Genomic DNA, 144,179 nt, shown 5'->3' on the forward strand with positions numbered 1-144,179 from the left:
GTCCTGATATCAGACTAGGACTTCTGCAAGAAAAAAAGCATGTATCATCAAGCAAGCAGAGGGACTGTGACCCCTTTATATTGGACCTAATATGTTTAAAGAGAGAGCGAGAGTGAACACCATTTCCAACAAGGAGCAAAGTGCTCAGAAATGATGATATATGACTTCAAGAGTTTCTGTGAGTGTGTGTTTGGGAAGGGGGAGGTGTTATTTTGGAACTTTTATCCATGGACACGGCATCGTGAGCACTAACATTTTTCTATATGAACACTACGCAGCGAGATTAATGCCCCTACTTTTCTGTGCTTACTTTCAATTGTGTCCGAGCTCTTTATAAAAAAAAGAGAAATAAAATCCCCAAGTTCTCAGAGCTCCAAATGTAAATCTTTTAAAAGCAAAATGGAGTTTGTGAAAAAGAACCTATAGCGGGAAAACTGTTAATATCGCTATCAGTGAGGAAATTGGGTAATATAATAACTGCTGGCTCTACTGTCTGCTTAAGACGGGAAGAGAATTTCCCACTGGGTTTAAGTAGAACAGCGATGGAAAGAACTAGAATAGGGGTTTAATTCTTTCAATGCCCTTCAAAAAATGCATTTGTTAAAGCAAATTATCACACTTATAGCCTCCACCTCCCTGAAAAAGTCTGAAATACTTTTTAGGCCAAAGCCGTTTGCGAGATCTATATGAGACACATGCATTTAGCTCCTATTTTTTCATTTAATTATGTGAGTAAATCTAGTTAGTGCCTTGTTGTTTGGCAGCGGCTCTCCCATGAGGGCAATGCTTTGCATTTTACTGCTTCTCAGACTGTGGAGCTTCAGCCATTTCCCTCAAGGCTTTCATGAGAGAACATGGTTTAGTTTAGACCCTTAGGAGAAGATATCTCTGAGCAGAAGAACTTAATGCAGAAAATCACCCCAATTCTGCAGTCAATCTTATTCCTTTCCGGCTAATGAAGACCTAAAGGTACCATATCAACTCTCACATTACAGACTCATCCATTCACCCTCACTGGAAACAAGATGAAGTCCAAAACGAATTGTGCTGCTTTCACTGTGCTTCAGGGAGAAGAAATTGAACTTTTCAGGGGGAAAAGGCTGAGTGAAAACATATATAAATGTGAGCAAACAGGGCCGGGGTGGGAGAAACTCTCTCTGGTGGGCCTCATTTGGCTCCAGTGCTACACTCCAGGGTCGCGTTCCTCTCTAGAGCCTATATCCGCACACAGAACATGGCCGTTTTTGCTCCCAGCACACATACAGGTCTTTTTAATTGGTCTGCACTTGGGCCGCCATCTGCCGAGCTTCAACAGGCACTGTGGGACCATCCAGGCCTGACCTCACTTCCCACTTTAACAAATGGATCGCCTCAGCGGGCGGCTGGGACTTGGGAGAAGCGTTTATTGCGGTCATTTGCCTCTGGTTTCTTAGCTTAGCCATTTTTTTTCCTGGACCTCCAGAACATGTCAGGGTTAGGGCAGCTATCACCGAGCTAGCATAAATCAGACATTTCCTTGATAACAATGACACTGAAGTGCCATACGGCCCTATTTGTCATCCTTAAGGATTTTAATGGAGTAAATCAAAGCCATTAAGGGCTTAACCTCTACATGGGCCCCGGATGCCATGAGAGTAGCCCTCCACTGAACTTGAAGATACAATTCATAGTCTTTACACTTATCTTAATCATAGGTTATGTATATTGAACTGTACAAATTCCCTTCATGGCATGCAGCAGTGGTTTGCTATGGTTTATTTACAAAATACATAAATAAAAATAGATATGGAAGAAAAGAGAATTACAACTGACAGATTGAACTTTGCTAACTTGCCAAAACATGCTTTAAAAATGCAACAAAATGGTACGTGTTCTCCTCAACACGTAAATGTATTTCTTTTTCATTCTGTAGCTCTGATATAGTGTCTTGTTTTCGATCTGTCATGGGTACTTGTAAAATCTCTTAACATGAAGCATTTAGCAATAGATGCATGTATATGCACATGTGTTACAAAGGCATAAAGTGAAGGAATGTACAAAATCATGCGTGATATGGAGTCTCATTGACAGCAGACACATATATACCTTATAAGCTATATCAACAACAATCTGGTAACACAAGAGCCAATCTAGTTTGCTTTGAGGTCTCAGGTTTATCAAAATATTTTATTCTAAAAACACTGTATGAAGGTTAGTTCACCCAAAATTCTGTCATCATTTACTCAACGTCATGTTGTTCCAAACTTGCATGACTGACTTTCTTCTATGATCTCTGGTCTCTCAGTTTTTCTTTTCAAGAATTTCATTTTTATAATTAGGTATTTTTCATAATTATCATTTCAGGACATTTTTTACTATATATATATATAAAATGCTCATTATAATACAGATTAAAATACATTAAATACATTAAAATACAGATTCTTCAAGTCTTTTAAATAATTTAATATACATGACAGAAAAAGAGATTGCCATTGACCCAGTTATCATGCCAGTTTGAGGTGGAAACTTTTAGTCTGAATCTTAGACAAGGTAAAAATACACAAGGTCCAGGTAAAAGGGGTAATTACACACTTCAAACCACTTTAAGTTCAGTATTATATTTGTCTTAATGGAAGTCAATTATCTCATCACAACTTCAAGAAGTCAGAGGCTATTTGGTGAAAAAAAAAAGGAAAAAGTGCACATGTGGAAGGAAAGATTTAGCTCCTTGCAAAATCTCAGTCAGCCAGTCACACTTCTAACATGAGACATCATCAGAGATAGCAAGGTGCTGGACCTCCAGCTCGACTGTGTGTGAAGAGAAATCAGCTCAGTTTAGCACACGGTATGTTCAAGTGGAGGTGGATGGAAGGAGTGCAGATCGGTACCCTTTTTTATAGTCATGGTCCAATCAAACCTATGGAACTACAGGACTGCAGCCTCCCTGTAATGAAGGAGCGTGTGAAGGGACTGTCTGAGAAAGACACGAGGCTCTTCTGGGAAGATGGCGAACGGTGACTTTTTTTAACCGGGTATGCTGAGTGCTAAGATTAAGACCCCTCCCCCCTTCCTCCTCCTTCTCCTCATTGGCTTTTAAGGCACACTCAAAGAGGGAAACACCGTGGCAGGTGTCGATTTAAAAGTATGCACATTTCCAACTTAATTTGTAAATTAAATTAATCTCTAATCCTACTTCTATCGTTTCAGGTTTATCCATAGTTATCCGAATGCTAGAAAAGCATAGCTTTTACTTTACTTACTTTACTTTTAGTCATTTAGCAGACGCTTTTATCCAAAGCGACTTACAAATAAGAAAAAGTAACTAAAACTAAAAGTTAACAATCTGTATACACACCCATTTAAGAAATTAAATAAAATTGACAAATGCATTAACGCTTTTCCAAGTAAAAACCGCCAAATAATGTTTACACGTAATTACGTTATGATATGTATTATTCAGAGGATGGGAAGATGCGGGATTCCCTGGTTTATGTCTCTGCATGGACTGAATTATTTATTTATTTATTTTTATTCCCAGTGAATAGAAGTTAAAACTCCCACCCAGGTTACACTACTCCAATAATAGACCATGCAAAACCCCCAAAATAATAATATCTTTCAAATATTTCCAAGTAATGTTGCAAACAACAATAAAATAAAAAGTTAAAGAAGGACTTTAACTGTAAGCGACACAAGCATACGGAAAATGCTTCCTATTTTTTTTTCCTGATGTTTGCTATTATTTAAAGTTTTATATACATTTTTATAAACTACGTTAGTTTTGCATCAAACTCAATGTGATTTTCTACAATTGAGATCTGGCAGCAACAGTGCATTTTTCCTCTTGGACGAGCGCTTCGCAGACAGCTTACCTCGTGCATGAAATCAGCCACATGCCAGCAAACCAAGGAGAACACGCAACAATCCTGAAGAGTCTCATAGAGTGGAGGCGCCAAAGATGCAGCGAATCTGCTCGCCCGGAAGTTTCCATAACTGACGTAGATTTGCAGAATATTACTGTTGTTTTTCAAATAAATAATTTGACGTACTTATTCTCAACACTTTAATAAGCTTTAAGTTACATCTCAAATGACAAGAGATCAACTTATAATCATGTTTATATTAATTAGCCCGTGAACTCATTCTCTCAGACGACCTGGGTATGCAGAGCATTCGCAGCTAATATGGACAGAACGCCACTGTTAGAACCCCTGGTGGCTATATACAGTAATATGAAAACTTTGGCATGATCGCTTGACCCAACAACGTAGACTGCAAAATTTCAGTTGTCGTGTATAACAGGGAGTCCTACACCAACCTATATTTAACTCCATGGAAGTGAGAAGGTTATCTGAAGTGGCCCTGAGGGTTTGTGTAGCTTCTTATGCACGGCTTCCATGCTTTCTGTCTCTCATGTGTATAAAGCTTTTCTTGCCAACATGTCATGTAATGCCATTGCCTGAGAGCTGTGCAGCCAAATCTGTGAACCTCTGCTGTCTTCATGGATGACTGGGTGCTGCCACTGCTGTAATCACTTTGCATGTAAGATATGCAATGCTAACAGACTCGCAGACACAGTGATAAGCCGGCCCTCTTTAATACAGGGAAATGGAGCATGTGGAAGTGCAAGACATCTAGACAGCAGGGAGCATCGGGAAAATGAATGAAAGGAAGTGTTACGCATAACTGATTTTTTTTTCAGCATTGATTTCCATATGTCTTTGGTGACTGGGCCTACAGTGTATGAGGTGAAATGGTTAAATATTTACGATAAAGTAATAGAAATCAAGATTGCACAAGACTGATCAAAAAACAAAGAATATATAGTATAGTCCTTTCTATACTCCATATATTGTGTTATAATGCACAAAGTTTTAACAAGTCTTTGGTCAAATTTTGACTATTGTTTCAATTATAAATAATTTTTATAAAGTTTGAGACCACTTATGAAACTGCTTCTATTTCTGTTTTTTAATTAGTCCCTATATGTCTAATTGGTCTGTTGGTCTTAATCTTAATTGGTAATCAATCAGTAGCTATAAAAAGTTTCTGATCCAACAACCTTCAAAAAAGGAACCTGAGCCAAGATAAATCCAGTAATGAGACATCACTATTGTCAATGGGGCATGGTGTGTGGATACGCTGTCATTATTATATAATCAAAAACAAAATCCTTATTGACAGGCTTCAATGAAAACTGCAATTTATGCATTTTATTTGTCAGTCTCTATTGACTTTCAATATACCGATAAAAACAGTTCTTCAAAATACCTTCTTTTGTTTTCTGAATAAGAAATAGTCAGAGAGGTTTGAAACTACATGAGTAATTGATGACACATCTTTTATATTTGGGTGAAGTATCCCTTTAAGTAAGATTTGCTTATGAATGCTAAATCTGTCAAAATGAATATATAAAAATAGACTACTACATAATTGTTTTGAAGCATTGTTTTTAACCTACTGAACAATGTCTTGCTGTGTGCCACTGACTGCATAAGATCAAAGCTTAGTGTAATTGTTAAGGGCGCTAATTGCGCATTCTTTATATGTGTTTAGAAAAAAAGAGATGGACTACTTGGGGAAAAAAATAAAACAGCACAATAAAACAAACTTACCACAAATTTATTTTCACTAGTCTAGAAAGTTTTCCTTCTAATTAGAGGGAAAACAATTGTGCAGAGCATAAGCGTGTAGAGAAGCTTTCTTCTCCAGTTAATTTAATTGCTCTGTCTTGTTAGAGATGATGAATCTTATTATCATTCTGGAGTCAATAAAAGAAAAAAACACACAGACGGAAAAAAACACGCCTGCATGCACACACTTTAGCCTAATTTTAGCATCCCAAATGGTTAGTTGTTCTTTCTGAATATCATAATACGCTACTATGGTAACAGAGTTTCTTCTGCATATTTCAGGAAAGTTCTTCAGAAAGCAGTCAGAAAGCTTTGAGACGACGAATCAGTGGGGAAGGAAAGCGCAGAGAAAAGATCAGGTATTTCTACTCGAAGGGACTTCAAAACGGACGACAGTCAAAGGCAGCTTTTCCAGCATTTAATAGAGGGTCATTGTGAGATTGGGTAAAGCAAAGCGTTAAATGGAGAAAACGTCTTTGCAGATTTCACTGATTTATACCATTGCTGTCCTTTGTTTGCTTGATGAAAATAACAGGGACTGTTCAGTCCTGCTTCTACTGAACTGAACAAGCTATGAAATCTCTCTGAGTCAAGACAAGAAAAAAAAAAAACATGCTGGAGATGATTGAGAACTGGGTGTGTTTTTGTCATTTCCCACCATGTTTAACGCAATAGTTATTGTGCATCAAAAGCACCGAAATTAAATGGTTGTTTCCATGACTGTGGTGTTCTATAAATGGCAGAGGGTAGATCTGAAATGAATCGAAATGGGAAAAAGTGAGAGAACTAGAGAGGAACAGGAGGTTTCAGAGCATTTGAGTTTTAATCACAGTGAGTCACTGGTTTGCTTATAGGTAATAAAGACAGTGTGTGGTAGAAAACATTAGGGGTGGGGGAAAAAATCGATACAGCATAGTTTCGCAATATTTTCCGTGGCAATACTGTATCAATACATGGGCGACAAGTATCGATCTTTTATTATACTATTTAGCAGAATTATAAAATCAATTATAAGATCGGTATAAGATTTCTATTTGAACTGACAGCATAATTCTAGGCTGTTTGCTGCCGTTTTCAAAGCACAATGCAAACACGTGACATTTCATTCACTGACGCTCTTCACTGAACGCTCTTTAATCGGAAGCGCTAAACCCGGAAGCGCATATACTTACTTGCCAGAAACCCGCCAAAATAAGGTTTGAAAATTGTGATTGAATTCACATAAAAAAGTAAATATTATCTTTTTATTTTAAGTTTACTATCAAATAATTGTATTTTTATTTATTACTCCCTTTTTATTTTAAAACGTAATAGTATTACCACACATTATTATTTAGTTTATTATTTTATTTAAAAAAAAAACTAAATAAATAAAGTGCAATTATAATATTATCACTATTATTATTATTTTTAGAGTTATATTTAATGGGTCACACTATGTGTAGTGTGAGGACCAAACCAAATCTCCAGGTACTCTTATAAGAACCAGGCTTAAAAACTTATGTGCACCCCTGCACCCCTGCAAGGAGTGTCATATGAAAGTAAAATACTCTTAAGAATACCACAAACTTGAGGGCTCATCTCACACACCACCATTCAAAGATAGACGTAGATGGCAGTGCATAGTATACCTGTTATAGCACATTGTTTACTTACTGTTTACATGTTATGTTATGCCATGTACGTATTCTACATCCCTAATCCTACCCAATACCTAAACAACTACCTTGCTAACTATAAATAAGCAGCAAATTAGGAGTTTATTGAGGCAAAAGTCATAGTTAATTGTTTGTTAATAGCGAGAATTGGACATTAAAATAAAGTGTGACCAATAAAATTAATAATAATAATAATAATAATAAATAAAATAAAATAATCAAAATGAAATGTAAGATAATTTTCCCATCCCTACATAGCTATTGCTTTTATTGGAAAATAAGGTCCCACTTTATACTAGGTGGCCCTAACTATTATGTTGAGAGAGAGAGAGAGAGAGAGAGAAGCAGTGTTGTTTTATTCACAGCAGAAATATCAGAGGAAATACTTTAACTAATACGGGGGGGCCTTTGAATCAAAAACGCTGAAAACCACTGGTAAAAAGAGGATGGCACTAGATTTCAAAATGAAATTTCCAAATTCTCCGCCCCTCAAAACAGATTATGATAGAACTCGACTGCATAGAATCATGACTCCAAAGAGCTTAAAAGGGTCTTCAATTATGAACAAAGGTAATTACCTGTAGAATCTTGAAAATCACACACATTCTCAAACGAATGTTAATGACGTTTCATCTCATTTTGCCTCATCTTTGATTTCTGTGTACATATCTGTGATTGTATGTTAAAAGCCTCCGCTATAGTTTAACTGAACTCTAGAGCCCAATTTTTTGTAGTCTTGACCTCATTTTACAGTATAATTTCCTGATGATATTTCATGTAAAGCCTAAAGGGAATATAAAACATATAACATTTTCAGCATCCGCAGTGGCTAATGTGAACTGTCACAAGGACTGTCTGCCATTAAATATGACAGGCCTCTCTGTAGTGCTGCCACCCAACCCAGCAAAATTCCATCTGCCATCACGCTGCATTAGTGAGGCCACATTACACCAGGTATGACATGAATATTTTACTGCTCCAGGTGGGCATATTTGCTGCTCTTGCAGTTCACTGACTCGGTGAACTATTATTTGGCAGACACGTCCATGGAGACCATCAGCGATTATAAGCACAAATATTTTGGTCTTTAATATTTCGAAAAAGCCTTAAGAGTTTTACAAAATGAAGGGTGATATGCAGTGCAATTTTCTGAATTAAAAATGAATGATGCAAATATCTACATTCACTGGCATTATCAAGGAAACGTCGATGTGTGACAGGAAGACGAGTTTGTTCACCTGTCTGGTGATTAAGCTTAAACAAAGAGCTGTTTCCCCGTCACCTCTGTCATGCGCCGGCCAATCAGAGGCCAGCAAAGAGCAGTGTTTTATTAGCCTGCATCTGCTGTGCAGCTGCTCTCTTCCCATCAGGAGATTCTCTTTTTGGCAGGTGTCAGTGGCCGCCAGATGCATCCTCCACCTCCCAGAAACCTGTCGCATCATTAAGCCATCAGCACATCACTGTGGACAGAGAGAAAACATGCCATGGCAGGGACTAATCCAGCTGCAAACCCGTCCAGATGAATAATATATCGGCCCGCCAGACAAATGTTCAGTTAAGCAGGAGTGGACCACCGTGCCCTGCTTGAGAAGGTCCAGAGATTGACTTCCTCCCATCAGGTTTAGTAAGCAGAAAACACTCTTCTTTTGTGCTGAGCTTCAGCATGTTTGTACAGAGAGGGAGATTCTCATGGGTGACTCCTCCTGTCTGTTTGAGCTGCGCAGAGTAGATTTTATCCTCACTCACAAGGCTGTTTTTCTCCTCTCTACATCTCTCTTAGCTAGCTGCAGATCTAACAGCTATAGATACACTATTCAGTTGCACTGTGGGTTATACACAACAAATTTATGTATTCTGTATAACAGGTCTCTTTACTTCTGGTATGTGCTTCATTAAATATAGAGCTGTTTTACTCAAGATGCCTTCAAAGGAGCTACCAAAGATGGGCATAACCGCTGTCCATCGCATATGCAGATATCTAAAGGTTTGTTATTTTTCTTCTTCTCACTAACATTTAGATATTAAAACAAAAAAAAACTGCACACAATAAAAAATAACTAGGTAGACCAGCTGATTACCTTTAAAGGAACACTCCACTTTTTTTGAAAATAGACTCATTTTACAACTCCTCTAGAGATAAACAGTTGAGTTTTACCGTTTTTGAATCCATTCAGCCGATCTCCGTGTCTGGCGGTAGCACTTTTATCTTAGCTTAGCATAGATCGTATGTGGTAAATCATTCGCCATCATCCCCATCTCTCCTTACTCTGTTTATGTGGTAAGTGAAATCTTATGTACTGTAACAGGCTACAGCTAGCAAGGAGCTAACCATGTCACTTTAGTGGCTCGCATTATTTGCTTTCCATGCCTTTCTGAATACAGACACCAACCCATCCCTGCACTTTACATCCCCTGCACAGCCTGGAACATAACATTTATTTCCATGGTCTGCCATTTTCGTTGTTGTCCACACTTGTTTCTTCACAATACCTGCAGAACTTCTGATGGTTCGGCTGGCGGCTGGCCTAGAACAAGGGCGGGTTTATGCAAATGTTGGGGGCGTAGTGATCCTGACTGTTGCGTCACAGTCTGTGTTATGTTCTGATTCGCCTGTTTTTCAGTGGTCTTTTTTATTCACGAGATTTACATAAGAAGGAGGAAACTATGGTGTTTGAGGCTCACTGCATGTCATTTCCATGCACAGAACTGTTATTATTTATCTATGCCAAGGTAAAGACAGTTTTTAATTCTATGGCACCTTTAAGTAAGATTAATGAATCATGTTTGATTGTTACCTAATGTGGTCACACTTTATTTTAAGGTCCAATTCTCACTATTAACAAACCTTTCACTACAAATTGGCCTAAAAAACTCCTAATTTGCTGCTTATTAATAGTTAGTAAGATAGTTGTTAAGTTTAGGCATTGGGTAGAATTAGGGATGTAGAATAAGGTCATGTAGAATATGTGCTTTATAAAACTAATAAATAGACAATATGTCAATAATATTCATGCAACTAGCTAATTGTGAGAATGGTCCCTATACTACCAACTAATTTAGCAACTAATATTAACAAAAGGAACCTTACTGTAAAGTGGACTACAATAGGACTACACTGTTTGTGCAGTATGTTTTTGATTCACTAAAAATATCTGTTTTAAAAGAGTGTGAGAATTTTTGTGTGACTCGGACTACACTGTTCAAGCTTTATGTTACTGCATGCAGTTCACAACAACTCAAGAGAAAACTCAATTATTTGATGTATTCAACAACAGTCAAGTTCTTCTATGTCAAACTCAGTAAAGCATTTGTTTATGAAAGACACTTTGCGCACTGGTGCATTGTCATGCTGGAACAGAAAAGATATGACCCACTATATGAAACTTGTTTATCTAAGCAGATTGCATGGATGTATGCTTAATTTTATATACCTGCTGACAGCGGGAGTAGCTGAAATAGTACAACTCTTTAATTAAATGAGGGTGTCCACATACTTTTGGCCATATAGTGTATAAAAAAAAAAACTGACAAGAGACAGAAAACAAGTGAAATTTGCAATCATTACACAGCGTCTAAAAAAACAAGAGGATTTGCTGGGCTTTGCTCATGACTCAAATCTAATTAACAAAGTCACAGTTGAGTAGTGCCAAAAGTCACCTTCGAATTTATCATTACCATCATTTGCCGAAGGAATTAATTGAAAATACAATTAGCTGTATATGTAAGTACACTGCCATTTCTCAACGACAAAACCCAGTCTAAATCGCTCTAAAAAAAACTGTGCAGACACGCTTCACCAGTGATTCAACTCTTTGTACGTGAAGCACGCCCTGTTAAGCACAACCTCGCTCTATGAGAAAAGAAACACAATCTGTTTAATGAAAATGGACATCAAAGCTTAAAGCGGCAGGGAACAAGTATGAAAAAACCCACCAGATCAAATGCCGTACATGGAGAGGATATTTCTAAGAGGTGCGTATCAGTATGAGGATGAAAAACAGGACTGTCGTGTACTGCAGGTTTGTTCCTACCCATATAAATCAGGCTTTTTTTAAAATCTATATGTGTGACATGTAAGGATCTCATTCAAGTACAAAGTGTGTCTTTTTGTATTGTTCCCTTTTTCATGTAGTGTTCCCTTTTTCTCTATATTATGCAGCCTGACTAAAGCGGATCAAATGCACATTCAGTCATGGAGGAATGGCAGAACCCCTTTCTGAATATTATGCTTAAACAAAACTCTTCCTTTTAAATATAATGGTGCAAAATCGTTTGCAAAAAGGAGATACTTGCATGACCATAAAATAAATGACACATTAGCACATACTGGCCATTAGAATTACCAGGGGCAGCTCCAGGATTTTTTTGTTGGGGGTGCTAAGGGGGGGAATTAACAGTTCGGAGGGGGAGCTAAAAAAACTAATTAAAGTGAGAAAAAGTAATGAAAACCTAAACTTTAGCTATCAGTTATATATATATATATATATATATATATATATATATATACAGCAGCTTAGAAGAAGGCATATTTTACTTTTTTTGTGGTATTAAACTTCTCATATGCCACTGGTATTAGTAATATACTAATGCCAACTGCCAAATATGACACTTACAAAGTAATATAATTTATGAACAAATATAGAAAAGAGAGAAAGTTGGATTTTTTTTTTCAATTCAATAAAACTATTTCCACACGGGCACACATTGCGGTTCATAACCTCTCCGTGTGGATTTAGCATTTCCAATTAATGTAGGACTTTTACATTCTTATTATTAGGCCTATTATTATTATTGGATTACTTGTATTATTAAATTACATGAAATTATTTTATATATAGCTCATCACCACATGATGCAATGTGCGGATAATAAAATAGGCTATTAGCTTACTCCTCATTGAAAATGTTTTTAAAAAGGTTTTTTAAAACAGGTCTATTAATTTATACAATAAGCCTATAATTAAAATTATTAACACTGCAGTTGTTACGTGTAGTGCAGTACAGGGAGCGCACGACGAGGAGCAGGAACAGATGAACAGTCTTTTAATATATATAATCCAGGAACAGATACAAGCAGATACCAGCACATACTGTACACACGAACTTCAAATAATAACCGACAAACTAACATTCACACGCAGGAACTTATAAAGGGGCAGATAACAAGGACCGGCAGGTGAACACAATGACTAATTACACAACACGGGGAAAACTAGGTTACAAGGGAAGACACAGACATGTTACAGCAGTCATCAATTAAATTTCAAAGCAGCTTTATTTCAGGCACTGATTTTCAAAAACAACCTGTTTTAACGAGAAATACGTTTCTTCTCATGTATTTCACTATATGAGCCAATAGAGAAATATTAAGGGAATAATTTAAGACGGTTATATAACGTTAACAGCATATGTTAGAATAGATTCGTCTCTCGTTGTCTCAGAGAGAATATGTGCCGTTAATGCAGTTTTTTTACTTTCACTTTCTCTATAGTGAACTGACTTTCACCGTCTTGAGCAAAGATTGCACGTTGCTTGCTTGACCCCACCCCCATAATATCAATTGTTTATAGGCCACATATTAGGCACTTTTTTTAGGTTTTTAATGTTTATTTTTCAATGTTAATGAGAAAGACACCGAGAGTAAAAAAAAACAGGAAAATCATTTGGAAATCCTTGGGGGGGCTGCGCCGGGGCTAAGCAAGTTTCTGGTGGGGCTATAGCCCCGTCAAGCCCCGCCCTAGTGCCGCCACTGCCAATGGCTTTGTTGTGGTGGAGTGGCAGAGTGCACAAACTGGCCCTGTATCATTGTGCAATGATTTGTCATGTCAGACGGTAATAAATGGGCCCATCTCGGCAGAACGGCACGTTCATCAGTCTTAGTGCCGAGGCGCAAGCTGCACTAGTCCAGCCTGTCTGTTTCAAACCACTACGCACCATGGCCTCACAATACCTCAGTCTTGCTCTCATCTAGCTGCCCCGGAGTTCACATTACGGCATGTTACAGGAGGACATTTCCAGGGTCACATGTATCTTGATGCTCACTGTTCTTTTGTGGCAGATGGAATTAGATTCAAGGCTCTGATTTGTGTGCAGTGCAGCTAATGGAATCGTCTGATGTGGTGTCCACCTATTCTAGTGCTGTTCTGCTCTGTTACATTTGCATGGTTGCAAAGCCTTCACTCTAGAAGAGTCACGCTAGTCAGCCTTGGTCTGTGAGTTTCCCCATTTTTGTCTCCAAATGCTGGAACAAAGTGCTTATCACTGTCACAACAGCCAAAGGGACACTGGACTGAACTCTGCTGTGACAACCATGTTGCAACTACTACACCAGGCATGTGCTATTGATTTATAGTGGGGACCAAAATTCAGAGACCATTATTGAAAATGTTTCCAATGCTTCTAAAGATTTCCAATTTTTGTAAAAGGGAACAATTGAACCTTTTCGCACACATGCACGCACACACCATAGTTCAACAGCTGGTAAAGGTTGGTAAAATTGTTTTTCCATTCATTCATTCATTCGTTCATTCATTCATGCATTCATTTTATTTTTAATAATATATGGAATATTTATATATTATATATTACAAGACACAAAGATTCTTTATAATTTTAATACTAATTTACTCAAAAGGATGCATTAAATTGGTCAAAAGTGTCAATAAAGGCATTTAAAGTATTAAAAATAATGACTGAATTTGAATTTTTTACATGAATTTTAGAACTTTTATTAATTTCACAGCAGCACTGGAGTTAAAACAGTGGTTAACACCAAGGATATTATAATTTTGAATTTTTAAATTAGTTTTTATTTTAATACCATTTTCAAATTTCCTATAATTTCTGTTTAGTTTTAGTTAGTTTCATTAATGGTTTTGTTAGGTTTAGTTTAGTTTTTATTTTGTGAACACATTTCTATTAAGTTTTTATATATTTTAGTTTTAGTAATTATAGTTTAACCGAGTTAATGGAACACTTCCAGTGTAGACCAAACCCAGACATTTAATTTTAGCAAAGTTGAATGTTTGCAGTTTACAGTTAACTCTTGTGCAAACCTCTTAATGAAAATAAAATAATTCTTTACAATTCAACAAAAAACTAAAATATGCAATTTGTATGTATACAATTTATTAATTAATATTATGTTCATATTCATTCATATTAAAGTAATTCTTGTTTAATCTTGTTTAATTTAATCTTGTTTAATATGCTAATAGTTTACAAACAACAAGCTAATCAAGGTTTTCAGAGTTACTAGACAATATCAGGCAGTTGAGTTTTTATCAGGGTTGGAGCTAAATTCTATATACCGAATTGATCCGAATACAAGACAACCCTGATTATAAGACGACCCCCCCTTTTCCAGATGTACCTTTTGGAAAAAGGCTTTTTGAAAACCAAATAGTTTTTTCTTTCTCTCTCACAACCAAAACAAAATTATTTTCATATTGCATATTTTTCCTATTTTAATTTTTGTTTTGAACGTATGGTAAATACTGGTAAAATGTACCAACAATGACATTTAAGAATATACACTTTTTGATATACCATAAAAATAACAGGTAGCCCATCTGAATTATATATAACATTTAGGCTGTCCATCTCAGTAGCCTACCAAAATTTTATTAACAGTAGAAGTGAAATTTTATTTCTAGACCCTGAATATAAGACGACCGCGTTTTTTCAGATGTATTTCCAAGAAAAAAACATTGTGTTGTATTCGGGTCAATACGGTAATATTAAAAATGACTCATATCACATAGAATTTAGCATGGACAGTGTGCACATTGGGACGCAGGCATGTTCTTTGCAATCGTCATCTGTAAACTTTATTTTTGTCCATCTGTGTTTTCAATGCATTCATTTGTAGGATCTTTTGCACAGCGCCACCGGTGCACACTATACCTACTGTATGTCCCGGGACGTCTCTCCCTCTATGAACTTACACAATAAGAAGAAACTATCTAAAATGCTTTGAAACCTCATACTACTCAAAATTAAATGTGATATGGTGATTTAAATGATGTTTGCACTTTACTTTGACGAGCCGCTCCAGCGCGCACGCGCTTCAGATGAGCAATGCAATCAATCCCCGTTCTAAAGCCCCTTTTACACAACACGGCAAGCATTGAAAACACAGTGCGGCTATCGCTTTCTCTCATTTTGGACTCGAGGCGGACGTTACCATAGTAATCTATTCACTACAGTCAGCTCATCCAAAAATGTTAATTCTGTGTCTGTTAACTCACTCTCATGTTGTTCTCGCACGTCAAGCATGCTTTTAAATGTTTGTGCGCTGTAAGGTGTGCATTATTATTATTTCCCATGTCATATTTTATAGTTATTTGTTTTTAATGTAAAAACGCAGTCTCTGTGAATAGCCGCTTAGGATGCAGCTCATGTGCATGAATCGCTCTATTTCCCTAAACAATCACAGGTCCGATTTTCTGACACAGAATGAGAGCTTATTAAATCACGAACACGATTATTTATTTTTGCTAATTATTATTTTATTTTAGTTAGTTTTTCAGTTACTGTTGTTAGTTTTAGTTTTTCATTTATTTAGAAATTTTAATTTTATTTCAGTTTACGAAAATGTTTTTTTGACCAATAGTTTTAGTCTTAGTTTCAGTTTTCGTTTTCGAAAATAACCTTGGTTAACAGTCAACACCATAAACTGGCTTATTGATACGTGAACTAGAAATAGCAAAGAATTGTAAATAAATATCTTCATGATAATATCATAACACTTCTCTCTTCTTTAATTTTTTTCACAGTTTTGTCCTTTGCTTTTTATTTCCAGGTTTAAATTAACTTTTAAATCCTATGACTTTTGGATCTCACTGTATTCTGTCTGCACGTCTCACGTCTCGTTCGCTCCGTTACAGGCAGACTGGCATTAGCAGCTAGGCTGAATTCACCACAGCATGGGACTGTACTCTTTGTAATTAGCGGATCATTACACAATCAGAGCCATTCAGGACTCCTAATCAGCTTGGAGACATGAGGCTGATTGTGCTCAAATAGTAATGATAATAGCTGTCGTTTTTCAAATCCACCATCAAAATTGTGCCAGTGGCATCGTGGTACACTGCTTTACGGCCAAATAAATAACCGTGCCGGCAGCAGCTGCATTCGGCCATGTCAAGAGAGTCTTATTTTTTCATAGCGATATTCAATTTGCGAGTTTCTTTCATGGCTCGGCGTGTGCAAGGCAGTTTATTTCCCAGCTCGATTTCAGTTGACTATGCCAAGTGAAAACAGAAGCCAATAAGCACCACACACAATGTTCTCTGCCTTCTCCTCCTCTACTGTGCTGACTGCAAGTTCAGTCATTACATTTGAACGACATCCATCACAGCTGCTTTTACACTCCCACGTGATGGCGACTGCTCCTCTACAGTGATGTTACACTATTTCTTGAGGACAATAATGGCTTTGTATTGAGCAGCAGCACAATTGCCCTAAATGGAGAATAATTTCCACCCATTTCTCAGCCGAGTAATTTCTCAGGATGGGACGAATGACATGAGAAATTCTTTTTTGTTTGGTGTTGGATATTCTTTTGATACCCCTTCTTTAAGACGGAGGCGAAATCGATATCCGACAGCGACATGATAATTGCATAGGTCTCCCTCCAGTTGACCGCTCTTGCAGATAACCCTTCCTAATTCTGCAAAAGCAAAGCAATGAATCTTGTTAGGGAGTCTCTCTAAATCTGGCTGATAAAAAGTCATCATGCTGAGACAGTCGTAGGTTGGTAATCGACCTGTTAGATCTCTATGACTTCTCTTATCACTTCAGTGTTGGTCATTAGAAATGTAGAGTCTCCTTGAGATACAATTGAAGCTTAGCACCTTTATGAATGCTTACATACTGAAAATGCTGTGCAAAACTTTTATTAACATCACCTGAAGTCTTAAGCCTTTCATTCACATGCCTTTCAGACACAAGCATGGCGACACAATTAATTAATCCTGAAAGGCTGTATACAATAGAAGGTTGTAAGGTCGAAGGCTGAAAACATTATCAGTAATCTCCAACAATAGACCTCTAGCTCTCACATAATGTTGGAAAAATGGCACTACTTGCTGCATTAGATTCCACTCATGCACACAGAATGGTGGTTGCCAATGGTAGAGCTTTGGTAATGAAGCAAATAATAAAGCCAATGTTCTGGTAATGATTGATTAATGGCTACACCTTTTAAAAAGAGTAGCTGCTGATTTCAATAATAGGAGTACTGATGCATGCTCCTGAATATTTCACAACCTCCCACAGCCAAGGAAATGGACTACCTGTGAAGACTGATTGAACAGAGTGGGGCGTAGATGTATCTCATTATAAAAAGGCTTTGCCTGTCAAGGAGCCAGGCTGATTTTGGTGGGAAAAGAGAGAAAAAAGTGCATCCTTTAATGTAGTGCAACCCACAAATCTGTGTTTAATGAAGGCTTTAAAGTTCAAAATGAGCAAGGTGTGGGCTGACCCAAAAATAAAGCTGATATATTTGAAATTAGTCATTTGAAGGACACATTATGGCTATTGCCTACTCATACTGTGTTGCGACCGATTCTGCCATGACCTCTACTGATTCAGTGTCCATAATTAACTTGGGTTACATTTTATCCAAGTCAAATTTTATCAGTCCACTGAAGTCAGTGACCACTAAAGTCTACCCAGGGTATAACATATGTTCTTTTTGTATGCTGGTTTGGGAGTGTATTATTGCTTTTTTGGGAGATTGTCACAATAAGTTACAGTCATACTTTATTTTGAGGTCCTATTCTCACTATTAGCAAATCATTAACAATGGCTTTTGCCTCAGTAAACTCCTTATTATTGCTTATTAATAGGTTAGCAAGGTAGCTGTTACGCTTAGGTATTGGGTAGGATTAGGGATGTAGAATATGGTCATACAGAATACGTGCTTTATAAGTAATAATAAACAGCCAATATGTTATTAATCAGCATGTTAATAAGCAACTAGTTAATAGTGAGAATACTATGTAAATTGTAGATACAATATTGTCACCTACTGTGTCTATTTTTGCTCTGCCAACAAAAACTGTGAATGATTACTTGTTTGATTCCTGAATGAATCTGAGTAGGAACAACTCAGTTTGCAATTATTTGATGACTCAAACTAATTTAATTTCTTTCACAACTGTAGTAATTTTTACTTTTTACAGTGTAGCTTGAAATGTAGCTCATGGCTTCAAGGATTATGTTCACTCCATGTAGTACATACCATGGCTAAAGACAGAAGTTGCAAGAGCTCATCAGTAGTGCAGAGCCTGAGGAAAAGGGAGACAGACCCTTAATGGTTAAGTGTCAAAGTGGGAATGAGAGATAACCATTTTCTCAGCAGGGACTAGTTCTTCCTACTTTTAAGTAGAAAAGCCTCTGAAGTAGCTACAAGACCAATTACTGCCCTTATGCACGATTGATTCAAGATTCAAGATTGTTATTCGTCACATACACAATTATACAGAGTATAACCAGCAGTGAAATGTAAGTCAGGTCCGCACCAAGGACAGTGCAATTATATAGAATACAAATATTAAGAAAAAGAAAAGTAGAAAAAAATTAAATAATAAAATAAAATAAAATATAAAAAATATAAATATAAATATAAATGTGCAGGTCTGTATGTTGTTGACATAAATAATAATATAACAGGAATGTGCAAAAGAATGTGCAAAAAAGTTGTACAGGGTATTTAAATAGCAGCAATATGAGGTAGAGAAAAATTATGAATAGCTTATTGATATAGTGATATTAACATGGAGTCAAGTGATGTTATGACACAGAGTTAGAGTTTAGGAGCCTGATGGCCTGGGGGAAGAAGCTTTTTGCCATCAGGCTACGGAAGCACTTACCAGATGGAAGCAAAGTGAATAGACGGTTACCAGGGTGATTTGAGTCCTTGATCATTTTAACAGCTCTATTTTTGCAGCGTTTGAGGTAGATGTCCTGCAGAGAGGGGAGAGCAGACCCTGAGATGCGCTCAGCTAAGCGCACAACTCTCTGTAGTGGTTTGCAGTCCTGATTGGAGCTGTTTCCATACCACACTGAGATGCACTGAGTCAATACACTTTCTATGGTCCCTGAATAGAAAGTTTTCAGGATTGCTGGTGAGACCCTGAATTTCCTCAGCTGTCACAGATGGTACAGTCTTTGCCTGGCTTTCTTAACCAGTGTTTGGATGTGTGTAGTCCAAGTCAGGTTCTCGGAGATGTTTACACCGAGGTACTTGAAGCTACTCACCCTCTCCACAGGGGTCCCACTGATCATAAGAGGAGTGCTGAGTGCAGAGAATTGTAAATGAAGAGCATAATATCTGTTGGGGAAGATATAAAACAATACAATCTGCTTACAGTAACATTGTGCAAACTGGGGACTGTTGATAAGGAAGACTATGACTTTTAACTGTATTTTCAGTGCATAGTGGAGCTTAAAAAATTATGTTTTTGCATTTAAATGTTAACTCCTGTTGAACATCTGCCACTGACAGTGGTGTTATTAGCTTTATTAACACTTCAGGTCTTGTGAAAAACCCTCAAAGCTCTGTCACCATGACAATCCCTCTCTCTGCACTGGCTGTGTTGGCACAGGATTGATAGATACAGCTTTCCAAACAATTTCTGCCAGAGTCCGTGAGCCTGACGAGGGGCACAAACTTTGATGGGAAGGTCAGCCACTTATGACTATCGACAGCCACCATGAGGCAGCCAGCGAGAGGATTGATTCTTGCTTTAAACTTTCACACCGTGGGGGAGTGGCAGTGACAAAGAGTACATCACTGTCTCTTTTGCCCGCTTCGATCAATCGCATCTACAGCTTTTCCAAAGAGATTCTGCCATTTCCCACTTCGCAGAAGCATCGCCAAGGCAGCAAAATGTCCAAGGGCATCCAGGCAGATCTTATCTGTTCTTGCAGTCCCTTGGCCCATCTAGGAAGACCGAGACTGAGTCAGCAGACCACCAACACCCAGAGGACCAGTGCACTGATCACCCACTGACAAGCCTGGAGGATGGACATTCGCTAATGGGTTACAAAGACTTGCACAGTACGTGATAAACTGCAATAATGTATGAAACACATTAGCTGATCCAGAGATGCGTGCCTTTAAATCAGAAACACTAGGGAAAAGGGCAAGGATAAATCTAAACAAGCTGAATGCCCCTAAAGAAAAAGGAGGGCTGGGTTTTCCTGACTGTAGATTATATCATTTGTCATTTGTTCTGGCAAAAATAGCTAAATATTGGAATCAGGAAAAGGATAAAACTGACTGGATGAATGTTGAATATAAAATATGTGCACCTTTCAATCCCATTGAAGTATTCTCACAGTCCACTTTTAATACTACAAATCATGTGCTCATTCATACTAGAGATGTTTGGGTTAGAATTCATAAAACATTTAAATTATATCACTATTTACAGAAATATTCTTCATTATGGCATAACCCGGCAATTCGTATTGGTAAAAAGATGATTTATTGGAAGTATTGGCATCAGCAAGGTATAAGCATTATTGATGATTTGTATGAAAACGGTGTGTTAAGGTCTTATGAGAATTTAAAGAAGCGTTATAATCTTTTAGGAAAGGAAAACTTCTGGAATTTTTTACTGCTACGTAATTGTATACTGTCTAAAGTTTGCCTCTTGGTTGACAACCCTATTTCAAGATATTTAAAAAAAATACAAGAATCTCATAAATCTTCACAATTATATAAAATGGTAAACTCCTATAGGAGTAGTGATCTGGGAAATTTAAAGACCATTTGGCAGAGAGATATTGGTGAAGAAATTGATCCAGAGACTTGGTCCAGTATTTTGGCGGGGTGTGGTAAATATATAAAGGAAGCAAGGGGAAAATTCACTCAATATAAGATTCTCCACAGATACTACCACACTCCGGTAAGACTTTACAGGATGAAACTGATGAAGGACAATTTGTGCTGGAAATGCCAGATGGAAACTGGTACCTTTTTACATTGTATCTGGGAGTGTAGCCTAGTTAAACCATTCTGGAAACAAGTTATAGATATTATAAGTTGTTGGTATGGCTCCACAATATCTCTAACACCCCAACTGTGTTTACTAGGTGATAAATCTCAATTACCAAATGTCTCTAACTAGACCAAATGTCTCTAACTAAAATGTACTTTCTGTTGTGATGGTATGTATTACAATGGCTAGTAGGATTATTCTAAGACACTGGAAGCCCGTGAAAGCCCCAGAACTGAAAGATTGGGCGAGTGCAATGATTGAAATTGCTTCTTACGAATCATCAGAGTAAATGGGGTGAAAGAGGATGGGTTGTCTCCCTGGGAAGAGTTCTGGACATATGTTACAGTAACAACTCAGAATGAATAGATTTATACTTGGCAGTAGGTTTTGTATTGTAATTTTTTTTTTCCTTTTTTTACTGTTCCAACCTTGCCTGTAGAAATTTGTAACCCTGTATTATTATTATTATTGTTGTACTCTTGTTACCCATTTACCTTCCGAAAAGCAATAAAAAACTTGAATTATATATATATAAAAAAGAAACACTAGGGAAACAGCAGTTTTCTTGTGAAATATGCACAAGCAATGATTTTTTGGCAATGGGGATTAGAAGCAGATGCACAGGAAGTGTTCATGTAACAAGCGCCCCTGGATAAGAGAAGTCAGCATAATCTTTAAAGCAAGAGAACACATTTATTCTACGGGTCAATCTCATTAGGCCTAAACTTTGCACTTTTTTAGTCTGAGCAATTAGTCTAGCCAAATAATGTGATGGAATTGCTTTGATTGGGCTTAAGAACATTGATCCCCGAGGCTGATCTTGAGCCCAACCAGCTTAGGGTACATTAGTTGCCTCCTGTGCAGCAAAAGCTATTAGACAATGGATTTTCTCTTCACCTTGATTCATTTATTGCTTAGATAATCCCTGTATTTTGGGGTGATTTACCCCACCACTTGCTAGTTGTAATGGCTTTTAGCTAATAGCTAACACATGCAATTAAATAGTGAATTAAGTGGTCCCTACTGGAGAAACAGATTACATATGTAGTGCACTAAATCATGTACTATATACAGTGCATTAAAACGACACAGCCACACAGTATATGAATTTTTGAAGAGTTATATGATTTTAAAATGGAACACTAATGCAATTATAAAGAAAGAAAGAAAGAAAGAAAGAAAGAAAGAAAGAAAGAAAGAAAGAAAGAAAGAAAGAAAGAAAGAAAGAAAGAGAATTTATAGTCCTGTCTGTTCAGTTTGATTGGGTCTGGTCTACTCGTTACTCCCTGGTGTTCCTGTCTGTGTCAGCCCTGCCTTGTCCCTTGTCTTGCACTGCTTTGATGTCTTCATTAAAGACTATTATTTGAGTTTACTCCACGTCTCCGTGTTCCTTGCTCCTCCCTCATGTGTGCACCGTGACACATTCATAATGTTACAAAATACAAAATTTTTGAACTTTCCATTCATAGAAGAATCCTGAAAACAAATCCATCACAGTTTCCACAAATATATATTTTTTATATATTTTAAAATGCATTAAAAATAGAAAACAGTTATTTTAAATGTAATAATATTTCACAATATTATTGTTTTTGCTGTATTTTTGATCAAATAAATGCAAAATCCATGAGCATGGGAGACAAAATTTAAAGTATAAAATATACTGTAGAAAAGAATGGGCTTTTACATATTTAAAAAATATTGTGAAAGCATTCAACTTAGACTTGTAAGGTTTTGTCTTCTCCACATAATGAAATTGCCACTTTTTTTTTTGTTGTTAATCACCACAGCGGCCTGATAATAGGTGACTATTGACAGTCTCCATGAGGTGGCCAACAAGAGGATTGATTCTTGCTTCAAATGTTCGTGTCATGCCAGACTGGCAATGACAAAGAGCATATCACTGTCTCTTTTTGCAGCCATCAGTCACATCTACAGTGACTCCAGCAAGATTCTGCCATTCTGCCCTACACAGAAGCCTCACCAAGGCAGCAAAATGTCCAAGGGCATCCGGACAGGTCTTATCTCTACGCCACCTGACCTGTCTTTGCATTAATCAGTGGACCACCAACACCCAGAGGACCAGCCTTATCACCCACTGAGAAATTTCAGCAGTCACCACATCCGCCATCTTGACGATTTTTGGTCAGGCCACCATCATGGCTAGATAACCCCTCCCGTAAGGCTACATGAAGTGCATGAGTGCCTAAAGTGCCAACTCTGTCGACTGAACAAGTGCTTTTTCTGGATACACTGTCTTATTGAATTGTTCAGTGTAAACACATTACTCAAACTCCTTGTTCTACAAAAATGGCATAAAAATTTACAGACCTCTACACTTTACTCTATTATTGTTTTTCAAAGCAAATAAAATGATGGGTGAATGTACACCTAAATTACATGCATATTTTAAAAAATTATCCTGCTCTTTGTGCTGTTTTTGGAGCAATGCATGCTGGGTGTAAAGCATTGACAGATCAGAGATAAGAGCACTCTCTCTCTTTAAGTAACATCCCAAGTTGCTTCGTGAAGTGGTTCACGGCGTGCAGGTGTCTGCTCTCAAAAAGAGGTGAGGTGATTGTAATAATTACGCTGTCTAAACAGAAGACTTTAAGAGGCTTGGCTTGAAAAGTGCCCAGTATCCCACTGTCTGCTTCTCAAATGATGTCAGAAAAGGGTGCTATCTGAACAGCTTGTTACTGCAAAGTTTTTATCATTTGTTTCTTCACATCACTTTGTGGAGGAGCTCAAGGACGTTATCTTGGAGGAGAACGCATTTGGCTTGCAGGAGTTGTTCGTCGTCATTCGCAAAACACACTGCATAGTAATCATTCACTGTCAAGGTGTGCCAGCAAAACTGCAGGCCCGTATTTGTCTCTATGTCTGTAGGCTACGTGTTTATGTGTGTGCGCATGTACATGTGTCCAGGAGCAGCCAGGCAATCTTCACGCCATACTAATTGTGTCATCTGTAGCGCTCTTGAAAGGGCACATGAAGGCTGGTCAGTAATTACAACAAATGTATAGCTTCCAGCAGGTTAAAACACAAATTAGAGGCTATTGAAGTTGATGTTGAGTTCTCTTAGTCGCATGAGATTTTTCACACTTCCAACACTGTGCTCACAGAAGGTGTACTGTAAATTTGTCTGTAACATTGTTGATTTCAAAAAAAAATTCTGGTTCAATACATGTTTAGAGTGATGGTAATCCAAAAATAACATTCATGTCTAGATAAGAAAACAATGAAAGCAAGTCGCTATATATGTATGTATACACACACACACACACACACAGAGAGTATTCCTTAACAGAAACAATGGTGAGCACAAGACTTTGCATTTATCAATATAATGGTCACCAGTATACTGATTTTCTGGATGAATGCACATGCTCATGCAATGATAGTTGGTTTAATTACCCTTAATAAAAAATGAATGCTGACTTGCATGTGTTGGATCTGCATTCACATAAATGTCATCTTTCATGCAAGTCATTTAATATTGGTTAATTAGAAAAGAGCTTTAATTGCATGCTCTAATTGAATGCTATCTGCTAAAGTGAATATGAATTTAATCATCACACAGTCGACTTTATAGCTTAGCTAAACACATAAGCAAAAAGAAACATTCTGGAAACATTCAAGTCATCCGGGCCAAGGAAAGAACAACAAATATGTGCAATGATGAAGCACCTTCACGCTACTGAGTGCTACTGTGAGCTTTCACGATGAGGACATTTCTCAATTAATTAAATGCATGGCATGAATTGAATTTGTATCCACAATTAATGAGAGCCCAGCAAGGCCTCTATTGCACAGAGTGAGACGTGGTGGAAATGCTTATCTTCAAGAAGAGCCAGGCTGGCAGTGAGAGAGACACCAGCAGAGCTTCCACTTTAGCAGTGCTCTAAAAATACTTTACACAAGCAGTCGAAGAAACACAAACGCTCTACATATTCATGCAAATTAATCACACAGTACAAGTGAGGAGCGCCTCTGTGGTCTTTTCATGAGGGTCTGTGCATAGATGTTTTAAAATTAACTCTGTGAATATTAGGGCTGGGTGATATACTAATATTAAAAAGTAAAAGGTGTCTGCCTGAAGAAGTAAAAAGAAAAGAAATTAAAACGGCTGCACTTTTCTTTGCCTTTTTTAAATAAAACTTTGATTTTAAATATTGATTTTACTGTACTTTTATTTTGTCACTAATTTCACTATATAGTCAATGATATGAGAGTTTGAAGACAAATCTTATATAAAAAAGTATATCTGACTGAAACTGATTTTTAGAAGCAAAAGTAAGTATTTAGTAAATAAATCAGTTCAAAATATGCCCTAATAAAAAGTCATATATTTAAATTTATTTCATACTCCGTATAGTTAAAATCTATTAACATATTTACTGACATATTGCTCGAGACTTACTGATTTAAAAATTATAATTACACTTTATTTGGAGTACTACTTCTGCACAATGCACATTTATTAATAGTAAGCTGTGATAAGTCAGCTGGCTCCCCCTTATTATCATTTTCATCCCTTAAATCGCCGCCCTTGACCAGGCTCCCACGGGAGTGGGTGCATGAGAGAGGAGGGGCGCAGAAACAGCCAGGTCTGGGGTGTGTGATGAGGCACACCTGAAGTAAATGGAGCCGCCGCTGTTAAATGCCGAGCGCGCCTCTCCTTGAGAGGCCAGTCTCTTTCCCATGCATGCACGCTGGTGTCCTCGTGGGTCCAGGAAGGGAGCAACGAGGGAATCCTGTGCCGCCAGAGCCGTGAGCTGCGGGACCCATGGTCCAGACGAGAACCGCACCTGCTATACGGCTGACGGGCCAGGATGCCGGGCTGTTTATTCCAGCGGAGCGCCGTGGGCCAGGAGGTCAAAGGCGCCAGAGGAAGCCACTGCCCCCTTGCGCCCCGGACCTAAGTGGGGAGCGTGTGTGGCTGCCGGACTCTTCCTCGTACCCCTTCCTTTCTGAACACTATCCTTCACGAACCCCACAGCACGACGAGGACACCAGATCCCCTGTTTGTTTTGGACACTATTTTCCCCTTTGGACACTTTATTTTGATTATTTCTTTTTAATAAAAACCTCTCCGAGGCCTGACGCCACACCCACTGTGTCTGTCGTTTGCTCCTCCCACCACCTAAAATGTGTTTTAATGTCACTATTGATGAAGACTGTATAATCTTTGAATAATATCAGTTTTTAAATGCAAGATATTTAAAGTGATCCTAAAGTATACTTAGTTCTACTTTAGCACAATCAAATATACTTCAGTATATCTTTATTTGGGCTTCTCACTACTTATGCACAATTAAAGTGCATTAAAATTAGCAGACATTAAGCATACCATTTTAAGTATACTAAAAGCACAATTGCAGGGCATTTTTACATAATACATAAATATGTAAATGTATTTGTAGTATACTTGGCATGAAATAAATGTATTTCAAATACTTTTAAGTCTATTTATTTGATAGTATATTTAGTATATTTATTTTTTACTAGGGTGTAGATCAATATACAACTAAATGATTCATTAGCACTCAAAAATGTTGACAGAAATCTCAGTGTGATTTTTGATATATAAAAAAAATTATTAGAACTAAATATTGCTGTATACTAACTATAACTGAAACTATTTGGCTACAGTGGTTGTTTGGTTGAAATTACAGCTCTTTTCTTTGGAACAGAATTAAAAAAAATATTATCAAAAAGCTGAAATTTATTGAGATTTCTATAACGTCCAGCCCTAATGGATATCATGAGTGTTGCTAAAGAGAATACAGTACAAGAAGACAGGGGAATCAATAACTTCCGCCCACTTCATGTCTGGTTTTGTTTAGAGCCAGTGATTACGAGTGGCAGAAGTGTGGCTCTCTGGCAGTCATTCTGGACTGTCCTCTGCTCTTTGCTAATTAGATCTCGCCTGTTTTTTTTGCTATTATGACGGATGGTACTGGACATTTTCAAAAGCGACTGTCCAGATAAAAAGGCCACCAGCTGTAAACAACCTGTGTGTTTGTGAAGAGAAAATGCAGCTAGAGTGATTCAACTGACAGGTGCTTATTTCCTCTGAAATGCACTTGGACATTATTGGTCAATCTTTAGTCTGAGTGAAATGTAACTACCAAATCATTTTTGAAGTAGTGGAAAGCTAAGGCCAGAGCGAAGTACACACTCACTATTGTGCTCTCCTGTTATTCCTCTACAGGAGTGATGCATGCCCAGCTGTGAGATGGAATGCTATTGGCTGAGATGTCTTGTAGTACAGAGGGGCATTGTGTGGTGGGATGGTCTCACTGATTTATTGTGTGGGGTACTTGGATGCTGTTCCAAAAGACAGAGTATTTGGCGCTGTAGTGTTCACCAGCATGCTATCCATGTGTTTCCAAGCTAAGATGTGATCCTGATGGATCTTACTGCATTCCACTACCAAAAGACTTTTCTACTTTCCTGAAAGTACTTTCTAATTTTCATGAACAATAAGATTAAAAAGACAAAGACTTAAACATTAATATGATCTATCTATCTATCTATCTATCTATCTATCTATCTATCTATCTATCTATCTATCTATCTATCTATCTATCTATCTATCTATCTATCTATCTATCTATCTATCTATCTATCTATCTATCCAATACATACATGTAGGTAGGTAGGTAGGTAGGTATGTAGGTAGATAGATAGACAGACAGACAGACAAATCAACAAAATAATAAAAGAAGCTACAACTGAGGGACAGTTTATGTTAAAAAGAAACATACCTTTTTATATATAAAAAAATTAATTTATAATTTATTATATATGCATGTATTATGTTGTTTAAATAAAAAATGGATAAAGATTGTGTGATATTCCTCAAAAGTGATGTATTAATACATTTATTATTATGATTATCATTATTACATTCTATGCTGCAAAAGTAATAGATTTCTGTCATAATTTCATCAAATTTGACAGAATGTTTATTTTGGCAGGTTGTAGTGAAGACCTGAGTTTCTGTGCGTTTTAATAAATTGTATTGTTATCATTATTATCACAGTAAAAAAAAACATTCTGCTATGGAATGGTAATGTATTTCTATTATAATTTCTTCAAGTTATATTAATATATAAATTCATAATAAAATTAATTAAATAAATGATTTTTTAAGATCAGTTTTTCCAAATATTACAATTGTCCACGTGTGGCATGAATTGCAATAAATAATTTTGCCTTTAATTAATTTTTTTTTCTTTTTTCCTCTTTTCTTCAGCATTTAGTGGACAAGAAATAGTCGTCAGAGAGAGGCTTGCTAAATTAGCCTTGCCAAGACAAGTCCAACAACTATTTATAAAAAAAATATTTTCTACCATCAAGTCATGGAAATAACATTTGATAATGTAGGCGACAAAAACCACAAAAAAAGACACTGTTAGCAGACCAAACCAGTTTCAAAAAGAGTCTTAAGGGATTCAAAATTGCCCCTCTAGTTGAAGAAACACACAGTTGTATCATTGTAATTGTCACCCAATGGTCTTCCTGTCTCCAATAAATGACAAAGCCCATCTACCAAAAAACCCTTTTTGTAGCACTAAGTGTGACCCACTGTTGTCAAAGCTCCATTCAAAATTCATTTTGAGCAGCTACTGTACAAAGACCAGCAACTACCCTGATGTCAAGGAGATGCTCTGAGAGAGAGAGAAAAAATAGCTCTTCCGCTTACCTCTGTCACTGTAGTCGTCTACTAGTATGATCTCTGCGATCAGGTGGTCGGGTGTGCGGTTGGTGATGCTGTTCATGGTTCTGAGCAGAGAGGACCAGCCTTCGTTATGGAACGGGATGATAATACTGGTGTTTGGGAGGTTTTCAAGATACAGCTTCTGCTTACAGCTACAGAAGAGAAAGAATGAGATAGAGAGTGAGATTGAGGCAGGCAAATACTACTGTTTCTACTTATCCTTTACATAAAATGCTTGATCTATGCATCAACGTATAATCCACATATTGTAAGACACTTATCAAGCACTCCCAACATTGTGTAAGCCTCTTCAGAACAATGATGTGTGAAATACAAATATTGTCACTTATTGCACTAGATCTTGCCAAACTGTATTTGAAAACAAAAGGACCCGCATGGGCCGCCCCAACGCCATGGGCAACGGCGACAGAGCTCAGATCATAAATCAATGTTTTGAGAGGTCCTTCAGTCCCAGTGTGCTCATAAAGCATTCAGAAATCCGCATGCTAATTGAGCTCCGACAAAGCCGGCACTGACAGATGAAGTGGCACTTTATGGCTCACACGGTCTCTCTAATTCAGCACCCTGACAAACTTGACAAGCCGGCCCTAATTCATACACCTCCATATAATAATCATTCTCAGGGTGCTGCATGGTTTATTAACATTTCACTTCCATGGAGGTGGAAAAAATGACAGAAAACTAAAATACAGTGTAGAGAGAAACAACATGGTGAATGAAAGCATTCTGGAGAGGAGCCAGCATCTAAAACAGCCCTGTCTGACCTGTCAGATCAGTCTACTAATGAAATACAGTTCACGAAGAAAAAGGCACCCCATTTGCATAGTAATAGGCAGACAGTATCATGTGCATTACTGGAACATGCACGTCACATACAGCAAATGCTCCGAATCTGTATTAAAGAATATTTATTTGCATTTAAACGCTACATTTCAGGATTTGGGCTATGGTATTTTGTGGAAAGAGAAGTGTGCTGTGTTCTAAAATCTAGAAAGAACTTTTTTTTTCACTTTCTATGAAGCCCATATTTGTAATACATTATAAGGGTTTTCTTAAGGCATTATAATGAATGCATAATGCATTATAAAAACCTTATAATATGTTATATCATCTTATAAATAATCATAACGCATAGTCAAATGCTTACACATTTGTGGTTATAACTTTTAAGATTATGATTATTTATAATAAACACCATATTAAATATACTTTTACATTTATAATGGACTGTATATTTTGACATTGTTTATTTAAGATCTGCACAGTATTTTACAGCTTCTTGTAAGTGGTTAGGTGTAGAGTGTTACTTGAGTGTTCCCTGTGAGGCTAATATTAATTTTGATGTGCGCTAGATAATACTTTCAACTGAAAAAAACTGCAATGTTTATATGTTAGGTTAGACGATATTACAATAAATGATATTACAATAAAAATAGTTCAAAGCAAATGTGTCATATTACACATTCATCTAATCTGATATCTGATCTTATGGCTGTTTCAGAAAAAAAAAATATATTACTATTATTATTACTATACTTATAAGTGGTCTGTGATTGCTTTAAGTAAAGTAGCACAAGAAAGATGGCAAGATATGAGACTTATAATACATTATAACTATGAGAAATATAATCCACTGTAACTTAAGTGGATGCAACATGTTCACTGTGTGTTATAAATCGTCATACTCTTAAAAGCTATAAACACAAATAAGTAAATATTATATTACATTAAAACTGTAATTATGAATATTCATAAGATTATATAAAATATAAGTTTTTTTTTTATTTTTTTTATAATGCATTAAGCATTCATTATAATGGCATAAAAATACCCTTATAAATATGGGCTTCATAGAAAGTGTTACCAATGTTTTTTTATCACTTTATAATTTTTATCATGTGTCAATTGGATGTTGTTTAAAATTTCTGTCCTTGAGGCCCTCAAATAAGGAAAGGGAAAGGGAAGTGGTGTGTGGCCAAGTATGGTGACCCATACTCGGAATTTGTGCTCTGCATTTAACCCATCCAAGTGTACACACAGTAGTGAACATACACCCGGAGCAGTGGGCAGCCAATGTTGCAGTGCAGTTGGGGGTTTGGTGCCTTGCTCAAGGGTCTCACCTCAGTTGTGGTATTGAGGGTGGAGAGAGTGTTGGTTATTCACTCCCCCACCTACAATCCCTGCCGGACCCAAGACTCGAACTCATAACCTTCAGGTTACAAGTCCGACTCTCTATCCATTAGCCCACGACTGCCCCCTAAATAGCATCTTTTATTTATTATTCAACAATCAATATTCTATCTGAATAAAATAACTTTTACATTTGGGGTAAGAACAAAAACATAAATTTTTGTAAGAGGTGTGTTTGTGTGTGTGAATCTTCATGCTTTTAAAATAAGTCTCTTATGCACACCAAGGCCATTTTGATCAAAATACAGTAAAACAGTAATATTGTGGAATATTACTACAAGTTAAAATAACCGTTTTCTGTTTAAATGCATTTTGAAATGTAATGTATTCCTGTGAAGCAAAGCTGAGCCATTTCAGCAGCCATTACTCCAGTCTTTTAGTGTCACATGATCCTTCAGAAATCAGTATAAAATTATAATATAATATCATATAATTAGGGATGTCAGCGATTAATTGATGATCGATAAGAGATGCAATCGATTAAAGATATCAATGGTAGATTAAGCAGTTTAATTCTGGGGTGCGAGCAGCTTGTGTGCAAAACACGTGCCAGCGGCTGTGAGTAACGGTGACTGACCTTTGGCAAAAATAATTCACTAATGTACAAATTAAGCTTTTGATGAGATCCAAAATATAAAAGTACATTAAAAGAAACAATATACATTTATTTTGTATTGAAATGTAGTAACTAAGTCATGTTTAATTATAATTTCCCCAGATATAATTGTTTCATACCGGGCTCTGCGCTTCGACAGGACTGCGGGACACAATCAGGACAGGTCTAGGATATATAGGCTTAGGCTATAATTTGTAATTTAATTTGTTTGTCTGTTGCATTAAGTTGTTCTCTAGAAAACCCATGGTTTAAAGCAGGGGTGTCAAACTCAGTTCCTGGAGGGCCGCAGCCCTGCAGAGTTTTGTTCCAACCCTGCTCCAACACACAAACCATGTAGTTTTCAAATTAGCCTAAAGGAATTGATTAGCTAGATCAGGTGTGTTTAATTAGGGTTGCATTTAAACTCTGCAGGGCTCTGGCTTGACACCCCTGATTTAAAGGAACACTCTATCACAGATCTGCCAGGCTCATTCACCTCCCAATCACAACACACTCCTTCACCTGAGTATTAATTGCACACACCTGCACTTCATCAGCTCCCTCATCAGCCTGCACATAAAAGCCCACACCTCACACCAGCTCATTGCCCGATCTCGTTTCCTTTTCGAAGTGGACTGATGCTACTACAGCTACTTACCTGTGTACTTTCCTTGATCTCTACTTACCTCCTGTCTCATCTCCAGCGTGTTCTTCCCAGCTCTACTCCATCATCTGTGTCTCCCCTGTCTGGGCTTGTGAGGTGTGTGCTCCGTCTCCCCTATCCACGAGTTCCTGTTAAAGCAAAGAATATTCCATTTTCACCCCCATCGTTCTACTATATCTGTTTATTGAACTTGTTACTCCCCTTCATCAGCATACCGTGGACTCCACTGATTGCAATAAAACTCACCTGTTGTATTCTAACCATCTGTCTGAGTCTGCTTCTCTACAGAAGATTGGACCCAAACTACTCCCTCGCTCTGTAAATGCAGCCGCATCTCTACGCCACTGACAGAGCCAAGATAGCTTTTATCATTTCCCTGCTTACAGGATGAGCGCTCCTGTGGGCTGACACCCTCTGGGCCCAATCTGGTACTGTGACACAAACTGCTAATAGTTTTATTGAACATTTCAGGGAAGTTTTTGACCGGCCAGCCGGTGATTCATCTGTTGAGAGCAATTGTATCATCTTCATCAAGGATCTCTGTCTATAACTGACTATGCTCTCCAATTCAGAACTCTTGCAGCGGCCAGTGGCTGGAATGGGCGCTCGCTCCTCACCACCTATCGGCAGGGACTGGAACCAAGAGTGCGGCTGCAGCTCTCTGCATACGATGACTCCCACGGCTTGGAGAGATTCATCCAATTCTCCATCAGGTGTGCTAACCGTATGCAATCTTGCTTCTTGGAATCCCAAAATTCTCCCAGCTCTGCACTTCTTCACCACCCAGTGACTCTGCACTCCAGAACCAGGCCATGAATCCATGCAAGTTGACCTAACCCACCTTTCGTCCACTAAGCGGCAGAGGCTGCTGACCCAAGGCCTGTGTTTGTACTGCAGTGCTGGCGGGCATGTAATCTCCACATGCCCAATTCGTCCTCCTCGACCTATGGTGAGTGTTAAGTCAGCTGTGGCTAATATGCAGCCCCTCTCTGCCATAGTAAATAGGCCTCTAATGCCTGTGTTCCAGTACATGCCCTTCTTGATTCCGGGTCAGCCGGGAATTTAATCCCCAGGAGCCTCTGCCGCCAGCTCAATCTCCCGATCACAGCAACCAAGACCACCTACCAAGTTCACTCGATAACAGGAAAACCCCTCAGTCGTAGACTCATAAAATACAGTGCGGGTCCCATTCACCTTCAAGTTGGTCAGTTGCATGAGGAATCCATCCATCTCCTGGTTCTGGAGGGATCCACCGCTGAGATCATTCTTGGGCGCCCTTGGTTCGTGCAACATGATCCCGTCATCTCATGGAGTACTGGTGAGGTTCTGAAGTAGGGCAACGAATGCTTTCCTGACTGTTTCCCTCATCTTCCCAGACCATCGACACACCCCCTCCGTATTCCAAGACTTCATGCATGACGTTCTCCGGGAGTTTCTCCATAGATTCGTCCTAGTCTACATTGATGACATTCTCATCTACTCCCGGAGCATGGCTGAACATCACCATTTTGCGGAGGTCCTGAAACGCCTAAGGGAATTCCAACTGTTTCTCAAGGTGGAAAAATGTTCCTTCCATCAACCCTCGGTGCAGTTCCTTGGATACAACATCAACAGCGGTGGCATCCGGATGGACGAGAGGAAGGTGGAAGCCATTAAGACCTGGCCCACTCCTTCTACCATCAAGGAACTCCAACGCTTTCTAGGATTCTACAACTTCTATAGAAGATTCATACATGATTACAGCATCATCACCAGCCCACTCACCAACCTCCTGAAGAACAAGCCCAAGTCTCGATCCTGGACACCTGCCGCCACTGAAGCCTTCGAAACCCTCAAGAAAGCCTTCACCAGCGCTCCACTCCTTATCCATCCAGATCCTGGGAAGCCCTTCCTAGTAGAAGTATACGCTTCTACCTACGGAGTAGGAGCAGTCTTGTCTCAGCAGCAGGGGACTCAGCCCGTCAGAGATGAACTACGACATTGGCAACCGAAAACTTCTAGCCATCAAACTGGCTTTGGAGGAATGGAGGCATTGGTTGGCGGGTGCACATCAGCCATCCATTCATCGTCCTCACAGACCTTGAGTATCTCCAATATCTGCGTGATGCTAAAAGACTTAATCCCCGACAGTCCTGGTGGGCGCTGTTTTTCACCCGCTTCATCTTTACCATCTCCTATCGTTCTGGTCCCAAGAATGTGAGGGCGGATGCTCTCTCCCGACTCTATTCCCAAGAAGAGGTCTGTGAGGAACCAGAACCCATCATTCCAAAGGAAATCATCGTCAGCCCCATCCAGTGGAATCCCGAGTCAGACACCCCCTCCAATGTCTCCACGCCTACTCCACCGGGCTGCCCACCAGGTTTGCAATACATCACCAGAGCACGTTGCACTCCACTCATTCACTCTGTGCATACATCTCTGGGCACTGGCCACCCTGGGGCCAATGGCACTCTCTCGTTGCTGAAAGATCGCTTCTGGTGGCCAGGGATGTGAGAAGGTTCGTGCAGGGCTGCTCGGACTGTGCCGTTTCCAAGAGCCCACGCCATTTGCCATCAGGCAAACTCCTCCCGCTGCCCATTCCCAACCGACCTTGGTCACATCTAGGAGTTGATTTCATCACTGATCTACCGGCCTGTGATGGTAATACCTGTGTCTTCTTTGTCATTGATCGATTCTCTAAATCCTGTTGTCTGTTACCCCTCAAGGGTCTGGCCACAGGCATGGAGACTGCTATGCTTATGTTAAATCACATCTTCTGTTATTATGGGATCCCTGAAGACACTGTCTCTGATCGAGGACCGCAATTTATCTCCAAGGTATGGAAGGCCTTTTTCACTCTCCTAGGTGTGACCGAGAGCCTTTCATCGGGATACCACCCTCAGTCGAACGGGCAGACTGAGAGGAAGATCCAGGAAATTGGGCGCTTCCTCCGAACCTTCTGCCATGGCCACCAGAACTCTTGGAACCAGTTCCTGGGCTGGGCTTTATCATTATCACTCCTTCACTTGAGTATTAATTGCACACACCTGCACTTCATCAGCCTGCACATAAAAGCACACCTCACACCAGCTCCTTGTCCGATCTCGTTTCCTTTCGAAGTGGACTGATGCTACTTACCTGTGTACTTGCCTTGATCTCCTACTTACCTCCTGTCTCATCTCCAGCATGTTCTTCCCAGCTCTACTCCATCGTCTGTGTCTCCAAGGATCTCCACGAGTGTATTTCTCCTGTCCGGGATTGTGAGGTGTGTGTGTGTGTGTGTGTGCTCCGTCTCCCCTATCCACGAGTTCCTGTTAAAGCAAAGGATATTCCATTTTCACCCTCATTGTACTACTATCTGTTCATTGAACTTGTTACTCCCCTCCATCAGCATACCGCTGACTCCACCGATTGCAATAAAACTCACCTGTTGTATTCTAACCATCTGTCTGAGTCTGCTTCTCTAACACACTCCACTCTTTTTGGAAATAGGCTCATTTTACAACTCCCCAAGTGTTAACCAGTTGAGTTTTACTGTTTTTGAATCCATTCAGCCGATCTCCTGATCTGGCAGTAGCACTTTTAGCTTCGCTTAGCATAGATCATTGAATCCGATTAGACCATTAGCATCGCACTCAAAAATGACTAAAGAGTTTCAATCATTTTCCTATTTAATGCTCGACTCTTCTGTAGTTACATCGTGTACCAAGACCGACGGACAATTAAGTTGCGATTTCCTAGAGCGACATGGCTAGGAACTATACTCTCGTTCCGGCGTAATCAAGGAACTTTGCTGCCGTACCATGGGTGCAGCAGGAGCAATGATATTACGCAGCATCTGAAAGTAGTCCCCAGCTATATCCTAATTGTGCCTGCTGCACCCATGGTATAAATAATTTATTAAATAACAATAGGGATCCAAACCAGCACAAAATAAGCTTTTATTAGGCTCCTGATATGACATCAGTCTTCATCTCATGTGGGTCTACATGATTTTAACCAACTTTCAAAATATATAGTTATTTTCTGTATATATAAAACTATTAATGACAAAGTTAAGTGCATCTTTTATTTAACTAACACTCTTCTTTAATGTGGGGGTTTTATGGTCAATTTTATTCACAATATATAATTAACACGTCTCCTAATAGTCAAAGATGAGGTAAAATCTCAAAGCTTTAGGCTAACAGTAAAAAAAAGTTATCCCTGCTCTGCCTTGTTTTGATGTTATACGACAGTAAAAGGTGCACAAACAAAACATCTACCAGCCATGAAATCACTACGCTAATTAATCCAAATTAGATTAATTTCTCATTTAGGACAAAATCATTAATTAAAACGCATTGCGTAAGTATGGCCTGCCACGGATCATTAAAGCGACGCTGATGTCTAGCTCAAGCTGTGCAGCTCTGGAGGCTGGTTACTGTGAACATGCTGTGAGAATCAGCTCTACTCACTTTGGATGTCTGATGTCAGGAAGGGAGCGGTCCAGAGCGATATTGTTGCTGACGTAGATGTTGAATCCATTCTCTTTGTATACTGAGTCATCACACTCGTCCTCTGCGAGCGGGTATGGTTTCCCGTGCTCCCCTTTTCCTGAAAACAGATGCGGTCAGACATCAGCAACCATGTTGAGCACAGCCAAGATATTGACAAGGTGAGCATGTGTGTAGCTACTAACAGTGAACATGCACCACTCCAAAGATAGAACGCACCGCTGTGAAAACTGACAATTTATTTTATTATTATTTTATGACTGAATAGCTGAAACAACTTAACCAACGAGCCTGGTCTTTCCCTGAATGCTGACCAGACACACTCCAGTATGAAGGCTCAACATGCTGACAGAGTTGCTGGCTTTGCAGTGTACATTATGATCTCAGCCACTTCCCACTGTGTCTGGTCTGTCACAGTTAATGGAAATCCTACTTATCATTACTTAATGGAATATTCAAATAAAAATTCAAATTCTATCATTTACTCACCCTCATGTAATTCTAATCCTTATGCCTTCTTCCATTGGGTTATTCTGCAGTATGTGCTGCCCTTTTCCATGCAACTAAAGTGTATTGTAACTACAGCCATATTGCTGCGATATCACAATGCAATGTATTTTTTAAATACTTTCATACCAATGCTATTCAGTGGCTAAGAAGAGGGATATATAGAGTGTATTAAGAGGGAATTAAGAGGGAAAAACTTTAACCCATGCAACAATCTTTTTTGATATAGCATGAAATACCACGTATAGCCTTATGATTTCTGTAGAGCAGAAAATACGGACGGAATCACAGAATCTAGACATTGTAGTGTATAAAGTGGATTGTCAAGGGAATTTGACATTTTTGCATGAATAAATCAAGAATAGTGCAGTGCAAGAAAAGTGCAAAAGACAATGCAAATACTATTGTGGAGTTTTTCTTTTGCCACTGTTTACCCAATGAGTTCTGAAGCATGTGTGATGCTCGTGGTGTTTAAGTCACTTATATCCAAATCATTTTAAAAGACCAAAAAAAGGTCATATAAATACAGAAACCCAAAGGTCTTCATAAGAACCCATCAAACAAAGTTTCATTTAACTGAAAGGACTATGTAGAAATACATTTCTTTTACACAATATAATCTATTTATAAGTACTACTGTTTTGACAGTAAATTTGTATTTGACATTACAATGTTTTATGTGTACTCCTGACAAAATAAGCCAATATATTTTAAATTTGTGGTTTAAATTCTGCAAAACTTTTTCTTTTCCTACAGGAAAAGAAAACTCACATAAACTTTAAATGTCATAAGGGTGAGAAGATGAGAGTTATCTCTTTAAAGTGCTAAACACATGTCTCAAGCAGTCTGAAGCAGTGCATAGCATTTCAGTTTTGAGAAGACATGTACCCTTTGATGAAACACGAGAATACATCCTGTGGTAGCAACGTAGGCTGCACAGCACCTTTTCATCAGAAAAGATTCTACTGTGAATGGTTTCCTCATGTCCTGAGTAGGTAATTGACCAATCAGTGCCACTAATATCTCCCTGAGAACAGCTGCTTGCCTGAATCATTAAACCACATTTTATCATCTCTTTAATATTTAAATGCCAAAAGGAAACTGAAATCTAGCATCCCCAATACAGCTCTCAAACATCTAAGTATACACACATACTTTTTCTCTGTCAACTAACAGTAAGCATTAATCAACAAAAAATGTAAGACTATTTCCTTTGCCATATTCTTCCAGAAGAAACTATTCCAAAATTGTTAAAAATGGTTTATTAATGGAGTTTTGAATTACTTGAAATCAACAGACTCCCTGACATTATTAATATAAAATAATATTTAATTTCTAAGCCAAACAGTCTACAGAGTGCTGAAAGAAATATTCTCTCATTTACCTGCACAAGAGATTTGAAACTGATCAAAATGTTAATTACTGCTCATGCTGCCACTTTAATTTCCTCACTGAAAATAGGATATTTATACAGAGAGTACTGGATTTTCCACCATTCCTGCTTTGATTTTCACACTCCTATGAGGAATTTTCTCTTGACAGCCAGAAGTCAACACCAAACCACTATCCTACCACTGTAATTAATTCATTCCGACAGATCTTTTGTCTGATCTACAAAAACATTCTGGATGAGAACAAAAAAAATCAATGCAAGAGATCTTCTTTGATGTAGGTAGGTAGGTAGGTTAACTTTATTGTCCTTAAAAAGGCAATTCTTTATGTAGACAGCAGTAAACATCAGTGAACATGCAACAGCCACACAACACACAATATCCAACAAGAAAAAAAAATAATAATAATAATAATTATAATAAATTATTTAAGAACGCTATTGCTGCCGGTACAAAAGAATTCTTATATCTATTTGATTTACACAAAGGGAGTTTAAGTCTCCGACCAGAAGGAAGCAATTGAAATTCATCACACAATGGATGGGTGATATCAGACAGGACTAACTGGCCCTTCTTAGTCACCTTATATTCATAAATTTGTGCGATAGTCCTTAACTCAGTTCCCACTATCTTACTGCATATTTTAACTATACTGTTCAACTTTCCCCTACTCTTTACATTCAAATTTCCATACCAACAAATCACAGAAAAACTTACAATAGATTCAATAAAACAAGTATAAAACATCTTCATAAAAGAGACATCCACATAAAAAGTTCGAAGTTTCCTCAAAAAATACATACGTTGAAGAGCTTTCCCTCTAATCATATCAGTGTTTGCCTCAAATTTTAGTTTATCATCAAACACAGTGCCTAAGTATTTATACTCCTTGACCAATTCTACCTGATGCCCCTTAATGACAGCAGGCAACACAGGTACAATATTCTTCTTACGGAAGTCAATGTACATCTCTTTTGTTTTAGAAGCATTAATGTTTAGAAATGAAGCATCACACCATTGAATAAAATGGTCTACCACTGGACCATAACTCCCATCTGACCCAGTAAGGAGAGACACAATTACAGAATCATCTGCAAATTTAATAATGTGTCTCCCCTCAAAAACACTCCGACAGTCATCAGTATATAAAGAAAACAAGAGAGGGAACAGAACACAACCCTGTGGGGTACCAGTAGAAGACAACAATGCATTAGAGAACACCCCATTAACACGTACTCTTTGGGATCTACTAGTTAAAAAATCTACCAACCAACGCACAATATTTAAGTCTAAATTAAAATTTTCAACAAGTTTCTTCGCCAGAATATGGGGTTGAACACAATTAAAAGCGGAAGAAAAATCAATAAAAAGCAAACGTACATAATTATTTTTACCTTCCAAATGTTTTAGAATCATATTTAATAACGTACAAGTGGCATCTTCCACTCCTCTACCTGATCTGTACGCAAACTGCATAGGATCAAGTGCTGACTGTGTTAAGGCTAAAATCCCCTTCCTAACTATTTTTTCAAAAGATTTCATAACCAGGGAAGTGAGTGCAACAGGCCTATAATCGTTAAGAGAAATAGGATTAGTTTTTTTTGCAATTGGCACTACTATGGAGTCTTTCCAAGAACGAGGGACTTTAGAAAGTTGCATTGATTTATTAAAAATAAATGTACAAATCCCTGAAAGCTGCTCTGCACAATTCCTCAACAATCTTCCACTAATATGATCAGGACCTGGACTTTTCCTTACTTTAACCTGACCAAAGCAGCTACGTACATCAGCTTCACTAATTTGAAATTTAACAGCGGTGTCCAAAGTCACAATATTCCCACCATACTTCAACAATTCGGATGTAAAATCATGAATATCAAAACGTGTATAAAATAAATTAAAATCATCTGCTAATTCATGATCAGATTTCCCACCTAGAGTAATACTTTTTGTCTTCTGTTTAGTTCCAATTATCGACTTCACTCCATCCCAAGCTAAATGAGATTCCCCACTTATAAACATGGTTTCAACCTTATCCTTATACTGCAATTTGGCTAATCTCACCTCATTTCTCACCAGTTTATGGGCCTCTCTGTACCGAATGCTATCACCTTGTTTATAATAAATGTTTCTCAGATTAACCGCATTTTTAACTTGTCTAGTAATCCATGGTTTGTTATTCGGAAATACTATACAAAGTTTATTTTTAATAACCAGATCTTTACAGAATACTATATAATTAGTCACAGTCTCTGTGAGATCATCTAAATCAGTACATACAGATTTAAAGAGTTCCCAATCGGTACATTCAAAGCATCCCCTCAGCTCTTGAATTGAGTCTTCCGACCACACAGGAACTAGTCTTTTCTCTGTTTCTCTGTACACAAAATAGAAAAGTTTTCAAACAAAACAACACATAAGGGAGTCTTTGCCTTTTTGTCAAATGCATCTATTAATATTTTCATCATATTTTAATGTCACTTTTTTTTAAAAGGCAATGCACACACACAAACACAAAGGTGGTGTTGTCATGTTATTATTAAACACACAACCTTACCAGAATTAGAGAAAACAATTGATGACACCATCTCATGGATATTAAGTGAGAATGATAAAATATATGTGTGTGTGTGTGTATGTGGGGGGGGGGGGGGGGGGGGGTCATCATAAACCCTACGTTATGGGTAAAAAATGTCCCCACCATGATGGCAATACCCAAAATTCTTGTGCTTGTTTTTTTTGTTATCAACATTTTTTTATTTTTCATACATAACACAACATAAAAAAAATATATATATATATTAAAAAAAATAAAAATAAAATAAATAAATAAATAAAACAACAGACACGTACTCAACATCTCAAAGTCCAGTCAAAAGGAGGGAGAAAAGGAAGGACAGAAAAAAGAAACCCATGGAAGAAATTCTTGTGCTTGTTCATGAGGAAACAAGATTATAAATCATACAGAATGAAGTTTTTTAAAAATCTAAAAATGCAGAAAGTTTTCTGTGAGGGGTATAGATTTAGGTGTAGGGTTGGTGTAGGGCAATAAAAAATACAGTTAGTACAGTATAAAAACCTTTACGCTTATGGAATATCCCCATGGAAACCCAACGTGTTTGTGTAATTGACACATGCTTTCTCACATGACTTTGAAATGCATGCATGTTTAAAATTTGTGTGTATATCTCTGCATATAGTGTATGTATGTATGGACATAATGTGTGTGTGTGTGTATGTCTGTAAGCCTTATTCATTAAATGCATCCCTTTGAGCACAAAGTCATCTCTCTGTGACATGTGCATAATTACAATAACTTCACACCCACTCCTCTGGCACTTTCTGGCATGATAACAGAGTTAAACAGAACATTTAAATCATAATGCAAAATTACAGATTTTAATACTCCTACGCACAAGCCCTCAGTGTAACTGTGTACACGTGTTTGCCTCTTAAAAGCACCGAACAACAGCTCCATGCAGAGTTTATTATTGTTATCAGAACTTTTGGGGCAAGGCTTCAGAAAGCATTGCGGTTTTGATCACTGACAGGCATGTGGATAACAGAGGCAAAGCATTTTCTTCAGTTGGTGTAATTGAACAACAAGCATTAAATGTGATAAATATTGGTTCTGTACTGGATCAGTTAGACCTCTGTTCTGTGTCGACTAATGAATTATGTTAATGAGTAGAGCTGGAGTCAAGTCCAGCTTTGTCGAGTCCAAGACAAGTCCAAGACCAGGACTAGTCGAGACAGAGTCAAGACCGAGTCCAAAGAGGCTCAAGTCCAAGTCGAAAAATTTTGAGTCCTAGTCAAGACCGAGTCCAAATGAGAGAAAAAAAGGATCCTCTTCAAGACCACATACTCAGTTATTGATAATGTATGTGATGCGAGAGACAGCATATCTTCTATTCTAAGAAAATAATTTTGCATTATTATTTGTAATGATCAAAAAGCATGTGCAAAGTAACAACTCTGTAGGACAGGGGGTCTTTAAACTAGATCCTAGAGGGCCAATGCACTGCAGACTTTAGCTCCAACTGGCTTAACACACCTATCTGGAAGTTTCTAGTGTGTCTAAGAGCTTGATTAGCTGGTTCAAGTAGTGTTGGAGCTAAACTCTGCAGGACACCGGCCCTCTAGGACCGAGTTTGGAGCTGTAGGATCAAATTATTTTTATTTACTTTAGGTACACAGCAAAAAATCCAGGGTTAAATTAACTCTCCTGGGAGTACATGTGAGACCACACTCAAGAGTGTGAAATAAGAGTGTTAAATTAACACTGAAGTAGAGTTAATGAGGTAATTAAGAGATTCATTGAGTGGTGATTGACCATTATTTAAGACACCTGATGTTAACGAGCAGAATCACCAAAGACGAAAATCACAATTTCTGTGTCACCATTATAGTGGTCAGCGTTTACTTTAGTTGGGCTCTTGACCCTTACATTTTTAAAGTTAGATTTTGCTTTGCTGTTATAACAGAATTATAACAGACAGACAAACAAGAAAAGAGAAAAATTATATATATATACACACACAAATGTGTGTGTGTTGTTTTTCTTGAATCTCTGATTTAGATCATTGTTGAATATAGCAGAATCTTGTGATTCATTAGCATAGGATTACCAGCATTTTCAATACATGCCGAGGGAGTTCTTAAAGTTGTTTGTTCAGAAATCTTTGAAAAGTGTCTATTATTTAGACACACAAACATCAAGAATCAACCTGTGAATCTCGACAACGGTGACAATCAAAAAAGCATGTTGCAGTGCATTCTGGGTGCCACCAATCAATTTCATCCATGGCTCCCATGATGCACTGCGGTGTGAATAAATTATTAGCTGAATTTTCTTAGTAATTTCATTTATTCTTATTATTCTTATTTTTTTTTTATGTGACTTTTATTAGCTTGTTTTCCTAATGTTTATAGTTGATCTGTTTATGCTGTTTGTCACCGTTGTTGAGATTCATACACTGATTCTTGATATTTGTGTGTCTAAAACATATATTTTTTTCCTTTTAATTACCAGAACAACTTTCAAGGAACCCTTTTAATTATTGATTACTATAGAATAACATGATTTTTTATAATCAACAAGGTAAATCTGACAGTTTTAGGTTCTAAATGAGTTTGGTGCTATAGATCAAATGATCGTTATGTAAAAACATTACCAACATCACATGACCCCTTTTTCTTTTTGTTTGTCTCTCTGTTGTAACTTAGTTACAGCTAAACAACATCTAACTTCAAAAATATAAGGGTCAAGAGCCCAACTAAAGTAAATGCTGACCACTATAATGGTGACACAGAAATTGTGATTTTCGTCTTTGGTGATTCTGCTCGTTAACATCAGGTGTCTTAAATAATGGTCAATCACCACCATGGTGAATCTCTTAATTACCTCATTAACTTTCACTCTGCTTCAGTGTTAATTTAAGTGATGTTTTATTAACAAATTTCGGGAGGAGCGCGCGCAGATAATTAACACGGCCAATTCACCATCAGCAATCACTCAGTCTATCCTATCAGCCGAGAGAGAACTTCTATAAATAGACCAAGCCATCTTACCATCATTCTCTCTACAGTTTCTAGCATTCGGTTTTGCTCCTTTGCTATCATATCACAGACGCATCTTTTTCTGGAGAATGAAAAACCTGGACCGGAGATTTTCGTATCACATCGCAATCTGCAAGCTCTAGGCTCACTCCCTTTCCGTCAGTCACCACCGCCGAGCACCAGGCTTCATCGCAGCAGGTGCTCTGCTAGACCGGCCACACGCTCTCCACAATGCCGAGGTTTAACCCCGCCTCAACCGACATCCTCATCTCATTCGGCCATTCCAATATATCCTCCGATCGGAGTCTGTATTTAAGCCTGAAGCAAACGCTGATTTATTCTGACGAATCCTTCTTGCAGAGGGCAAACAAAGCGGATACGTGCGATCCGTTCGTTACACTGCAAATCAGCCAACCTCACTCCTAAATCCACTCCAGGCGCAAAGGCGGCCAATAGATCGAGCAAAGCCCCGATCTCGCCTCGCTCTCCACCATCATCGTCCCGTACAAGACCCGGCTCTCCTAGAGCATTGGGTCGCAGTGGCAGGCCTCAAACGAGCAAAACCTCACTCGGCTCTTCTTTTCTCCGCAGTTCTTCCGGCCGCAGTGCCGTATGTAGCCGGACCTCCAGCTCTCGTAGCAGTCAGCGCGAGGCTGCCTCCGGTAGCGGCGCAGGCCATGTTGCAAACAAACTTTCGTGTGAAGGCAAGTCATTTGTTGCTAAAAAATCGTCAAACAATGTGATAACATTATGGACGTGATGTCATTTCAACTGCGCAGATCACGCAAGGAAATGATTCATTTTCTGTATTAATTTTCACCAGCATTTTACATGTATTTTAAATTGCACATTACTCCAACAGACGGATAAGGTGTAAAAGATTGTCTGAACTTAATTCTTAGGAAATCATTGTGCCTAAATGAACAATTATAGGCGAAAACTAACAGCTAAGGTGTATCATAAAGAACCATTCATGCCATTATTGAACAATGCAACCCATATTGCATGTGTCGTGCATACAACTAGGCACCCCTCTTCAAGTCTCTACCAACTGACGTACGGCTTGGCCGGCCAGCTGCTCCAATACTTTCTTCTTTTCATGTGGTTAAGAGGAAAAACCTGTACTTTCAAAATTTTTAAACTTTTTTAAAAGTTGTTAAAAGCTGCCATATTTTCTCCTGCTACATCTAACCCCTCTTTCTTTTTCTCCAGCTCCCACAGCACACGCTAGCTTGAGTCTGCCTCCGATAGCTGCGCAGGCTGCACAGGCTCTCCAGCTATTTTTCTCAGAATATCACAAGCCTCCACGGCCTACAGCTGCAGAAGCTGAAACGAGCACAAAGTTGCTCATGCTGGCAACACATGCCCTCACATCCCAATCCTTTCCTCCCGTTACTACAAATCCTTTTCCTTTTCAGCGGTCTCCAGCTCCCACAGCACACGCTAGCATGAGTCTGCCTCCGCTAGCTGCGCAGGCTGCACAGGCTCTCCAGCTATTTTTCTCCGAATATCACAAGCCTCCACGGCCTACAGCTGCAGAAGCTGAAACAAGCACAAAGTTGCTTATGCTGGCAACACATGCCCTCACATCTCAGTCCTTTCCTCCCGTTACTCCAAATCCTTTTCCTTTTTAGCGGTCTCCATCTCCCACAGCACACGCTAGCTTGAGTCTGTCTCCGCTAGCTGCGCAGGCTGCACAGGCTCTCCAGCTATTTTTCTCCGAATATCACAAGCCTCCACGGCCTACAGCTGCAGAAGCTGAAACGAGCACAAAGTTGCTTATGCTGGCAACACATGCCCTCACATCTCAGTCCTTTCCTCCCGTTACTCCAAATCCTTTTCCTTTTCAGCGGTCTCCAGCTCCCACAGCACACGCTAGCTTGAGTCTGCCTCCACAGGCCGCGCATGCTTTTCAGGATGTCAAAAAAACCCCACTCCTGTGGTCTACAATAGCTGAAGGAAGCGTGAGGCTGCCTCCGCGTGCCCTCACATCTCGGGCTTTTCTAATGACCCCTTTTTCTTTTCAGTCGCCTCCTTCAGCCATTTCTGACAGCCCTACTCTGCCGTCAGGTGTGTCCCATGCTCCTTTCCCCCACAGCTCCCTACTTCTTTCAAATAACATTGTCTTTTTCCAGATCAAGTTCCGGCTCCCCTCGAGATTCAAGACGCAGCAGGCCATCAGCAAGCATGGGTTACGTCCCAGACTCAGCCGCTCCTCACACTGCATTGCCTCTCTCCTCTTCTCAATAAATCACTGCGGCGCCTTTAACTACAGCGCCTCATGCAATGCCGCTGGTTTAGCTTCCCAAACTCCTATCCTTCGCACTCCCTTCTATCAACGGCAGGCAGCCCCTGCTACAGACATCCAAGTAGGGCATCATCAGCCGGCAATGCAAGCTTACTGGCCTTCTCCCTCATTTCCTTCTACCTCTTCCTACATGCTTCCCTAAGCACCAAAGGCTAATCCGTGTGTGAGGCTGCCTCCGCAAACCGTTTCGGCCCCTCCCTATCTTCCTTTTAACCCTTCTCTGCAATCCAAACCCCCGTACACTTCATTTACTCATTGCAGTCCCACTACCTACCCCACTGAATGTTGCAGCTCCAGAACCACCCCGTATGCCAATACCATCAAGTCTCAGATTCTCACAGAAATTCTAAGTGCTGGCTCCGGAGGTGGACCCATCGCCAACTCGCATCCCTATAACACATCCTTCAAACCTCTCCTCGACATGTTACTAAGTTCCTTCCTCCAAGCAGGTTCACCCAGTACCATCCATTCATATCCAACAGCTGATCCAAGCTCTCGGTCAACGGTCATCGGACGCCTTCAAGAGCTATATCAGGACCAATAATTTTCACAAGGAAGCCATCTAACTCTGATCAGTTTAGTGAAATTTGATACTGCCACCGCAGTGCCCTGCTCATTTGATAGTGCTGCTGCAGTGCCCCATTCAATTAATGCTGCCGCAGTGCCTCGTTCTATTTTCAGACGCCGCAGAAGCGCCTGCTTCCGCAGAAGCCACATTCCTTTTCAGACACCGCAGCAGTGCCTGCTTCCGCAGAAACCACATTCTCTTTTCAGACGCCGCAGCAGTGCCTGCTTCCGCAGAAGCCACATTCCCTTTCAGATGCCGCAGCAGTGCCTGCTTCCGCAGAAGCCACATTCCCTTTCAGAGGCCGCAGCAGTGCCCGCTTCCGCAGAAGCCACATTCTCTTTTCAGATGCCGCAGCAGTGCCTGCTTCCGCAGAAGCCACATTCTCTATTCAGATGCCGCAGCAGTGCCTGCTTCCGCAGAAGCCACATTCCCTTTCAGATGCCACAGCAGTGCCCGCTTCCGCAGAAGCCACATTCTCTTTTCAGATGCCGCAGCAGTGCCTGCTTCCGCAGAAGCCACATTCCTTTTCAGATGCTGCAGCAGTGCCTGCTACCGCAGAAGCCACATTCTCTTTTCAGATGCCGCAGCAGTGCTCGCTTCCGCAGAAGCCACATTCTCTTTCAAATACTACAAGCAGTGCCCTATTCATTCGATACCGCCGCAGCAGTGCGTGTTTCCGCAGAAGCCACATTATCTTTCAGATGCCACAGCAGTGCCCGCTTCCGCAGAAGCCACATTCCTTTTCAGATGCCGCAGCAGTGCCTGCTTCCGCAGAAGCCACATTCCCTTTCAGAAGCCACAGCAGTGCCCGCTTCCGCAGAAGCCACATCCCCTTTCAGATGCCACAGCAGTGCCCGCTTCCGCAGAAGCCACATTCTCTTTTCAGATGCCGCAGCAGTGCCTGCTTCCGCAGAAGCCACATTCTCTTTCAGATGCCACAGCAGTGCCCGCTTCCGCAGAAGCCGCATTCCTTTTCAGATGCCGCAGCAGTGCCCGTTTCCGCAGAAGCCACATTCTCTTTCAGTTGCATTCTCTTTCCAGATGCGGCAGCAGAGCCGCTTCCACAGAAGCCACATTCTCTTTCAGATGCCACAGCAGTGCCCGCTTCCGCAGAAGCCACATTCTCTTTCAGATGCCACAGCAGTGCTCGCTTCCGCAGAAGCCACATTCTCTTTCAGATGCATTCTCTTTCCAGATGCGGCAGCAGAGCCGCTTCCACAGAAGCCACATTCTCTTTCAGATGCCACAGCAGCGCCCGCTTCCGCGGAAGCCACATTCTCTTTCAGATGCATTCTCTTTCCAGTTACCACCGCAACAATTCCACTCCAAGCGACGTCCAGCGCCTCTCCATCCTGAAGCCTTGCAAATTTCGGGGGGTTATCAACGCCCCACTCCGGCTGCTGTCCCGCGCTAATCGCATCTTTGGGGGGAGCGCTCTGGGTCCGGGCTAAATGCCGAGCTCGGACCCCTCTCCCCGGACAGGGGGAGTGCCCCGGGTTCGGGAGTAATTTACAGAGCTCGGAGCCCTCTCCCCAGACAGCACGCCAAATACGCATAAACCTTGACTCTGTTCATTATACGCAAGGGCGAACTCGTGAACACTCTTATTTCACACTCTTGAGTGTGGTCTCACATGTACTCCCAGGAGAGTTAATTTCACTCTGGATTTTTTGCTGTATAGCAATTTTACACAAGATGAAGTGCAACTTCACATTTTCAGTCTTTTTATTATAGTGTAACAGTATTGTTATACAATATTATATATAATATATATATTATACTGCTTTATAATAATAATTGTGTATAACATAGACATATCCACTGATTTGCATTGATTTTTGCCTTTGTAATAATAGTCCTGCACGAAATGAGGAAATTCTGCGATGTGTGATAACAGTGGAGTTTTTTTTTTTTTTGCAATGATGATTACTTGTGATAAATAAATGAATAATTATCTGTGCATATTAGGGTCAACAAAAAAAAAAAAACAATAATTATTATTTCATTATTGTAAAGAGTAAGTTTAGGGCTGGGGTAGGTGTAGACGTTAATAAAACACAATCTAACATATAGAAAATTAAATTAGAAACATCTAAACTTTTCAGAACCAGCAAGTGCACCGTGGGTCATGTGACAAGAACCAGCCAATCAGCTTCATCCTTTCCCGTAACAAAATTGAAAGCTAAGCCAAGATGGAGAGACAGCTGATCATAGCTGTACAAGGATAGCATTTTTTTAAATAAATTTAGTTGCAGAGCTACTGCAAGGGATTTTTAGTGCTGGAAATCCATTTATCCTTTGCTGAAACCGCCGCGTCTTCATGGAGAGCACAGGTCATGGTTGCTTAGCAACGGCAGACGCCACAGGAGCGCAAGCATAGAGCGCAGGCTACAAAGTGCTTTGGAAAGAAGGAGAAAGCCGTGCGCCTAGCTTTTTCCACGCGTTTTTAGGCGCGACATACGAATGTGGTTTTGTTTTGAAGGAGAAAAAAAGCATAATGCTGGACTAGGTCGAGACCAACGAGAACATTTGGCGAGTCCAATAACCAAGTCCGAGTGCAAACACCAACGAGTCCGAGACAAGTCCGAGACGATAGAAAAATGTCTCGAGTCCGGACTCGAGTACTACAGCCCTATTAATAAGATGTAGTCTATATAACCTGGCAATTTTACACACCAGTATCTCCACTCCCAAATATGTGGTTTTGAATGTCACTGTCATTGTGATTTGTCAGTTAGATTTAAAGGTCTCTGCATGCTGGGTTGAAGAGAAGTAAAACCTAGAAATTGCTTCTTCAGAATGTTACATTTTTCTGTACCTAATAATACATTTATAGTGTTTCTATGTATATTTTAAATATGTTATACACACAAACTCAATGCTTTAAAAAAAACCTTGCACATTCTCACACACACACACATAGAGGCCTTTATGTACATGTTTCAAAAAATGTGTAATTAATTACTTAAAAAGTAATCATAATAATAGTAATAATAATAATAATAATAATAATAAAACACCCCTTATTATGCTTTAATCCGGGAAGATCTATTACTCCTCCCTGGCATTCATATTCTACCAGCTCTAATGAACTAGATTCATGAAAAATTGTGAGTGTTTTTTTCATAATGAAAGCCGCTATCATAAGATTTGTCACCAACAGATGGTGTGCTCTGAGAGTCCTCTGACAGAATAATGCAGCATGCTCCAACGTGGCGGGTCAACACAGAACAGTTGGGCCGAGTGGGCCATATGCAGAAGGACGTGGTCCTGCCTGCAGGCGCCAGAAAAGCCATCCTCTCTCTAATCTGACAAATCTCCCTGCCTAATAGTGACTTCTTTTTTCAATATTCCAAAGAGCTACAAAACAAGCCTCTTTCTGGGTACCTGCTTTCATACAGTTACCTGCAGCACAAAATTAGAGTGGTGTGAAAAAGTGTTGGCCCCATTCCTGATTTTTTTTTTTTTTTTTTGCATGTTTGTCACACTTTAATGTTTCAGATGTGTTCCAAACTGGAACACAACAACAACTATTTCAACAATCTGTTTCAATGCAGTCATTGCTTTTGCTACCTACAGTATATAGTTTTCTGTAGATAGCTTTAAAAGTACCATTATTATTGTTGTGTTACAAAAGATGCTATGCATGTACAGTATGCCGTGGGTATGTAATGATTTTATTAGCAACACTCAAACATTGAACGCTTGGTGTCTTAACAGAGTCAAGTTAAAAACTAATGTTCTTACCTGCATTGCCTCCAAGGACAAGATGCTTGACATTGCCATATCTTCCAATAAAAGATGCTCTGAAAATCCAGCAGCATGTTTCACACGTTGTGAAATGTGAAGAACAAACGGAAACTTTATCTTTCAGTCGCTCAAGCGTGTCATTAATACATAAACAGATCTTTTGGAAAGCTATGCAATGTGTTTCTTTACATCCACTGACAGATCAACATCTTAGTTTGATGGTCTAACTCAACATCTTTATCCAATAGCAGTATCACTCTTGTGATCGATGGACGGACACGAGTTATTCAGAACACACCTCCTTGATTACATATGACAATGACGACAAGGGGCGTGTCGAGGAGAATTGTGACAGCACCATAATAAATAAATACATTATTGCTGGCACATACCTACTGTTCATGCCAGCAATTGACTGATCTATAATTTGAATTGTAAACAAGTTAAAGATTTTGGCAATTTGTGCTTGGCCAAAAACCACATCCTGTTGAGCACCTTGGGTCATCCTTGAAAACAGAAATGGCTGAATAAAATAAACACCAAAGTAAGAACCTCGACAGTCATTTATATCCTTAACTGCCGAGGACCTAATGCAGCTAAAATTTAACACTGCAAAAAGACACCCTTACATTATTAACCAGCCGTAAATTCAGATGGATCAATAAAGTCTCTTTAGCCACAGGGGCAACCAGTTGATTTACAGGGACAGCTTGGCAGGGATTCTAAAATAATGTCCTACCCTAAATGAAAGCCATAAAGAAAACGTCATCATCATCAAATCATTCCTCTTTAGTCTGGCTGGTGTCCTTTATGCTGTGATAATGTGAGATTTTCATATGCTTTGAGAGGAACAAGTATCAATTATAAGAAAGAAAAGGCCTATTCTGAACTATTCAGTGGATTTAGTGCACGTACCAACACGTTGGCTGTCTTTCCTGATGCTCTCGTTGTCATGCCAGTCTCTTCTTCTCAAACCGTCTGTCCAGGTATAAATGTGGCCATCATTTAAGCCCAGCGGGAAGCCCTGTGGAGAAAGAAACTTTATGAAGTGAGATATACTATCAAGCTATATCAAGTTAGAACTCAAATAAAAATACAACAGCAAAAGCATTATTATAAGAAGTAATTTAACTTCAATTTGAAACATCTCCAAGAACTCCCTGAGGTACCTTGTTCACGCCTAAATTGTCCTATAATGCACTGATTAAAACTTCAATCATAGCTGTTGTTTGAACACACATTCAATTGGCTGAAATCTGTGTAGCCAGCAACTTAATAACCAGAAAGCTTTCCAATCTGATCCATAAACATTATACAGAACATTCCAGCCAAAGGCAATATTCTCCTTTAGATTTGATCAGCTGCACAAAAAAAACGTAGTTTACTTGTGGGTCTGTGTTATGCGGGGTGCAACCCTTAATCTTTTGAGTAATCACATGCGCACGGTGCATATTTGGCTGGATTTCTCAAACTTGGGAGAGCAGAATTGGTGCCAACCTTCAATTCCATCATGCCAGCACAGCATGTCACATTTTTCCTGGTGGATTCTTCTAATTTGGGAATGAAAAAGCATTTCAAAATGATCATGTGGAGCGGTAAGAGGTGTGCAGTAGACATAGATTGTTTAAGAGCAGCAATGTACTCCTCTGTTGTACCGACGCCTCTTCTATTTGCGCAATAGGCATTTACAGGATGTAAAAAGTGGAGCTCTAGAAAGTCTAAGAGGCCCCATTTGATCTACAATTTACCCATTCTCACAGATAGACCCCTGATAACAGCTCTTTTCACTGGCGGTGGTTGCTAATGCACTAGGGATGCACTAGAACGAATGGTTTTGATGAAAGCTCAGAGATGCCATGCTTCTGACATACATGCAGAGCAAGTCTACATGCCTTTTAGTGCTTTGTCTTTGCGCAAGCTTCACCATGGAAAAGCTTCAGGTAAGCAAATTGGAAATGACAGAGACTATTCACTCAAAATTAATCTGGCAAAAAAGACACAGAGATTTTTAGGGAAATGATTTAGAGTGCTACTTAGCAGAGTGGATTATGGGGAGGCAGGTGCTTGGATTCCAGTTGCGGCTCTGAGGATTTGGGTGGCTTTTTTTCACTGTGTTTGTGAATAATTTAAAAACAAAAGCATTGCTTTATTAAGGCCTCAGAGAGTTTCTGGGAGGAAAATTAAGAATGCAAGCATATCCGAGTTTGTCAAAGGGGAATTTCACAAGAAGAATATGACATCAACTTGACAATCACAAAAAGAGAACTGCTGGCAGCAATGTTGGATATCACTCTCCCGGAGGGATGCAGAGGCTTCTGATGGCAAGACTTTGTGGCAGAGCACAGGTGGAGCTTGCTGATGTTATAACTGTAACAACTGACTTAAGTTTGCTGTGAGTAATTTACATGTAGGCCTTGTCCCAAATGACACCCTCAGCCCTTGTAGTTCTCCCTAGTAAATGGTGAATCAATGCAGCATAAGCTGTCACATTATACTCTTCTAGAAAACACAACATTGCGTGATATTAACAATATGCACTAATAACGTTTTAGAGAAAAATGATTTAAAATAAATCAATCATAGTCAAGAGTGTCTGGGATTGATCTGCCAGAGTCGTGTTATTTTTTATTTACTAAAATTAGATGGAATTTTTGTCAGAGTAAATTTTATGAATATGACAAATGGTGACTAAGCACTGTCAAATGAAGAAGAAAAAAAAAGAACTTTGGAAAAAGAAAAAAAAACTGTGGCTGTACGGAATGGGACAAAATGGTCACATGATTGTTTAACACTAAAGTCAGCATGAAAACACTGATGTGACATTGTCACTTGAATGAATGACATGTATTATCAGCTGAAGTCATTGAAACAACTGATTAAAGCTGCTTTTGAGAAGCGCTACAACTGACAGATCTATGCATACTGTAAGGATATGGCTAAAACCCAAGAATAGCTGAAACACTCAAACCCACAGGCCTCAATTTTGCTTTGCAGAGCCACAGCACTATTTATTTCTCCATGACCTGTATATTACTCACTCTTACAAAACAACATTCTTCATTTATGATGGCCTATATCTGGGGCCGAAGAAAGCTGTCTGTCCTCAGGAACTAGACATATTAAAAAGAGAAAAAAGACATTGCATGTAGAAAAAGCACAGCAGTCCAGTGTTTATAATTTGCTTCTTGTGTTCCAGAACAGTGAGGTTAGCATTAATTTACACAGAATAGCTTTGAAAATAAGGCGTTTTAGACATTCAAAGTAGAAATGGACTATTTTCAAAAATACAGTTATAGTTAAAAATCTGAGATTAAGTAAAAGGACTAAGTCTTCTGAATGTTTCTCTTTTTGCTATTTTTGTCACACAGGAGTTTTCTGGCAGGTCATCAAGCTCTGCTTTCTTCACATTGATTACAGTAAATTGAGCAATTTCTGACTCAGTCCAGACTGGAGTGGGATGGCAGACGGCACAATGCGCTGCCTAATTAAAAGTGGTCAACAAAGCGCAGTGGTGGATGTCGCCTTCAAAAGCGTCACTGCCTTCAATATCCAATTCATATGGCTGCTCCAAAGCAGAATCATGTAGGAGGAGTGTCACCGTTCCCAGTACAAAGACAAATCAAACCAATGAGACTTGGAAGAGATAACATAGCTTTCTCTCTCTCTCTCTCTCTCTCTCTCTCTTTCTTTATCTTTCTTTCCTTATTTACAGCATGTTTTCAGTTGTTTTATTAAAATCTAATAATTTTTCATTACAATTAATTGAATAAATATTACTTTTTTTGTAACCGTTTTAAATTACAAATCAATAAAAAATTTGATTGTAATAAAATCACAGCCATTCACAGCTATGTCCATTGCTCACGTTTTGGTTTTTCATTCTTCTAAGGCCATGTACAACAGCAATAAGGTACTTCAGTAAGAGATTGTTTTTGTGTTTGTTTTTTTGTTTTTTTAAATGTCAGCTGCATAAAGAATATAGCATGTGTTTGGCCCACAATGACAAAGAATTTTAAATTAATTTTAAATTAATTTGTAAATTTTATTAAACCAGTAAAAAAAAGGAAGTAAGGATCTGCTCACCATATTAAAAGACTGTTTAATTAGGAAATATTGATGGATTAAATCTGTGAGTGCCTCAAAAGAGGACTTACAATGACTTACAAAGATACATAACAAGTGTATGCACTACTTGCTTTATGAAAGCACTATATAGGATAAATCACTATACAGGATTTACGCTATTATACTTTATCGACACGAATTGATAGGTGAAACAACAAACAGGAACCCACAAATAGTCTATAAACAAAGCATCAGGCTGTCTTTGAGTTCACATGAACAACGGTTATAGTTACTCGTCAGACTACATAGTCCAGGTGATATGTTCACTTTTTCATAAAAGCATGAAATTTGGTACACTTGTATAGTTTGCGGCCCTAAACATTTTCAGAAATGGAGCCATCGCAAAAACACCTTGTGGTTGCCATGGCGACCATTTTACTTTCTACCATAACCAAATGATGTATTTTGCGTCATATCTCCTGAACTAAACATGATAACACAGAAAAGGTGATGTCTACCCCTATGTTTTGATGGTCAAGGATTACAATGATACCATATACATAAATTGTTCAGGTGAAGAGTTAATGGTGAAATCAGCAATGTAAGAAGGAAATAACAGTATCACAGCATCACAGCATTTACAAAAGTCCATATTATGGCTATTGTTATTTTTTTTCTTTCTTTGATAATTAGCTAATATTGTATGCAATAGTACAATAAAATGATGTTTTAATTAATTATTTTTCCTTACCTCTCTGGTAGAGTAAGGTAGGCGGTAGTATGTTTCCAATACATTCTTGTTCTCTCTCAACAATGCTATAACATCACACGAAAATGACAACGCAATCTTGCTAAGCTGCATACTATCTGCACCTCTTCTGCTGCACCTCTGTCATTTTCTCTGGGTCTCTGGAATTGTCAGTCAGCGGTCAACAAACTTCATTCTGGCCATTGCTTCTCAGTCTACTCTAAGCATCTTGGGCTTGACTGAGACCTGGATTCGTCCAGAAGACTCCACAACTCCTGCTGTTCTCTCTAACAACTTCCCTTTCTCTCACCCCCCCATCAGTTTGGAAGGGTACTGGTCTTCTCATTTGTAATAATTGGAAATACTCAACCCACTCTTCCCTATGCATTAAAAATGTACTGAGTATTTAAACTCCATATTGTAATGATTTATCCCCTTCCTGGTCATACATAATCCTTTATAGAGGAGCTGTATGGGCTGCTGTCCTCATTCTTTGTGGATGGCAGTCCACTTGTAGTCTTTGGTGACTTTGAAATCCATCTGGAAAAGTCCTACACTACCACTTCCACTCCTAGCTTCATTCGATCACAGATGGCTTACCACCACAAGCACTAACAATCAGGCAACCAGCTTGACTTAATTTACACATGCAATTGTATCACAGACAACATTTGGTAAAACCTCTAGCCATCTAATTTCTTTATTATATTTAACCTACATAATACTACCTGTGTGCCACCAATTCCTCTACCAGTTACTTTTAGGCAAACCTATGCTCCCTTTCACCCTTCCATCTTTTCCCAGTAGTGTCATCCTCTCTTCTCTCACCCACCCATTTCTCATCTCTGTAAATACAGCAAGTGACACTTTATGATCCACTTTAACTTCATTGAGCAAGTGAAGCAAAGCAAATGCACACCTATAGAGGTGCAAGTTGAAGGAAAAAATATGATCTAATTGAAAGAGAACAACTGCACACTCACTTAAGCATAGGCTATTTATTATGCTTAAGTGAGTGTGCAGTTGTTCTCTTTCAATTAGTCCAAGTATGCTTGACCAAAATTTTTTGGGGAAGAAGTTATCGAATATGATAGTGTAGCAGTTCTTCAATAGTGATGTTAGCATGTCTTCCTTCAAACAATCTTAAGCCCTGTATGAATCCTAGTTTCTCCGAAAGTTCTGTGGGATATAATTGTATACCTGAAGACAAAAGGGCTAGAAACAATACTGTTAGGACCTTCCTCCTGGAGATCCTGCAATCTGCAAGACGTTCCTGAGGAATGCTGTTCCTTTGTTATTCTAATGGAATGGACCATTTGGTCCACACCTTTATAGACACAGTTACATTATTTCTTTCACAGAATGACCACCTGAACTTTAATCAATCTGGTTTCAGCAGCGGTCATTCAACTGAGACTGCTATGCTGTTGGTCACTGTAGCCCTGCAGTTAGAGAAAGCTGAATCCAAATCATCAGTTCTTATTCTGCTGGATCTATCTGCCACTTTTGACACTGTGAATCATCAGATTCTCCTGTCTACCATCACCGGATCTGCACTCCACTGGTTTGAATATTATCTCACAGGTAGGTCTTTCAGGGTTTCCTGGGGAGGAGAGGTATCCAAAGAACATCAACTGGTCACAGGGATTCCTCGGGGATCAGTTCTTCTACATCACTGGGACCCATTATACAAGCACATGGTTTCTCCTACCAAATTCTACCATTGATGACACACAGCTCTATCGTTCATTTCAACCAGACAATCCAATAGTATCTGCATGGATCTCAGGCTGCCTGACAAACATCTCGGCATGGATGAAAGAACATCACCTGCAGCTCAACCTGGGAAAGACTGAACTTCTCATTTTCCCTGCCACTCCGACTCTACAGCATGATTTCATCATCCTGCTAGGTTCATCAAAAATTATTCTTTGGTGACCAATTGACCTTCAAGGGCCATATTATAAAGACAGCTCGATCATGCAGGTTTGCATTGCACAACATCAGGAGGATCAGGCCCTTCCAAACAGAGCATGCTGAACAACTTCTTGCCCAGGCGTTGTCATGTCTAGGTTGGACTATTGCAATGCTCTTCTAGCTGGACTTCCATCATGCGCAAACAAACTTCGACAAATGATTCAGAATGCAGTGGCACAACTGGTCTTCCTTGAGCCCAAAAGAGCCCACTTCACACCTCTCTTTATCTCCCTGCACTGGCTACCGGTTGCGGCTTGCATCAAGTTCAAGACATTGATGTTTGCGTACAGAATAGCCACAGGTTCAGCACCCTCCTACTTCCTCCTCACTCTTACAAATCTACATCCTCATATTACAAAGGTTTGCTGCATGGTTAAAATATGCTGTGCGTATAACAAATTGCATTTTTTAGAGAGAGAGAGAGAGAGAGAGAGAGAGAGAGAGAGAGAGAGAGAGAGAGAAAAGTCACGTATAATTCGCATTTTATTATTTCATTCAGAAATAGGCCTAATGCCGACGTGAAATGTTTACAAACATTATAATAAACTCTGTAAACATAGCTAGGCTATTTTAGTTCCACTCACTCCACAACAAATGCTTTCAATTAACAGGATTTAAAAAAGAACGAATGAAAAATATAAGAAGCTAGCTATAAACGACAAGCCAAAACTAATTCATTTAGACTAAAACGAAACTGAAACCAACGTTGGGTCTCTCATTCGACACAAAATCAAATGTTTCCGTATACGCGATGTATTTGAATACCAAAATATTATTTATTATGTACAGGTGCATCTCAATAAATTAGAAAGTGTTGAAAAAGTAATTTTTTTTCGTGTAAGTCATATATTTTAGATTCATTGCCTGACCTGAACCCCATAGAGAATCTATGGGGTATTTTCAAGAGGAATATGAGAGACACCAGACCCAACAATGCAGATGACCTGAAGGCCACTATCAAAGCAACCTGGGCTTCCATACCACCTCAGCAGTGCCACAAACTGATCACCTCCATGCCACGCCGAATTGAGGCAGTAATTAAAGCAAAAGGAGCCTCTACCAAGTATTGAGTACATATACAGTAAATGAACATTCCAGAAGGCCAACAATTCACTAAAAATGTTTTTTTTTATTGGTCTTATGAAGTATTCTAATTTGTTGAGAGTGAATTGGTGGGTTTTTGTTAAATGTGAGCCTAAATCATCACAATTAAAAGAACCAAAGACTTAAACTACTTCAGTCTGTGTGCATTGAATTTATTTAATACACAAGTTTGACAATTTGAGTTGAATTACTGAAATAAATTAACTTTTCCACGACATTCTAATTTATTGAGATACACCTGTACTTCACAGAATTACTGAATTTCACAGGAAAGATTTGTTTATTTTTTATAAATAAAGAACTATATTTCTTTAGTCAATTATTAAAGTATTACATGTTACACGGGCTGGTTTATTAATTTTTAAGTATTTTGGGGATTTTAAGAACAAGTGGAAAATGTGCTGAATGTTTCATTTCATCCAAGTGAAATTAACAAGCAGTTAGACTTAATTTACATTCGTTTTAAACGCGGAGCCAGGCGCGAGTGGACACAGGTTGTGCGCATGCGTTAAGCCTCGTCCATATTCCCAGATGTGCTCGTGAGAGAATTGCGGAGCAGAACCGGGCGCGAGACCGTGAGTATAAAAGTGAGTGCGTCTCGTCCGTGAGACGCGGGAGACGCGCAGCATGGGGCAGAGCGGAGCGAGTAGGAGAAGCATTCAGAGACACGGGCTGTGTGTGCGGTCTTCTGAATTAGCGAACATGCTATATATATATATATATGTTTTCTTTAGTTTTAATTTGCCTAACTTTCGATCTGACCCTTTTTAAACGGTGGGTGTTTACGTAGTTGGCTAGAGCAGTGCTGATCGGGGAGAAGGTGCGCTCACGCTGTTGGTTAGTAAGACTGTCACTCAAGGCTGGAAGTCATGCATATGCTCTGGATCAGAGTAATATCGCGTCCACATCGCAGGCTTTGCGATTAGCAAATCGCAACGTCTCAAATCGTGATTGCGATTCGATTTCGATTAATCGCACAGCTCTACCAGGTAGTTCTCTCTTCAAAAAGTTAGCAGGCAGGGTTATCCGTTGTGCCAGTGGAATGGCAATCTGTTTGCCGCACGAGGCAGCATCACGTGTTGCTTGCAGACGCGCCTGTATATTAATCGGCCTAATTTGCAACACAATCGACCGATGCCGATTAATAAAAAAAATTCCAAAAATCGTCCGATCAATCGGCCGGCCGATCAATCGGTCGACCTCTAATATATATGAAATACCACTATGAAATATATGATAGTATTCTTGAAAAAAATATTTTAATGTATTATGAGAAGTGATAATACGGTGGCCGAGAGTGCTCAACATGCTGCAAATAGATAAAACACCTGCAAATAAAGAAAACAACTTCCTCAATTTGACAACACACACGCTGCAAATGCTCACAACACAACCAAACAAAGAAACACACTGCAAATAGAAAAAAACGCCTGCAAATTAAGAAAACAACTTTCATCAATTTGACAACACGCACGCTGCAAATGTTCACAACACAACCAAAAAAAGAAACGCACTGCAAATAACATTTATTTGGTTGTGTTGTGAACATTTTCAGTGCGTTTCTTTTTTTGTTTGTGTTGTGAGAATTTGCACCACCTGTTGTCAAACTGATGAAGATGTTTTCTTGATTTGCTGGTGCTTTGTCTATTTGCATGTGTTTTCTGAAGTTGCAGCGTGCTGAGCTCTCGCGGCCACCATAGATAAGGAAATAATGTGAGAACCCGCGTGCGTCAGACCGGAGTTGAGAACTATTTAAACCTGCACATAATAGCCACAATGATTCGACTCCTTCAGCAACACTAAATTCAAACTCTCAGTCTGTAAATGAGGTGTGCAAGGTAAAGGTCTTTCTTTCAACCCACATTTGGCAAGCTTGTTCTCCCTGCAATTCTCTGCTGTTTTTCTCCTGCCTTTTCTCATCGCCCTTTCTTTTTTTTCTACAGATAAGCAAGCAGATGTTTTATACACTGCCAGCACCAATATATAATTATGTCTTTTAACAGCACTGTCCAAAATCCCCATTGCCGGAGCTCTCTTTCACAGTTTCCTCCTCAGAGCTGGTTTTCAATGCCCTGAGTCTTGTCTGTCAGCCACCGCTCCTCTGCTGGCATTATGATTGCTGGTGCTGTATACGCTTTGTTTGATAAATAGAATTCTTCTATGAATGGCCTACAGTAGGCATCAGCAGAGGTGAGAGTGAACTAAGCGAGGTTCCATAAACAGGCACAGCTGATGAGGACAAGGATGGTTTAAATTAGCTTTTTGTGCAGCTGCTGTCAGGAGCTATTCGATCAAGCTGGCTGATATTTGTGAGTGAATGCGTGTATGTGTTGGTGTCAGAAGGCCATGCATCTAAACACCACACAAAGTCAAGACATGAGTCTAAGTATCATCAACAATGTCAAAGTAATGCGTTCTATTATGCACTAAGAACTCAATTCTCCAAGGTTGTTTCTAAGGAATGAGAACAGCAGTAACAAAAGAGGAAGAACTATCGACCTAAAACATTGGATGTCCACTGCAGGATACATCATTATCTGAGAATACGGGATCATCTCCAGTATGTGCTGCTAATGAGAACATCTGCACATCAGAGCATTGCTTCACATCACAAACGGAATATAGCGCCAACTGTGACCGTTCGACCCGTGATGAGTTCAAACGATAGCAGGAAAAAACATGTCCAGCAGAGCAGGATCCATTGTGTTCTGATCAACCACATCATTTGCCCTGTGTCTGGCGCAAGAGATCAGAGAGCCCATCTTGTGCACCTGTGAAATAAATAAGCCCCATGACAATGATACACACAAAGATGATGGGAAAAATGGAAATGCCTGTCGAATCTCACATCACATCTGTTTACAATCATAAATAGGTTACGTCAGCCTGTAAGAGCCAGAGTTTTAGTAATAATGTGTAAGTTCTCATACAGTATATGTTGAGAAAATGATCCTGGTCAAAATTTCTGTCAGATTTACCACACAGGGAAATGGATGGATGGATGGATCTTACCCTCATTTACCCACATGAATTAATGTTTATGAATTCAGATTATTCTACATGAGATGGGGTATGGCCATTTGTCATTCTCTCTAAATGTATTGAACACAAGATCTTCGAGAGAAACCAAGTCTGATATTCTCAAAACCAGTAGAAACTAAATAAATAATATTTTTATAGCCTAAACAATGGGTTTTAAAACTAAGGGTCTGGTGTAGAATGTTTACTGTGAAAATACTATTAAAAAGAAATTAAATTGAAATGAAAATGTTTCAAACAGCCATTTCACACAGATAACAGTTTCAGATAACACAATAAGTATACACTACTGTTCAAAAGTTTAAAAATTTTTTTTTACTGAATTAAAAAGTGACAGTAAAGACATTTAGAATATATTTATACATAGAAAACTCAGTTTTATCAATTCTCAGAAATAATTTTTCCTTGTGCACTCCAATTTATCTCAATCAAACTGCAGTTAGGTTATTTTGGCTGGGTTAAAAACAGTTAACTAACACAATAAAACACAATAAAAACATGATAACATAATAAAAAATGTCTCGGGTTACTCATGTAACCATGGTTCCCCGTCCTGGTGGACACTTTGGGAAACGCTGTCTGCGTGACCGGTACCTGAAGCATGTGTAAAACAACCCCAATCCTATTGGTCCACGTGGCCCGTGACGTCATAGGCGGGTACCCGAAAGTATAAAAGGGCACCTGCTGAATATGTCACCAACTCAGTTGTCTGAGGAGAAGGCATGGCAAGGGGATGCAGCATCTCGTTCCCTCTCAGGGAACCATGGTTACATGAGTAACCCGAGACGTTCCCCTTCTAGGGAACTCAACACTGCGTCCTGGTGGACACTTTCACGCCGTACCGGGGTGCATGCCTGCCCACCTGGTGAGAGATCAGCAAGGAGGTGACAGACATACATCAAGCCTTTCCTTAGAAAGGGGCCAAGCCACTGACGCCTCAGGCCGCTCACATAACTTGGTAAAACGAGGGAGCCCGATACCAGGTAAGGTTGAACACCCTAACCAAGCTAAGAACACTGCCATCCTCAGATAGCTATGCTATGTGAGCGATAGTAGCCAGGTACATAAGACCACTGAGAGGCTGGAAGCCTAGAGGAGTTCTCAAGATTGCTACCAACAATCCCAGCTAGGACACAGCTATCCGCAGAAAGCTATATCCAAAGAGTCTTATGAAAAAGGACCTTCCTAAAGAGCTGCCCAGACCAAGGGAATGGCTATCTATTTAAAATCTCGCAGGGGAGATAGCACTGTCTAAGCCATGGCTCTGGGAGACTGCTACTTAAAAACCCCCAGAAGGGGAGCAGTCACATAGCTATCCTCAGATAGCTATATCTCTAGGAAGGGGCTACTGGACCAAAAACTAAAACCCCCTGCTAATCTTACCTGTGAAGCTGCCCAGACCAAAGAGAGTGGGCTATCTACTTATGACCCTAGCAGGGGAGATGGCACCGTCTAGGCAAGGGCTCAGGGAAACCACTACTTAAAAACCCTGAGAAGGGGAGCAGTCCCTAAACTAGCACATAGATATGCTCAGCTAGCCATGAAGTCTTCACTGTTGGTAGAGGAACTCTTAAGTGGAGGTCTCAGCATAACGACTCTCTAAAGCGAGAGGAGACCTAACTACACCCAACTGTCTACTTGCAACCCTAACAGGGGAGACAGGACTGTTTAGGTAGGGCAAGGAGACCACTACTTAAAACCCTAAGAAGGGGAGCAATCACCAAGCTATCAGCAGCTGGTCCCACACAGCTAGCCTGAAAAACCTGGTAAGCCCTCCTATGAGGCTGCCACAAGAGTGGGCTATCTACTTACACCCTAGCAGGGGAGATAGCACACTCTAGGCAAGGGATCAGGGAGACGCGTATATGCGTTTTGTGACAGATTTTCCTGATAAGGCAGAAATGAGCTTGAACTACTCTGCCATTTTTGATCGTTCAAATAAGAGCAATACACCATTCAAATCTGTAAGGAGTCTACTTTTATTTGTATAAACTCAAAATAACAACTAAACTTTGTGCTTTTGAAGAATAAAGAAAACACACAGGGTGCGCTCTCTGCCTTCTCCGTCTCCGTGAACTGCTTTTAGAAACTCGTCACTAAAATGAACTGTAACTCAGCGAATTCTGAACACACAGACATGGGAGTTATATATATAGAATGCTTGAAGTGTCTACTTTCAAATGAAGTAAGTCATATCGAAAATAACATGGTTATTTTAAAATATTCTGTGATGAAGTAATCTGTATGAAACTAACACGATATTCAGTCTTTCCCGTCTAACTCATTATCTCTAATACAATCCCGCCCCTCGCTGCACGCGCTGTTCATATGTAAATAACCATGTGAGCCGCATCCGCGTGGAGACGCCCAACATAACCAAAGAGTGAAGAGGTTGCTCATCACGGCTATACTGTTAGTTTCTGGAAGAAGACGCGCTGGATTTCCCTCAAAAGAAAAACAATATGTCATCCAGTAGAGAAGATCGATCTGATGAGTAAGTAATGTTTCTTTTTTGCATTAGTTAATGTGTTATTGTGACATAAACTTGAACACATTACTAGTTGGGTTGCTCCCAAACTACAACACGATGAATGCTAAGCATCTAAGAATGTTTAGACCATGTTTATTATTAATAATCTGTTCACAAATATATTTTAATAGCATGCTAAACGATAACAATTAGTTCTCAGATATAAAATATCCTTTTTTTATAGTACAAAGTACATCGTTTTATAGTACAAAGCATGCTTGAGTCTATGACTGCAGAACCATATCTTCTATACTATAAAATCATACATGATGTTCAGGATGGCTATATGACTACAAAATCATAGTTAAAAAACTGACTAAAATGGTTGAAATCCAGTAAAACATTTTGAATATGATGGCAATTCATTGTATTTAAATTTCTTACGGCGCGATGAAGTTTTCATGCTCTTTATAAAACAATAGAAGTAATATGAGTGTACACTGTAACATGATGAATGCTACGAGTCTAAGTATGTTTAGAACATATTTATTATTAATAGCCTACTCTGCTCAAAAAATTGTTTTAATAACGTGTTAAACAATAATAATTTGTTTCTCAAAAATAAAATGTCTTTTTTTTACGATAATACAAAGCATGCGTGAGTCTATGGCTTCAAAACCTATATATATATATATTTTTTTTTTTTTTTTGGTTGTTTGTATTTTATTGAATCAGATACCTGCACCACAGATGATGAATCCTGCTGACTTTCAGTCTCTTCAAACTGTTTCCCTCTGAGAGCGCTGCACCAACATCAGATATTCAACTACACTGATATTCTATGGTAAAACAAGATCTTTGACTACTGATGATGTTTTTATCTTCTTGAATCAATGGAAAGTAGCAGAAACACTTAAATAACACGTACATATCAGGTATGATTTACTTGTTTCACTTGTTGAACAGAATCTGTTGCAGGAATGACTCAAAGTCTGTTCACGTCTCTGTGGTTAGATCAGTGTGCACAATAATGTGTCTTTTGACCTTCATTATGTATGAATTGATTATACTGTGTTGTTTGTATTTTATTGAATCAGATACCTGCACCACAGATGATGAATCCTGCTGACTTTCAGTCTCTTCAAACTGTTTTCCTCTGAGAGCGCTGCACCAACATCAGATGTTCAACTACACTGATATTCTATGTAAAACAAGATCCTTGACTACTGATTATGTTTTTGTCTTCTTGAATCCATGGAAAGTAGCAGAAACACTTAAATAACATGTAAATATCAGGTATGATTTACTTGTTTCACTTGTTGAACAGAATCTGTTGCAGGAATGACTCAAAGTATGTTCACGTCTCTGTGGTTAGATCATTGTGCACAATAATGTGTCTTTTGACCTTCATTATGTATGTTTTCATTATACTGTGTTGTAAATAAAATACAAATAATTTTAAAAACCCATTTTTTCAATCTCACATTCTCTCTTACCTGCCTCAAAGTCTCAGTCACACTGATGGGCCATTATGGGGCCATTAGGGGAGGGCCCTTTGTCTCTCAGGTGAAAATCACTTAATATTCAAGGCCATTGCCACTCCCTCGCATAATGGCTTTCAATCACAAAACATGTCTTTAAAAATTTAAATCTGATTTAAATAGATATCCTCAGATAGCCATGCACCTAGGAAGTCTACCAGAAGGGGACTGACTGAGACTACCCAGACCACAAAGAGTGGGCTGTCTACTTACAACCCTAGCAGGGGAGACAGCACTGTCAATCACCGAGCTATCAGCAGCTGGTCCCACAGAGCTAGCCTGAAAAACTCCGGTAAGCCCTCCTATGAGGCTGCCCAGATCACAAGAGTGGGTTATCTACTTAAAACCCTAGCAGGGGAGATAGCGCTATCTAGGCAAGGGCTCAAGGAGACCGCTACTTAAGACCCTAGGAAGGGGAGCAGTCACTGACCTAACACATAGATATCCTCAGATAGCCATGTGTGTAGGAAGGGCTACCAGAGGTGGAACTGACTGAAACTACCCAGACGACGGAGAGTGGGCTGTCTACTTACGACACAAAAGGGGAGACAGCACTGTCTAGGTAAGGGTTCAAGGAGACCGCTACTTAAAAACCGCTAGGCAGGGGAGCAATCACCGAGCTAGCACATGGCTATCCTCAGATAGCTAGGCTCTAGGAAAAGGGAACGTGTGTGAAGCATCATCCTGGTGAGTCGAGCAGCGCTTTGAGGAATATGTGCCTCCGTGTTGGGTTTTTAACACTTGAGGGCATACGCTAACCTTTTTGTCTTTGTCTAAGAAAAACGGCGATCACGCGTTCTTTGTGATGGTCACTTTAATGCCTGATATAGGTTTCCAGCTGCTGAAAAGTTTGTGGTCGTCTTTGATGTGTTTTTCGTTTAATGATGTGCCAAATGTTCTCTATAGGTGAAAGATCTGGACTGCAGGCAGGCCAATTCAGCACCTGGACTCTTCTACTACAAAGCCATGCTGTTGTAATAGCTCCAGTATGTGGTTGTGGTTTTGCATTGTCCTGCTGAAATATGTCATCTGGAGGGGAGCATATGTTGCTCTAAAACCTTTATATACCTTTCAGCATTCATAGTGCCTTCCAAATCATGCAAGCTGCCCATACCGTATGCACTTATGCACCTCCATAACATCAGAGATGCTGGCTTTTGAACTGACCGCTAATAACATGTTGGAAGGTCTCCCTCCTCTTTAGGCCGGAGGACACGGCATCCGTCTTTCACAGATTGGAGAGCCTCTGCCCATCTTTACTTCTGAGAGACTCTGTCTCTCTAAGACATTCCTTTTATAGCTAATCATGTTACACACCCGATGTCAATTAATTTAATTAGTTGCTAGATGTTCTCCCAGCTGAATCTTTCAACATTTTCAGCCCTTTGTTGCCCCCATGCCAACTTTTTTGAGACCTGTAGCAGGCATCAAATTTTAATTGAGTTAATTTAGTGGATAAAAGTATAAAATTTCTCAGTTTAAACATTTGTTTAAACATTCTCTATGTTCTATTGTGAATAAAATATTGGCTCATGTGATTTGAAAGTCTTTTAGTTTTCATTTTATACAAATTTAAAAAATGTCCTGACATTTCCGGAATTCGTGTATACAAAATAAATTTACACAGAACACACATATATGTGACCCTGGACCACAAAACCAGTCTTAAGTCGCTGGGGTATATTTGTAGCAATAGCCAAACATAGATTGTATGGGTCAAAATGATCTATTTTTCTTTTATGCCAAAAATCATTAGGATATTAAGTCGAGATCATGTTCCATGAAGATATTTTGTACCGTAAATATATCAAAACTTCATTTTTGATTAGTAATATGCATTGCTAAGAACTTCATTTGGACATATTTAAAGGTGATTTTCTCAATATTGTGATTTTTTGCACCCTCAGATTCCAGATTTTCAAATAGTTGTATTTCGGCCAAATATTGTCCTATCATAACAACCCATACATAAATGGAAAGCTTATTTATTCAGCTTTCATGTGATGTCTAAATCTCAATTTCAAAAAATTGACACTTAAGACTGATTTTGTGGTCCAGAGTCACATATTATATAAAGAAAAACTTTTGTTTTGGATGCAATTAATTGTGATTAATTGTTTGACAGCACTAATAGACAGATAGATAGATTGGTGAACATGAGACCTCTTTTAAAAACATTTAACAAACTTACCCCTGAACTTTTGAATGTTTGTGTTAGAGTTCTCAACAGGAGGAGAACTGAAATATTGGTCTAATGGATATTCAGGCACCTGTGTGTAAGAGAAAGGATGCTATGGAATACAGCAATGCTCCATACATCACATGCTGCTGAGTTTGATTTTTGCATTAACCTCCAATGCCCTGTAGGGAGAGGGACTCCAGATCTGATGCTGTTCAGCATGAGCAACATCCACCTCCTCTGGAGAGAGATTAAACATCTGCTGAAATTACATGAGAGTATAGAGCCAGCCACTGTGATTATCATACACATCTTATTCAATTTCTGAAACATTTCTGATGGTCATGGCGTGTCTGTAATTTGATTAATTCCAGGGCTTTTAAACTTTATTTCTTTTTATGACTCTATTCATTTAGGCAGGACTCATTTGCCCAGAATCATCCTCATGAAATTAAAAAATCTAAATATCTTTTATCTCTCCTCTGTGGCCTCTCGTTCTCTCTCACTTCCTTTGTTACTCTGTCTCTCTGAAGTGCTTCCATATTACTTTCAAATACTGTTCTAAACCTCTATAAAGCGGGAGATTAGAGACAGTAATACCTATAGTAAAAAAGTACATCATTTATAGTCTCAACCTCAGACAGCACACCCACAGACTGCATACCCACAAACTGTTCATGAGATGTTCATGATCTGTCTGATAAATAATACAGAAAAAATGGCAAGTTTTGGTTTAAAATGACTTCTCAAAGTGCATCATGCTGCCATCTCTTCCCCAAGTAAACAACGCACATGCACCCAGCCAGCCAACTTATCTAAAAAAAAAAAAAAGCCACATTTTCCATTGCTCCAGTTCATCTTAGACGCTTTCGATGGCAGAAAAGGGTCATCATGGACACTCTGACCTGCCTGTGACTATGCAACCAAATACACAGCAAGTTGTGATGCACTGTGTGTTCTGACAGCTTTCTATTATAGTCAGCATTAAGTTTTTCAGCAGGATACATTTTTCAGACCAGACAGGCTTTCCTTCACTCTCCTTGAGTGCCTATGAGCCTGATGCCAGTTCACCAGTTATCTTTCCTTTCACTACTTTTTGTTTTGGAGATGCTCTGACTCATATGTGTGTGTGTTAGGGATGGAAAGATTCACCGATTCACTCAGTGCATCAGCATAAAAAGTTAACGATGTGATGCATCAGTTTAAAAAGTGTGCATTGGCTACAAGTTGGCATTTATATTGCGATGCATCATTTCTAACATATTTGCATCAGTAAAAACTTTTATTTATATATAATTCCTAGTGGATGCGCTATTGTCAGTCCTCTGTCGTGTGTGTCATGTATTCCTGCCTCTTGTGTCCATATTTGGTTTGTTTCCTGTCCTTGTCTGATGTGATTGTTAGTTAATTCTTGTCCAGCCGTGTCTATGATTTACCTGTGTATTTATACCCCTCAAGTCACGCCGCCGTCCGCGGCTCACCCTAGGCCGCTGTCCGTGGGGAAAGCCAACCCACCATCGGCAGCTCCCTCAAGTCACGCCGCCATCCGCGGCTCACCCGGTTCGTGAATATGACGAACCACAACACTACGGAGACCCAAGGAAAAACAGGGAATAAAGTCCAAAACCTGGCTTGAAATAACCTAACAATTAATCGGGCTAAAGTGGTTCCATAAACGACAAATTCATTTCATGCAATCTCACTAATTTGTGCACGCTTATTCTTAAGCAGTCCTTAATGTCGATCATAGATCACATCGATCCACCATGGCAAAAAGCGAATATATTTGTGCTGTTTAATGCATTTGAGAAATTGTTTTCCTCAGTGCATCACTGACATGTCACAGGTATATTTTTCATCTGTAAATGTTAGAAAGTCGTGGAAATATATCCATTTTGCTGTCGGGAGTGGGCGAGGCTTACGCGAGTGAACAAGCGCTGATGCGTGCATGCACACTAAACAGATGGAACACAATAGCATAATACCGCAATAATTTTGAGTCAAATATGCATTTTGCTAAAATATTTGTTGTTGGACATTAAATGGGTCTTTTGTAGAATTTTAAACCTACATAAGTGTATTTTTATGACAGCAGTACCTGTAAAGGGACTATTGTAATAGGTAAATCAAGTGTAAGATAGTACAGTACTAATTACTAAGCTCAAATGAGTTAATGTTTCTTATAGCAGTTAAAATATAGTCATTTTATTTATTATTTATTTTTATTTTTTAATTCAGTAATTTTACCTTTAATTTAGTTATTTCAATGCTTTAAAGAGCAATTTTAGATTGGGTCACACTTTATATTAGGTGGCCTTAACTACTATGTACTTACATCAAAAAATAAGTACAATGCACTTATTGTGGTCATATTGTATTTCAAAACACTTTTGCTGCTATTGAGGTGGGACATGTTTAAGGTTAGTGACAGGTTTCGTGGTATGGTTATGTTTAAGGGTGGGTCAAGGTGTAAGGGATGGGTCAACAGTGTAATTATAAATGTAATTACAGAAATTAATTGCAGATGTAATTACATATAGGTATTTTAAATAAATATGTACAATGTAAAAACATGTATGTACACCATAAGTGCAAGTGTGGGAAGTCGTGGCTTAATGGTTAGAGAGTCGGACTCGTAATCCAAAGGTCGTGGGTTCGAGTCTCAGGCCACAGCATAAATGTCTGCCCACTGCTCTGGGTGTGTGTTCACTACTGTGTGTGTGCACTTTGGATGGGTTAAATGCAGAGCACAAATTGTAATCGGATCGCACTGCATCGTAACAGGTGAATCGTATCGCATGGAATCGGTAGCTGCTTCATATATATCTTTAATGTATTGCATCATTGGTTATGCATCGAGATGAGTATCGTATCAGCCTGAGTCATGAGATGCACATCCCTAGCATGTGTGTGTGGTCTGAAATGGATTAAAACGGTGATTTTTTCACTCAAAAATTAACCATCATTTTAATTATTTTATTGAATCCATGGTTGCAAAGTAGACCGTTCAGTAGTTTACAGTTGGTGAGATGTGTGTGGTTTTGTTTTTTTTTTTGTAAAAAGAATGTAAGAAGACCGTGCTCACCAAGGCTGCATATTTGATTCAGTAATACAGTAAAAACCCTACTTTTGTGACATATCTGTGATTATTCCAGCACCTATTGAAATATGAATCTTTATAAATCACGCAACATACATTAAAGGGGTCATCGGATGCAAAACTCACTTTACAAGTTGTTTGAACATAAATGTGTGTTGGAAGTGTGTGTACACATCCATCCTATAATGATTAAAAATCCACCCAGTGTTTTTTTTAAAGGGGTCATATGATGCAATTTCAAGTTTTCCTTTCTCTTTGGAGTGTTACAAGCTGTTTGTGCATAGCTAAGATCCCTGAATTTGCAAGGACTAAAGTCTCAAAACCAAAGAGATATTCTTTATAGAAGTTAAGACTCGACCACGCCCCCCTAAAACAGCTCATTCAAACATGCCCCCACATGTCTGCGTCATGGTGTGGGAAGATTTGCAATGAAACGTACACGCAATGAAAGAAGACGGTATTGCTGTAGTATTGTTGCTGCCGTCGGCGCCATGTCATCGAGACGCTGTGTGTTTCCTTGTGAAAGCGAAAGTACTTTGTTTGGGTTCCAAAAGAGGACACAACTAGAAATCAGTGGTTAAGTTGTATTTACAACACTGTTCAACACAAATATTCGAGTGTGCAGCACATTTTACGAAGGACTATTTCCTGAAGCTGGAAGAGTAACCTACAATTCTGGCTCGCACAAAGGCAGTCTGGCGCTTCTGACTCACAGCCTGTAAGTAAGTTTTGTTTTTTAAAGAATTTGCCACTGACGATTCAAACGCGAGTTTTGAGCAGTGTAGAGTAGCGCTTGCTGTTTGTCGTTTCTCCGATCACAAATGCAGACATGGTAATGTTTACGCGGCGCGATGCAACACGGTATTCGGCCAATCACAACGCACTGGATAGCTGGCCAATCAGAGCACGCCTCGCTTCTCAGAACGATGAGCTTTGAAAAATCGGCGCATTTCAGAAAGGCGGGGCATAGCAACAATAATGTACAATATGTGGAAAATAATGTGTTTTTTGAACCTTAAACCGCATAAACATATTGCATTACACCAATAACAGAAAATAATGTTCTTTTTAGCAACATCATAGGACCCCTTTAATGGAGTGTCTATTTACACTAAGTGCAAATAGCCCACCTTGTTAGCAAAGGCTATTTACACTGACTCCACCCACCAAAGTGTGATTGGGTTAGTCAACACTAAAAAAAGACACTCATTCAGCATCTGTTTCAGTGGCGTAGAAGGTAAGGCACATACTTTTTGAGGCGATCGACCAGAGTTCGAGCCCGCCTTTTGCCAATTTTTTTTTCTCCCTTTTCAAATCTCATATCGCATCAGAAAGGCATTTATTTTCAATAAAAATTAAGGAAATAATCTAAAAGTTGAAAATAAATGTATTGGGTAGGTGTAGGGAGGGCTTTTTTGTCCCAATAAGGTGGCATCCATTTAATTATTTGAATTAAAACTATAATTTACACTCAATACATTATTATTGCGTACTGTTTTATAATGTACGACAATACTGAGGTGCAGATAATTGCCACTATTTGCAATAAGTAGTATAAATAGCAGAAAATCTTGCTATTTTAACATGCTATTTTAACTTGCTTTATTTTAACATGTAAATAGAATCTATAGCTATTTGCACTTAGTGTAAATAGCATATCGTTAAAAAATTACTGCTATTTTCACCTGGTGTAAATAGAATCCATTGCTATTTGCACTTGGTGTAAATAGCATCCATCACTAAGAAAATATGCTATTTGCACAGTGTAAATAGCATATATCGCTAGTTACACTTAGTGCAAATAGCCGCTGCCTTTTTTTAAATCCCTATTTTAAAATCCCCTTTCTCAAATCAGACTGTTCTGAGGTTCCTGTCAGAATGACGTAGTTCTGTACAGGTCCCCCACCCATGATAGCTGATTGACAAGATCGTCTTACCTTAGACCCGCCCCGAGTGAGCTAAGAGCTGTCCTTGCATTGTGTCGACTCCGTTGCAGGGGGAGACAAGATGCCTCCGATTAAGCGATTGAGGTGTTCTGTTATTGGATGTAATAGTGAATATAGCAGTCGTCATTTACTTCCGAGATCTGAGCCGCTAAAGACACAGAGGATTAACCTTACTTTAATTTTGAAGGGAATGCGTCGATCCCTGATCTTCCTAAATGACGCAATGGAGCCACCAAGCGTGGCCCCGCCCCTAACACTATAATAACTGTTGAGAGGTCAAGTTCTTTTTGAATGTCTGTGATGTTAGATATACAGATTCTAGACAGGGATGGTTCTAGGGTGGATGGATCAAGCCAAGAGACATCAATATGTGGCAGAATAGGCTACATGCAAAACATGGATCGTTCACAGTTCACATCTAGAAACGCGAGCTTTACCGCTTTCTCTTCTTTCAAAGCGCACCGGAGCTTGCGCTCTCGTGGTGTTTGCCGTTGCTAAGCAACCATGAGTCTACAATTAATTAACAAACTTGCACGCTCAAACTTGTATGGCTGTATAAATCTAATTAAGCTACTAGAGGTAGTATCAGTAGCATCCATTCAGGTTGTAGCAGTATTTGACAGTTGAGAGAGACGGCCGCTTTCCCGTGAGTGGGCGTGGTTTCAGCGCCGACAGCGGACACGCCCCCAGCGTTTGAGAGCAGAGAGTCCTGCTTATTTTTCAAAGATTTTGATAATTTATTTTAGTTACTTGGCGGGGTTTTTTTATCATTCAAATTTGGCTGGGTGGTTAATAACACCTTTTTCTGTTGTGTGACAAACTCAGAACACATATTTTAATATCACTTTACACGGACTTTAAAGCAACACTGGCTAGAACAGCATGCTGAAAACAGTGCCGATTTTGACAGGGTAAAGGTGTTTTTTATACTACAATTGAGAAATTTTAACCAAAGTATGTTATAGACTTTTCATTAAGACCTTAAAGAATCTTAATGAAATATCAACTTTTGTAAAATGGGCATCCGATGACCCCTTTAAAAGTTTTTACTGTCACTTTTTATGTTTAATGTGTGCTTGCTGAAGTTTAAGAAAGAAAGAAAGAAAGTTTTGAACAGTAGTATAAGAACAAAAACATGTTTTTATTGTACTCATTTGTACTAAAAGAAAAATAATAATTATATTATGTTTATATAGAAAAACATCTGTGTGAAGATAAACAATTCAAGAAAATAAATCATTAAAATTATTATTTTTTTTTTATAATTTTAGATAACGTGTAAAATCATTGTGAATAAATTGTGAAGATTAAATATACTGTCTGACACTACTTCTACACAATTTCAAACTGTGTATATGTTTGCTAGGACAAGCCCCACTGACTAGAACTACTTGGCAAAGATTTTCTACAAATTTTTTTTGGAGTTGTCTTTCTAGCCTTTACTGAGTAAATCGCATATAATTGATTTTTGATTTAATCACAAAATCATGATTTCATCAGATAAAAACAAAAGTATCCTTTCTAAGTGGCCAGTTCTTGAGAACAATATATTGCAATGTCGACAAGACTGTATGTCAAACTCTGGCTACATGAGACCAGAAATAAAGCAGTACATGCTGAGAACAGTGTTGCTATTTCTTTTACAAATATTAGGGCTAGAACATGAAGAAACATCTGGCTTCAGATTAGCAATTTAATGCAAAGACAGTCATATCATTGGATAAAGATAGGGATAAGTGTAAAAGATAGTGAGCGTGGTTTCCCTGACTCCACTCACTGTGATCACATCATTACCTCTGACAGTAATGGCTGCTGCATAGAATATTAACACAGACTGATATGTTGAATGATTTTGATTAGAGGCAAATATGCCACACTGTGAGCTTTGAAAATCTAATTAGCCCAACTGAATGTAGAGTTCAACAACAGCTGAAAAGCTTTTTGCCTGCGCGTTTAAACACGCTGTGCTCAGCCTCTTCTCGACTTTTCTGTTTCGCTTTTTTTTTCTGTTCAAGTGTCTCGCTGTTCCAACTCCTTTGGCTTCAAGAAGAACCGCAAGAGCCCTAATATGGCGCTTTCTTGTTATTACAGAGCACTTTATTACTTTATGCTGCTTGGTTTTTATTTCTAAAAAGCCTTGCCCCACAAATAAAACAGCTTTGTGGCAGGAGCACCTTTGGCAACTCCGAAATGAAAGTGCATTCATTATATTTTAACAATGTTTCATTGCAAAAAACAACTGGTTTATAATTGCCTTTCTAATGCATTATTCATGTTCAAGATTTCAAAAATGAATCATACGTGTGCATACAGACACATGGTCATGCATGCTTGTATGCAGGGCAACACAAGCACACAGTCGGTGACTGGGATTGACAACCATAACAGGTGTGACTCCCAACTCCCAAGTTCTGCTCACACAGCACATAGCGTTAACCTTCTAGGACAAGTTAAGTTGCAGAATAACCTTCAACATAAATCAGGGAATGAGTGAAAGTGGTGCAGATTTCTGGAGATTAATCCTAAACTAATCTGATTAAGAGGGCTACGGGTTAAAACTGAGTTACGGACAACAACAAAAGGGTTTTCCATTCACGGTTTAGCATGTTTATCTATTAATGAAATCTAGAGACGCTGACATACAGTTTTTTGTAAATATACTATAAATATAATATATTATATTTTGTAAATATAATATATTTTTGTAAATATACAGGTGTGTGTGGCTCTCAGGGACATGTGGCCTCGGCCGAACAAAGCAACTCAGCATGAGAACAGCACAATGAAGACCAGTGCCTCCCTGCTAGCACAGATTGAAAGAGGAACCCTCATTCACAGCATATACTGTAGTGAGAAGAGCCAGAGGGGTCACCTCAGGGCACACTCAGTAATGAGCACATGCTCTAGTGGCTTTGAAGTCTCCATATGTAACTGCAGCACCTAAAATCACCTCAAATGATCATCTTACTTCAGAACATGTGTACTTACTTCAAGTTAATCATTATTAGAAGTTTTGGTGAAACGCTTCTGAAATCAGAACTCCAACCTGTTTTTTAAAAGACATTCGGAAGACGGACGCTTTTCCAACATGCATGAAACTGAGATATAGTTTTGAGCCAAATGTATTTATTAATCCATTTTGGCTTTAAAACCACCCAAGAACACACATCTACAAAATACTGCTTATTCTTACACCTCGAAAAATTGTAATTATTTAAAACTAGTGGTGTCAACGTTATCGCGTTAATATTTTTTTAACGCAAATTAATCAATAAGATTTGAGCCCAACTTCCTGCTGTCATTGCAGAGCGAAAGGTTATCTATCATTGTGTGATAAGGGTACAGCAGTGTTGCCCAGGGTCGCGGTTTTGGGCTATTTTCTTTTTGAAAATGCAGTCGCGGGAAAAATAACAGAGCCGTGGGTTGTAGTTTTTTTGGGTTACTTTTATAATGTACCGTGGCCGCCCAAAGTGTATATAGACAAATAAAAATAAAAATAGTGTATTAGGTCTTTTACATTAGTCTTTTACTAATGTGTATTAGGGGTGGGGATATGACCAAAATCTTAGAAAGAAATCTTAGAATTTTATATCACGATAACGATATATATCACAATATAGTATTTTTTTTCTTTTAAAAAGGTTTTTATGATATTAAAATCTTTGATACCATAGAATTTTCATAATCCTTGTCACCAATGTACATGTCAAATTAATACAAGCCTAAAAAGAGACAAAAAAAAAATTCAAGATCACTGAAGATAAATAAACAGTCTGTGATGAAATAAGGACAAGAAACTAATTGCAAACAATAAGACAAAAACTACAATAAATAAGAAACGCTACAAACATTGTGTAAATTAATTAGTCTTCAGTGTGTTAATTATATCTATCTATCTATCTATCTATGATAGATATAATTAACACGTGTATTATGTATAGATTCTATACATATATAAATATATAATTATTATTCGTTTTTTAAATTTCTTCTTATTAAAGTTACAAAAGTGATTTAGTGGAGCAGAGAGAGATTTTCTAGCAATGTGCTATGATTAATATGAATGGCAGACAGAACAAATATTGGACAGCTTAAGACCGAAGTCCGGATCCAATATACTGTTACATATGCGTTATTGAAACAGTGAAAACAAAAAAAATGCTCAGTCCCAAAAAATCAACCCGATGGCATAAACTGCCAGCAATTAGTCCACTTGCACAGCACGAAGATGAGACCAGCTTCAGCCGAGCCATTCCAGGGGAATGGCAGGGTGCGAGCAGAGAGGAATCGGGAGGGATTAGAAGAAGAATTGCAAAAACAGGAGCACCAGACCGACAGGACTAGAAAAAATAAACAAAACGAGACAGGGTCAGATAACACAACCGGCAGCGAGAAGAATAATGCATAATGGACTGACACAAGACAGCAAACATGAGGGCATGATAAAGGGGAGATAATGATGACAAAATAGAGTGCAGGTGAGGAGGGAGAGTTAGCAAACAGGATAACAAGAGGGGCGGAGTATACACCACAATGACAGCGGAGCACATGGGGAGCTGTCAAAACAAAAGGCCATGTGCTCCAGGACAACAATAGCAAGGCAGCCCCCACCGAGATCGTGACAGTACCCCCAAGGAATGACACCAGGTGACTTAAGGGGGGGGGTTACCTTGTTGACATCTTCGGATAAAGGCTAGGGCCGACGGTACCGCAGCATCGGGTTCCTGAGAAGGAAACAAGGGAGGTAGATAGCCAATAGAACATTCAAACGGTGACATAGCTGTGGAGGCTATTGGGAGAGTATTGTGGGAATACTCAATCCAAGTGAGCTGTTGGCTCCAAGAGACAGGACTGCGGAATGCCAGGCAGCGTTGAGCCCGCTCGAGACCCTGATTGGCTCACTCACACTGTCCGTTGGTCTGGGGATGAAAACCTGACGACAGACTCGTGGAGGCCCCGATATGTGTACAAATTTCCTGCCAAAAATGGGAGACAAACTGGGGACCCCTATCAGAGAAATGATCAATTATCTGTTGGGCTGTCTCCTTGGCAGAAGGGAGTTTGGGAAGGGGCACGAAATGAACGGCTTTAGAGAAGCGATCCACCACCACGAGAATAACGGTGTAACCTCTTGAAGAGGGTAAGCCAGAGACAAAATCTAAGGCTATGTGTGACCAGGGACGAGAGGGGATGGGCAGGGGCTGGAGTAGATCAATGGAGGGACGGTTCGAGACCTTGTTCTGGGCACAAACAGAGCAAGCCAATACAAACTGCCTGACGTCCTGGCCAATTGAGGGCCACCAAAATCGCTGGCGGATGGCAGCCAGCAACCTCCTGACTCCTGGATGGCAGGCAACCCTAGATTCATGACCCCACTGAAGGACGTCAGGGCGCAGCGCCTCCAGCACGAACGACCGACCCGCAAGACACTCAACTGGCAGTTCCACCCCTTGTCCGGCCTCCTACACCCTCCGCTCTACATCCCAGGAGAGAGCCCCTACCACCACTCCTTCCGAGAGTAAGGCATCGGCCGGGGTCTCCTCTCCCGGGCCCTGGAACTGGCGAGACAGAGTATCAGGCTTAACGTTTTTGGACCCGGGCCGGTACGAAAGGGTGAAGTTGAATCGGTCAAAGATGAGTGCCAAGCGAGCCTTATATATATTCTAAAGTTCTTATGATCCGTCCAGACCAAGAAGGGTTACGCTGAACCCTCCAACCAGTGTCGCCACTCACCCAAGGCCAACCTAACCGCCAACAGCTCCCGGTTGCCAATGTTGTAATTACGTTCAGCCGGGTTGAGGCGATGGGAGAAATATGCACAGGGGTGCACCTTCCCACCCCTAGAAGAATTCTGGGACAAGACTGCGCCTACCGCGACATCAGAGGCGTCCACCTCAACAATGAATTGCCGTTCAGGATCTGGAATGGAGTGAACAGGAGCAGAGATAAGCCCAAGAAACGCTGCAGAGCCTTTCTAGTGTTGGGGACTGGCCACTTAGCGACAGACTCGACCTTGGCCGGATCCGGCTTAATTTCCCCAGCAGAAACAATAAAGCCCAGGAATTAAACTGACTTGGCATGGAACTTGCACTTCTCCACCTTAACATAAAGCTGGTTCTCAAGCTGGTTCTCCAGCAGCCGTTGGAGGACTTGGCGCACGTGCTGAGTGTGTACCTGAAGGGATGGAGAAAAGATGAGAATATCATCGAGGTACACAAAGACAAACTGGTTAGTCATGTTTCCCAGCACACTATTGACCATACCCTGGAAGACAAAATCATTACAGAAAAAAGCTCCTGCATCCCATACGGCAGTCCCCCACTCGCGAGTCCTTCCCGTCAGCAGAGTAATGATGTAAGCAATCTTTAACCATTCTGTAGCATATCGGCGTGGTTGCAGCGCGAACACCAGTGAACATTGAGCCCGACATGAATTCGGATCTCCATCACATAAGGGCGGGTTATTGGCATGCGGCTCATGCCCATGATCGTGGTGAGAGAGAATCAGGGGGGCTGCTGACGTGAAGGACGACAGAACGTCTTGTTGAAGTTCATGGCCGCTTAATTCAGCCAACTGGGCTGTGAGAGTTTCAACCTCCTGAGCTGTAGACAAGAGCAGACTGGCTTGGTGGCCGAGGAGAGCTACTTGATGAGCAATGGCCGATGGATCCATCTTGGTCAGTCCGTACTGTCAGAGACGACAGTCATCCAAATGATGAAAAAGTATTAACGTAAACAATGTATTTTGCCACACTACAAAATAAACAATAGAACATAATATGAAACGATAGACTTTTTTTTTTTCATCCGATATATATCGTCATATCGCACAGCCCTAATGTGTATTATACTTGGAATGTATACCTGGCAACTTAAGAACGGAGAGGCGGTTGTAATATCATAAACAACGTGAGTTTCAGCCAGAGCATATGTTAAGGCTTTTACACAGCAGAAATAAACATGACAACAGCCACTACAGATTATATAAGATAATAAACACACCATTATGCTAGGATATGGTTTGTATGTGATTTTCTTGAGATTTATTCACAAAAATATTAAGCAGCACAACTGTTTTCAGCCCTGGTAATAATAAGAATTATTTCTTGAGCAGCAAATCAGCATATTAGAATGTCCCTGGAGACTGTAGTATATTAAAATTGTTATTTGAAATTGTTAAAACATTTAAAAACTTTACAATATTACTCTTATATAATACAGAATTAGAATACAGAAACAGAGTAATGACTTACTGAAATATAGCTTTGGAATAAGGCTATGTTCACACTGCAAGCCTTAATGGTTCTGAATTGACCTGCATGAGCAAAAAACCTTCACAGCAAAATCCACCCAATTGCTTCTCAAAATTAGTCCAAAACTAGCCCAATCATGTTCCAACCTGCGGCAACAGTGGAAAAAGTAGCCCAATTCCGAGGGAAACTACGGCAAATTGCACAGCACACTGTCATACGGACGTAAACACGGAGGACATAAAGCAAGTGAATATGCATTTATTTATAGTGTGATCTGCTGCAGAAGCCAGCAAAATTATAATCAGGAAATATTAAAAATAAAGACAAGGTTGTGACAAAATAAAGCAGTTTTGAAACTTTTATGATGTGAGTCCTCATGTTTTGCTTTTATAGAGAGTTGTCATCGTAATTATTATGAGTTCTGACACATCACTGTACTTCTACTGACTACCTTTCGCAACTGTCTTGATAACTTTAGGTATGTAAAATCTCTGAAGTGACTCACTCCCATGAGCACAGAATTGTGACGAATGTTGATCTAGAGTGACATAATTATCGCATGAATTCTGATATGACTGTTCAGACTGCGATCGCATTGCAAATTTTTTGACCTGATTGATCAGATTTAGAACCACGTGGAAATGGAATTGAAAAGATCAGATTCCATGTGGCTTGTGCTGTTCACACTGTCATAAGGATCTGAGTCACATATCACGGAGCAAAAAAAAATATGATTTGGGCCACATTTACCTGCAGTGAACATAGCTTTAGTGACCTCTAACTTCTTTTAAGATTTATTTTTGGTGTTTTTGGCTTTATTACGATAGGACAGCGAGTACACAGGAAGCGAAGTGGGAGAAAGGGGTCGAGACTGGGAATGGTCCACAAGCAGGGATTCCAACTCGAGATGCCCAAGGAGAAACAACATTATGTGTCATCACATTCTCACTCCCAACTTGTCACATATTGCAGCTTGGTCAGTACCCCTTTAGCATAATTTTTCGACTCGCAGGGTCCTCCATTGCTTTAAATAAGAAACCTTTGACGCCAATATGCCGACGCAAAAGGTATTGAGAATTTTATCGTCATGATTAAATTATATTGGGTAATAATATTGCCATTATTGCATATATGTTGGGGTGTGAATTTGAGTAAACAGTCACAACAGTTTTATTTATATTACATTATTTACACATTTATGAGCACGTAACCTAACGCCTAGCCCCTAAACCTACCATTTGTCAATAAAACACAAAATATAACAAGTAGATACAACTACCATCATAATTTGTTCAAAAAGTATTAATATTCCAAGTCTTCCAAGGAAAAACAATGATTTGTGAGAGGAATAGACGCGATCGCCATCCCCGTCTGCCATAAAGCTCTTCCTGTGTGTCTCATGAACGATCGCGTCATGCGATGCGATGGGAGTATGCATTTGAATGAGATGTGAGTGCATTAACGGAGCGGAATCATTTTCAGCGATTAAAACCTTATGTTTTACTCTCTTCTTCGCATAAAGACTTCGTATGGCTTCAGAAGGCTTGGAATGGCACATGACTTGTTTGTAATGCATCGGCACTAACACTGACACTTTATGTATGTATGAGTGCATGATTGAATGAATGAATGTGTGTACGAATGAATGAGTGTATGTATGAATGAATGAATGCATGAACATTTCCATATTTAAATTTCATTTCTAATCCTAGACTGTAAATATGGTTTCAGATTTTTGGACTTCACCGTACACACAAATATATGTTTATGCCAGTGTAAAGCCTTTGTTCCTGAGCAGTGGAACAGTGAGAGGACAAGTGAAGGTTATTAAAAGGAGATCAAAGCAGTGTTTGCAGCAAGACACTTTGTCTGAATTTGAGCTGCTTCCTGTTTGCTTAGACACTTTGCTAACACTCCAAAAGGAGCAGGTTGTATCAGCTTTTGATGCTTCAAAGCACCGGATGTGAGAAAAAACGAATAAAATAAAATAAAATAAAAAATCTTGACAATCAGGCATCATACAATGAGCAGAAAGGTTTGTTTGTGTATGTCTGTTTGTTTTATCCATTACTGAAATGGAATACAGGGTCATCTCACGCAAGCAGGAGAAAACTTGCCATAAATGAAAATGGCTTTCTCTCTCTGATATCAGATATTTGTATGAGAAGTCTTTGATGATTTTGTGAGATGTTTAAAAGTAGATGTGAGATGTTTGTGAGATTTTGTGAGATGTTTGTCTGTCCAAAACAAAAAATGCAAGTCTGACTTTGACATTTTCAGTGCTTTATAGCACCCAATTTACAGTTTTTCTTTCACACTGTCCCACCTTCAGTGTCTGTGTGAGGTGCTAGTTTCTGTTCCTGACTCCTCACAGTAAAAACACTTGCTTTAACATCTTGTTGACGGGCACCACAGCTCATGGCAAGGCTACAGCAGTGGTGTCTGTAAAGATTAGTGAGGAAACACACTCTTGTGGTTTCAGAGGTGTTATGGTTGGTAAAAAAAAAAGGAAAGGAAAACATTTAGGTTTCTGCAGGAATGCATAAAGTACTGTAGTTTATCCTTTATATATAGACTATAAAGTTTGAGATCAATATTATTTTTTATAAAGGGTTCATGAACATTTTAAAATGTTTCCTGCTGTGCAATAACAAAGTTATTAGGATTTTTATGTCAAAACCTGTCATAATTTAGAAATAACAGCCCATTTTCTACGCTGATTTTAAGCCTCTGATTTGAACACTATTTAAATAAGCGAGTCTCTTTTAAGACTTCAATGTAAATCAATGTAACAAGTGGAACTCTTTTGAAAACTTTTACTATGTCTTTATTATTACAGCTGCAAGAGTAACTAATTATTAGAAGTGTTTATTATAACATTATATTTAGATCTCCTGTTGCATAAAACGTTGCAGCACTGAGCATTGTAGACATTGCAACATGTTTTTTGCACTCTCACGAATGCTTTCATCATAACTAACACTGCAAATAAGAGACTCATAGTGCAGTGTAGATTATAATTGGAGATTTGTGCAAAAGTGCTGAACTCTTTAGATAGACTCTTTTAACCATGCGCTGAACTTGGAGAGTTTATAAAGAAGTGTTCTTTACTCCTTTCTCTATATAATTTAAAACACATTTTAAATAACAGTTGATTTTCATGCTACTAAGAGTAAGTGTGTGAAGTTGAACATTTAGTCACTGGCTTGATTCCCTGATGCATAATCAGCAATAAATGATTTGGCAACAAATAATATCTGATTTGTTTAGTGTCCTTATATTTCACATCCCATCATGTTGAGACATTTATTTTATATTTAAATTAAATGGTATTATTTAAACTTTGTTCAAACATGCAAAAAAAAAAAAACAGACAATGTATTGCAGTTTCTACACTTTTCTGTCCCTTAGGATAATTGTATACATACACATAGATAATTACAAGAGAGATTTGTCTTAATCATAAGAATAGCATAATTTAATTATCCTAACCTTTGTTGCAAAACAAATGCATCTTACAAGCCTACATCACAACAAAAAACAAAAACCTCTGCAGTGTTATGCCATGTGTTAGACATATGATTTCAGTGCAAGGGATACTGTAATATCCAGGTCAGATTTTGAAATTCTTTTAGTGAAGACACCCATTTGTGTGAGGAAATCTGAGGACAATCAGTCAGTGTGAAACCTCATACCCAGTCTAAATGGGTATTTACACCACAGGTGACAGACTATGAGTGATGTAGAAGTGGCATATACAGGTCAGCTAGATAGCTGTCCCAGCACACCTTGCCTATCTCCAGCTGTAACGGCTATCAAAGGGGACCATCAAATCCACCTGGGAAAATGACTAGTGTCTTTGGGCCTTTTTAACTTATCTGACCTACTCCAGGATGCCAAAATTAGCACAAAGCACACAAAAACCGTGTGTGAAAATCAAATAACATAATAAAGTTATAATTTATCATTTCATTACAACACATCATTTTGTTGTAATGAAAACTTTTCAAAACTGTATTTGTTTTTTTTATTAAATGTGGTATTGCATGGCTTAACAAATTGAAAAACAAAATTGATATACTCTTAACTACACCAGCTAAATCAATGTCACGAAAGTGATGCTTTTTTAAAGATCATTATTTTGGTGTAACAGAATATGTTGACATGCTTTAATGTTCAAAAAACACATTATTTTTCAGATACTGTACATTATTGTAGGTCCTCTATGCCCTGCCTCTCTCAAACGGTTTGTTTTCTACAAAGTCCCTCCTTCCGACAAGCGCAGTCTGCTCTGATTGGCCAGCTGACACAGTGCATTGTGAGCAAGCACTCGTCGGAAATGTAACGCCCCTTTCCATAATCGCGAGCTTCATCTTTCAAAATAAATGTAAAGACAGTTAATAATGTCCTTAGTTTTAACATCAGTTCAAGCCCGAAAGGGGAAAAGAGTCGCGTGACAGACACAGTGATGAAGCTCGTATATATCTGCACACATGCCGCGATTAAGACAGCTGACTCCACTGTGATGTGACCCTCTCTCTCTCACTCTCTCACACACACACGTGATGCACAAAACGCCACATCTGAACAGTCAATAGCAAATACTTAAACTAATAACAAAACATACTTACAGTTGTTGATTCAGAAGCGCCATATTGTCATAGAAAAGTCAGAATTACCTCCTCTCCTAGGTTCACGAAACTTTCATCCATAAAATGCATTGCTGTTCTGTTGTAAGTAATCTTAAAGTCCGCCTGTAGTCAAATATTTTATCCGTTAAAACTTATCTTTGATCATCAAAATGACATATTTAAATGGTTTTTCTTGTGAAAATAATTTTCTCTTGTCTTAAAATAGCTTGAATGTAACTCAACAACCTTGCCTCATTTACTATACGCTGACCTATGCATATGCAAATTAGCCCCGCCTCGACATCAAAAAGCCAGCGCCAGCGCCTCCTGATACACTGAACTGTAGTAAACGCAAAACAATGGCATACACGGATCAGATAATGACTGATAAAGCTATGTTTTTACTAGCGGACAACTACAGTGAATACTGTAACATTTGTTCAAGTTACTTACTTGACGATGATGTGTCCTCAAAATGCCGTTAAGACTGAATGCAGCCGTTTGTGATTCTAATTCACGCCTGCGAGCATATGCGTGTGAAGTGCAGACTCCGATGCGGGAGAGGTGGGTCTGACTCTGCGCTACCTTTACACTGTTGCTGCTGGTTATAATGCAAGTTAGCGGTTCTAAATTCACATTAAACAATGGCTTCATGGGTTTTTTGCTCTAATTTATGTTTGGTTTTGTGCTGGTATTGGTATATTTTGCATGCCAGTGATAGCAATCGATCCCTTGACGTGATTGGTTATTGCGTTGTGACGTAGCAAACCAAGGGCCGTTTCAAGCCACATTTCTGTGAGTGCCATTGGGAAACTACAGAGATTGGGATTGAAGTTAAAGTTGAATTGGGATACTACAGAGAAAATACTCAGCAATGGTGTTGATTAATGGATTGGCACATGGTTGGTCTAAAAGCATATTACAAACACCACATAGACAAATAAACAACATAAAAAACTTGATTTTCACTACAGGGGGACTTTAATGATTCCTAAATGCATCTACTTTCGGAAGGCCAAATAAAGTGCTTTTACTCTCGCCTAGAAACACACAGCGTCCCCCTGACATGGCTGCATCAACACTACTGCGGTTGCTGAAACCATGCCTTTTTTCTTCAACATTTGGGCGGCATTACGCAAATATTTCCACATCGTGACGTAGACATGTGGGGATGTGTAGAATGAGCCGTTTTAGGGGGGCTTGGCAGAGTCTTAACTTTGATAAAGAATATCTCCTTGGTTTTGAGACTTTAGTCTTTGCAACTTCAGGAATCTTATCTATGCACGAACAGCTTGTAACACTCCAAAGAGAAAGGAAAACTTGAAATCGCATCATATGACCCCTTCAAGACCATCAAAATCATTCACATTACAGAGTAAATCTATAAATTTGTCTGTAAAACAGAAAAGAAAACAGGTGAAACAATGCTGTGTGCATACAAATTTTTATCATAATTACAGATGGGTTTAAAATGTGGGTTGATACAGTATTTGATCAATGCCGAAATACAGCAACAACTATGATGCAAAACGTCCTTTAGCTGTGACTATGTTCACAATACTGCATGTCATATCGCACCTTATTACTTAAATATTTATATTCAACAAATTAAAAAAGTCCTCTGCAGTTTCTAATCAAAAGCTCCATCTCAAAACTGATTGATTCCTTTTTCATGGTTGGTAGCATTAATGTTTACAAAAAAATAACCTCCATTTGTTGAAGGTTGGAGGCCAAAGACCTATAAGAAATGCTGCCAATTCAATCGTGTCACATATGCATTATGCAGTTCATGCTGCAGGCATACATTCTTCTGAAACAATACATCTTCGTGAAATAGAACTGACTACATTTCTCAGTTAAACAACACCAACCATAAAATGAATCTTACCATTACAGAATACACTGAAAGTCTGTTTAGGGATACAATCATAACGTGTACTCATTAAAAAGCATTATTATTTTATTCTAAATATGCTGTATATGCTATATAAATAACTTTATGTAAAGTAAATAGACTATGACTAAAATCAATTAAAAAAAAAAACCTGGGGAAGTTATCTTATAAAGAAAACCAATACACTGAAAATAAAATTTAAGGTGAAGTCATTGGTTTAACTGCTACCATCACCTTCATATTTTCCTATTAAGACAAAGCAATTGCACAATCCTAGACACTTGCCCTATTCATACTCTAATATTTAATGTAAGTCATCCATATTACAGTATCAAACTGAAAGTGGGAATTTAAAATCCAGAAATAGGACAAAACCCTGAGGAAGTGAAAGCACTCACCCCTGTTATCTTCTTTAATAACTCAACCTGAGAAACACACAATGCTCACAGGGCCCGAGACCCTGTGATTAATGACACCATGCTTGGCCTTACTATAACGACATCTCAACTTCAGGCCTTAAAGTCTTTTCCAAGGTTATTGTTCCTATTCTGAATAACGGTTGTTATAGAACAGTGCCCTTTTCAGATGCCTGCCTTACAATTTCATATAGAAAAAAAGAGGTCATATTTACGGATTTATGTGTTCAGATTCAAACAGACTTTTCTATAAAAAGCAAGAACATTTAAAAGGCCCTTGTAATAATTGATTGAATTTCTGTAGTAATGCAGGAGCGTACGCCTGCGAACAATTACAGCCAATGGTAGCTTTGTAAGTGTGGCAGATCTTCTGTAGCAAGATAAAAATCATGCTGAAGATAAAAACCCATCCGGTTTTACTGTTGTTGTTCCATGTAATTCAATTTCCCCTAAAGCTTTACAACAACTATAAACCACAAATCTTCTTCTATGAAGTCGAAATTGAATACAAAATACATTCCATGTGGTCTGTGATCTACGCCAACTTTCCAGCTGCAAATAGTTTACAGCAATCACAATTCTTTTGTGTCTCGCCTCAGGACAGATACAAAGAAGTTTTTCGTAAAATATATATAAGAGGAGGATTCTTTGAGGATGGATTATCCACGCTTTGCGTGGTCTTGCTGATATTAACAGAAGAAGAGTGCTTTCAGGAAATTCTGTGCTGATTCCCACAAGCATACTAATGCCCATTCACGAGTGAGGCCGTTGGGCGGTCCGCAGCCCTGAACCGCTTCTCCGTTAATAAGGAGAGTCGAGTCGCTTCTAGCCGCTGTAGGGCTTATTTCCTGATCATATTATACCATTTCCTCTCGACGGCCTTGACTCAGCACAATTCTAAATATATTCCTCCACAAAGAGGCAAAAAAGTGACCCCAGGCTGAGGGTGATCACTCACATAATCAGTTAGAGGACTTGCGGAGCTTTAATGAGGGCTTTTAATTAATGGTTGGCGAGCTTCCAGCGGAGAGGTGGAGGAGAGCGGGTTAAAAGAGTAGAAAGGGGTCGACACCTAAGGACATTAATGCCCACTTCTGAAATTACATGACCCCTGATGCCATGTGATAAGCTGGCAAAATGCTAGTGTGGTTAACTAAAGCAGCAAACACAAATACAGCACAGGGGTTTACAAACGTATTCTAACATCCATATATTTTTAACCCCAATCATACATAGCAATGTTTTCTAATGGGGCTGCAGCCACTCCGTAAGAGTCACTAATCTGGTTCTTTGTTTAAATCAGAGATGCATGTGCATGCGATAAACCACCAGGGCCAATTAGTTATGATGTTAAACCACAGACACTTAGGACAATTTAAGAAACAAATAAATTCTGAGAGCACTTACTTCGGTGGAGTGCTCTCAGCAGCCTGTTGATGCTGATTAAATATCGGCACATGGCGAGGGAGGCACGCCACATTTATTACCATGCCTTTGAGTTACTCTCTGCTTAGAGGATACATTTTTAAAGTAAATGACTCTATGCTCAAGGGACTCCTCTGTTGCCTTGAAACATTAGAAACAATAACTGCCTGTACATGGGCTCGGCATGCTACAAAAACATCAGAGAAATGGAAATGAGAGGGATGAATCTGGGTCATACACTTTCAGGAAAAAGAGGCTCTAGTTCAAAGAGCGGATCGGAGGGGGTGGCTTGATGTTTCTTCAAATGACACTGGAACCGAACGTGCATGGAAGAAAGTTCAACGGGATTGTGTGGGGAAAGCTTTAGCGGTGGTCAAAGTAGAAGCGGATTCCTTGGGATACGCTTTCATCATAACCTAAATGCAACTTTCAAAGTGAACAAGGGGTTCTGCTGTACAACCTGGAATGAGTCAAGTGTAAAATACTTTTTTCCCCCTGTAAAACAACAGAGATGTCATTTCTGATCATCTGAAAAGCATTACAGAAGTTTTTATTGTCAATTACTCTCCACATGTAAAGCAGTCAACTTGATTATATACTTCTTCAAAATAGGGATGTAACGATTACCGGTTTGACGATAAATCATGATAAAATTCCCCGCGGTTAGTATTACCGTTTCATATTTTAATTATCATTAAAACCGTATTCGATTACCGTGATTTAAACAACTCGCGATAAATAAATACTGTCCGGCATAAAGCAGAGTTTTCAGTAACAGTCTCACGTGCGCACAGCAGCACAGTAGTTTCGTTCTGAGTGAAAACAGGGCGGAAAAGCTGGGAGGTTTTAAAAGAGTGCTAAGGGAATTATACAAATTAATATATCAATGAATTAATTATATGAATGTACCTCTGAAGGTTCGGACTGTCTTCAGAAACGATTTGATGGCATTTTGTTCTCATCTTCGCTCCATGTAATACCTAAAGGAAGTGTTCGCGGAGTTCACGGGAATCAGCTGTAATTCAGCTTTTCCGTATAAAGCGCCACCTGCTGTCAGAGAGTGGATTTACAGACACTTATTTACATTCAGTCTGTGTGCAGTTTCTGTCTGGCCAAAAAATTGACCAAATTTGCATGACCTGCTGTAAATTTTAACCGGTTGATGAAAAACAAACTTATGTACATTTAAACAATTCAGATATGCTATATAGAATTATTTATGGAGCAGATAAAATACATATAATCATTTATTAATTATCATTTTAATTTAACCCTTTTCTTTAAAGGCTGAAATGTGTGGTCTACCTTTATGTTAAACTTTTTCAAAGCTTTATTTGAACATTTACATTATTTATTTGAACATGCTATTAAACTGGTGTCAGTCAAATTGTCATTTAAAATCCAGACCTCATTGGTAATGTTATTGTTTTAGTGATTATGCAAACAAAAAGTCATTTTATTTGCTGTTTGTTGATTTTTAAGTATGAAACTTGGTGAAGTGATTTATGTTTCGGTACTTTTTGAACATCTCCAGCACATTTTAACAATACCGTGATAATACTGATAACCGTGATAATTTTGGTCACTATAATCGTGATTAGAAATTTTCATACCGTTACATCCCTACTTCAAAATATGTTCTTTTATTTTCAGTAAAAGAAAGTCATCCATGTTTGGAATGTTATAAGGGTGAGTAAATCATGACAGACTGTTCTTTCCTTTTTTTGGTGTCAGTACTAAGTAATGTAGGTGTCAGTAGTGAGAAAAAAAATCTCTCTAAAGTATAGCACTGAGTACCAATTCAACTTGACAACTGAAGGCTGTCTGAATGAATACATTTACATGCATATTTGTGTATGTGATCTGTGAAGAGTACTTGCTCCTTGCAGTAATGCATGTGAATGCAGCAACAGGTGAATGACTGAATGTATTAGTATTAGTAAATTATAATGTATTAGTAAAAATGTCTTAATGAGGTATTAATCTAGGCACAAAAAGGCATAGTTCACTCAAAACCAAAAACTCTGTCATCATGTCATTCCAAATATGTATGACTTTCTTTCTTTCTGAGGAACACAAATGAAGCAAACCTCTCAAAAGACCCACAGAAGACAGAAAGTCATACATGTTTGGACTGACATGAAGGTGAGCAAATTATAACAATTTTCATTTTTGAGTCAACTACAGGTCGAGTGTAAAGCCCTTTTTTTCAAAATAAATAAATAAATAAAAATAACAGAGATGTCACTCCTCATCACCTGAAAAGCACTTCAGATGTTTTGTTTCCAATGTAGCGTGACCAACCCAAGTATATACATCTTTAAAATCCGTTCAGCAGAAGAAAGCCATTAAGGTTTGGAATGTTATTAGGATGAGTAAACAATGACAGAATTAATTTTTTTGGGGTGAACGATCCCTTTCAGAAAAAAAATATTTCTAGTATCGGCAGTATTGGGTATCAATTCAGTTTGCCACTTGAAGGCTATTTGACTGACAACTGGTTGCTTTCAAACTTCATGTGTACATTTGCATGTGTGCTCTGTGAAGCTCATTGCGGTAACACACGTGAATGTGTCAACATGTGAATGACAATGTATTTTTAGTTAAAATGTCTTGCCAAGGTATTAATGCAAACACAAAAAGGCATAGTTCTTCAAAAGAACCACAGAAGAACGAAAGTCACACAGGTTTGGATGAACACGACAATGAGTATGACAATTTTCATTTTGTGTACTGGTCTTTTTTTCCTTCTGTAAAATAACAGATGTCAGCCCTGATCACCTGAAAAATATTTCAGATGTTTTTTCTTTTAATTAGGCCTACTATCCTCATGTAATGTGGCAAACTCATGTATATACTGTAATTCAAAGGATTCACTTTATATCATTGTCCAAGCATGTAATTTCGGTGCTGGAAATGTGCATATTTGTTCCACAATAAACCATAACCAGATAATCTCCACAATGTTATATAAGGTTTAAATCCTTTTATGATGTTCAAGGCAAGGTTAATACTGTCATATGCTGTTCTACCGAGAGATCCAGGTTACTGTTCATTATATTATATAACAAGAAATTCCACATTTTAGAACTCTAGCGCACTTGCTCAACATATTCGAGTTTATATCATATGAAAACGTACATTGTTTACACTGGGCCTGTAGATTTGGTGAAAAGCCTCAAGATAATCTTAGCATGTTCATTATACTATCAGCCACTCAGAGGCGAAATGACAAAAATGTCACCGCCTGAGCCATAATTACATTTCTAAACCCTGTGCAGGAAAGATAAACACGGGTGCTGTGTCTATATTAATATAGCTACTGGGGGAGTCATTCATAAGAGAGCAACACAAACATGCAAATATAAGGTAATTTGGTGACATCAACAAATGCACATCATTTGAGAGTCTGCTTTGCATTATAGCTTCTCTGGTAACAGGCATCTTATTACAGAGTAAGATGTTAAAATGTTTGGCATTTTTTCCAACCAAGTCAGTACTAAGAATATGCAGCAGCACTCATGAATGACTGAAAGTATTTCTTAGTAAAAATATTTGTCCTGGGAGTATCAGTATCGGTTTGTCTTTAGGGATAGTTTACCCAAAAAATAAAAAAATCAGTGATGATTTACTCAACCTCATGTTGTTCAAAACCTACAGGACTTCTGTGGAAGACACAAGCAAAAATAAATAAATAAATAAATAAAATATTTTGAAGAAAGATGGTAACCAAACCATTTTGGTTATCATTATGTTCCACATAAAAAAAAAGAAAGACATACAGATGGATTGACATGAGGGTGAGTAAATGATGACAGAGGTTTCCTTTTTGGGTGAACCGTCCCTTTAAATTAACTCTGACAAACAGAACTAAACCACTGATTTGTGTCAAAAACATCAGATCTGTGCATTAGACCTTGCAGTGCAAATGCTGCCTAATATATCTGCAATTATATTATGTTGATATTTAAATAAAAAACAATAAAAAAAATACTGTTCCTCAGTATTTTTTGTTCTTTATTACTGTTCACTAACAGCATGCTTGTTTACTTGAATAGTCACTAAGCTGTAGCAATCTGTATACTTCAAACTTAACATTAATGTTGTGGTAATACTTTGTAATTCCACAGCAAAAAATGTGAATGAATGAATGAATGAATCTAACTGAACACCTAGACTGCCAGAGTTAAATGCATGTGCTCATAGTGAACCTTTTTCCTGATGCCACCAGGGTGGCACTGGGGCTTGGGCCCGTCAATGATTATGTTTACATGTGCACGAATAATGCGATTATTTCCAATAATCAGAGTAAGGACATAATCGCATTACATTGTTTACAAGTTTAGAGCAAAGCTCTTCACTCCCGTTTACATGCAATTTCCATTATTCTTATTATTCGCTAAGAATTGTGGATATTTTTTTACTGCCATGATTCACATACCACACTGCACAGCACAAATGATTGACTCTGAAAGAGCAGGTGTATTACTGGCTGCTGTTTTAATTTATTTTTGTCTAATACAAAACACTTTTGTATGATTGTAGCCTATTCCATGTTTTTTTCGGCGCCATAGAAATGTTATGGTAATTTGCCTGCGCTACCGTCGCATTCTACTCGCCGTTTCTGTATGAGGGTATGGAACAGAGACTGGTGTTTTCCCCAGAAATGCGATGCTTTCTTCCTCTTCATCATTTTTAATCTGCGTATTATTGCAGGAGCATGTCACGTCATTCATGTATGTCACAAGCGCATGCGCACTTTGGTCAGAGCAGCAATACTGTGATTAAGGTGTTTACATGCCTGTATATTTCGCTTAAAATTGGCGTACGCCACCTATGTTAATACGATTATACGATTATATGTAAACGCACTCATTGATGCTTGAAGCTGTATTTATAATTATTTTTCAGTCGTTTGGGTGGGGAGGGGGGGTCTTGGCACACTTTTTATAAAGCCATTTTCAGGGGATTCCAATTTAATTTACAATTTAATGTAAGGTTAAGATTAATGTAAATTTAAAAACTGTATTAATATTAGTTGTTAATTCATTTTTGTTTATGATTCGATGCTGAATTATATTAATTGAAATGTATGAAATGAAATGTATTAGTATAAATTAACAATAACAAATAGACCCTTACTGTAAATTGTTACTATTATTATACATTTGAATAAAAAAGTGTGTTCATTAACTTTTAAAATTTTTCTGTGCTATAGAGAAGTCTATTATTGACATTTTAGTGTCCTAATCATGACCTCAATCACAGAATGACCCTGTGATATACTCCAGGCACAGTCATGTTGCTTTGAAATGCCAGCGATAGCTGGTAGAATTATGAAACAAAGAGAGGGTGCATTTTGTTTATGTTTCCTGAGAAAAAGAATTAATTATTAAAAACACAACATTGCCTTGATGTTCAGTATAATTCAACTTGTTGTATAATTCAACACCCTAAAAAGTGGGTACAGTTTCTAGTTTGACTTCTGGTGCTGGGCGATTCTCTACAGACCTGGAGACAACAGAGATGGGGAGCTGTCAATCATCCGGCGACACACAGAGGGCCGTGTCACCACAAAGAGACAGCTGTGCCAATCTCATCTTTGAATGTCAGTGATTGGAATCTCGAGGCTCACAAAGGAGCAGCCAAATGAGGCTTTTCTGCAAAATCTACCTCGATTGTCATTCCCAGTGATGTGCGCTTCTAAGGAGGTGCGCTGCTCTGGGTGTCTGATTGTCAGCCACACAATTTCGGTTTCTTGCTTTGTGAATCTGGGCAAAAGAACAAGAGACATGTGACAAGAGGCGGCAGAAGTTATGAACAACTTCTCCTGTAAACGCCTTATTCAGGGCGTAAAACTTCTCAAAGACGAAAATGAGAAAAGTATCTTACCTAAAACATCTTATTCATGCGAGGATTCAATAAAGCCGTTCACGCTCGGTGTAACATCAAGCCGACTGTATGCTTGAGATTTGCTGCACCGGTTAGTCAAGCGAAACAAACACACACACAGCAGTGGTACTCATTAGGGGTCCAATGTCTCTTAACCTACCACAAAGGTTCCTGTGTTTAAGCCCACGCAAGCTTGCTGTAACTGATCATCTGTCATCTGACATGAGACATCAGAGAGATGACAGCGGTCTTGAACAATGTACTGGAGACTCGCCTGTGTTTGCCGTGGTGTCTCTTACAGAGACTGCCTGGAAATTTGGAGAACACAATGCAACGCAAATAACATCACAGAGAAGAAGAGAAACAATAACACATGTAAACAAATCAGTCACAAAGTGGCTGTCAGACTCGGCAGAGAGGATTGCTGGTGGTGTCATGCTGATTTGAGGAAAGGATGACAGGAATGCATCACTGCTGTATTTGTCCTGATTTGTTTTTTGGAAGGATGATGAGAAGGCTGTCATGGTTTGACTCTGTTATGGTTTTAGATTCAAGATCTCATGGACAGGAGTGTTTGTGAGATTAAACAAGAAACCACCAGGCATCAAAAGCTTTTCAGCAATGATACAGTTTGATCAGCGTAGGTAGAAACAGTGTTGTTACAGATCAACATGAAAAGCTCTGAGTGGACGTTGTCCACCTCCGTCAGTGCCCATCACAAGCAAACTGCACTCACTGTACCCTGCTGTCAACTCCCACTATGCACAGTAAGCTGATATTGTGCAAACATGGGCGAAATGTATTTTGGCTAACTTCATATTTATTTCTATGGGGCAAATGTTCATCTGAATGAAACTGACAAGAACAACAAATCATTTAAGGAGGATTTTTGGGGTGAAAACCAGCGAGTCTTGGCTGTTAGCATGGTCCCACTAGCCCCTACTGGTAGATGACATAACAACCAACACCAACTGGACAAAAAAAGTTTTTTGTTTTTTTTTATCTAAAAAATACATAGCTAACAGTAATCAAGTAATCAAGATTGCTTGATTCTTGGTTGAAGACTGAATTAAAGTTATTATTATGACTTGTTTACATGAATAACAGAAATCTGTTCATTTTTAGCATTTTTATTTGCATGTAATTGACATGCACTTTACTCTAGCATGCATGGAGTTTGGTTAATAAGCAGCTTTCTTCACAATGTAATTTCTTTGTGAAACTGCTGTAAATAATAAATGTGGTATCTAAAGGACTACTCTTCTATTTTTGTTCTTAGTTATTTTTCTTTATTTCCATTTTTGACTCAATCACAGTGAATGAAGTTTTCTATATGCAATGGAAGAGATACTGCATGTTAGCTCGCTTATATTTGCTCAGATCTGTTTAAGTCCACATATCATACTATGATCACACTTTAATTTGGGGACCAATTCTCACTATTAACTAACAATTAACTATAACTTTCATCTCAATAATCTCCGATTTGCTGCTTCTAAATAGTTAGTAAGGTAGGCTAGGGTTGTGCAATTAATCGAAAAACAGTTTCGATTTTGATTTTGGCCTCCAACGATTTAAAACAATTACTGCACCCCATTCCACCCCCTTTCATTTTCGTTCTTCCACCCCCTTGCCCTTTCGTTCCTCCATAAATGCCCTATTTCATGTGCAAATCAATAAATTATGTAACGTGACTTTTGCAAAATGGGACGTGTTTGACTTATTGAAGTGTATTAGATTAATTCATGTTTTTAAAAGCGCTAAAGAGAATTTGTGCTTCCTCAGGAGGAATTCTGTGTAACGTTATGTGCACAGAGATGGAACAGAACACAAACATAAAGTCATCTTTAGGTTAAGCTGTGTGCCTAAACAGTCAAATACACTCATAAATGTGCCAAAATGCAGCGCTTAGTGATATTCACATAAACCTCATTGTCATGTTATAAATAAACATAAACAGTTTAAATACATGTGTAACGGTAAATTTGATCCGTACGGCTATTAAAGTGACAGCGGACTAATATTCCTGCTGTGACGGTGTGCTTAATATTAAAAAAAACAACAAAAGACAAATTCAAAATCACACACTGCTCGTAAGTGAAGGACTTTTGTAGCTTTAATAAGAAACAAAGAAAATGTAATTCTTACAGTGAAGACTTGAGATGTTTATTCATTTTAGTAAACTGAATACTAAAGACTTGCATAACAAAACCTTAAAGGAACATGCCACTATTTTTGAAAATAGGCTCATTTTCTAACTCCCCAAGGGTTAAAGAGTTAAGTAATAAAATGAGAAATAAATGAGATGCTACATTCTCATTAATAAAATACAGTTAAAATAAACCTATTAATTGCATGAATTCAACATTTGATTAACCTAAAAAAAAGTTTTTGCACCAGCCAACAACTGCCTCTGATATACAAAAACGCCCATCTAAAACAAATACAGCCTTGATAAACATCTAAAATATTTCTTCTCTGCTCAAGAGTAGTGTACAGCCTTGTAAATGTGTTTTTTTATCATCTTTTATTTATTATTCATAGTCTCTGTTTATTAGGTCACAATCCAATGATTTTACAGACAAGGATAAAACAGAAGGCCAAAAAAAGTTGTATTCCGTGTTAGCTTGGAGCTGAACTGCAACAACAAAGATTTATATCAATAAAGCTGCAACATCAAAGCAACAACCACAATGTACAAGGACTGAAAGTGAGGGGGGAAAGAAGAGATCTGCAATACATGGACTGAGAGGTTACGTCAGGAGAACATTAAAGACTTTCATCAAGTAATTATCAGCTCATGTCACCATTAGTGCTATAAGAGGCCTTGTAAGATTGAGAGATGGGACTCACTCAAAGCATCATCAAGTTTTTCACCCATGCAGAGCTTAACAACCCCCTTTAGATGTAACCTTTAAGGTGAGGGCCATTGAAATCTCTCTTTAAAGTAATGATCCTACATTAGCAGTGGCATGAAAGGCAGGAGAAATGTCCTCTGAGCGCAGAGTTAAAAGAAAGGCAACTACTAGTACTTTGAACCGGCACAGAAACAGACAATGATCATCATGAGAGAACAGAGCGAAAGGAAATTAATTCGGGACAAAAAGGTGAGACAAATCACTTCGGCTTCAGCCAAGAAATTGTTTTCAAGTAGGTCCAGACGTGTTGTGAAGGCCGAATGAGGGTGTTTGCGCCCGTTCCAATTCTTTGACTAATAAACCTCCGTCCAGTGGCTATGGGGAATCTCGAGGAGCCACGGAAACATCCATCAGTCGTGTGGGAAAAAGGTAAACTTGGCAGATGCGTCTGGTGGAGATTGGCCATTAATCTTAAGAGTGAAGTGTAATTAGGATGGACTTTATGAGTTCACGTGATGTCATAAATAACAGGAAAGCAAAGGAGCAGCAGCCTGAGGAGAGAGGAGCTTGTCTTCTAATGACCCGGAGAGCTTGTGAGAACAGCCAGGTGTCAACGAGGGCTTTGATGCATGTGTCTGCTGTGCTTTATTTCTACATAATGAACAGCTGGCAACAAGGCAGCTGTAGACCTGCACAGGGATTCTGTGGACAAATATTTATGTATAAGCTATTGAGTACAGGAAAGGTAATTTAACTGTACTGCACACTTAATTGAACTTTCTACTCGGTGATTCCAAGGATAAATTAGCTTAATAACAACACTACGTGAAACGAAGGCTGTAGCAAGCATTCCGATCGATAGAGAGCTGAAGTGTAATTTGAGTAACACAAAGCCACGTTTTCAAAAGGATCAATTGCTGGTGTTGCATGTGGCTTAAAGACAGTTATGCAGTCACAGCAGCAGCACACATTACACTGATACGGCAAACTAAGATAAAACAAGTGTGACTTAAAATGGCATCAGCAATGCATTTGACGGATTGTGGTGTACTTTAGAGTGAAATGGAATATTTACCAGGAAATAATGTGAGGCCAGATTTTGGTAACACTTTATTTCGATAGTCCACTTTAGACATTCTACTAACAGTAAGTAACTTTGCAACTACATGTCAACTAGCAGTCATTAGAGTATTAGTAGACTGTCTGCTTAACTTCTAACAATTTATTTTGATGGGTCCACAACATACAACATACAATGAGAAACTTCGCAAGTATGTGTCAACTTATTCTACTAACTCTAAACCTAACCTAACAGTCTACTCTGAGAGTTAGTAGACGTACAGGTACATCTCAAAAAATTTGAATATCATGAAAAATTCAATATTTTTTGTCACTCATTTCAGAAAGTGAAACACATATATTATATAGATACAGAGTGAAATATTTCAAGAGCCTTTATTTATTGAAATTTTGATGATTATGCAAAAGTGCTGGGTTATTTCTGTAAACACATTGTTGGGTTAATTGTGCTGGGTCATAATTCTGGGTTGTTTGAGGTACTGTAAACACACAGCTGGGTTGTTCATGCTGGGTCAAATAGACTGCAAGGGGTTCTTTCACCACTGAACACCTGGGTGGGGTTATTTTTCCTCTTCATCGAATTTTCTGAATAAGGTAAATTAATATGATGATATGATTATTTACCTCTATTTTTAATAAAATGTTGTAAGAGCACATTGATTTCACGGTTAATGTGATATTTGATCTGTCGCTGTGCGGGTTAATGTTAGCGTTATTCCGTGAATGAAGTAACGTTAGCCGCCTACATTTTTTGTTGACAAAAAAGGCCTCAACAATATCTTTATCGTTATATAAAAGTTTTACACATATATATATATATATATATATATATATATATATACGTGTGTGTGTGTGTGTGTGTGTGCATGTTTATGTGGTTTATGAGGACAAATTTGTATAATGACATGGGTATGACAGAGGTATTACAATATGAATGTGGTTTATGAGGACACTGCCTGTCCCTGTAATTCAAAAGGCTTAAAAAACATACTAAATGTTTTTGAAAATCTAAAAATGCACAAAGTCTCCTGTGAGGGCTAAGTTTAGGTGTAGGGTTGGTGTAGGGCAATAGCACACACAGTTTGTTCAGTATAAAAACCATTACGCCTATGGAGAGTCCCCATAAACCACAAAAACCAACATGTGTGTGCGCGTGCAAAGTTTTATATATTTTAACGCCTCGTGGAAAAGGTATGAACTATCATTAGGTCAGAAATACAGGGGTAAGTTCAGTTAACTTACTGTCTGTGTAACGCTTCTGTATTGCTTTATAATGTTTTGTCATAATTAGATCATTCCGTACTAAAATTGACCTTTTAAGGTCTTTTTTTCCAAGTAAATGTCTGCGACGTGCCGAATACAACAATAACTTATTTTCGCGCTCTTTTTTCCTAAGGTAACGTTGGCTGCATAAACCACGATATTACAGGTGTGTAATATTATTCTTAAATATTGTTAAATGTAATGTTGTTTACAGAATGTAAAATTAGACTTAATCTCTCATTGTGTTTGAGGTTCTTTTACTCTTCCTCTATTTTAGTGAAAGCTTTTGCTGCTTTAATCAGAACACAAGAGGTTTATCCAGGTTAACAGTAAGCTAGAGAGGCCATGTAAAGTGTTCTTTATATGTTACTGTTAGAAATAATCATTTGAATTTGAGAATAATAGGCAGATCACTGGAATTCCAGGCTGGCATACTGTATGATTTTGCTAGCTTTTAACACAGATTTTCATCCTTATTTTAGAGAATCTGTTTTTCCTCCCAAAAAAATGTGAGAAATGGTGGATTCGCAGCAATGGGTCTACAAGCATCCCAGAAATCTTGAAGGAGTTCTCCAGGCTTCTAGAAAAACTTGGCATGGGAAGAAGTAATTTTTATTTTATGGTTTCTTTTACAGAAATTTTAAATGGTAAAATTTTTAGTGGGGTTGTGCAGATAATATAGTGTATTAACAATAGTCAGAGATATCGCTGAGAGCTGATGTCTTTGTTGATAGTCAAGGCAATATTACAGGAGCTGTCCCACATCTTTAAAATTTGAACACATTGTTTTCTGTGAGTGTACACAGCAGAATGTCACTAACATCAACATATTCCTAATAAATTGCATTATGTTTGTCTTAGGAATCATTCATATAGGCTGACAAAGTCACACTTCAGCCATGCCATTGTCACATGGTCTGCCTGTGTCATTTGTTTCTGATCCAATCTATTTAAATCCAATCCAATCTGATCCAAGCTATTTAAAGGAATGAAGACATTTTCACAGGAAAAGTGTTTCAATATGTCATTTTGATTGTGAGATCAGTTTCACAGCTTGCACTGTATTATTCTTATGGTTTAGATGCTAAAAGGGAGAGTGCTTTCAAAGTCCTGCCCACTCTGCTTCCCCAATCAATATACAAGAATGGAGGAAAGGTCTTCAGACAACCACAGAATCCTGGAAGTCATTAATTTGATGTACAACCTGTAAGTTTTTTTACTTTTTCTACTCTATACACAATACTGTGCAAAAGTTTTAGGCCACTAGTATTTTTAACAGTTAAAAATGGTTTTAAGTCAGTTATTTCTATCTTTTTGCTGTAGTGTGTCAGTAGAAAATATCAGTTTAAATTTCCAAACATTCATTTTGCTATTAATTGTAATAATTCAGTGAGATTTTAGTGCTCCACAAAAAGATCTGATCTGATCGTCATGACATGAATGACATGGAGAAACAGAGCAAACTGAGACAGACTAAATCCAGAAGAACTGTGGCAACATCTCCAAGATGCTTCAAGAAACCTACCTGCAAAGTTACAGTGCTGTTAAATGTTTTAGACACTTGTGAAAAAATGCTGTAAAATGAGGATGCTGTCAAAAATAATGTCATAAATAGATTTTCTTTATCAATTAACTTCTATTAACTAAATTAAATCAACATTTGGTGTGATCATCCTTTAAATTTAAAGCAGCTTTTGCCCTATGTGCACTTGAGCAGAGTTTCTCATGAGCTTTGCAGGGAGGTTTCCTGAAGCATTTTGGAGATGTTGCCACAGTTCTTCTGGATTTAGTCTGTCTCCGTTTGTTCTGTTTCTTCATGTCATTCCAGACAGACTGGATGATGATCAGATCAGATCTCTGTGTGGAGCACTGGCTGTTTTCAGACTCTGTGCAAACAAAAATCTCACTGGATTATTACAATTAATGGCAAAATGAATGTTTGGAAATGTAAACTGATATTTCCTACAGACACATTACAGCAAAAGATTAAAATAACTGACTTAAAACTCTTTTTTTATTTAGCTGACTAAAATACTAGTGGCCAAAAACGTTTGCACAGTTCTGTATATATATATATATATATATATATATATATATATATATATATATATATATATATTGTGACGAGCGTCCCGAGCACTCATCAGCGTTGCCCTGGAGAAAGAAGCGAGACACCTGCACTCGCTCATCACGGCTGGATCGGCCACACCTGTGGCCCATTTGCCTGTGGCCATATAAGCCACGTGAGGCTAACACATGGGGAGACTGGTCTCCACGAAGCTGAGAATTAACGTGCTATCTCTTGCTGATTTCAGATACCAGCGTGTGACCGATCCAGCCCTGCCACAAGCACAGCACCGACTCACCGCACCGAGGGAAATCACGCACGGAGAGCACCGCACCATCTCAGCGATCCACACTCAACTCAGCACCCTTATTATTAATAAATCCACCCTCCGGGGTATTTATTTGAGCTCTCCTTGTCACGTGATTCTTCCACCCGTCACAATATATTGATAATGAAAACCCAAAATTCAGTGACTCAGAAAATTAGAATATTACATAAGATCAATAAAAAAAGGATATTTTAAACAGAAATGTCAGGCTTCTGAAAAGTATGTTCATTTCTATGCACTCAATACTTGGTTGGGCCTCCTTTTGCATGAATTACTGCATCAATGTGGCGTGGAATGGATGCAATCAGCCTGTGGCACTGCTCAGGTGTAATGGAAGCCCAGGTTGATTTAATAGCGGCCTTCAGGTCATCTGCATTGTTGGGTCTGGTGTCTCTCATCTCTCTCTTGACAATACCCCATAGATTCTCTATGGGGTTCAGGTCAGGCGAGTTTGCTGGCCAATAAAGCACAGTAACACCATGGTCACTGAACCAGCTTTTGGTACCTTTGGTGGGCAGGTGCCAAGTCCTGCTGGAAAATGAAATCAGCATCTCCATAAAGCTTGTCAGCAGAAGGAAGCATGAAGTGCTCTAAAATTTCCTGGTAGATGGCTGCGTTGACTGTGGACTTCAGAAAACACAGTGGACCAACACCAGCAGATGACATGGTAGCCCAAATCATCACTGACTGTGGAAACTTCACACTGGACTTCAAGCATCATGGATTCTGTGCCTCTCCACTCTTCTTCCAGACTTTGGGACCTTGATTTCCAAATGAAATGCAAAATGTACTTTCATATGAAAAGAGGACTTTGGACCACTGAGCAACAGTCCAGTTATTTTTCTCCTTAGCCCAGGTAAGATGCTTCTGATGATGTTTCTGTTTCAGAAGTGGCTTGTTAGTCCTTTTCCTGAAGATGTCTGAGCGTGGTGACTCTTGCACTGACTCCAGCTTCAGTCCACTCCTTGTGAAGGTCTCCCAAGTGTTTGAATCAGCTTTGCTTGACAGTATTCTCAAGCTTGCGGTCATCCCTGTTGCTTGTGCACATTTTCCTACCCAATTTCTTCCTTCCAGTCAACTTTGCATTTAATATGCTTTGATACAGCACTCCTTTAACAGCCACCCCTTTCAGTAATGACCCTCTGTGACTTACCCTCTTTGTGGAGGGTGTCAATGATCGTCTTCTGGACCATTGCCAAGTCAGCAGTCTTCCCCATCATTGTGGTTTCAAAGAGATACCCTGAATTTATACTGTATGGATGGTCATTTATTGAAACTCAAATGTAAATATTCTAATATTTTGGGATACTGATTTTTGACTTTCATTATCTGCAAGCTCTAATCATCAAAATGAATACAAAAAAAAGTTTGAAGTGTTTTCCGTTACATGTAATGAATCTAAAATATATGAAAGTTTCACTTTTTTAAATAAGTTACAAAAAAAGAACATTTTCAACATATTCTATTTTTTTAGATGTACCTGTAGTTGCAAATTAATGAGAATTAGTTTACATGTAGTTATTTATAGTTACTAGAATGTCTAAAGTGGACTATCAAAATAAAGTGTAACCTAGATTTTGTCCTTCAAGATTTGATTGAATAGTGAATAGTAGAACTTGCCTGGTTTGTGAACAGAAAAAGAAATCGCTTCAGAGGCATAAAAAGTTAGAATTATTATGATGTCCTAAAACTAACATGCACTGATGCACCTGGGTCATTTATTACAAAACAAAGACTTTTTTTTTTTAAATTCTTCCATTATATCCTCATACTCGTGCCATTCCAAATCCATATGCTATTTTGTGACTATTACATTTGTAGCAAACCACCTTTCACAAAAAACAAACAAACAAACAAACAAAAAAACAATAAATCAAATCAATCAATAAAAAAGATAGTCTACATGACCTCTATTCCAAGGCCATATGATATGACTAAAATTTAAGCCATTATTGACTGAAGTTGAAGTATGAACTTGTTCTTCGGGGGTGGGCGGGATCTATAAACATCATTTACAGTCCATAATGGAATTTCTCGTGGAGGTTATTTAAATCAATACTGATCAAAACATTAAGAAACAGTGTTTATGCGGGTTTTACCACACGCGTGTCGAAGACTGACATGGAAGAAAATAAATTGTTGAATAAAGTTTTATTTTTTTTGTTTTCTTTGCACACAGTATTCTCGTAGCTTCCTAACATTACGGCTGAACCACTGATGTCACATGGACTGTTTTACCAGTGTCCTTATAACCTCTCTGGGTCTTGAACATGTCAGTTGCCCTTGCTGTCTATGCATGGTCAGAAAGCTAACAGATTTCATCAAAAATGTATACATTTATGTTCCGAATATGAATGAAGGTCTTACAGGTTTGGAACGTAATTAATTAGTAATTAATGACAGAAGTTCCATTTTTGGGTGAACTATCATTATCAATACAACATTCCACAGATCATCATTACTTTTAGTTTCATTTTGACAAAAAAAATAAAAATAAGAATTAGTATTAGTACTGCTTAATTTTATTTTTTCCTCATACAGTTTCATAAATTATTCCCATGCTTTACACAAGACACCCACTAAAATGTCATTCAGTGTAACAACAGTTTATATTAAAAAATGATTTGATGATATTTAAGGATCACAGTGCAGCCCCAAAAACGAATTAATAATCTAAAACGTAATAAAATTTAGTATGATCTTTTTTTCTTCAATATATTTTAATAAGAACAGGTCAGAATATATAAATTTTCTGACCTGTTGCACTGAATGACGATGGAAATATTTTTCAACCATATTTTGACATTGGCAAAGTAAACACTTTACTTTTATTTAACACACTTTATGTATAGAGAATCACTTTTGTAAGTTTAATTTGACACAAAAACCAAAGTAGGACATCTCGTCTTAGACCTTTAGATATTTGTATTAGAAAACAAAATTACTGAGGACGATTTTTTTAAGACTATTAATCACGTGAAGAGGAACTCGGATCTTCCATTCCTCCATTTTGGCAAGTTCATACAGGGCCCTGTTGTTCATTCCAATAGTCATGCAATGATTAAATATTAAAGGTACTACATAAAGTAAAATAAAAATAAAATATGTACATTAGTTACTGTATGTACTGTACATTAGTAGGAGTATACAAACAAACTACCCACATCGAAAAAGCAAGCACACATGTACAAGACCTCAGGTCAGGTGCTGATGCCACTAATAGCTGTTTGCTCTTTCCCTCTCTTGTCACACATCTTTCTGTATACCTGTCCTCCCTCAGCACCCCCTATCCATTCCTCTGCAGCACATACATTGGCCTTACCTCAAGATAAATTGGCGCTGTGGGCAGCAAGTTACTCCCAACTTTACAAACTAATATCTGTCGCAGTTATCCCTACAGTGGTGTGATTGGTCTCAAGCTGTTCCCTTGCTAGTTCTATCATCTGGCTGGCATGGCTGCTGAGGTTCTTCCTTGATGAATTCAGCATCTAGCATAATGGAAAGACACCTCCAGCCTCTTATAAAGATTCACTGACAACACCTAGCAAACATTAGTCAGTGCATATTTTCCCCATTAAGAGATCAAAGATGTTCTGCGGGGCATTAATTAAATTGGATAATGTTTCAAAAATGACTGAGAAATATCCTAATAAGCATCAAGGTCTTTCTTGTAAGTGAACCCAGTTTTTTTTTTTTTTTTTTTATAAATGTGTGATAAATTAAAGGGGGAAAAGAGGGAGACAAAGTGAGAGAGGAGAAATAGTTCATTTTTAAAGAGAATAAATGAATTTGAAAATTTATTTTTGAGACCCTTTAACAAGCCTGAAGGATTCTCGCAATATTAAAAGGTACTAATCAAGTTCATTTGAAATGGAAAGAAGGTAAAACATTCGCTGGAGTTCATGAAATGACTTTTAAATAGTCTCGCTGTTGAAATAAGATCTGTAAATATCAATTACAATTAGAAAAACTGAACCGTTACCCACAGGTCTATTATATTTATTCTGTTCTAACCTTACTCAACTTTTATTCAAGGTCACATAGACAATAACAAGCGATTCTAATTTTAATTTTATTTAGTGAATCATTAAAAAATGTTACTGAGACACTGCAGTTGAGAATCAATTGAACTCGATGTGATTATGAGGTGAGAAAACATATAGAGTGTTATTATTACGCCACAAAAATGAAAGCTCAAGAGAGCATGTAAGTCGATTAAATGCACAGAGATGAGATTGATTGTAAATCATCGCTTCTAACAATAGAACAAATGCATTGCTTCACATGACCTTTTCCACCTTAACCTTGAAAGAGGGGCTGAGGCTTGGATGATGAATAAACAGCAAGAACAAAAATCATATTAAAAAATGGCATGACCTTGAGCCCTGCTTTCACAATTAGTATATAAAAAGTTTCTTTAATTTTCTATCAGAAAATGTAACTGACTGCTTCCTGTTTTAAAAAAGATCTGCAGCCAAATACCACATTTTCCTGCCAAAGCATTAATGAATAACTGTGCTCTGAATTTCTGTAACCCCTCAAATCTTCTTCAATAGTCTCCATAGTTTCCAATAATTATGGTAAATTACAATGCATGCTAGCAAGTCTTATACATTTATTCTCTGGTCAGCCAATATATGGCTCAAATAAACCATTTGATGGTGGAAAAACTATCAAAAGCTGATTCTAAATTGTGCATTAGCCACACATTTATCATAATCACCCACTATCCCCCAAGTCTGATGATAACATCCTTTACTGGGCTACACCATTAACCCGGCTGCCCAATTTTACTGTATTTTTCTTTGCCAATGACAAATATCACCTTACACGACAGATTTTAATGCCATAAATCTCCACACGCTCAGAGAGGAGCCATAAAATATAACAGACCTCACTTTCCTTAGATAACAATCACTCGGGTGGAGGAGTCAGTGAAATCTGCCAGTTCAAACGGCCATTATTCAACACAAAGAGCTCTCAGATCACCTCGGGACAAATAAAGAGAAGATTAACACACTGCTGCATACAGACACTTACATAATGATACATAATACTTTTATAGCTATTATGTTTACCTGTAATCTCACCTACTACAATCCAGAGGCCTGTTGAATATGCATGCTTATTTTTGTTGAATTATTTTAAGCAGCTTAGTCTGTGTGAAAGGTAGTATGTAATATTCTCATTATTATTAAAAATTGTTTTTGAACATTACACATAGAGTACATACCAACCGATCAGGCCCTTTTGCCCTGATCAGTATGAGCTATAGTTTCTGTTTAAAAGGTTCTGTTAATAATACTGTTAGCAACCTAGATTTGTGTGTTGCATATTGTAATTATGAATATAATCTGCCATACTGTTTCGATTTTGGAAGACAGCTACATGATTTGGATCTAAATTGTTTAATAACATTACAATAAAAAAGGTCTAAATAGATGTTTGCAGTAATCATGAATACAATGTCAGATCATGCTAAATAATTAAATATAAACAAGTGCATTTTTTTTCACAAACCATTCACTTTATCAATGAAAAAAGGCAATTTTGCAGCAGATAATCAAGTTATCATAAATTATGGAAATATACATTAGTTCAATTCATTCTAATCAGTATAGGCCTAAACCTACTGTAAAATCATGCGCATGGCCAATATAAGTGTGTGTGTGTGTGTGTGTGTGTGTGTGTGTGTGTGTGCATGTTTATGTGGTTTATGAGGACACAAATTTGTATAATGACATGGGTATGACAGAGGTATTACAATATGAATGTGGTTTATGAGGACACTGCCTATGTCCCCATAATTCAAAAGGCTTACAAAACCTACTAAATGGTGTTTTTTTGAAAATCTAAAAATGCACAAAGTCTCCTGTGAGGGCTAAGTTTAGGTGTAGGGTTGGTGTAGGGCAATAGCACACAGTTTGTTCAGTATAAAAACCATTACGCCTATGGAGAGTCCCCATAAACCACAAAAACCAACATGTGTGTGTGTGTGTGTGTGTGTGAGTGTGTGCACGCGCATAACGTCACGAAAATAAGAGCTCTTCAGAGGCTTTCAATCTCTTGTAATAGTGTTATTATCTTAATGGAGGTGCCAAACACACAAGACTGGAAAGGTCCATGTCCCTTTGTTTTGTGAGCCTGAGAGTAAGTGGTTTTATATTACCCTGCTCTGCTATATGGCTACCGCTCAATATGAAATGTGCATTACTTGGGAGCCCGAGACATTGCTCCATCCTCACCTCATGAGGCACATCAGAGTAATCAAGTTTAAATGGTCTCTTTCTCGAGAGGGTCATGCCGCTGTTCATATTAGGGGCACGGGCCATCAAGTGCATCTGCAGGTGGTAATGACAGAGAGCAGAATGTTTAGCATGAAAGCAAAGTGTGTGTATGAAGGAAGGAGGGTTTGTGCATCAGTGTTGTAGAATTTGATTCCGGACATGACCGAATTTGGACTTAAGTCCATCTCAAGTCCGAGTCTAAAATAATTTTTTTATGAGAAGTGAAGACCTTGGCTGCATTCCTCAAAAGCATTGTGAGATAAGTTGATCGTAGAAACCACTCTTTGCAATGGATCTACGATCTACTTTGGCTTACAATGATTTTGGGAAAAGTAGCCCTTGTCATTCAAGCCCGAGTCTAGGCCAAGTCTAAATCCTCAGAAAAATATGAACTTGGACTTGGAATACTACAACTGTGTTGTGCATTTAGATAGTATTTTTCTTCATACACAATGAAATCCAATTATCTTTACCCTTTTGGGAAGAACGCAATTATAGGGAAACAATGTGACGCTGATGACTTTCGATAACAGAATGTCATGGGATAGTGGAGAAAGGATGTACAGTCTATGAGATTTGAAGACCTGGACACTATCACTGCAAGGTGGAATATTCAATTACGTCATCTCTCCTGGTACTGATCACTTGGCTGACTAAGACCCCCCTCCCTCATGACAGCACAATTTAATTTATATTCAGCCGAAATGGAAATTATGAGGAGAAAAACACTCTTTTCTCCTCTGGCTAAAATGGTGGCCATTTACTTGTATATCGTCAAACCCATTCCATTTCCAAACTGAACCTTGCCCTTGTGTCACAGCGAATGGTGCTGCTCATCAAGGAATGCTTATAATGCTTCCTGACAAGATCTATACAGTGTTCATCCTCTGGTGATTCTAGCCTCTCTACAATACTATTTGTGTGATCTTTCAGCATTCCCAGATCACAATGCAGTTCAAATCATCTGGTGCACTCTTCACCCATGCTCTCACCGTCAGCTTGACATGTGCATTACCATAATGCATCTCTCTAGAATGACACTGAGGGTAATTGCAATTACTACATCTCTCTTCCCCTTGTCACTTTGCTGGAAAATGGAAAGCGACAATAATATTCCTTCGTCTGGAATGACATAAAAACGGTCAGCTTAAAAATTTTATCCAGGGGAGCTTAAAGAGTCTGAGGTCACCTTGCCCTCCACCTCTGCCGTGCTTCCACCCCAGGTAGTTAACAACGACGATGCTCTCGTTATCCACCTTGCTATCGGTGACAGAGTTGCATGCCCCGTTGTTGTCAACACACTGAAGAGCAGTGGCACGGCGAGATAGGATTGCATAGACAGCCTCCTCATAATGCTCCTGGGCAATGTCATGCTCAACGGTGGGCTCTTGTTAGGAGCTGAGGGAAGGTTATCAGTCCTGACACACGCTTATCAGCACACGTCCATCTCGTAGCACTGGCGCTGCGCACACCACCCACCAAAGTACACAGTTTACCCGCGCCAGGAGTGGGCCGCCACAGCTAATTCAATATGATTGTCTCCCAAAGGACAGAAAGCCGAGATTTTGACGGGAAAGGAGGGACAGAACTCAACACACGTCTTCCCAGAAGAAAGGGACCCAGTGCGAGGAGTCTATGCTTCCCGTCGCTATTTTGTTAAACCTCGCTGAACATCACTGAGGGAGGATTTTTGGGATCCAAGGGCTGATTCAATCATGGGTAATTGCTATCGGATAATAAAAGAGGACACACAAGGCGGGCTTATTCACCGGGATTCTTGGGGGCTTATTGACACAATATCTCTGCTGTCAATTATCTCTCCCGCTCTGACAGGTGCACAATAACAGGCACTGGGATCTTTCTATTGAGCTGGTAAACTCAAGCTCCTTTTGAGTCCGGAAAGTGTGTGACATGAGGGGATTGAGTCTGATTCCAGACTGCTCTCATCCCTGTGCTGCCCTCCCCATGCTCTTTCCTCAATCCACTAATCATATTCGCTTAAAAACTGCTGGAGAATCAATAGCCGGCCTGATTTACTTTGTTAGACAACATTAAATATTCAGACGTCAGAGTCTACATATTTAATCCGCTATCTCAAGCATTGCTGAATGTTTCTGGATGAAGGCCTACCTGTCACATTGGCTTTAACTGCATTAAAGCATCTACATAATTCCCAAGGTTGTTTTGCCTGGACAGCGCCTCTATGAGGAATTCCTAAATAGGGAGGTCAGCAGAGAGCGAAAGGACAGCACCCTGCATGAGGTACTCTGGTATTTTTGGTCCTGTCAACAATGTGGTGTCTGCACACTGATTTGACTTTAATGAAGAGACTGGATTTGTGCAGTTGTGTTCGCCCAAGGCTAAAGTCATGCAACTCCAGCAAAACAAATGAGAGAGGAGCAATTACGAGACGCAATAAACAGACTCAGCATTTTTCCCTTGAGCACTATAACTATATCACAGTTGCAAAAAACAAAAGCAAGCAGGTACGCAAGGGCAGAATCAAATGAACCAACAGCACCCCTCGGCAGCCGGTGAGGGGTGCAGACATAAGGACATGGAGAGAGGGAATTTAGTAGATGGGAACGCTAGCTCTGTAATGTTGAGAAGAAGGAAGCATCATCTAGTAGCGATGTACGTAAGCGAGTGCAGCCCAAGTGATTTTCCACATGCAAGATATTTTCAGGGGACTAAATATGCCACAATGACATCTGGCAGAGAGAATCACTGATTGCACTCTCATCACAAGCAGCAGCCAGTTGCAAAGTAAATGAGCTTATCCACGTTGTTCTCTGAGAGCTAAACGTGATTAAGGAATTCAACCTATGAAAATGATGCTATAATCCCAAATCTCTTGAAGATCAAACATTCAGGAGGTTGAATTGTTCTTTCCTTCTCTCTGAGAGCATTAGCAGAAGACCAACAATAAATATTGAATATTAGCATGAGATAAAGCTTCATCCTTTTCATTTCTGCACGCCTTGCAAGAAAATGTTCCTTCATTTCTGACTGGTGAATTATGTTTCCCTCAAGGCAAAACTGCTGACTTCCTAAGTGCTCCTAAATGCATAATCTTGTGGGAGGCAAACACACAATAATGTTAACTATTCATTAACAACTGCACAAGGCGCATAAAGATGCATTTTTGTATTCTAAAAGTTTAAACAACGTGCTGTTGGGTGAGTTAGAGAAGATGGGATGTCAAAAACCACATTTTCCAGGGGCACAATACCTCTCAGATGGGTAATAAGCAACTTTGATTATAGTGGTACTGTGCACGATAAACATTTCCAACACTATAGAAATGGCTAAACACAATAATCTTGACCATTTTCCAACGTTTAAATAATGAAAAGAATAAATTACTAACGTGAGGCAGAATAAATACTGAATGCTGTTTTAAGACATTGATGTGATACAGAAATTATTCTTTACAACAGTTTGCAACTTTTATTCAAAGATCAACATCGCCTGCCACCCATATAGTACAGTAAAGCACTACTATGACTTGCAGCACTTCAAGTGATATTTCACTTGAAAGTATAGCTAGTCTGACATAGACTTACAAAAAAAAAGATAAATAAAACTTCTGTAAGAATGCATGCAGAGAATACAGTAATAATCCAGGTGTGCTGAATTTTATCCAAGCTTGTTATTTACTTAGATTAGGCTGCATGCACTAGATCTGATTGACAGTAACTTAACCTATAAATGCTGGAGTCACATAGCTGTCAAAGGTTTGCACTCACCTGCTCTCCTGGCTCGTGCGACTTCATAAGGCTCTTCTCTCTGTACATTGACCAAAGGCCGACGTTTGGCAGGAAAATTAAAGCCACCATGAATAGAAATGCCATCTGCAGAACGCGCTTTTGCCTTCTCTTCATTTTGAAGACGCGAATGAGTCACAATCCAATGCTAGATAGACGCGTGTCTGCCGTGTGTGGACTCGAGCTCCGTATCTCCCCTCGTAAAAGATGACAAACTTTCACCTGCAAGGAAGACAGAGTCGCTGCGTCATATAAACAAACACTTCAAAATGAAGCGGAGCAACACAGTGTCTTATTACGCGTATAAATCTCAGGCTCGAGAGCAAAGATGTCTCTTAACTGACATACGTAGCCTAATTAAGCAAACATTAACTGAACACTCTATAGAATAATCATGTATTATCAATAATTAAGACAATTCTGTAACAGCCAGTAGAGCGAAGACAAAAAATAAAATAAAAAATAAGCAGATGAGCTCGTTTTTTATCAGTCACGCGAGACGCAACGCGCGTAGGCAGTACTATGAAAAGACTTACAGTAGAGGGTTATTTGCATGTTGAGACATATATGTTGCTCGGTAATCCCCTCTCCTTTGTTGAAGACGCACAAGGGGAACGTTTCCGAGTACGATAATTGCAGAACAACGACGAGCGCTACGTTTTTATCTGTGGCAGTGCGCTCGAGCTACAATTTGAAACCGTCTCATGCTCTTCATTAAAACCCTCGCGCATGTTCCACCTTCTGAAGGTTTACGGATTCTTTCTCTTTCCTCCTTGGGCGACTTCTCATTGCCCTCTGCTTTAGATATTGCGGTTATAAACCACGTGTGCTGCGCATTAATATGAAAACATCCTCGCAGTCAGGCGATGCTTTCCGATGTGTGGGACAGCACAGTGAAGCAGCAGTCTTTACACCAACACGAGCTCACAGAGTAAAGAGGTGAGCGATTCTTAGCTTTTGCTTTGAGGTCGACTGTAGCTTTGCTTGATCTTTAAACGCAAATGTGTTTATACGTTCAAGCCATTAAACCTGTTTTTAGGTCTAATTTGGCTACATCTGTTTGTTATTTTGGAAATGACTCTTATAAACACTGTAAACGCACTTGTTAAGTAAAGTAAAACTAATGAAAAAAAAATCTGATAACTACTGACTATATATGCAATTTGCAATTTTATATGTGATTTGCATAATGCACTTTAACTAAAATCTGAATGTCTGCAAGTATAAGATTTATTCATTGCTTTATAATTAATGATATTAATATTTATGTAACAAGGCAATACCTGTACATTAGTTTTAGATAAGTATATGTATAAATACTGTACATGACTCACCTTGCACTCACAGTGCACTGTGAAAAAATGTGAATTTGATCACATGTAACAGCAGCATATTATATTTATATATTTATCAAATATGCACAGCATTGTCTTTTGTTTATCATTTTAAGTTAACTTTAATAAAGTTTGTTTTGCTTATTTATATTTATTAATTTGTATTATTTTAGTGTTCTGTGTTTGTTTGTGACACTGGATTTTGTCTATGCATGTTCATTAAGTGTTTTTTTTTTTTTTTTACTTTGACTTTTTAACTTTAACCCTCTGGAATCTAAGGTGTTTTTTGGCCTGTCCATTTTAAAGGTAAAATTTTTTTGTATGCAAACTTAGTATATCAGCGTTATATCAATGATTTGTAGGCTTCTATGAATTAAGAATATTTTGTTCACTGTGCATCATTAATTCTGCTGCTGAATTCCTCACGCTGGATAAGTCCATCAAGATTGACTCATGATCATGATATTTTCTTTATTTATTTTTTGGATTGGAGTCTCTATTTAAGAAGCACACATTTCTTTGAAGCTGTTTATTTATTATTAAATGCTGCTATACTTGATGGGAATGAAAGGGAGACAGATGGGGTGGGGTGGGGGTATGCTAAAGGCAACTGCAGCACAGCATATGGAGACAGCATACACAAGGGATCACCTGATGTTTCTAAGTGAATTACAGATCTTCATGAATTTTGTCAATACTAGGTTGGAGCTGGTCCTGAATATCTAAAAGCACTGATACACAATCTTACTAAGATGTTTTCCCTTGATATTGTAAATTAAATATACAAAAAGGATGAACTTTGTGTTGGTACAGTTTGAGTTTCCAACCACCAACAGAGGGGGCCATTAGGCACAGCCTGCTCTAAAAAATATTGTGCTGCTGAATATATATATATATATATATATATATATATATATATATACGCACATATATAATGAATGCTGCTGTAACAAAACCATGATTACCATGATTTGCATCACTCCATTCATAACCTTTTCGTTTCAGCACCATGGACAGCGATTGTCAAGCACAGTAAAGCAGGTAACTGTGGGGCAAATTGAAATTGCATATAAAATGTAAAATCTATCTTAAAAAAAGACACAATGGCACATATCTTTCCTAAGCATCAGACTGCGCTCACACTGGAGAAAATCATTCATTCAAAGCAAAAATTCACTGTCTGCTCTTTGTCTTAATTATTATGGTGCAGCACATCAGTCAAATCATTTGATGCAGCATATTGGCTGTGACAGAGAAGAATGAGCCATCTCAATATTCCACATAGATTAAATTCTGCCAATGGCTTTGAAAGAGAGAAAAAGAAAGCAGGTTTTATGATGCTCACAAGGTGAGAAGTGTAATATCACTGTTGTTCTGATAGAAAACAAGAATGCAATTACCTTTTCATATCATTTCAGCAATAAACAATTCTTTGTGATAAAAAATACAATGTATTTATTATTATATGAACCAAAATAGAAATAATCCCTCCACTCTGAATGCTTAAAAAGTCTACAAATATTGGAATGTATAAAAATTCCCTAAAATTTTGAGCACAGGGCCCTGCTTTGGTAATCATATCGCTCATTCATTCAGGTTCAAAAAACACCTCTAGAGAGTGACTCATACAAGACTGAAGGTGCTAAGAGATCAACATATGTGACCATGGACCACAAAACCAGTCATAAAGGTCAATTTTTCAAAACTGAGGTTTATACATCATCTGGAAGCTGAATAAATAAGCTTTCCATTGATGTATGGTTTGTTAGGATAGGACAATATTTGGCCGAAATACAACTATTTGAAAATCTGGAATCTGAAGGTGCAAAAAAATCTAAATATTGACAAAATCTTTGTTGAAGTTGTCCAAATCAAGTTCTTAGCAATGCATATTACTTATTTTACTTATTACTTGTTTTAATGTATTTACAGTAGGAAATTTACAAAATATCTTCATGGATCATTATCTTTACTAAATGTCCTAATGGTTTTTAGCATAAAAGAAAAATCAATCATTTTGACCCAGACAGTGTATTTTTTGCTATTGCTACAAATATATGTCATATACACATATCACACTGTAAAATATGCATCAGCTGGACCTGATCATTTACTCATGAGTAATTTCTAATACTGGATGTGTGACAACTCGCTACTATTTGCAACAGTCGGTTTAGTCAAGGCCACAAATACATGTTCACAGGGAGTGTTGTTAGCTCTAAGGTCAAACCAAAGGGTCTGCTACTGCATTACCCCTGGAGAAAATTGGGGGTCAAATGCCAAGGTCTTACATTCGGCTAAGGCTGTAACTGTCATGTTACAGGATGTGACTTTATAGCCCTTTGGGAATGAGCTTTTGTTTTTCATTCTACTCTGTAACTTGACTGTCTACTGTCTACTAATAATTTAAAAAATTATTAATTAGTCCAACCCATCAACCTACCCAAGATCCCCAAGTGAACTGTCTTGCACGCAAAATTAATGCACCATAAAGCAAGTGACATAAATAAATGGCTGGGATGAATACTGGATGACAGCCACACACAAATCACTGCACAAATATAGTTTCCATCAAATGTATTCAGCATCAGTTTAAAGTGATGAAGTGACAAATAATGGGCATGCTAATATTCTGCAGTCATGTGTGCAGATGCTGTGGAGGACAAGCACAATGAGTTATTCTAATCACAACGCAATGAGCTAAATGTCATGCCTGCAGCTAATTGTGAAATGTGACAAATGAGTGTTCATCTGAGGAGAAATAGATGAATTGTTTGCCTGAGGAAGACTGTACGTTTGAAGGATTTTAGGGAAAAAAGTTATGAGTAAAAACACAGACAGCTTTTTTGTGCATATAAACACATACACACACACACTAAAATCTGTCTGATAATCACTATTAAAGATGCAATAACTGCTGTACGGTATAGGTGCATTCCTTGCAAATTGAACTTCACAGGGTATTCTGCCATCCTAAGTGAGATTCCAATCTGAAGGGAGCATCAGCGTACAGATTCACTTCCATTGGCACTGCATAGGGAACAAGAGAATGTTGAAACATCACTTAATGAAACTGGTGCTACTTTAACATCTACATAGAGACCCTGTCTGCTTAATCCCTCTTACTGTTTTCACTGCAATACGTAATTACTGTAATTACTACAGTACATGGCAACCCGGATGTTCTACTTGTAGTTGTTCACCTCCTCTGACTAGGAACTATTATGGCAACAGTGTTAATGGCAAAATTAATTTGTGTAATTTTAAATCATCAATGGACAAAACCACAATACATCAAGTAGCAGTCATTACACAAATTCCTTATTAATCTTATTAATGATCTATACTACATGTACTACTGTAGTTATTCAACCCTGTGCTTGCTACATTAAACTGTATGGTATGTTTATGGTATGTCATTTATTTTTTAGTTTATTTCTGCCTTAAGACAATAGGTAATAACTTCAAATTACACCAGTGTGTGACATCAGTGGTTCAACCTTAATATATAGCCTTATAAATAACCTTTAACCTTCTTGTTTTTGCTTTCTTTGCACATAAAAAGTATTCTTGCAGCTTCATAAAATTATGGTTGAACCACTGATGTCACATGGACTATTTTAACAATGTCCTTGCTATCTTTCTGGGCCTTAAACCTGGTAGTTGTGTGTCTGTCTTAGAAAGTTCTCTAATTTCATAATAAAATATCATAATTTATGTTCCGTAGATTAACAAAGGTTTTACAGGTTTGGAATTACATAATAATGAGTAATTAATGACATTATTTTCATTTTCATTTCATTTTCAACTATCCTTTTCACTACATTTCACTGCTGAAGCCGTTGTTATGAGTGTTTCCTCATGGTGTTTCATTGGTCAAGTGGTACAATTATGAGTTTTTAAATTACAAGTTTTACAAAGACATGAACATTTTTAACAAGTCGAAATCTCGTAATTAAGATAATTCCGGCATGGGGTCATTGTAGTTTCCAACTACTGTACTTTATTATTCACCACACTGTTGCGGTGGTCAGGTGGTACAACTTTACAAGTTGTAATTCCAAGTTTTACAAGGATGAGAATTTTTTTTACAAGCTGTAATCTTGTAATAATGTTACAGTGGGTAATAATGTATGGTGAGGAATCATCCCAGAACTACACGGGAGGATCTTGTCAATGATCTCAAGGCAGCTGGGATTAAGAAAACAATTGGTAACACACTACGCCGTGAAGGACTGAAATCCTGCAGCACCCGCAAGGTCCCCCTGCTCAAGAAAGCACATGTTCAGGCCCGTCTGAAGTTGCCAATGAACATCTGAATAATTCAGAGGAGAACTGGGTGAAAGTGTTGTGGTCAGATGAGACCAAAATCAAGCTCTTTGGCATCAACTCAACTCACCGTGTTTGGAGGAAGAGGAATGCTGCCTATGACCCAAAGAACACCATCCCCACCGTCAAACATGGAGATGGAAACATTATGCTTTTGGGGTGTTTTTCTACTAAGGGGACAGGACAACTGCACCGCATCAAAGGGACAAGGGACGGGGCATTGAAGCCAACCAGGGTATTGAAAATGGGTCGTGGATGGGTATTCCATCATGACAATGACCCAAAACACACAGCCAAGGGAACAAAAGAATGGCTCAAGAAGAAGCACATTAAGCTCCTGGAGTGGCCTAGCCAGTCTCAAGACCTTAATCCCATAGAAAATCTGTGGAGGGAGCTGAAGTTTTGAGTTGCCAAACGTCATCCTCAAAATCTTAATGACTTGGAGAGGATTTGCAAAGAGGAGTCGGACAAAATCCCTCCTGAGATGTGTGCAAACCTGGTGGCCAACTACAAGAAACGTCTGACCTCTGTGATTGCCAACAAGGATTTTGCCACCAAGTATTAAGTCATGTTTTGTGAAGGGGTCAAATACAGAATTTATTTGACTCATTAAAATGCAAATCAATGTATAACTTTTTGAAATGCGTTTTTCTTGATTGTTTTGTTATTCTGTCTCTCACTGTTCAAATAAACCTACCATTAAAAATATAGACTGATCATTTCTTTGTCAGTGGGCAAACGTACAAAATCAGCAGGGGATCAATTTTTTTTTTTTTTCACTGTACTTCGAACATGGTGTCAAAGCACCATGGTGTCATCCACTTTATTTTTCAATTAAGCTAGTTTTTTGTGAGTGTGCCAAGCTTTAGGTAAATAACTAGAAGAATAAAGAATAAAGTAAACAGTAAAATAATTTGCACTAAGAAGCAGTGCATTTATGATTAGGATAACAAATTATAACAAAATATGATTACAAATTCAATATCAATCGGCATTATGGACAGTTTTTTTACACAGCTAAAACAACTAGAACTGAATGATACCAGAAGCTTCACACACTCAAGTTATGAATGTACAAATAATGAATGTAATAACAAAAAAAGGTGGATATCACACCACAGAAACTCTCTCTGGTTTTTTAAAAACCCAACCAGTGTCATCCACCTCAGTTATCAAGTGTAGCATAAATAACTTAAGGATATTTCAATATTAATACTACTTTTTGTTGCAATATTCATCTTGCTAGGTTGATTTGTTTTTAACGGAAGCGTTAATATATGTATATCATTTTGCTGCAGTGCAACAAGCACAAGCAGTATGGAATTAACAGCTATATAAAGATGCAGATATAGTTTGAGCAAGCATAGGCATCAAAAACGTCCAAGACATATTACATTAAAAACAATACATGATATACTATGACAAAATTCAGTAACACTTTGATTCATATATCAGAAAATCATCAAGGGGACCCAAGGCGAAACACAAACTTTGTTCATTAGACAGTCCTTTGAAGTGGAAATAGGCCTTGACAGACTGTATGAATTCATAAATCATTTTACAAAGGGCTGAACGATTTCATAACATTCATTTGCCTGGATAGAAGAAGGTCATATTTAATAGGGCGTGTGCCAGTGTAGCTACTAAAGTGTTAACATCAATAAAAAAGTAATGTTAATGGATGTAAGACCTCACACTTACAAAACTTACAAAATCTGGAGGGCTGTGCGATTCCATGACTGTTCTGCACAGCTATTCATTCTGTAACCTTTCTAGCAGGTGTAACGGTTCCAGTGTACATGGCTGAGGTCTATTCACATCCCCATGTTTTCCACGCTGAACAGAGAAAATGACTGCTGAAAGCAGAGAGAATGGAGCCCTACTTAATCCCTCTTGACTGGGAACAAGGATTTCCTCTTACGCTTGTTAACACTGGACACTGCTCGACACAATGCTTCACGGCACATATCTAAAATTCCCATCTACCAAATATACTGCTGGCACAACTCTAATGCTTTATGGCCCTAGTCTATGCTTTCCTTCATTCATGAAAACTACGGATCTAGATTTTGCTGATATTTCGGACTGAGAAGGAACTGGAGAACACTGAGGCAAGCCGATTAAAAAAGTGTCAATCAACAACATGAAATTAAATGCACATGCCATTAACAATATATGACAGAGATTTGATTTTCCTGACAGCACAGCATCTGTGCCTCCAAGATGAGGCGAGTGGGCTGAATCGGTGCTGCTGCTGCAGTTCTTTGAGCACAGGTCTACCACGAGAGATGAAAGCTGAGGATAAACCAGACAGTTGCAGTTCAAATGGATGCTACAGCCGCCTGCATGTGCAGTGATAAGGAAAAGGACAGCATGAGAGCCCTCCAGAGCCCGCTGGAAAAGAACACCCAGGTTCAGCTTCAATCGAAAATAAATCTCCCGACTGAGTTTTAGACAGCATAGCAATGGTCCTTAGACAGGGGGAGAGCGGAGTGACAGTGCACATCATGTGACCAGAGATCATAATCTCGGCAAAATACTTCTCTGGGCAATTTTAGATTCTATAATTGGTTTATTTAGTATACTTTAGTAAGCAAATCAATTAAATTAATTAAAATATTCATCATTAATCATAAGATTTGAATCTGCATATTTGACCGATTTAAATGTCTCACCAAATACAGTACAAATAAATGCAGTAAGTTAATAAATAAATGTTTTAGTTTTTGTGAGACATTCAAATAAGTCAAATATGCATATTAAAACAAAGAGGAGAGATGAATAGTTTAGCTGGATTGCTGTATATATTATAATATATACATGATTCTTTCCTGAATTTTGTGGCACTAAAAGTGTTGTGCCTGAAATTAACAGCAAAACGTTTGGTGTTTCAGACTTATTACCCCTATAGTGGAGAGTCGATTTAACACCCGGTCTATAAATTACATAGAGGAACAATGCATTCAATCAGCCAGACATGTCAATCCAGAAAATGGAGGAGGGAAAAGATGGTCTAATTGAGCCAAAGTCCACTTTGGTTCTCAAAAGATTTATAACTGTGATAAACATCCACCACTCAGCAAGGAAACTACACAGGAAAAAGATACATTAGACAGCTTCAAAAGAGATCATACGTCCTTGGGTGTCAAAGAGCAGACTTGAGTACAATCGGAAATGTCTAGTGGGACTTTAACACAGCCACCCATCAAAGAAAAAAAACATGGTCTTGTATTGATAACATCAAAAATGCAGACTTTTCTCTTTTATCTCTGTAGGAAACAATTCAAGTTGTATTTTTTGAAGGTCAGATCAGACATTTAGGTTGCAGTGTTATGTGCTGACTTTGCCAGACATGGGCCCTTGGTCTAGAATTATAGTATGGTGAAGAAAAAGGTAATCCCTACACCCTGGTACCAAATCATCCAAAATGTATTTTTTAAGACAAACTTATGCTGTTGAAGCAAAAACATTCAATAATGCTGCACACTAGGATGACCAAACAACTTGAATTTGGATAGTAACAGCACCACAGAACAAAAAGAAACAGGACTTGAACATTGTCCCCAAAAGTGCTTTGAAGTGCCATATTAATATTCATTTAGCTGATAAAGTTTTTTTTTTTTTTTTTTATAACAAGGAGAGTGTGTTACCATTTAGGCAAGTGTCTGGCTTCAGGCTTAGCCTGAGGACACCGGCAACCTTCTGATCCAGTCTGCTGAAATCAAGAGGTTAGTTTTCTAAGGGTCCCTAGTGAGAGAATGGGAATGTGCAATTGAAAAATGCATGTTATCCATGTCACCCTAATTGTGAAAATCCCTGTGCAAACGAAACATGGAAAGTTATTGCGTTGTTGGCTGCCTATTGATTGTGAGCACCAGCAAAATAAAAGCTGTTTATTTCATAAGTGTTTCAGTCCATCTAATTACACTTAAATCCTTCAGTTTACTTATTAATGTGGCTTTGATTAATGTTGCTGGCTGTTTTTAACCAACAACTACACATCTCTTACTGTACAGTAGGTGCCTCTAGAACAGAGATTGGCACCATTATGAGAGAAGCTAGTTTATTCAGTTTTGTTTTAATGACTCCATAAAAGCAGAGTGCTAAAGAGCCGCCAAAATGTGACAATGACTGGTCCTTCAAAAAACAAATGGCTTTATAAATACTCTTAACGTATAGGGCTGCAATACAATGTGATTCATTACGGATTCACAAGAAAGAGATTTAACTCTGTTCATTTTTGTTTTGAATTGGTGAAGTTTGTCCCAAGGGAAATACACTCTATTATATTATCCCCAACATGCCTAAAATTACAAATTAGACTGTCCAGTGTGCAACATTATGGAACTCAGATGTAAATGAGCTGTTAGCATTGTCAAATATTGGCTTCTGAAACATCTTCATAGTATGAAAAATGTCTAACATAAAATCCATCAAACTAAATGCTCAATTGTGTACATCAAAATGCACATTAACTAGACTTTTCCTTTCTGCATTATCCATCTGTGTTTGTGGAGACACAATCAAAGCGTAAAAACAGCAGAGCTATGACTTCTGTTGAACCCAAAGTACTATTTGCTCAGCATAATAAACAAACTAGATTGCATGAGATGGTATTTTCCATAAAGACACTTTTCATTCCACCAACACCACATGCAGATAATATAGGCAGAATTTAAGGGGCAGAAGCTAAAGGTGGGGAAAAATGTCCCTTGCAGTAACATGAGACGGACGGCGGCTGGCAAATAGCTCTAAATTTGTGGGTGAAAATAGACAGGAATGAATAACTAAATGTCGGGCACCATCTTTCTCCGCATGACAGTTCTCCCGCTGGGCATCTCCCTCTCTCTCTCTCTCTCTCTCTCTCTCTCTCGCTCTCACTCTCACTCTCACTCTCACTCTCTCTTACATGCTCTGTTCAACCTTTTGGAGGTGGGAAATCTATTGAATTTCAATTTCTTCTTCTGTGGGAAAGAATACCCCTGAGGTAGAATATTTGACACAGGCACATCACCAGAATAAAATGATATCTATATCAGGCTCTGGGAGGCCACGTAAGGGCGAGAGCAACTTCCTTTTGCTTACAGAGTATTCAGAGGAAAGGCCATTAGGAATCAGCCAATTGGCACGTGGTGGAGATAAAAAAAGGATGAATTGTAGATACACTGGCGTGACACACACACACACAAAACGGTGCATGTGGATGCTTTTCTTTATGTGGGAAACTAAATTGGTGGTATTTAACCACTGACCCATTAGTAGAATGAATTACAACCTTTGAGCAGGTGTAATATTGTCCACTTTTGGAGTCGGCTTTATTCCGCCACCCCAGTACTCACGGGACGGAGCGATGGTCCAGGTGAGGTGCTTGGCCTTGCTCATTACTCTTCATTAGTCTGGACTTCATTCCTCGGTGGGACTTTTTGACGTGATCAGGGGAGCGGCTGGATTTTGTTAGTTTCCGCTTTCTGCGTGATAATGAGCTCATCACAGACTCTGTGTTCAGGGGTCACAGACGTCATTTCCCTCGGCATCTCTCTGTGCTCCACAGCATGCTGTCCATTCTTTCCTCCAGCCCCGAGGCCCTTTAAGTCTCAGCGGCTATTTGACATTCCTGCCTGCGAAGCTTCTCTTTACGTCTCATGGCGCCTAGCGCGCTGGAGTCGTTTGTCTAAGTCGAGCCAATGATACATAATCATTCACCTCCTGCTCAGGAGTTCTGCACTTTGACTTTAAATTAGTGCCGGGGAATCTGAGGAGACTGGAGAGAGAGCTGATTGCAAACAGATGTTACAAGCAAAATTGGCAAAGCTACATAATGCAACACTTAGTCATGGGATCAAGCACATACATAGATTCAGTGCAATCAGAAGTCAATCACACTAGAGCACTGATCTACCTAGGAAACTATAATTATGCTAATTAGCCAATAATAGTAGTGGTTTGTCAATTCAAATGTCTGGGACTGTACCAAAATGTTCAGTGGTGCTTTTGAGAACTATTAACTTTAATGGTAATTATGGATTATTTGTGGTTCAGTATAAGCTCAATCACCAACATTTGTATCAAAATGTTTATTACCACAAAAAAATTATTTGCACTTTTCTCAACTTAAAATGTCTCAAAGGTGAGGCAGTGATGCACTTACAATGGAAGTTAATGGGCTCTAAAAAACAATATGCATGCTAACATAATTTTGGTATGAAACAAATTCACTAATTTCACAACTTTAAAATCCTTTGACTTTAATATCCTCGATAAATGAGTCCCATTCACTTTCATTGTAAATGCCTTGTTGTTTTAGTGTTTTTGTTAATGAGGGATGAGTTGAAATTATTTTTGTGCTCATCAACATTATGCCACAAATGGTGTCAGATGACCTTATAGCACAGTTCCTGCTCTTTTTCAGAGATCACTTTCCAGCACTTTTCCGGGGCATTTCGAATTTCCTTATGGCAGAAATAAATGACAATTAAGTAATATATTCCTCATTTCAGCACTTACTGAATTAATGTTAACAAGATAAGGTAGCTGCTTCTCTGTTAACATTCGCTACAAACAGTCGAGCAGTTAATGATATTTCCTTGCTGCTGCAAGCACCACCACAAGACTAAACAGTGTCATTAAAACTTCTCTCATGCACTTTCAAAATAAAATTAAATTAAATTTTTCCAGGACAATAACAACATTTTTAGTACATTTTATATTTTCTCCAGAAAATTTCCCAGGAAAATTAGTGTATTTTTTTTTTCTCATGCTGCCAATATTTTTCAGAATGCTTGAGAAACCTGTTAAATATGGAAGCATATGAGTAGCCAAATTCAATTTGCAATGTAATATGCAAAATGGCAATGTATTTCTGTATTTAAATTGATATTTTCCCATAGCATATGTGCAACATTTAGTGCAAAATTAAAATGAAAATTCAATTATATAATTTAAATTTGCCATTTTCTACACTAGTTTTAATATGCAAATTAAAAGCATATTTTAAAGCTTTATAAGTGGCAAAATGAAAATTAATAAATTAATAAATGTATTACCCAAATTGATTAGATATGTTTAACATGTCCAAGCAAAAACTGTCGCAAAATGATCATTTAAATGCTGTGTTTACTAAATGCAATTACCCCGCGATGAATATAGTTTAAGTCATTGTGGATTTGAAAATGCATTCTGAGCCGAGCACGCCCCCCTGCTGTCAATCATTACATTAAAGCGGGGCTTGGCAACAGGAAGCACCGTTATTCACCATTAACCAAACGCTTTTCACCTGCATGAACATCTCTCACCATTTGCACACGATTGATGCACATAAACAAACAGACAGTGCAATTCTACACTTATTTACTACCTTACCGTATATTTTATAACTCTTTTATTTTTAATCCGTAAAATAACGCATGTTCCCGGGCACCTGAACAGGGACGTGCAGAGAGCTCCTCAGGGGCAGGGGCGCAAATGTAAAAAAAAAAAAAAAAAAAAAAGAGACAATGTGAAAAAATAAAATAAAATTATAGGTCAAAAGTTTGGATACATTAATATTTTATATTTTTGCAAGAAGTCACTTATGGTCATCAAGCCTGCATTTATTTGATCAAAATTTGTATATACTTTAAAATACATTTTATGCAATGCCAATTTAGGCCTATTAGCAATGTTGGAAACCAGTCGTACTGTACTAAAAGTTAAATAAGAACAGTATTTATTTAAATTATAACTTTTGTAACAATATACACTACCGTTCAAAATCTTGTGGTCAGTATTTTTTTTTTCTTTTTTCAAGAAATTTGTTTTTATTCAGCAAGGATCTGTTAAATTGATAGAAGTAGGCAACGTCGGTCCTGGAGTGCCGATATCCTGCAGAGTTTAGCTCCAACCCTGAAAAAAACCTCACCTGCCTGTAGCCCTAGTAATTCTGAAGACCTTGATTAGCTTGTTCTGGTGTGTTTGATTAGGGTTGGAGCTAAACTCTACAGGACAGCGGAACTCAAGGATCGACGCTGCTGACCCCTGTTTTAAAGTATATTAAAATAGAAAAACATTCTTTTAATTTGTAAGATTTCACAATATTACAGTTTTTCTGTATTTTTGATCAAATAAATGCAGGTTTGATGAGCAAAAGACACTTTCATAATGCTGCATGGTTATCAAAAATGGTAATAGCCTATCACGTAACTTCAAGTCCTTTCACGTAACTATTTCGCCAGCCTACACTTCACATAATAGGCCTGTAGGTGACACTTGGGCTTTTGGACTTTTGTTTTGTGCAGTGCTTTTGTAGTCATTCATTATCTGTTTTCTCAGTGATGTAATTTGATTTATAAAATGAGACAAACCGCAGATCCAGATCACTCCACAAATAAGCTTGTCTGTCCCATGTCATTTTCTACTGAATTATGGATAAGAATGGAAAATGTCCGCTACACTTCACATTATTGTCCAATGAAATTTGAACTTGAGCCAGATCATGCTTGGTTGGTGTATTATACATGACAAACGGCATTGATAAATTATGTAATATTCTAATACTCTATCATTAATTAAATCGACACACTAACTTTGATTATTGAGGAAAAAAAGTTTAAAATATTGTTAGGCTTATTTTTTTCCTTCTGTCGACTGACGGAAAGAACCATAGTCTATAGGCTATGGCTTGAGAGCCTATGGTTTCTGAACAGACTGTGGAATGTCAGTCAGTCAAGCAAAACCCACGCAACCAATAGCAATGCCTCAGATTGAGAGACAAGGGCGGAGCCAGACGATGTAAACATTCGGGGCTTTACTGAAAACATTCGGGGCTCCAGCCCCCTAACGCCGCCCCTGTTGAGAGATATGTAAAAATAAACAGGAATTTCCCGACTTTTGAGCGATTAGTTACCGTTTTGTACACATTGACATGTTAATTAGAATTTAAATGCGTTTTGTTTTATTGACCACAATATCATTGATATTTGTCTGAGGGGCACTTTTGAATAATTTTGAAAAAGGGCAGGGGCTCGAGCCCCCAAGCCCCCCCACCAAATCACCATTTTGCTACCCTTTTGCTACACCTTTGGCTCAGAATGCATTTTGAAACTCTTATTGCATTTTGCTACAATAATAATGTGGTATCACGATTAAAATGCAATCCCAAGTGTCCTACCCCTAAGTCTAAATGCATTTAGTAAAAACAGCATTTAAATGATCATTTTACTACAGTTTTTGCTTGAACATGTTAAACATATCTAATCAATTTGGGTAATACATTTTCATTTTGTAACTTATAAAGCTTTAAAATACATTTTTAATATGCATATTAAAACTAGTGTAGAAAATGGCAAATTTTAATTATATAAATGAATTTTCATTTTCATTTTGCACTAAATCTTGCACATATGTATGGGAAAATGTTCATTTAAATACAGAAATAAATTGCCATTTTACATATTGCATTTCCATTTTGTATATTACATTGCAAATTGAATTTTGCTACACATATGCTTCCATAGTTAAAGGGATATTTCAATAAAATAATTCTGTTATTCACAGATTCTCACATGTTCCAAATCTGCACGGTTTACCTTCTTCTGTTCAACATAAAATAACTTCTTTATTTTAAGAAATGTCTCAGTGTTTTTGTCCACGCAACGGAAGTCAAAAGTAACAAAAACTGATTATCAACAATCTTTAAAATATGTTTGTTTGTGTTTCACAATAGAAAGAAAGTCAAGACAGGTTTGGAATGACATTAGGGAGAGGAAATGATTTCAGTATTTTCATATTTGGGTAAACTATTCATTTAAGTTGTACTGAATAGGTCATTGGCACCATCTCTGTTTTGTACTGGAGGTCTCATCACTCTGTCAGTGTTTAATTTGTGACAGTGACTGTACATTACATCTTTATTCTCAGGGCTAATCTATAATAATGTTGTAGAACTGATTTCATGACTTTTAAGACTGATTATAACTAGTAATTTACACTGCAGTGCTGTAGCAATCGTATGTCAGAATACAAAACTCAGACAACACTCAGAACACAAAACTCAACAATGTTTGATGACAATCAACAAACATACCTTTAGATTTAAAGAAAAAACCTCATCGGCTGATGACAACTCCTGAAAGAACCAAATAATGCAATGGTATAATTAATTCAAGCCACAATGCATGAAGAGAATCTACTTTAAGCATCAGTGCATTACTGTGGACATCACACCATTACAGTTGACATGTAATATACAATAATATCATGATCCTGTTCACTATGAATTTGAAATTACTGAATTGTAATAAATGACAAAATTGCAAATTACATCAAAAATACGCCCAAATATAAAAAAACAAGCACACCCAGGATCAACAGTAAGCTAGGCTACCTGAAGAACTCTATCAGGCTCAACTGAACTCTCATGTCCCTCACGTTATCTGGCCTTCCTTTGGCCTCCCAGGGGGATAAATCAAGAGAGCTGCAGCCCTGTAAATCAACAGGACAGGGCTCTGCAAAGGTCAGGCCACATGTAATTACAGCTAATTAAACTGTGCCAGGGAGATGGAGCTGAAATTTACCACCACTCATTAAAGCCGAGGAGACGGCGCTAATTGGACATCAACCCTCCTGTAACTCACTGCCCTGTTAACTGTCATGCTGAATCGCCTTCATAAGTCACGATCAATGTAAAACATCAGCAAGCGCTTTCGAATGAAATACAGTCGCGTGCACAGCATAACTGCAGGAAGAGGAACCAACAGAGCAAACAGAGCTTTAACCCTCTAGTGCATTCATTATGAATGCGATGTAAAAAAAAGAAAGAAAAGAAATTCAAGAAAATACAATTATCTAAACACTGATACAGCTGTACAATGTTGCCTCTAGGCAAGCTCGCATAACATACAAGCCAAATATATGACTCTAACTGTTATAAAATGGCATTCACTCATTAACAAATGCTGAAAAATTTAATTGAAAAAGGGCACAATGTGACAAATGTGAATCTCCACAGTGTACCATGCCAGAAAATTTTATCTGAAATGATTGCCAAGATGTGTGACCAAGAAAAACTATTTTATTGGTTTATTCAAAGCCACCCCTTCATTATCAACCATCCAGTATGCATCATGTGTTTGCAGAGTAAAGAAAATGAGGCAACATCATGCAATAGAGGGTTAATAGGAAGTGGCATCTACAACAACTCATGACCAACATATTTTAAGTGATGCTATCGTGCAGTGCCACAATATAACCTTTTTTTTTTTTTTTTTTTGCTATAACAAATCGGGAGTGTGATCACCCCAGTAGTCTTTATTGCTAGTTTTCATAACTGCTCTCTTCTTTGTTTTGCATGTCATAATGTTTATGTGATATTGCCTCTGAACAAGTGACACCGCAATTGTAATCTATTGTTTATCCATCGTTGGATCTTGACAAGCCTGATTAACACTCCCCTCGGTTGTCAGCATCTAGGACGTTCATGTTCCATCAGACTGTCTCTGTGATGTACCACCTTCTTCTCTCTCACTTTGCCCTTCGCTTTCTGTCATTCGGTCCATTTCCATCTTTATTTTTGTAGTTATACTGATTTATGCTATATATGGAGCAATATAAATATATACTATAATTTTTACACTATTGGTATTATGTTTTGTTTATTGGGTTTTGTAATGAGGTACAATAAGAGCTGCAAATATTTTATTTCACCACAAAATGACAACAGATGGTAGTGATGGTTTTGTGAAGTGCAGGTTATAACAGCTGATCAAACAGAGCTTCTGTGAGGCAGCTAATATCTTGCGCTTTGAAAATCCATCAATTTGTCTCTTCAGCAAAGGATTCGGAAGAGTCAGAATGTTGAGCTGTTAGGATCACTGCTCAGTTCAACCATCAAATCCAAGATGTTCTCATAAAAGAGATTTATATCATATGGAACCGGCATTTTTCTTGCTTTTGTTGTCCGTCTGTTTTGTGTGTTTTCCTTTGTTTCAAATGAAAAATACAAAAAAATATAAAAATATCTATATTCTTTTAAATTGTAGTACAACATGCTTCAAGCAATGCAATCTGATTTTAAACTGAATCTTTAGAGCATTTACCATTTCACTGTTCACATATTATTTGAGCAGGGCTGTGCACCATTCAGAACTGAAGTTAGAATACCTTATGAATTCCAGCTCAATTCCTGATGAAATGCATTCACAATTACAGAGGTCATACGAATGCCTTGGAATTTAAATCCACTTCATATTAGAAATGTACATTCTATTATAGAGCACACACTATACCTGCTGGACTGGAGTAATGGCTGCTGAAAAATCAGCTTTGCCATCATAGGAATACATTTTAAATGATAAAACATATTACTTCTGAAAATATATTAAAATAGAAAAACAGTTATTTAATTGTTATAATATTACACATTGTAGGAATTTTACTGTGATTTTTAATCAAATACTTTAAGTATAGCTCTGGTGGAAGAGTTCTTTCAAAAACAATAAAAAATATACAGACCCCTAACTTTTAAAGTAAGTTTCATGTTATGCACCATAGAAGAAAAGCAGTTTTTCCCAGAACATTGGAATAAACTCAATAGTCTTTTAAATGGTGCCAAACAATATGAAGCTAAACAGCAAGCCTAAGAAAACATCTGTTTTTACCCATTTGTTATTGTGTTTGACAAATGAAATTTCTCTTTTTGAGTGACTGTTGAATTTCTTTGAATAGCTGTTCCACTTCCTGTCATTCTCACTCAAATTGCATTTCAACATCACATTGAGCGTGAACAATTCTTTTTGAATCCAAACTCAACCAATTGTTCAATTCTGAATGTTGAATAACCCTGTTGCTCAATAAAGGAAATGATTCTGACTGTGTGAAAGTCAACATTCTACAGTGCCATAAAATCACTCACCTATTAAGATGCAACCTGTGCTGGAGAAGAAACTAAATAAATGCTGCTCTACTGTGACCCGTAGCGTTCCGTCATATAAGCGCAGCCTGCATACATCTGAAAATCACATAGACATATACCCAAATGTGGAGTTTATCGCTTTGTGCCTCAGCCACAAGCACCTTCATACATAATGGAAAAGAGATCTGAAAAATATGTATTTTATAACTGCACGTCCATGGAGCCCCTGATTGCACCATGAAGTAGGAAGCTGAGCCCCCAAAAGAGCTCTTTGTGAACTTTCTAAGACTGGCAGAGTTTATTTATTTGTTTACTTAGTATCTCTGTGCTCTCGAGGCACCCTGATGTAGCCCCATTGCTTGTGGAGGTGTGCCTTGCAAGCAAAGACACAGGTGGAAAGCTTGTTATCTTGAACAGGGCACAGCTTTTCCCACACAGGGTACATTCATCAAGACCGAGAGGGCTGGACAAGGTTCATCGCCTTTTCTCCTCTAGCAGCTTCTGTTCTCCCTGTAGCCTCTCATGTCTGCATCTTTCCATTCCCTGATCACCTTTGGCCTCATATTCCTGTGCTGAACTGCATAGAGCTTTTGCTTCCTCTCACATGGCTCATCTGTCTTCTCAACACCTCCCTTTGAGCTTGACTCCCCCTGTTCCCCTTATCCATATTCTGCCTTTCGTTTTTACTCCTCTTCTTTTGGCACCATTCTCACATTCAGCCATCACCCATCTCCCCTGGCATCATGTCTGGGCACATCCAGACTCCGTCACACATGGCAACATCTCCCAACTCTCGAGTTCTTCTGCCAGTATGCAATGGATGAGGACTCATCCTTCAGTATAATGCATTTCCCCTCAACGAGGAGTTTGAATACAAGTGGTTTGTGTTTGTTTCTGCAACACAAAGAAAATGAGATGTACGTGTGTTATTCAGAAAGAATGCAATTTATTGCACTTGCATTGCCTGCAGCTGTACGTACTATGTACAATGAGCATTTGCTTATTGTGGTTATTAATGGTACTTGCTAATTGGTGCTTATTAAATTTTCCTGAGAATAAACGATGATGAGTAACTCATCCACAGAATGAATGATTTTTCTAAGAAAGAAGGCAGAATTACCTAAAAATTAATAGACTTCTACTGAAAATATTATATAGGTTCAGGAATGACCTTTTTCATGTTTCATTTTGAAGAATATTTCAACTGTTTTTGTTCACTGAAAGCCAGTGGGGTACAAAAAGAAATGTAATTGGATGCCATTAACTTTTATCCCATCAACTATCCCTTTAATACTTTAGCATCCACCAACCAGTACATTAGCAACTGTCTACTAATGGCACCTACAACTCAACCAGAACACAAACAACTCCTTCCCAAAGCACTAGCAACTACCCAGATGACCTTAGCTATTTTTTTACAAATAGTACCAATGGCTTTAAAACCACAAGGAAAACCTAGGAACTGTTTAACAACATACTGATTGTTCACTGGTCTAGCAACCATCCAAAACACACAAGCAACCCCCTAAGAACCACACACACACACACACAAAACACTAACACCTAACTAAAGCACCAACTGTGTCAATGGCTTAACAACTACCCAAAACACACTAGCAACCAATCAAAACCTCCCCAGCAACCAACAAGCAATGGCCTAGCAACCACCCAGAACAACTAGCATAACGCAAAAGAGCTGTACTGTACCTTGTTTTTGTATAGGTATTGGTGTTGTGGGGGGATATGGGGGCATGGTCAGGTATCTACAATTGACTGTAAAAAAAAAAAGTGATCGTGAAGTGGGGCCATGGTCTCAAAGTCCTGCCCAAACTCCTGCAGACCCAAACGCAAGCACGCAATCATGAGGCCGCCCCAGTTTAGCACCAAATAATTAACTAAAAGTAAACTAACTAAAAGGAACACTTGAACATACATCAGCATGATAAGAACTACCAGAAACCATCTTTGGGAAAAATATATATTTGAAGCGTAATTTGAATTTTTAAGTTTGGCTTAAGTCCCATTTGTTTACATGGGGTGGGGTTTATGGCATATACTGCAGCCAGCCACTAGGGGGCGATCAAATTATTTTGGCCTCAATTTTCAGAACATATCGCAGTACACTTGGACTGTGTCCGAAATCACCCCTAGGGCACAATTTGAGAGGACAGCCATTTTTAGTTGCGTCCGAAACCATAGTGGACATTAGCGAGTACACTCATTCAATCCCATAATGCACTGTAATAACTAGTGTACAAGCAATGTACACTCCATGGTTAGAGAAAACCCATAATGCATCGTGCAGAATGAATTCCCACGTCTCGCCAGAAGATGGAGCTTGCAGTTGAATCATCCATACATCCATTTATCAAACCTCTTGTACAATGTGAGTACAGCATAATATCATGCAGACATACATTAAATTTTAATGAATCATTAAATAGTTTATACATGCTAGTTTCCACGACAGAGTTCAAGATTAAGATTTCAAACACAGCTTTGGTTTCTTACGCATATCCAAAGAAGAATCTTACAATTACTCCAAACGCATGTGTATGTGTGTGTGTGTGTGTGTGTGTGTGTGTATATTTTCTTATTAGAGGTCTCGCACATTTGAGTCTTTCTGCCATGCTGATCGCCTACACAGCAGCACATCAGTTGAGCAACAGATGCCGTCTAACACTTCAGTTGCTTCCTAATTCAATTATTCTGCCCGTTTGTTTTCAGGTCACACTGCCAACATGCCTCACAATGGCAAGCAAACTGGGCCAGTTCACACCTGCCACCAGTGAAGGTGAAGTAAGAGGAGGAGAGCGCAATTCAGAGGAGAGGTCTCGTCCACTGCGCTGGTGTGGCTGTAAGTCAGCAGGGCTTGAGCTTGATGCTACTTATTTTCAGAACATCTGACAGTGTGATTCATTTCTCCTCTGCAGTCCAACAGACTGTAAGGTGAGAACAAGAGCAGAGCCTGGGGACGTGTGTACACAGAGTACGTACACTTGGATACTTACACTCGCACACACACCTCTCGAACTCTTTCCACGTGTCAGCAGAGGATGGAAGAGGGTGAGGATAAGAGCAGCCTGCAGCAAGGTGAAACCGCGTGTGTGTGAAGGCTACAGCTGTGATTCAGTGACAGGTTGAGGAGAGAGAGATGCACACATGATGTTCACAGTGGTGCTCAATACCAGAAGTGACATCTTCAGTGTCTGTCTTATGCTCCAGTGAGATTTCTACCCACATCCATGGGCATTTACATACAGGGGTCAGAGAAGGGCTGACTCATGCACTCACACTTAAGAGTTCGGTTTACGTAGCAATCTGCAAGCTCAAATAAATTCATGAATTAGAAAATAAACGTACACAACCAAGTATGCTTTTATTACACAGTCAACTAAGCCTTACATGGCAAGTGACTTATGTTGGAGCCACAGGAATTAACATCATGGCAACATTGACTAGCTGATGGGACCATAAAAAAGCTGTGACACTAAAGACAGCAGAAAGTGGAGGGCAAAAACATAAATAAATGTTATGCATTAAAAGCCTACCAAACAATCAAAACACTGGTTTAAAAAAAAAGTATGAAAATTAAATATCCACGAAGGGTGCATTAAACTGATCTAAAGCTGCTGTAAATACATTTATAATGTTATAATGAATTATTCTATTCATCAAATTTCCCTGAAAATAATGTATCAATTTAAATCAGCACATGCAATTGTTTTCAACATTGATAATAATAAATGGCTTGTGCTTTATTTTAGAGTATGTGTACTTACATGTTCTTACACTGTACCTACCTAAGAAAATTCTGGTAATATACAGGTGCATCTAAAAAAATTAGAATATCGTGAAAAAATTTTTTTCTTGTGACATATTTCAAAAAGTGAAACTTTCATATATTTTAGATTCATTACATGTAAAACATTTCAAAAGTTTTTTTTTGTTTTAACTTTGATGATTAGAGTTTACAGCTCATGAAAGTAAAAAATCCAGTATCTCAAAATATTATAATATTTCTTAAGATCAATCAAAAAAGGATTTGCAAAACAGAATAGTTCAAGTTCTTTATAGTATGTTCATTTATGCTCTCAATACTTGGTCGTGGCTCCTTTAGTTCAAAGTCCAGCATCAGTGAGGAGCGACATGGAAGCGATCAGTCTGTGGCACTGCTGAGGCACTATTGAGCCTTCAGCTCGTCTGTATTGTTGGATCGACTGTTTCTCATCTTTCTCTTGAAAATATCCCATAGATTCCATATGGGGTTCAGATCAGGCATGTTGGCTGGCCAATCAAGCACAGTAATATCATGGTCAGCAATGCACTTGGAAGTGGTTTTTGCACTGTGGGCAGGTCCTAAAGTCCTGCTGGAAAAGGAAATCAGCATCTCCATAAACCTTGTCAGCAAATGGAACCATAAAGTGCTCCAAAATCTTCTGGTAGACGGCTGCATTGACTGTGGACTTGATAAAACACAATGGACCAACACCAGCAGATGTCATGGCACCCCAAATCATCTCTGACTTCCTAAACTTCACACTGGACTTCAAGCAGCTTGGATTCTGTGCCTCTCCAGTCTTCTTCCAGACTCCAGACCTTGATTTCCAAATGAAATGCAATTTACTTTTATCTGAAAAGAGGACTTTGGACCACTGAGCAACAGTCCAGTTCTTTTTCTCTGTAGCCCAGGTAAGATGCTTCTTATGTTGTTTCTGTTTCAGAAGTGGCTTGGAAGCCCTTTTCCTGAAGATGTCTGGGCATGGTGACTCTTGATTCACTGACTTGTGACTTCATTCCACTCCTTGTGAATCTCTCCCATGTGTTTGAATCAGCTTTTATTGACAGTATTCTCAAGCTTGCGGTCATCCCTGTTGCTTGTGCACCTTTTCATATCCAATTTCTTCCTTCCAGTCAACTTTGCATTTAATATGCTTTGATACAGCACTCTGTGAAAAGCCACCCCTCTCAGTAATGACCCTCTGTGACTTACCCTCTTTGTGGAGGGTGTCAATGATTGTCTTCTGGACCATTTCCAAGTCAGCAGTCTTCCCCATTATTGTGGTTTCAAAGAACAAAAGATACCTGGAAAATATATTGTAGGGATGGTGTCAGTCCTCTGTTGTGTGTGTCATGTGTTCCTGCCTCTTGTGTCCATATTTGGTTTGTTTCCTGTCCTTGTCTGATGTGATTATTAGTTAATTCTTGTCCAGCCATGTTTGTCTAATTGTCTATGATTATCCCTTGTATATTAATCCTGTCTGTTCAGTTAGATGGGTTCTGGTCTACTCGTTACCCCGGTGTTTCCTGTCTGTAAGCCTTGCCTTGTCCTGATGTCTACATTAAAGACGATTATTTGAGTTTACGTCCTTGTCTGTGTGTTCCTGTGTCCTCCTCGTGTGTGCACCGTGGCAGAAGACCAGACCAAAAGAGTAAGCGGCGCCCCTTCACCTCGTTTTGTTTTGTTCATTTTTTTCTAGATTTTATTATGTTCCTGTGTCTGTCTGTCCCACAGCAAGGAAGTCGCCACTCGTGATCACCACGAGTGCCGCGAGTCCGCTGGCCACGAGCCCTCCAGCCTGCCGATAGTGGGAGTTATCCGCCGTCCGCGGCTCACCCAAGACCGCCATCTGTGGGGAAAGCCAACCCACCGTCGGCGGCTCCTTCAAGTCACGGCGCCGTCCGCGGCTCACCCCAGCCCGCCGGATCGCCGCTGACTCAAGTCCGCCAGCCGCCGCTGTTTCCTTGTTCCGGCCAGGAGTGCCGGTTTTGTTGTGTTGTGTCCACAGGAACAGTTTTAATCATGTCATGTCGATCTTGTCCACGGAGACTCGTCCCCCTTGTCGTGGAAGTGGAGACGGTTGCTGAGGGACCCTGTGAGGGCCCCTGACTCCTTGTCATGCCCAGGACAAGCCTTAGCTTCCGAGCTAGCCCAGGAGGGCTTCCTTTTTCTGTGGGTTGTTCTGTTCCTGTCCTGTCATGTACTGTCCTGTGTGTCTAGCCCCGGAGGGCTCCTGATACCCCCTAACTTTCCCAGGGATATTTTGGGGGGGTAAAAGGGTTCCGGCTGTAGGGGCCGGGCCGAGGGATCCGAGGCCAAGGCCTGAAGACCATCTGCCATGGCCTCCTGAGCTCCCAGCTGCACCATGGCCTCCGATCTGTCTGTTCCGCTCTGGAGGTCCCCGTGCTGTGTTACGGTCCGTGTCTGTCCTGAGGGGCCTCCAGAGCGCCCACCCCCCCTCCCCGATGGAACTGTTAAGGCTCGGGATGAGCCTTTCGGGAGGGGGGAGTTATGTCAGTCCTCTGTCGTGTGTGTCTGTCTCTGTGTGTGTACCTGCCTCTTGTGTCCATATTTGGTTTGTTTCCTGTCCTTGTCTGATGTGATTATTAGTTAATTCTTGTCCAGTCATGTTTGTCTAATTGTCTATGATTATTCCTTGTATATTAGTCCTGTCTGTTCAGTTAGATGGGTTCTGGTCTACTTATTACCCCCGGTGTTTCCTGTCTGTAAGCCTTGCCTTGTCCTGCCATGTCTTGTCCTGATGTCTACATTAAAGATGATTATTTGAGTTTACATCCTCGTCTGCGTGTTCCTGTGTCCTCCTCGTGTGTGCACCGTGACAGATGGTCATTTATTGAAACTCAAATGTAAATATTCTAATATTTTGAGATACTGTATTTTTGACTTTCATGAGCTGTAAACTCTAATCTTCAAAATTAAAACAAAAACACTTTTGAAATGTTTTTACATGTAATGAATCTAAAATATATGAAAGTCTCACTTTTTGAAATAAGTTACAAGAAAAAATTTACTTTTTCACGATATTCAAATTTTTTGAGATGCACCTGTAAGGTAACTACATGGGGTTGGGTTAGGTTTAGGGGTAGGTTCAGGGTTAGTACCTAGTTATTGTAATTATACTATGTTTGAGCAGCAAATCAGTATATTAGAATTATTTTTGCTGGATCATAACACTGAAGACTGGAGTAATGGCCTCAAACTTTTGAATGGCAGTGTATATGCTGTTAACCCGCACCAGGACGCCAGTGCTCTGAATGCTGTTTGTTTGCATGTGTCATTGTTTACAAATAGATTAAATGAAACGGGACAAAGTTAATCTTGACAAACTATGGCCCGGTTTCACAAACAGGGCTTAGACTAAGCCAGGATTAGGCCATAGTTCAATTAGGACATCAAAGTAATTTTTATTAACACGCCTTAGAAAAAACATTACTGGTGTGCATCTCAAGACAAAACAAAGGCACTGATATGTTTTAAGATCAGTCACTGCAAGTTTATTTCAGTTGAAACAGCTCAGAATTACATTGTCTGTGAAACTAGACATTATTACATTAACTAGACATTGATTATTACATTATTATTACATTATCATTGTAATAATGAGTCACATCTGAAATACCGGTTTAGTTACAAAAGTCACAGATACGCGGAATATTGTTTATTTGAATTCTAATACACTGAAAGCGTCCAGCATCACGCAAAAACAGCTCGAGGCTGCCTTCACTGAAAGCATTAAACCAGCACATTATCTTGGAATATTCATTAACAAAATGTTGAACTTAAAAGCAATAGTAAAATAAATAACCATAATGCTTCATTATCCAGAAATTCAGTTATATAGGCAAAATAATTTCACACAACAAATACAGTATACACATATGTTAAAAACATAATATGATTTGAACTAGAGACTGAATGTCACATAATTATGTAGAAATCATTCTAAAATCCTAATTTGCTGCTGCCTAAGAATATATACAGTGTCCTCCATAAGTATTGGAACTGTAAATACAAAATTGCTCTGTTGGCTGTGGAGTCAAGACATTTGCAAATATGATTAAAAGAGAAATATGAGACAAAACTACAGAATGTCACATTTTATTATTAGCCACTTCAACACATACATGTTTTATCAAATAAAAAGAACAGCACTTTTAGAGTTCATCCCACTCATTGATGTGAGCATAAGTATTGGGACAGTTGAACATAAGGCAGATATAAAAGATTAAAATATATTATTTAGTTGCAGATCCCTTGCGCACAATCACAGCAGTGAGTCTGTGACCCATAGACATCACCAGACTATTGGTCTCATCCTTTGAAATGCTCTTCCCAGCCTTTAATGCAGCCAATTCCAATTGTTGCTTGTTTTGGGGAGTTTCTGACTTTTACTCTCCTCTTCAGCTGGTGAAATTCATGTTTTCGGATTTAAATCTGGAGATTGACTTGGGCAATCTAAGACTTTCCATTTCTTTGCCCTTATAAATTCCTTGACTGAACTGGCAGGGTGTTTTTTAGTCATTGTCCTGATGCAATATGAAGCACTTCCGGATGAATCTGGTGGCATTTTCTTGAATATTGGTAGGCAAGTTGGTTTTGTACCCTTCCAAATTCATTCCGCTACTGTCATCATACATTAAGTCATCATTAAAGTTGAGAGGGCCTCTTCCAGAGGCAGCCATGCATGCCCATGCCATGACAACACCTCCACCATGCTTTACAGATGAGGCTGTATGCTTGGGATCATTGCCGCTCCTTTTTTTCTACACATGTTTGCTTTTCCATCACTTATAAAGGTTCATCTTTGTCTCATCGGTCCATAAACACAGTTCCAAAACTCTTCTGGGTCGCCTTTGTGCTTTTTTGTAAACTCTAATCTTGCCTTTCTATTTTTGATGCTGGTCAGAGGTTTGAATCTTGCTGTGTAGCATCTGTAATTCTGTGTCAGTCTCCTGAGGACAGTAGATTGTCAGAGCATTACCCCAGCTTTCTGGAAGTTGTTGGTGATTTTACAGACGCGTCTTTTAGTATTAATTTTCACAGCTTTTATGATTTGTCTGTCATCAACTACTGTTGTTTTCTCAGCTGATCAGGTCGTTGTTGGTTGCTGGTGTCGCTGGTGGTTTCCAAACTCTTGATTTCTCCATGCCCTTTGTTTTTTCTAGAGCTCTAACTGACTTCCTCTTTTCTTTTAACATCCAAATTGCTTGCTTTTCTCTCAAAGTCAACTCCCTCGTCTTCATTCTGGTTTGTGTGTGTCATCATCGAATGCAAGATTCAGAATACAGAAGTAATGGATATAACTGATACGACACATTCCCTGCATTTAATATCAGAAGAATTAATGTAACAGGACACTGCTGATCACTTAGAAAGACCTGTGAGGCAACTGTTCCAATACTTATGCTCACATCAGATAGGGGGATGAAACAACATAAGTGCTGATCTTCTTAGCTGGTAAAACATCTATTTGTTGAATCATCCAATATTATTGAAGCGGAAAGTGTAGAAAGGACATTAATTTAAATGTTATATATTAACAACAACAACAAAACATCTTTCTGACCTTAAACTTTTGAACAATAGCGCACGTTAAAAAGTGTCTGAAAATATTCTGCAGCATTTCAAAGATGTGTGTGTTCTTTACCTGAAACACTGCACTGATTGTAATAGAATCAATCAAGTTTTGAGACATTGTGACTCACAGCACATGTCCAGTGCAGATATTATATCTCTAACCTGCCTAAACATAAACCTAACCCTAGAATCTGATTAGTTGATGAGAATATTCTTCCAGGACCAACAAAGATGTTGATTCAACAACATGTCCTCCTTGTCTACATCACGTTAAGCTCATTAACTTCTAATGTGAACAATAATAAGATCTATGGAAACACCAGGGGAAAATAAAGAAACCTTTTAATAAAACTTCTGCCTTCTTAGAGGTATACTCATCAAATCATTATAATCTATTTAAGTGTTGCAGTGGTGCCATTGTCTTAATGAAGTTTAGATGAAATGCAAAAAGTTAGCCGCTGATGGGATTTTCTTTTTCATCTCCAAAACAATAATTCCCTATTACCTCTGTAAACCTGTAAGAGGATAAAGCACTCACTCTTCAGGCCTGGCATTAAACAGATGACTAAGCACAACCTATTTATCTTCTTAATTAAAGCTCCTCTCAATCAGCGAGAAAGACAGGGCCTCTAAGGACAGGGAACAGCCACACACACACACACACACACACACACACACACTAATTCTATGTTCATGGTCACATCTATTACTGTTGACTTGTGAAAGACATGTGCCCTTCCGACACCCTGAAGCTTTGCTGCTTTTATTTCCACAGGAAATCAATCATGGCCAGATGAAAATCCAGCCATATGTGAAAACACTCACTGTCGCGTTCACCTTTCACTGTACACCTTTTATTTGAAACCTTCGCTGTCTTGAGATGGAGAATTTATACATAATATTTAGTTCAGAAAAAGCTCGCTATAATAGGCACGTTAAATAGCAAAATGCAATAATTCTTCTTTTTTTTTAAATTTGGTGTTAGACGTTTCATATTCAAAGTCTGGTGTAGACACTGTAAAAAAAATATAAATATTATTCCAAGTTTAAATAGAACAAAGATTATTGGAGTATTTTACAAGAAAATACTATTTCAGTCTTCCTTCTAAAATTTTTTTAAATTAAGTTACTTTGTTTCATTATTTCTGAATTTTACTAACACTTTCAGTTTCTGAGTAAAAAACGTTTTTTACCGCCATTTTTTAAAGTGAAATTAAATCTGACCAAAGAAGTTTGAGCAAATGTCGCAAATAAAAGCATTTGCAGTACATTTAAGTACAGGTAATCTCTTGAACAGGTTTATCAGATGAAAAATGAATAAAATAGTAATCAACAATGCATATTTAATGCCATGATTAGTTATTTTAAAATCACGATGATTACATGACTAAGTAGTGAGCAATTTTAATGAATAGCATGCATTTAACGTGTTCACTTTTTTGAGCAGCTTACACATTGTTAGTCATACATACAATCATTAAATAAGCAGTGTGTGTAATATAGACACTGTAGAATAAAATGTTATTCAGACAAAATATCTAGCATAAGGAAATGTTTTGCTGGAAACTCTTGCATGAAAAAAAGTGTTAGACTTTACAGTAAGGTTCTAGTCATTTCATACATTGTTAATGCATTATTAATTTATAAATATAATATATTATTGTCCATTGTTAATACCTTTTTGGTCATAATATATATTGGCTAATATCAATTTACACATTTTCAAATATTAAAAATGCATTAGAAATAAATATGTAGAAATTAATATTAACCTTAATTAATAAATGTGTTTTCATGGGTTATATAGGTATACATAAATATGTACATTTATATAGTTTATATGTTTACAGTAGATATTTCTTTTTTATTTGTACCACCGTGGTCCTGTGAGGCATGACATTTCATTTCCTCATATGTCTGCACATAGCAGAATGACAATAAAACTCACTTGAATGTGAACTTGGACCACACAAAGATATTTCAAGTAAAAAGTATGGAATTATTAAAAGATAAAACACGTTCACTCAGTGTCAGAGGTGAACAGTAGAGCATCAGTCTCACATGCTACCTTTTCTGATCTTATTTCTAAGTAGAAAAATCTTCTTGGAATTCAACACTCAATAAGTTCTATGAGCTGTGCAAACATTTGAAGTCCAACTAACAACATTATCTGTGTCATGCAAGAAAATTCTTCAGAAAAGGTTTAGAACAGGAAGACTGCTGGCCATAGTAATAATATATAAGCGATGAAAAGGGATTCTGTGTAGCAAACAACAACAACAGGAGCAGCTAAACATGTAATATTCATGTTTGGTAGTTACTTGTTGGATGCACAATGTCACAGTTGAATGAACAAATATATCAGTGAATTCAATTCAAATTTTTCAAAGTTTGAAGGTAAACATTTTAAATTGACCAGTTAGCACTATTTATGCCATTTTAATCAGCTAGTCACACAGAATGTTTCCCTCCTACAGACTAGTGCAATTTAGCTTTTGCTATGGGCCACAATACATGAATAAAAGCTTTAATGTGACATTTTTTTCATTCTGTTACATTAAAGTAGGCTTTTATTTCACCACCCTTTAAAAGTGCACTATCAACATTTTCCATTCTGTTGCTAGATAATGATCAACCAAGCACAAGCACAACCTCAAACTGTTTTACATAAAACCGATGAAATAAAGATTCTTGTAAAATTACAATAAAAAATGAACCATAATTGGGAGGACCATTGGCAAACAATCTAAGATGAAATTATACTTATACCCAAAAATGAAAATTTGCTGAAAATTTCATTACATGATTTGCGTCACATCACTTGCTCGCCAGTGAATCCTCTGCAGTGAATGGGTGCTGTCAAAATTAGTGTCCAAACAGCTGATAAAAACATCACAATAATCCAAAAGTAATCCATACATCTAGTCAATCAGTTAACATCTTGTCAAGTGAAAAGCTGCCGTAAACTGCCACTTCTGGCCAAAATACTAGATTCTGTTGGCGACCATTCACTCCCACTAGTGAACAAATGATGTAATGATAAATTTCTCCAAATCCGTTCTGATGACAAGATCAAACTCATCTACATTTTGGATGCCCTGTGGGTGAATACTATTCCTTGAAGATCCTTAAACATGAATTTATAATTTTCCTAGAGTTTTTGTTTTAAAACTCAGTAAGCTTACACATTATAAGCAGAAGTAAGTTTCCTCCTCACAAGCTAGCCTGCATTATCGAGTCAGGAATGCTTGTCGGCAGATCTAAAACCCTGTGATTTCTGTCTCAGCGTGTGACTTGCACACTCAGATCATTCATCTTGTGCACGATCCTCCCATGTGATTCAAGCCTTTTAGATTGCTGACACTTGTGTGTAAACTATCGCTGTTAGAGGCTGTGCAAGTGCTACTGAAATTTGTAAAACTATAGGATTCATTTAAATCTATAAGCACAGCCTATAATTAACACTGCCACTGTGACATTTCATGCAAGATGAACCTACATAAACTCTTTTTTTGTATCTACAATCTTATTTAAAAAGGCATTTTTAATATACAAATATTGTTTAATATAAAAAAACAGTTCCACACTATATTTATAGCACATCAACTTTAAGGCAAGCTAAAAACCTAGAATTATTTTAGGCTGGCACATGGGATTGATATTTGGTTTGCGGTTAAAAACACTTTAAAAGTATTTGATAGTGTTGTCATAGGGCAACTATGCCTTGATTTAGTGCTTGGATAAGTCTGTGTTTTGAATAATTGAACAAAAAGTGGTTTCAAATTTTCTTAATGCTTGCCTCAAATGTAAATGGTGGTTTAAAACAACTCTTGGAAATAGAAACTCGAGAATCGTCTTTAAGACTGACTTATAGGCA

General features: G+C 38.4%; 1 protein-coding gene across 1 annotated transcript; it reads right to left on the reverse strand.

The window, feature by feature from the left end:
* Nucleotides 1-28,548: 28,548 nt before the first annotated feature.
* On the reverse strand, nucleotides 28,549-113,256 carry LOC306872351 (polypeptide N-acetylgalactosaminyltransferase-like 6). The gene is made up of 5 exons (XM_079420863.1): nucleotides 112,911-113,256; nucleotides 112,357-112,596; nucleotides 51,960-52,068; nucleotides 36,923-37,061; nucleotides 28,549-29,168 (listed from the first exon to the last, which is right to left on the reverse strand). The coding sequence occupies exons 2-5, from the start codon at nucleotides 112,489-112,491 to the stop codon at nucleotides 28,943-28,945; spliced, it is 609 nt and encodes a 202-aa protein (XP_079276989.1). The 5' UTR covers nucleotides 112,492-112,596; nucleotides 112,911-113,256; the 3' UTR covers nucleotides 28,549-28,942.
* Nucleotides 113,257-144,179: the final 30,923 nt, after the last annotated feature.

This window comes from Barbus barbus, assembly GCF_936440315.1.
Source record: "Barbus barbus genome assembly, chromosome: 7".
In the NCBI taxonomy this organism is placed as follows: domain Eukaryota; kingdom Metazoa; phylum Chordata; class Actinopteri; order Cypriniformes; family Cyprinidae; genus Barbus; species Barbus barbus.

Bases quoted from the DNA above. Each gene is read 5' to 3' on its own strand.
- LOC306872351 (XM_079420863.1), bottom strand. From the start codon at position 112,491: ATGAAGAGAAGGCAAAAGCGCGTTCTGCAGATGGCATTTCTATTCATG. The intron at 52,069-112,356 runs GTGAGTGCAAAC...CTTTCTCCACAG, and splicing joins CGCACGAGCCAGGAGAGCAG to GGCTTCCCGCTGGGCTTAAA. The intron at 37,062-51,959 runs GTACGTGCACTA...ATCTGTTTTCAG, and splicing joins GAAAGACAGCCAACGTGTTG to GAAAAGGGGAGCACGGGAAA.